This window comes from Erythrolamprus reginae, chromosome 2 (genome assembly GCF_031021105.1).
Source record: "Erythrolamprus reginae isolate rEryReg1 chromosome 2, rEryReg1.hap1, whole genome shotgun sequence".
NCBI lineage: Eukaryota > Metazoa > Chordata > Lepidosauria > Squamata > Dipsadidae > Erythrolamprus > Erythrolamprus reginae.
In genome coordinates this window covers 287,630,040-287,772,539 of record NC_091951.1, presented here as the reverse complement: position 1 = coordinate 287,772,539, position 142,500 = coordinate 287,630,040, and the positions used below count along the sequence as shown (strand labels likewise).

Sequence of the window (142,500 nt, the reverse complement as noted above, 5' to 3'; positions counted from 1 at the left end):
ATTCTGAGACCAGATATTCTTGCAAAATAAAAAAAATAGTTACAGCCCAATGTTGTGTTTAGAACTATGCCCACCTTCCCAGAAAAAGAAGGCTAATAACTAAGGGAGCTAAAACATCAGAGAGTAGAATGTTATGGACACATCATTAGTGTTAATGTATGCACAGAGTAATCTTTGTTTACCAAGGATGTGCATATAGAAACGTATTGGAGTGGGCATGAATATCTATTTAGTCACACACTGATACACTAATGTAAGTTTACTTATTTGTTTATTTATTCAATTTTTTTAATGCCGCCCTTCTCCTTAGACTCAGGGCGGCTTATAACATGTTAGCAATAGTACTTTTTAACAGACCCAGCATAGAGTGAAAGTTTACTTTAAGAGATAGCATAGTCTGATAAACAGTCCAAGTCATACATGTAATAGACAGAATAACAATCCAAATAATATCAAATTACAAAGTCTTCTTACCAGTTGCCTTTGTCATAAACAGTAAATAAAGATATCAAGCTTAAACACAGTTTAGCTACAACAAATAACTACAACACATAGAATGGAGAGAGAATGCAGAGCAAAGCAAACTAACAGAGTGTGCTACAGAGAATAACAGAGAGTGACAGAGAGAACAAAGTATGATCTCTAGCTCCCTCTTATGGCAGTCTGCAACACCATCAGCCAATCAGACATAGCACAGTTAAAGCTATACAGTGTTCCCTTGATTTTCACGGGTTCAAACTTCGCGAAAAGTCTATACCACTTTTTTTCAAAAATATTAATTAAAAAATACTTTGCGGGTTTTTTCCCTATACCATGGTTTTCCCACCCAATGATGTCATATGTCATTGCCAAACTTTCGTCCGCCTTTAATAAATATTTTTTTAATAAACTTTAATAAATAAACATGGTGAGTAATAACCTAAATGGTTGCTAAGGGAATGGGAAATTGTAATTTAGGGGTTTAAAGTGTTAAGGGAAGGCTTGTGACACTGTTCATAGCCAAAAATAGTGTATTTACTTCCGCATCTCTACTTCGCAGAAATTCGGAACGCATCGGAACGCATCCCCCGCGAAAATCGAGGGAACACTGTATACATTAACACATTGTTGGTTTATATATTGCCAACCCAACCATTAGGTAGAGTCCTAACACCTATCTGTTTTATTTACCATAAGTGATTTTATTGATCTAAATGTGTTTTTGTAATTAGACTTGCTTACCATAACAACTACTTTCTAAAAATGCCCATAATACTCTCTTAAAATTTCAAATGTGCAAACCAACCAGAAAGTTTGGATATGCCTATGTAATATGCAGTCATAGTGATGTCTGTGATTTTGTTTTATTTCACAGCTGCCTTAACATTCAAGTGTCTTGGAGACCAATGGACTGTATATTGCAGAGTGATACGAGAGAAGAACCTGTGTCGGGACATGAGATGGTATCAACGTTGCTGTGAAACATGCAGGGACTTTTATGCACAGAAGATGCAGCAGAGGAGTTGACCCATAGCAGGCAGGCTGGTGGGCTCTTGGCTTTTCACAATCACATTATTTATAAATCCACACACATTTCTTCAGACCAAATATATCAGATTACATAATTTAATCAAAGTAATTTATTTTTGCCCGCAAAGATTTTTTTTAAAAAAAAGGATAAATAGCTTTTGTTTTGGTTTTATGATCAGAGTTTCCATAATTAAATTTTATATGAATTATTTTGGATACATTTATGAGACTTTTTCTAAAAGAAATACTGTTTTAAATGTTTATATTCAATAAGGTAAGCAACTATTTTGGCATCCTTGCTATTCAAAAGAGAAATAAGTAATGCAGTACTACAAATAGGTACGTTTGCTAGTCTTATTCACTTGAAGTCAAAGACAAAATTGCTTACTGCATTGGATAATAAACTATCATGCTACCCTGAATTATTTTCTATTTAGATGAATAGTTTTTCTGTACTGTATATGGAAATGAAGTCATCTTTATTTTTATTTTGTTTATATTTTGGTGCTCAGAGTCAGATTGACTCCAAAAATTTTGCAACAGGTTTTGGAACTGCATTCATACTTTATAAAGGGCTGTATATAACATGAACTGTTCTTGGAAATATATTTATGTAGCAAATGTAACACTTGAACATCCATGAATATAGCCAGTTTCCTAAGCTACATTTTTAATCTTTGTTCCACCAAAATAATCTCAAGAGTCAATTCAATTCAAGTTGTGGGTAATTTTCATCAACCCTCTGAATCATTTTATATATTTTCTGGTAAGATCTCTTTGTGCCCTTAGAAATATTCTATAGGAAATTATCTACTGTAATTTATAAAATTTTATATCAAAATTAGACAGACATGGCAAAGTAGGCATTTTAATCATGTGAACATATACTTGAACACAAGTATTGAAGCAGTTAAACACTGTAAAGATTTACACTGAATCTCTGTTGCACTCCTTTATGTAATGTAAAGAAACACCTTTCTAAATCTTGGAACATCTTTTGAAAGAAGTCTGTGCTGTTTTAACATGTCATTTGCTTTTAAGTATACCAAGCAAAAGACTGGTGCTAACTTGCAGTGTTCACATGTAATTTTGTGGAAATTTATTTTACCAATGGAAGAAACCTAATGCTTAAGATGAATTGGGCTGCATTTTCAGGTTTAAAAAATTGTAGAATAAAAGTTATTAAAATACACTCATAATTTTGTGAAATGTGAAGAAAACACTTTCCTTATGAAATTTTGTACATGAATCACTTGATTTTTATATTTTCAATAAATATAATTAGAGATGTATAAATATATATATTTATAAATTCCATTTTATATACCTTTTCTTATTCCTTAAATATCTGTTTTCTGTTCTAATAAAATCAGGACAGGGAGGAAAAAAAGCAGACACCGAACAGAAGAAACTGCCTTATTTTGAGTTATACTAGTGGTTTAGACACAAAATTAATTCCAGAATTGACCAGAGATAATGGTTGAAGAACTATAGATAATTTTACTTTCCAGCCATGTGTATGTGAGATCTTTCTCTATTATTGTATAAAAGTGCTATACACTGATCTTTAAATGAACTGAAAACTAAGCCGCATGAAACTTCTGCCTCCTTGTCTGATAAATACCCTTCCTATATCTTCCTCTCTCATTAGTCACACCCAGTAAAGTTGTCCTGATTATGAGTGTGTGGAACCTGATGCACAAAACAGTGGTTGATGATTGATTCTTCTAACTATGCTTTTCTCCTTCTTAACCATGTTATTAGCTGATAAGAATATAAGACTCTCCCAATCATGAAACTAATATAAAAATGAGGCAAATCTGATAGCAGGATAGCAGCCCATTTTGCAATAGCTCAAACTGAATAAAACAAACACATACCTATTTGTTCTGTCTGGGTCACTCCGGAAGCCAATACCAACCCAAAAAGAGAAGCCAAACACACCGGTAAAAGGCAAAGTTTATACAGTTTATAAAATTCAAGAAAAACACAGGTAACAGAAAATGTCCTTACAAACAGGAAAATGCTGTATCTTCAGATATATCCACGAAGGCAAAAGTCCATGCAGCAATACAGGATTCTTGCTGCCAAGCCGAGGCTGTAGATAGCAGACCTACACCTCCCACGGGTCTTCCAAACTGCTGGGCCACAAGCCAGGAACAGAGACGTCGAGAACAAAGCAGGACACCGTAACTCCAATTGATAACACTCCACATGGCTTCAAGGGCTTGCCTGCCTTTTAAACCTTGCTGATGAGGACCACACCCAAAGCTGTTTCTAATTCAATGGTGATAATATTTCTTTAACTGCTCCTTTCTTTGCTCTGAACGTCTCTGTCGCATGTCAATGACAGCTTGTGCGTCATCCCCTAATGATTCCAAGCTACTGGCTGAGGAGAGCCCCCCCGGGGCTCTCATGCTGTTCATCCTCATCCCATTCCTGGCTGTCCCCTCCCCCGTCCGACTGCTCAGCCCCCTCCTCTTCGCTGTCATCCTCCTCTGGGCATGGAGCCAGCAGAGACACAGCTGATCCCTGAGCAGCCTCAGGCTGAACCACAACACTATTCAAGTCATGAAAGGAGCTAAGTTACATAATCCACTATTCTTTAAAATATCTCCTTCCCTTTCTTTCACATAGGTAAAATATGGCAACGTCTAGATTCCTCCGTGTTCTGTTCAGGGGCTCATTTTGGAATAAGAAGTTGGTCCATCATTTCAATATTGTATTGATTCAGGCTATTCAATTTCACTTTTATTTCAGCCTCCCCCCTTTCAAATAATTGTCTTTATGTTTTATGCACTGTTATGAGTGGTTCTAGGAAAACAATATCAGGATGGTAACAGCAACATTGCCTAGGGACCAGAGGCAAAAAAAATGTGCATGCCCACATCAGTTTGAATTTGGTAATAAATTCATTGGGCCCATCTCCAAGACTTCAATTCTGATATATTGGATGGCCAAAATCTAGCAAATTTTATTCACATTACAGTTATTGTTGTATGCTGTCAGCTTAGTAAATAAAATATTGGCCATAGTGGCGAATATCTGTAGCTCGGGTGAAGGATGAAAGTGGAGATTCATTCTCTGAGCTTGTGGGTTGGTTTTTGAACATTTTGTTAACAGGCTAGGTAACATCTTCAGTGGAATTTAGATGATATCAGTGACCAACTCACATGAGAAAATATTGTGAATATAGTTAAAGTTGTCTTGATCCTTTCTTGTTCATGCCATGGGATGAAATAAAGGCATTGTGTGGCATAGGAATGGCACCATGGTTGGTGCAGGTAGCGAAAAGACAATAGATGGTTCTGCAAGCAAAACCTATCCTAAGCTATCTTTGTCTCATGTCCTATAAAACTTTAATGTCTAAATATTATATTTAAATAACAACAACAACAACAACAACAATGACAACAGAGTTGGAAGGGACCTTCGAGGTCTTCTGGTCCAACCCCTTGCTTAGGCAGGAAACCCTACACTACTTCAGACAGATGGTTATCCAACATCTGCTTAAAAACTTCCATTATTGGGGCATTCACAACTTCTGGAGGCAAGCTGTTCCACTGATCAATGGTTCTGACTGTCAGGAAATGAATGGCCAGCCGAATAAATGGCCGGCTGAAATTGCAAAGGAGCTGGCTGGAACACGGCTCCTGGCGCTGTTGCCGGCATGCAGGGAGATTGCATGAGATAACACGCTATCTCCACCATTGTAGCTTTTGTAGCTGGGGGCATGGCTGCATGCCCTGTAACCAGGGCTGCGCAACGAGGTTCTGTTTTCTGCCCTGGCTTCCTGTTGCCTTGGCAACAGGCCAGGGTTGTTTTGACAGCCGGAGGCATGCGCTGCGGGCCCTATAAATAGGGCTGTGCAGCGGGGGCTCTTCCTTTTCTCCCCGGCTTCTTTATATATTATGATACTCAATTCCAATGTCTCTGAGTGGTCCACATGAAACAAACAAACAAACAGCATAGCAACTTTGAAAGAGGCTGCACCTATCCTAAGCAAAGCCATAAACAAAAGCAGGGTCTTCGAAGCCCTCCAAAACAGCAGCAGCTTGGAAGTCACCTGGAACAAACAAACAAACACATCTATCTCGGAAGGAAGCTGATTCTATAAGCCAGGTGCTACAACAGAAAAGCTGAGTTTCCAGGGTCTTTGTAAATGGCAATGTTTAATCAAATCTGTAGTGCAACTACAGATAGGTGTCTCAGGTAGCTAGGACGATGATCCATGATAGAAGGGAGTGGCTCTTAGATCATCAAATCATCCCCACAACTGGTCCTAAGACAAACTTTTTAAAAAATCTACAAAGGGGAAGCATGAATTACTGATTTACTTTAGGGGACAGAGCAACCATTTATTTTGTTTGTTTGTTTATTAAATTCCAATGAAGATTTGTTCTGGCTTCAAGAAGAACTCAGCAACTAACCATTCACAACCACTAAAAGGAATATTCAGGGCATTCTTACCCATAAGATAACAGCAGGTTTTTTTTAAAAAAACCATGCACGAATAAGCCTATAACTTTGCTGAATACTGAATGTGGTTTACTGTATGTGCTCTTGTCTGTGGGAAGAAACAGACAGCATTAGGCTTATATTGTATGGAATTATTTTAATTCTGCTCCTGATTATGAAGAAGCAGTTAGCCACACAAACGTTAACTCCATATAAAAGAAAAGCCTAAAATAAGGCATATAAATATTAAAAAATTAAGCCATTTCCAGTTCTCACTGCAGCGGTCTTATGTTGCAACCCAATGAGCAGAACAGTGTGATACTTAGAAAAATCATGGAAAAGGAAAGGTGACTGGCCCTCTTCAAGCATATATTGAAAGCAACATGAAAAAGATCACCAAATGCTTGTTATATAACTTATTCATATAAATGTTAAAACTGTTTTCCCAGTAGAATCTGGCAATGCGTTGTTGCATTTAATTAGATGGTGCATTGCATTTGTCTATGATTCCTCCTCCTCTCCCAAAGCCGTATTAGTTCTAATAAGGAACTCTTTTTTGGAAGCTACAGTGTACAGTGTTCCCTCGATTTTCGCGGGTTCAAACTTCGCGAAAAGTCTATACCACGGTTTTTCAAAAATATTAATTAAAAAATACTTTGCGGGGTTTTTTCCTATACCACGGTTTTGCCCACCCGATGACATCATATGTCATCGCCAAACTTTCGTCCGCCTTTAATAAATATTTTTTTTAATAAACTTTAATAAATAAATATGGTGAGTAATAATCTAAATGGTTGCTAAGGGAATGGGAAATTGTAATTTAGGGTTTTAAAGTGTTAAGGGAAGGCTTGTGATACTGTTCATAGCCAAAAATAGTGTATTTACTTCCGCATCTCTACTTCGCGGAAATTCGACTTTCGCGGGCGGTCTTGGAACGCATCCCCCGCGAAAATCGAGGGAACACTGTATTTAGTTTCCACTTTATGAAAGGTCATATGCCATGTCAGTTTGCAATCTGGATTGCATCAAAATCATGCTGCAAATCAAAGCGTTCTCTCTTGCTTGGTACAGAAAATTCATCTTTGCTACTTAAATGGGCTGAGTTTAGTTGTCTTATATTTTTAAACGCTAAAATGTTTAAATAAGGGTATGGGTACTAAAATAAGGGTACTGTTGCCGTAGATTCAAATCATGCACACAGATACTAATAACCATATTCGATGGGCCCCTTTGTAAGCGTTCCCTGCAATTTGCACAGGCATTAGGAAATGAGCTTGCTTGGCATCCAAGAAGGCCAGTTACAGTTTCAAGTACCAGAAAAGCCCTATCTTTGTTCATGTAATTAATTATTGAAAGCAAAACTAGCTGCGGAGAAGAGTAAGTCGTTTACACTAAAAGGTAAGGGAGAAAGATGGATTTCTCTGCATTGCCGAATAACAATCCTGATAAATTCCTTCAACTAGAAGTGAAATCCTTAGCAAAAACATCAGCCTTTTTACAAACCTGGTTGGCAAATTTTCCAGAAGAACCTTTTCCAGAAGAACAAAAGTGGCACAACCGAGTCTATTCACAGGTAAGTAGCTTAAATTCCAGACTTGGTTTTAATTTGACGTAATGAGGCACTGTAGTCATGGAAGCAGAGTTTCCAAACTTTTGGCAATTATTGTGCATGCTTCTTTTGCTTTTGGGCTTTTGACAAGAGTTCGGTAAGAGAATATATGCAATGCAATACTACTACTATTACTACTAGTAGTAGTAGTAGTACTAACAACAACAACAACAACAACAGAGTTAGAAAGTACCTTTGAGATCTTCTAATCCAGCCCCCTGCTCAGGCAGGAGACCCTACATTACTTCAGACAAATGGTTATCCAACATCTTAAAAACTTCCAGTGTTGGAGTATTCACAACTTCTGGAAGCAAGCCATTCTACTGACCAATTGTTCTAACTGTCAGGAAATTTCTCCTTAATTCTAAGTTGCTTCTCTCCTTGTTTAGTTTCCACCCATTGTTTCTCGTCCTACCCTCAGGTGCTTTGGAGAATAGTTTCACTCTGTCTTTTTTATGGCAACCCATGAGATATTGGAATACTGCTATCATGACCCCCTAGTCTTTCTTTTCATATTCAGTTCCTGCAAATGTTCTTCTTCTGTTTTAGCCTCCAGTCCCCTAATCATCTTTGTTGCTCTTTTCTGCACTCTTTCTAGAGTCTCAACATCCTTTTTACATCATGGTGACCAAAATTGAATGCAGTATTCCAAGTTTGGCCTTACCAAGGCATTATAGTGTCGTATTAACACTTCACGTGATCTTGATTCTATCCCTCTGTTAATGTAGCCTAGAACTGTGTTGGCTTTTTTGGCAGCTGCTGAATACTGCTGACTCATATTTAAATGGTTGTCCACTAGGACTTCAAGATCCCTCTCACAGTTACTACTGTATCTGTGCATTTTCTTTTTATTGACTAAATGTAAAACCTTATTTTTTTCACCATTGAATTTCATTTTGTTTGATAGCACCCAATGTTCAAGTCCGTCAAGACCCTTCTGTATCTTGAGCCTATCTTCTGGAGAATTGACTATTCCTGCCAGTTTGGTATCATCTGCAAATTTGTCCAAGTCATTGATGAAGATGTTGAAGAATACTGGGCCTAAAACAGACTTGGAGTACTCCACTGCATACTTTTCTCCATATAGATGCAGTTCTATTGAGCACTACATGTTGAGCGCGGCTGATTAGCCAGTTTTTAATCCATCTGGTAGTGTTGTTGTTTAACCCCCATTTACCAACTTTATCTAGTAGTAGGTTATGGTCTATCAAACGCCTTACTGAAGTCCAAGTAAATTAAATCCACAGGATTCCTCTGGTCCACTAATTTTGTCACTTTGTCAAAGAATGCAATAGGATTAGTCTGGCATGACCTGTTTTTGACAAACCTATGTTGGCTTGTGGTTATTACTTTGCTTCTCAGTGTTCATTGATTAGTTGCTTGATTATCTTTTTCAGACCTCCGACTTTCAGCTAGTAAATCCACCCACCAGCTTCTGTGAGTTTAAACAGCCAATAACTTCACAGCCAGCTTTTAAACTATAATGAGTAAGGTTTTTTCCTACCTTTTTCACTGGATTTCTCACTCAAACTTCCAACTTTCAGCCAGTAACTCCACCCCCAGCTTCTGTGAGTTTAAGCAGTCAGTAACTCCACCCTCAGCTTCTCTGAGTTTAAACAGCAATGGAGTAAGATTTTTTCCTACCTTTCTCTTGTGTAATGTCACACAACATTTTATATTTAATCTAAGGGAAACAACTAAAAGGGAGAAAGTGTTCTGTTCTTCAGTTGCTACAAAGTAATAAACTCTATCTTCTTTTCCCCCTCCATTTTCATCCTGATAATTTTATGGAATCTTGAATACAAAGGAGCTGTGGGTTTGGGGGCTTGTTTTTACTCCAGCAATCCTGCCTACCCTCTGAAATCTTTTCAGTATCCCATAATGCCTAATAATGTCATTGTAATTTGTTACTGTATTTTATCTCAAGATGCAGAGATAGTTATTTCTTTTTTGTCTGTTTTTCCTGGCACAATATCTCCCATCTACCTTACATAATATCTTGTCTGATGAATAGCTCTTGAAGGCTTGCATATTGCTCATGAACTTAAGCAGGCCTATTAAAGATATTACCCTAATCATTAAAAAATGAAATTTAAAAAAACCACTAGTAAGCACCTAGACTATATAAATATCAGCCCAATAAAATAAACCAGATTAAAAAAACCAATACTCTTTAGGTTACTACTTTTATTGTAAACAGTTATAGTTAGTGAATCTTGTAAATCTGAATGTACTTCCACCACTCTCACTTTACCTTCATGTGAACCAGGGAATAACTTGTCTAAAATATTTTTTTCAAGATAGTTTATTGGCCTGTATTCAAGCGCCATTTATCTGATCATTGTTTTGGTTTGGCTCTTCCTCTTTGCCATCAAGGCCAATGTACTCTCTAATTTTTTTTCGGTGTGGGCGAAAAAGTATAGTGTCTGAGCGACAGACCCTTTGGGACTGGGCGGCATAGAAGAATAAACAAACAAACAAATAAAAAACCCACCCTGTTTTGCCTCAGAGAATTTCAAAATAAAATACTGTACTGTGTGTCTATAACAGTGAGCTCATAATAGGGCAACTCTATCAATATCAAAATGCCACTTAAATAGTTGAGCTAGTTTCAAACTAGATTTTGATTTTCTTTCTCTCTTCCTTACTCCCATTCTTTTTCTTTCTCTTTTCCTTCCTCTCTTTTTTCTATCTGTTTCTCTTCCTCTCTTCCTCTCTCTCTCCTTCCCTCTCACTCTTTCCCTCTTGGCTTCTGGGCAGGTTTGAAAAACTCTGAGTTGATGATGATTTTTAAGTGAGCGATTGCTCACTGCTCAGCTTAGAGGGAACTATGATCAAGGCCATTCCTCTATCCTTTACAAAATATAACTTAAAATAGAAAGATGTCCCAGAATGGATTGTCAAAATTATACATATATATTTAAGTAATGGTATTCACTGATTTCAGCAGGGTTTACTTCAAAATGAATAAACTTGGAGATTTAGCCTAAATCATTTAAAAATATTTTTACTATTAAAAATATATATATTGCAAGTTCTGGTATTAAACATGATGTATACCACATGTAGGATGAATGATCAAGGATGAACCATATGCTGGTTTAAGGACAAATGAGGTTAAGGATTCATTACTACCAGTGTGTTTTGTATAGAGAAGGATGTGAATAATGACCCGGGTCCTGGGACTCATTAAATCTTGAGGGTAAGCTAGAATTTCTGCCTATGAATTTGTTTTTGAAAAAAAAGAGTTGTTTCTTAGAACTTCATGCCTCATATAAATTATATATGTGAGGCTATCAGGATGTCACAAACACTTCATTCAGATTAATGTATCCATGTGTGCTTATTTGTTCTTCATCTAGAAGTTTAGTCTATTTTCTTATAGAAGTAGAAGTAAAGTATTTCTCAATCTGTTAAGTAACTTCTATTTCAAACCAAAATGTTTTTACCCAATGCTTTTTTTATCTTACTCTGTCAGTTATCAGAGAGTAAAATAAAATAATCAACAAATAATACCAAAGTTAGCTGTGTGTTCTTCAAGTGCTATGCAAAACCATATGCATACAAGTATTTCATCTTATCCAACTATTCTTACATTAATAGCACTTAGAAGTTTAAGCTTTAATAATACAAAAATGTTAATATTACACTAAGATATGGTGATTCAAAGGTCTTTGGAAACTATAATTAAAAACAAGTTTATTCTTAATTATAGTTTCCAAAGACCTTTGAATGTTTTGGACAAATCAATTTCCCACATTTTAAATATAAGTATGCCAACAAAAGAGTTATTGTTTATAACCTTGGGCCCTGACCCGTAGTTGAAATTATTCCAATGCACATTTGCATATAAAAATAATTAAAGATTTCTCAGAACAAACACTGTGCAGATGTTTGAGATTAAAAAAATGGCAAAGTTCTCCAGGAAATGATAACATCCTAGTGTTACTGGACAAATTGGTGCTATTGCGTATACATGTACATATGTGCATTTCTAATACAGTGTATTAGAAATACCACATCAGATATGGGCAACTGCACCTCAAAAAGAGATGAAACTAGGATCAGGGAATCTGAAGTTCAAATCCAGTCTTAGCCAGTCAAATTATTTGTCAGTTTAACCATCCTTGTGGGTTTGTTAATGTGGCAAAATAATAAAAGGAGACAATACTTTGTACACTGTCTTGAGTTCCTGAAAAAGACAAATCCAATCCAATGAATGAATAAATGAATGAATGACAAGGCAGGACAGAATTATTAGTGAGGCTGGGAGTGTTACGAATCCAGAGCTTTTAGATAAAAGGTAGGATATAAATCTAAAAAGAAAAATGATGAGAAAATTCTGATCATTTATCTGAATATTATTAAATTTCCCTATAAATTATTTTCAAATTATACACACACAGAGATGTGCACATATGTGTGTGCACACACAAACTCACAAATGGCCCAGAATAACTTTTTGTGAGATATGCAGCTATAGAATGTTAGTAATAAATAAATAAATAGTGGTTATACTATCAGATTAAAATTTGTGAGACTTGAGTTCTAGCCCTTCCTTAAGCACAAAGCCAAGTGGGTGACTTTGGATCAGCCACTTTCTCTTAGCCTTAAGAAGAAGCAAATCACTTCAAAAACTTTAGAGTCAACTTTTGAGTTGGCTTGATCACTATAAATACAGCTTGAGTCACTATCATTGAGATATAAAAGGTTTAGTACAATCCGCTTCATTTGGCACTGAAATAAAACCAATCTAATCTGGGAGACATGCATTGGCATTCCATTATATGGCTGCCAATTGCAAGAAAATTGTCACTTGAGTCTCCTTCTTACAGTACAACTCTCAGTGAGGGATGCAAAGTAGATCTTCCTAGGTTGCATTCAATTTGGGATCAGAGGGTATGCAGAAAGAATTGCAAAAAGGGCTACTAAAATACCTGAGGACTGATCCATTGTGGAATGGTGCTTAGAGCTCTTTTTGTGAGTTCAGAGGTACATCATCATCATGGAGATATGGAAACCCTTGATATCATATTATGATTAATCTATGCATTGCATAGATAAATATTAGTGAATACAGGAAGTTCCTCAAACCATTTGGGCAGCCATACTGAGTTCACTGGGAGGATGACTGCCCAAGCATTGCAAAATGTTAGGAACTCTGATCCTGCTAAAATGCTTTGTGGAGTGCCTCTTAAAATATCTACTTAGACATAGCTACTAATTGGTGCTTTGAAGTATTTGTTCTGCACCCTGTCTTCATACCAATTTACTCTAAATACCCTGAGTGGTTGCTTTATCGTACACAAAGCTTTCCTCGTGTTGAAGAGTCATTCATATTTGTCCCATGGTTTGACCCAGTTACAAGGAGAAAATGTTTTTCTCAACAGTATATTTTCAGTGCCACTAACTGATCGTTTATCTGAAGTAATTTTTCTCAAACTACATCCTGAGCATAAGGCTGATCTTCAGGGAGCTGAATAATAGCCCTCTTTTATTGTGTGTGTTTTCTAGAGAGAAAAGAAAAACATCCAGGAACAGCCTGTTTGCCAGCTGGCCCCGTTTCACCCAGCAATGATTGACAAAGCTCTTGGAAAGCATGTTACGCCTGTCACTTTGAAATCAACCATCAAAAGCAACCCTCTCTATGATGGGATCCTTGCTGATGATTGTTTGGAGAAAAGGAGACATAACCCATCATGGACAGTCCAAGATTATGATAGGCATTCCAACTTTAGCCTGCCTTACTATCTAAAGGTACAATTCCCAGTTCTACAGAAACAATAGTAAGCGATTTTATGCAACTGAGAATTGAAAATAACAATGTACAATAATTAAAGAATAAAAGAGAAGAGCAAAGCAAGATGATAGGCTTGTGAACAGGATATACTATCCATTAGTCCTTCTGGAGGTCAAAAGGTTAGCCCTATCTTTCACATCAAAGGATCTGTCAAAGGAAATTGATAGCATTTTTCAACATGGCTTTGTAAGATGTCAGGAAGCAAGGGTCCGTTGACAAGACACTGGTTTTCATCATTAGCAACCTCAAAGTACAGCACTACCACTAACTCCTTGACAGTTTAGTTAGTATTTAGTTACAGCAGTACTTGAATTATATGTTTAAGAGCAGAAAGCAAAGTTTGTGATTTCTTTTCCATCTACTTAACTTTTAGAGCCAGTTTGGTGTAATGATTAAGACATTAGGCTAGAAACTGGGAGACTCTAAGTTCTAGTTTTACCTTAGGCACAACGGCAGCTAGCTGACCTTGGGGCAGATTGAACAGAAGAATAAACAAGAAATAATATCAATTTATTTAATTTTAGTAATTTATTATTTATTAATTGGACTTCTATGCCGCCTCTCTCCAAGGATTCCGAGGAATTTTGATATTAATTAAATGTAAACAAATGGAAATGAAACCACACATACTGCTTTGTGTCCTTGAATATATTTTTTGACTATTGTTGTATGATAATTTCCCCTTCTATTGTCTCACACATTATATGCTAGTGAAAATGATTTGCTTTAAGAATGCAATGCTTGTATATAAGAATGTGGAGAGAAAAATAGATTGAAACAATAGTGTGATATTTCCCCCCAGTTTTTGCAGATGCTACCAAAATTGATACAATTTTTGAAATCATGAAGGGAATCCATTCAAATCACTAGATTTCTTGAAATGGAACCAACAGACATGTAGCTGTGTTATACACTGATGTCATCAAGAAGGAAGTTGTATGATTTGTCTAGGTACAATATTAATAGTAAACCAAACAAGTTCCTATGATTTTTTTCCTCTGAAAAGTATATTTTATTTGTCCTTGAAATATTTTGAGCCTTGGAAAAGAAAGAGACTTTTTATCAGCCAGACAATTTAGATTTTTTCCAAGATTTTAAATTTCCTTAGTTCTTAAAAAGTCATTAAAAAGGAAAAAACAAGAAAAAGGGAAGGAGGAAGAATTCCTTCTATAGAAGGAGCTTCTCTAAATGAAGCAAAATGTGTTTAATTATTTTGTTTTAATTGTTGTAACTCATGTGGGAACACTTAAGCTAAGACTAGGTATTTCATTGTTTCAGCATTTTGTAGATCAATAAGAAATTATTAGAATATCAGTCCTGTACCTATTTTGGATAGATAAAATGTTCCAATAGAATAGAATATACATAGAACAGAACTGAGTTGTCCTTTGTGCTCTGAGTTGGTTCTTTGTTTGCAGATAATTCATTAGCGAAATAAATGATAGCAACAGTACCCTTGATAAATATATTTGTTCATCTAACTCAGTTTTAGCAATCCATGTCTGATTAATGCCCTGCATTTTATCAGTTCTTCTTTCATTTTTGTAGTCCCCCCATATGCATCCAGTAGAAGGCATGATTGCATAACTAAGTTGTGATGTTATTGTGTAAAAGATACAAATTTTTCATCCACGCCAGTTGTATCATGAAATGCATGTGAATACAAAGTACAGTGGTACCTCTACCTAAGAACACCTCTACTTAAGAACCTTTCTAGATAAGAACCAGGTGTTCAAGATTTTTTTGCCTCTTCTTAAGAACCATTTTCTACTTAAGAACCCGAGCCCAGAAAAATTTCCCAGGAAATTTGAGAGCGGCACGAAGGCCAGTTTCCTGCCATTCCCCCTGGGTTTCTCTCTCTGGCGCAGTGTATGGAAGGCAGCCTCACACAGGGTGTATGGGAGGCACGTGCTCCTCCTCACCGCCTCAGAGTCCCTCTTTTTTTTTAAGCCTTAAAGTTTTGGATTTTCTTTTATTCCCCTTACCTCACCTTCTTCCTTCGGCAGCGACTATCTCCCTCCTCTCCTTCCTCCTCCTCCTCCCACCCAAATTCCCAGCTTTTATTCCTTTCCTAATGGGTTTGCACGCATTATTTGCTTTTACATTGATTCCTATGGGAAAAATTGCTTCTACTTCGATTTAACTTTTCTACTTAAGAACCTTAAGAACGAATTAAGTTCTTAAGTAGATGTACCACTGTATGTGTGATATCAGTTAATCATTTTCTCCCTGTGGAAGCCCAACCCCTCAAGGTAATGATATTAAAATTCAGCATTGTTTTTTTATATTCTCTTTTTAAAACAAAAAACAGTTTAATAGCTACATTAACCTATTTACTGAAGACAGAAATTAAAAGAGATGTGTGTGCAAAAAAAGGTTGACCATTAAAAGCATTGCAACCTGAGCTATGCTGTTCACGGAGTGGAAAGTAAAAACATAGATTATCCAAAGAGGATAGGATACAAATATCAAAAGATTATTCGCCCACCCACCCCCACCTGAGGCAGGGAGACAATCTAATTTTATGCCCATGGCTAAATCCAGTTACCATATGTATTAGAAAGAGGGATGTGATTTATTGCTAAGTATGCTTAATTATATCCATTGATGGTCCATGCATAAAAAAACCTCAAATTAACTTTCTTATAGGAAAATCCAAATGATTTACAATATTGGATGGAAGATATTTACACTCCAGGATATGATACCTTGCTGAAAAAGAAGGAGAGAGAAGTAAAACGGTCTAGACACTGTCTTATCATGCTTCTTGTATTGCTAGCTGGTATTGTGATGGCTGCTGTAGCAGCCTGCATCATGTTGATTTGATGAGCCAAATCCAGCTATTAAAGTTTATTGCACAATCCTTTCCTTTTTCTATTACGTTTATTTGAGTAACATTGTTACTACTATTAAGATCAATTAAATTAGTCAGCCTTTAACATAATTCTCATGATATCAGAAAGAACTAAATGCAACAAACTTAATCTGGGTCTAATTTTCTTATTTGCTTTTAAACAGTGATCTATAAAATCTGGAGGGCAATCTAAAATCAACAAATGATGGTGGCTTTAAGTTTACATTGAGGAAAACATTGGTTAATGAATCAGTGTAACATATAGTACAAATTTTCTTTGGAAATACTTAGGAATTGAAACTATATTGCAAATGTAAAATGCCCATCTGTCATGTGATTCTAAAGGTGGTCTGATTTTCACAATGTTTGAATCGTAATGTGATACACTTTTTTAAAAAAAATAAACCATGGATTAAAATTTACTGTGTTCTGAGAATCCAAGTACAGTGATACCTCGTCTTACAAACCCCTCGTCATACAAACTTTTTGAGATACAAACCTGGGGTTTAAGATTTTTTTTGCCTCTTCTTTCAAACTATTTTCACCTTACAAACCCAAGCCGCTGCCACTGGGATGCCCCACCTCCGGACTTCTGTTGCCAGTGAAGCACCCATTTTTGTACTGCTGGGATTCCCCTGAGGCTCCCCTCCATGGGAAACACCACCTCCGGACTTCCGTGTTTTTGCAATGTTGCAAGGGAATCCCAGCAGCACAAAAATGGGTGCTTCACTAGCAACGGAAGTCTGGAGGTGGGGTTTCCCAGCGAGGGGAGTCTCAGCAAAATTGCAGCATCACAAAAACATGGAAGTCCAGAGGTGGGGTTTCGAGGACTTCTGTGTTTTTGCGATGCTGCAATTTCGCTGAGGCTCTCCTCGCTGAGAAACCCCACCTCCAGACTTCTGTTGCCAGTGAAGCACCCATTTTTGCACTGCTGGGATTCCCCTGCAGCATCACAAAAACACGGAAGTCCGGAGGTGGCGTTTCCCATGGAGGGGAGCCTCAGGGTAATCCCAGCAGCACAAAAACGGGTGCTTCGGCTGGCAAAAGGGGTGAGCTTTGGGCTTGCATGCATTAATTGCTTTTCCATTGTTTTGTCTTACAAACTTTTCACCTTACAAACCTCGTCCTGGAACCAATTAAATTTGTAAGACGAGGTATCACTGTACTTGTGGCAAACTCAACAGGTAATAGTTATGTTTATTTAACAATTTATTTATTGCTGTCCATCTCACAAATGTGATTCCAGGCAGCCTTGTTAGTGGGCAGTCAATGGAAACAATTTAAATGCAATTATTATAAATAAATCTAGAATAAAAAATAAAAATAAAGCTGCAGGGGAATGAACCAGCATCCTTCATCCAGTCTAATCATCTTGTCAGCTCTCCATTTCTCTGATTCATCAAATTGCTAAAGAAAAAACCACACATATACCAAGTTCTGAGGAGGTTTATAAATACCAATAGTTTAGGGCCAACTTTACCTCAGGGGAATGAAGTTTCATGGGGTGGGTTCTGTTCTGTTCTGGGCCTACTCTGATCAGAACAAAGGAGAATCTACACACAGAGATTTCAAATGAAACACATTTATATTTAAAAAAGGGTTTGTGCAAGTAAGGTCAAGCTTTTTAGTCCACATTGACAGCTTTCCTGGTTAAATGGCTAAGAGGTAAGGAGCGGGGTGCAGCTGGGAGTCAAAGCTAATTTAGACATTCCTCAGTGATATAATGTCCTTCAAACACACACACACACAAATTTCCAGGTTTCCCTCAGAGAGCTGCATCTCTGCTCGATAGATTTAAAAGAGTAATAGCAGTTTGCCAGTGAAGCATTTCTGGAACCCCGGATCTAGGACCTCCACTGTTACAAATGTTGAACTCCACACCTCTTTTACTTATACATCCTCACTTATATACTGTCTGAGCATAGTCATCTGTTTCCCAGAGATATAACTGTCTAGATTTTCTTTCATAGAGGTATTACCTTCTAGAACTTTTCCCATAAAGATATTCCTGCCTGCTTCATGACCTCTTGACCCTGGCATCTAATAAGGGCTCCTGATCCCCAATGTCTCCCTCATCCTCTGAGTCAGACATTACCATTCTTGGTGTCTCTACAGTCTCTGGTGGTTCTCCAGGTTTCTCTGGTTCCAATTCTTCCTCACTCTCACTCTCTGACTCAGTTGTCAAGAACACTGGCCTCGGGTATCAAGACAGACCCGGTTCATCCTCCTCAGAATCTGTGACTAACTGAGCTGGTTGTGGACCACTCACAACATGTTCCACAGTAAAAAAGTAGAAAAGACCTGCCTTTTGGGTCTCAACAAATGAAGCACTTTAACAGATGGGACCTGTAACTTATCCTTCCTGGAGGACCTGATGGGATAAGTTGATATAACTCAGGGGTCCCCAAACTTAGCAACTTAAGACTTGTGGACACTTAAATAACCTAGTCCCATGATATGTGGGCTTTTAAGGTCAAAACTAGCACCTTCAATTAAACCTGTAAACAGATCGGCAACTAACACAGTTCACAGAGCAGAGTTGTAACATTTGCTATTCTGGCAGCATACATAATCATTTGCACCTCCATAATTTGCACCCGAATGCTTTTCTAGGGCAGCTCCATGTAGAATTTAATAAATAATTCCTAGCATTTGTCTGCCTCTCTCTCTCTTTCTCTCTCTCTCCCTCCCTCTCTTCTCTTTCTCTCTCTGTATATATATATGTACATATATACTGTAGGTATGTATGCATGCATGCATGCATTCATTCATTCATTCATTCATTCATTCATTCATTCATTCATTCATTGGCCTTATACAGGGCCTGTTTGATTCCACATGCAAAACCTGAAAACAAGAACCCTATTACTTTCTCTCTGCAACTGATGGCTTTATTTTGTTGACATTTATTTGGCTATTTATTATCTTGGCTGATAGCTACTGAAAGAACTATGATCTTTCCTCTAACTCAATTGGAGCCAACTGCATTGTGTTCATTAGTATAACTTGTCATCCATGAATCCTAAAACTATATTTACATACTTAATATGGAAAGACTTTTTAAATTTCTTTTACCTGCCCATCAGTTTCATTTAGCTCCAAAATTATTATCAGAAAAAAAGACTAGTGTTGGGTGAACCGAACCTGCAAAGTTTGCAGTGTTTGGCATGTCAAACCCGACCCCGAACTTTTAAAAAAGTTTGGGTAAAGTTCAGGTTCGGGTTCGGCATTCGGCCAAACACCGCGAAATGCCGCCACCCGGGAGGAGAGTGGGGAATCCCTTCATGGGATTTCCCACCTCCTTTTGCTTTTCCACAAGGGGATTCTGGGGGCGGGGAGACTACTTCCTGGCCGGCCAAAACAAGGAGGAAGGAGTCTCCGCTGCAAGCAAAAGGAGGTGGGAAATCCCACAATGGGATTCCCCACTCTCCTCCCGGGCGGCAGCGTTTCATGGTGTTCGGCCAAATGCTGAACCCGAACTTTGCCTGAACTTTTAATAAAAGTTTTAAAAAGGGCTGCTGCTGTTCAGGTTCGGGTAAAGTTCTGGTTCGGGTTCAGTGAACTCACCCGAACTTCGGCGCAAAGTTCAGGTGAATTCACCGAACCCGAACTTCTTGAAGTTCACCCAACACTAAAAAAGACACATATTCAAAAATTCAATTTATATCCCATTCGTTGTTTAAATTTTAAACAAACCATTCTAATAACATTATATTTTCTGTGTCATGATGATTTTCCAACACTTTGGAAATTCTTACTAAATTTTTCTATATTTTTGAAGATATTAACTTTGATGAGAGCAGAAAAGAAAGATGTTATATCTCATAGGTTTCGTTCACATCTGCTTTAAAATCCCCTAATGTCCTGCATAGGTGGATTTTATCATAAAGCTACATGAAAATTGGAGGCTAGAAATACACAAAATAATAATACACAATTGCAATAAGCTAATGTTAGAAGTCATAGAATTGTACTATTAGAAAACAGAAACTTTCCTAACACAACTACAAAGGTATAAACATTGTTTAAAACCTTTTCATCTTGTGTAGGCTGAAATTGACAGAGTGCATTTCCAAGAAGCTACAAGATAGTGGCAATCAATCACAAAGCAAAATCCCTTCAAAGATATGTAAATCTCCTAATCACAGTGCTGTTTCCTGATGCCAAATCTTGAATGGGATGGGATGGGATGGGATGGAATAGAATAGAATAGAATAGAATTTTTTATTGGCCAAATGTGACTGGACACACAAGGAATTTGTTCATATGTTCTCAATGTACATAAAAGAAAAAATACATTCATCAAGAATCATAAGATACAACAATTAATGATAATCACAGATTACTAATAAGCAATCAAACCATGCTAGGAAACAAACAAAACAATGTAAATTGTAAAGATACAAGCAACATGGTTATAGTCATAAGAGGGATGAGATAGGTACTAGGAAGGATGAGAAGAATAATAGTAATACAGTCTTAGTGAATATAATTTGTTGGTTAACAGAGTGAGTGAAATTTATGTCCAGGATGTGAGGGCATCTGTAGATATTTTCACAGCCCTCTTTTTGACTTGTGCAGTATACAGGTCTTCAATGGAAGACTGGATGGTAGCAATTGGGTTTTTTTCCCTGCAATTCTAATTATCCTTTGAAGTCTTTGTGTGTCTTGTTTGGTTGCAGAACCAATGCCAAAAATTCCACACCTAGAATATCAAAAATTCCACACCTAGAATAGATCAACACAAGTTGCAGGGCAAGATATGACTTTCCTTATTGGACTCAATAAACTCATCCACACAATCAAAGCACACTATTGCTTTTCTCAGCATTCTGATTGTGTAGCCTACCATTTGATAGCTATATTGCAATTACAGCTGTTATTGTCAATACAACTTGTCCTGTGTAACATGGGGGGACATGATCAAAACATTTAAATATGTTAAAGGGTTAAATAAGGTCCAGGAGGGAAGTGTTTTTAATAGGAAAGTGAACACAAGAACAAGGGGACACAATCTGAAGTTAGTTGGGGGAAAGATCAAAAACAACATGAGAAAATATTATTTTACTGAAAGAGTAGTAGATCCTTGGAACAAACTTCCAGCAGACGTGGTTGATAAATCCACAGTAACTGAATTTAAACATGCCTGGGATAAACATATATCCATCCTAAGATAAAATACAGAAAATAGTATAAGGGCAGACTAGATGGACCATGAGGTCTTTTTCTGCCGTCAGTCTTCTGTGTTTCTATGTTTCTATTCTTTATTTGACCCAATCTGGATTTGAACCTAGAACTTTCTTCTAACAATACAAATTATGTCAAAAATAAAAATAATATAATTATCTTGTTTTACCATATTTACTCATCTATCCTTATAGCAGGTTCTACTTACCTTCCCTACTGGTTTGCATTGCATCGGAAGCCCCCATCACATCGCACAAATGACTCTCTGCACATGTACAAATGATCCTATGTGCATGCACAGAAGCTTCTGGGTATGTACAGAGGGTTCTTTGCCAGCTGCTTTCAGAAAGCAGTGATTGGAGAACTGGTACGGGGTGTAGCTAGCTGTCCATTTCTGCTGGTTCAGTGAGCAGGGGCAAATTCCCACCACTGGTATGGCCAAACCGATCCGAACTGGCAGCAACCCACCACTGCCTTATAGCCTACTTGCATGTATATTGGAACCACTAATATAACTCTAAATGAATATGTTCAAATGTTAGATGTGGATTTTGAGACAAAATCATTTAGTCTGATGTATTTTGGTGAACATATGAATATGTGGAAATGAGCCCAGGACAGCAGCAATGTTTCCACCTATAAAAATGTCAGTTCTCCTGTGTTTCCACTGAGCTGGGCCAGGATTTTAGAACATAAAACCAGTTTGGCTTTAAGCAATTTCTTGTGGTTGTAACATCTGACAGACTTTGTGTTGTGTGAGAATACCAAAGATTAGGCTATTTGATTCACAAGGACACATTTTTAAAGGAAAATGTTGACAAAGTCTCAAAATCTATTGTTATCAAGCCCTCCTTAGCCTTCTACTACTTGTTTGCTACTAGATTCTGATAAAGCAGAAGGAACATAGATGGAATTGAATCAGAATTTCACAGCTGAATTTGGAATAGATTTGAATGCAAGGAAAATAAAAAATAATTTATAGTTAATTAATTGAATAAAGCATGGGGCAATAATTTGCATAAAGCCCTACATGGCAATGGATCAGAGTACCTCCAGAATCGCCTGCCACCGCACGAATCCTAGAGACCTTGGCCTTCTCCGGGTCCCGTCGACTAAACAATATCGTTTGGCGGGCCCCAGGGGAAGAGCCTTCTCTGTGGTGGCCCCGGCCCTCTGGAGTCAACTCCCCCCGGAGATCAGAACAGCCCCACCCTCCTTGTCTTTCGCAAATTACTCAAGACCCACCTATATTGCCAGGCATGGGGGAACTGAGACACCTCCCCCAGGCTTTTATATTTTATGTTTGGTATGTATGTGCTGTATGGTTTTAATTGTTGGGATTTTATATATCTTTTCTTTTAATATTAGATTTGTTTACTGTTATATTGTTTTTATTATTGTTGTGAGCTACCCCGAGTCTTCGGAGAGGGGAGGCATACAAATCTAATAAATTGAATTGAATGATGGTGTAGAAATTGGATTGCAGTACATAATAACTGAACTCTGTAGAACATTAACTTACATTCCTACAAGAGCTGAACATACTCTTCACTAATATTCTGCTCCTTGTTACATTTTTTAAAAAGTGAACAACAGGAAATATTAAAAAGAAATCTATTTATGTACATAACTGAAGTTGATGGGTGGAGACCTAAAACAAAAATATTGTATTTTCCAGGAAGGCAGCCAATAATGAGCCTTTCTTAACCAAGCTTTGTGTATGTGAGGGGAGAAAGAGAATGGGAGGAGAGCTAGGTTGCGTTTGAATTGGGATAGTCTTTTTCACCTTTAAACCTCTAACTTGAAATAGCTTATAAATAATAATTATGAATAATTCCCTCACCACTGTTCACTATTCATTAAGGCTGCATTATTATTATTATTAGTCTTCTCCTTGTTCCTATCACCCATTTCCTCCCACTTATGAATGTATGATAGTAACTTGTTGCTTCTATCCTTATGATTTATATTAATATTGATTGATTCCTGATTGCTTCTTTGTACCCTATGACCAGCGGTGGGCTACGAGCCGGAACGCTAAATTGTGCTCACTGACGCGGCTCGTAAGTGCTTGTGGGACCAGTGTGATTTTGCTTCTGCGCCTGTGGAGGTAGCAAAATCACGTATGGAGCTGCAGATGTGTCCGTGTTTCGGCAAGGTTTTTTTGCTTCCATGCATGCCGGAAACACGGGCGCACCTGTGGCTCCGTGCGCAATTTTGCTACCTCCACAGGTGCAGAAGCAAAATCATGCTGGCTTCCCAAGCACTTATGAGCCATGGCGGCAGTGATGGGCTCCTACGGGAATGGCCAGGAGCACAGTTCCGGTAGCAAAATTTGGAGCTCCACCCCAGAGCACCCAATTTGCACTGAAAGATGTTGAAACAAAATGCACAAGCCACGCCACAGTGTGGTAGTAAAAACTTTGGTAGCCCATCACTGCGTGGCGGCAAGCGCAATTTAGCGTTCTGGATAGTAGCCCACCGCTGCCTGTGACAATCATTAAGTGTTGTACATTATGATTCTTGACAAATATATTTTTTTCTTATGTACACTGAGAACATATGCACCAATGCCAAATTCCTTGTGTGTCCAATCACACTTGGCCAATAAAGAATTCTATACTATACTATTCTATTTACATTGCTGCCATCTAGTGAAAACTGATTTTTTGGAATTGGATTTCCATGATTTGCTGCCACCTGGTGACATTATTATATTCCAATCCCATGTAGTCTTTCCTAAAACATTTGTGTTTTAACAGAATAACAAGATTTGGAAGAGACCCCAGAGGTCTTCCAGTTCAATCCCCTGCTCAAGCAGGAATCCCTATACCATTTCAGACAAATTGTTGTCCAATCCCTTCTTAAAAATTTCCATTGTTGTAGCATCCACAACTTCTGGAAGCAAGTTGTTCAACTGATCAATTGTTCTTTCAGGAAATTTCTTCTTGGTTCTAGATTGCTTCTTTCCTTGATTAGTTTTCATCCATTGCCTACTATCCTGCCATCAGGAGTTTTGGAGAATAGCCTGACTCCTTCTTCCTTGTGGCAACCCCTGAGATACTAGAACACTGATATCATGTCATCCCTAGTCCTTATTTTCATTAAACAGGACATAGTCAGTTCCTGCAACTGTTTTTCATATGTTTTATCCTCCAGTCCAGTTTTGTAAAAGATTAGGATTATATAACAGGTTGTGTTTTCTTACTTAACAATAAAGTTAGGAAAAACGTTTTATGTTGGTTGTTTTACTCACACTACTAGAAAGGGTAACTCCAGGGAATTACATATGTTGGTTCTACGTATGTTTAATTACATATGTTTTTTATTTATTTATTTTGTCCAATACACAATAATGCACAATGAAAGTTATAGAGGATATAGTAGAGAAGAAATACGAGATATAGGAGAGACTATAGGACAGGGGATGGAAGGCACTCTAGTGCGCTTATGTACGCCCCTTACTGACCTGTTAGGAATCTGGAGCGGTCAACCGTGGATAGTCTAAGGGTAAAATGTTGAGGGTTAGGGAATGATACTATAGAATATGGTAAGGAGTTCCACACTTCGACAACCCGATTACTAAAGTCATATTTTTTACAGTCAAGTTTGGAGCAGTTAATATTAAGCTTGAATCTGTTATGAGCTCTTGTGGTGTTGTTGTGGTTGAAGCTGAAGTAGTCTTTGACAGGCAGGACATTGCAGCATATGTTCTTGTGGGCAATACTTAGATCATGTTTAAGGCGTCGTAGTTCTGAGCTTTCAAGACCCAGGATTGTAAGTCTAGTTTCCTAGGGTATTCTGTTTCGAGTGGAGCAATGAAGGGCTCTTCTTGTGAAGTATCTTTGGATATTTTCAAGGGTGTTAATGTCTGAGATGCGATATGGGTTCCAAACAGGTGAGCTGTATTCGAGGATGGGTCTGGCGAAAGTTTTGTAAGCTCTGGTAAGTAGTGTGAGATGTCCAGAGCAGAAGCTACGTAGGATTAGATTAACAACTCTTGAAGCCTTCTTGGCTATATTGTTGCAGTGCTTCACATTGTTTCAAAGTTATACCTACAAACAACATTGCTGGTGTTCAATTTGTTTTGTGTGTACTTTTTATAAATTGAGCATGTACAAGCTTTTGATTCAATTTGACATTTTCACCAGATAGTGGAAAGCATCCTAAAACATTCAGCTACTGTATTTTTTGGAGTGTAAGTCACATATATCCCCCCCCCCCCAAAAAAAAGAGGCTGAAAATTTGGGTGCATTTTATAATCCAAATGTAGCCTTTTTTGAAACTTTTTCCCCAGCCTTAGCAAGGTGCTAATGATCTTCCTGGCTTGCAGGCTTTTTCATTGCTACTCCCTCCGAAGAAGGTTTTTTTTCCCACCCTACCAAGGTGCTAACAATTTTACCAGCTTGCAGGATTTTTGGATTACTACTCAGAATTTTTTTCCACTTCTAAGTCTTTAAAGGTTTCTTTTCATTGCTACTCCCTTCAAAAAAAAAAATTCAGCCCTAACCAGGGGATAAAATAATGTGTTGAAACTGACCAGACTAAGAAAACTTAGTCAGATAAATATCTTGTAGGTAGATTTCCCCCCTATTTTCCTCCCCCAAAACTAAGGTGTGTCTTATACTCTGAATTCATATACAGAATACACTAATTCATTTGTAGTTGTGTTATATGACACTGTTGTAGTCACAAATACCCCCAAGGCATTCTGATCCTATATCTACTACTGTTAAAAAAAGATGTAGTTCTGCAAAGGCTCAGTAATTTCTTTTCCACAACAACGCTGCTATCCCCATAGGTTAAGTGATATGGATTCTGGGTTCATTTGGACATTCCTGGAAAGATGAACAACTGAAAGCTGTTTAATTTATTGCTCAATAAACAAATCCACCAGTTAATACCATCAACTTTACTTACACCCTCAGCTTGGATAGCATGATAACTTTCAATCTGTACGTAATTCAACTCTGCCAAGTTTAAATTTAATATGGTAATGGTATAAGTGCACATACTTATTCTTTTTTCAATATATTCTCAATGACATCTGGGTTGCTATGTAGACTTGACATAGTGTCAGATCACGTAGAGTTTCTCCTTAAATTATCTCAGCTGTAATGGGAAAACTTTCAATCTCTGAAAGTGTGTCAAAGGAACCCCCACCCAATAGTAAATTTTTTCAGAGTACATATTCTATAGAGCTACATGAGGCAATCAGTCCACATTTGCATGATTATGTGTCCTTTTGACTCTTGTTTGCACTATGTCCTCCAGAGAATAAATCCCAATGCTGTATTCAAGCATCTATTACGCCTTTTTTTAAAACTGAAGATTAGCACTAGAGGCATATGAGCAAGTGGTTAAAATCAACCCCTTCCATATAAGTACTGATTGAAATAGCAATAGCACTTAAACATACAGTGATACCTTGTGTTACGAATTTAATTGATTCCAGGACGAGGTTCGTAAGGTGAAAAGTTCGTCAGACAAAACAATGTTTCCCATAGGAATCAATGGAAAAGTGATTAATGCATGCAAGCCCAAAATTCACCCCTTTTGCCAGCCGAAGCACCCGTTTTCGCGCTGGTGGGATTCCCCTGAGGCTCCCCTCCATGGGAAACCCCACCTCTGGACTTTCGTGTTTTTGCGATGCTGCAGGGGAATCCCAGCATCGCAAAAACGGGTGCTTCACTGGCAACAGAAATCCGGAGGTGGGGTTTCCCAGCGAGGGAAGCCTCAGAGAGAAATAGCAGCATCGCATCACGCATGAGCAATAGCACACATACACGCTATTTTGGCACCCGGAGAAAAATAGGTTCGCCATCACTGTACTAGGGAAAACACCATTCAATATCATTTCAGCTAACATTTATTCATTTTGGGGATAGGAAATACAGCATGCAGGAGTTTGATGGAATTCAAATCCAATTGAAGCTTCTTTATTCAATTGCGGTCTGAACCATGATCTGTTTCACAGCAAAGCTCACTGATTATTATATTTTATATAAAAGCATTATTCCAATATGTCCCTCCCCTCCATGGTATAATATTTGAGTTGTATTTGTGATGGTTTTAGATTAGTATCTCTGAAATGCTACTCAAATGGATGGGTGTTTGTTATAACCAACATAGGAGAGCCAGCGTCCAATTGTATTTATATAATTTTGCTATTTATTCTTGCAGTGGCCCATAATGATGGCTTGATCTTCCCATTTATGCTACAGATTACAGTTAGCTATCCCGGTCTTAACTTGCAAAGATTTCACGTTGCCATGAAATGAAGTGGGGGTGGGGGGAGGGGCTGAAGGACTGGCTAATTGCACTAACTGAAACTACATTCTACAAAGGTTTCTTTTACTGATTGTGGCCTAGGTTACGGGAGTCAGGAGGAGGGGTGTGGAGTTCATTGGACAATGTGATTTACAACATATCCAATGAGAAGGGGAAAACAGGGTGCGCAGCCTCTGTTGACTCAGTTCTGACTGCATTGGAGTACAGTGGTCCCTCGACTTGCGCGTTCTCGATTAGCGCGAAACGCTGCAACGCGGTTTTTCAAAAAATATTATTTAAAAAAATAAAATATTACAAAAAAAATTTTTTTATAAAATATTTAAAAAAAAATTTTTTTTTATTCTGTTCCCTGAATGGAGACCGCCGGCCGCTCAATCGGGCCGGCAGGGAACAGAATGGAGCCTTCCGCGGCGGGGCTGGGGGAGCCGAGCCCAGCCCCGTGACATTCGCTTTCCTGCCACCCGCAGCCGAGTGATCGTGGGCTCCTTCGCAACCTCAGAGAGCTTCCTGGTTTTCGTGAGCTTTCATGCCCAGGAAGCTCTCCGAGGTTGTGAAGGAGCCCAGGATCACTCGGCTGCAGGAAAGCGAATGTCACGGGGCTGGGCTCGGCTCCCCCAGCCCCGCCGCGGAAGGCTCCATTCTGTTCCCTAAATGGAGACCGCCGGCCGCTCAATCGGGCCGGCAGGGAACAGAATGGAGCGTTCCGCGGCGGGGCTGCTATGGGGGGGGAGACGAGCCCAGCCCCGTGACATTCGTTTTCCTGCCGCCGGCAGCCGAGTGATCCTGGGCTCCTTCGCAACCTCGGAGAGCTTCCTGGGCATGAAAGCTCACGAAAACCAGGAAGCTCTCTGAGGTTGCGAAGGAGCCCACGATCACTCGGCTGCAAGCGGGAGGAAGGCGAATCCCACGGGGCTGGGCTCGGTTATCCCCCCGGCTCCCCTCCTACCAGCCCCGCCGCGGAAGGCTCCATTCTGTTCCCTGAATGGAGACCGCGGGCCGCTCAATCGGGCCGGCAGGGAACAGAATGGAGCGTTCCGCGGCGGGGCTGGGGGAGCCGAGCCCAGCCCTGTGACATTCGCTTTCCTGCCACCCGATTGAGCGGCCCGCGGTCTCCATTCAGGGAACAGAATGGAGCCTTCCGCGGCGGGGCTGGTAGGAGGGGAGCCGGGGGGGATAACCGAGCCCAGCCCCGTGGGATTCGCCTTCCTCCCGCTTGCAGCCGAGTGATCGTGGGCTCCTTCGCAACCTCAGAGAGCTTCCTGGTTTTCGTGAGCTTTCATGCCCAGGAAGCTCTCCGAGGTTGCGAAGGTTACATCTTCCGCTGCCAGCCAGGCCATGCTGGCGGCAGCGGAACAATCGCTGGCTGTCAACTTTTCTTTTTAAAACTGGGCAGGAGCTGACTTGCCTCCCCAGTGCTAAAAAGAAAAGTTGACAGCCAGCGCTGCGAAACCGCCGAAACCGGAAGGGGCGAGGTGGGGGAGAACGGGAGGCTCAGCATTCCGTCAGCCGCAGCGCTGGCTGTCAATTTTTCTTTTTAAAACTGGGCAGGAGCTGACTTGCCTCCCCAGTGCTAAAAAGAAAAGTTGACAGCCAGCGCTGCGACTGACGGAATGCTGAGCCTCCCGTTCTCCCCCACCTCGCCCCTTCCGGTTTCGGCGTTCGGCAACGGAGTCCGGCGCTGGGGCCATGCGGGGCCGCTCATCCAGGGGGGCGTGGACTGGCAAGCGGCAAGTGATCTGGCGGGAAGACCAAGGGAAGGTTCCTTCAGCCGCCCAACACCTGATCCGCTCCGCAGCGCGGCAGCAGCGAGGAGCCGAAGATGGGGTTTCCCCTTTGCCTTTACCCCATCTTCGGCTTCTCGCTGCTTCCGCGCTGCGGAGCAGATCAGCTGTTGGGCGGCTGAAGGAATCTTCCCTTGGTCTTCCCCGCCGCCCACACGCAAACTCCACCATCTGCGCATGTGCGGCCATGAAAAAAATGGCGCACATGCGCAGATGGTGGTTTTACTTCCGCATCCAGTATAACACGGAAATCGGTTAGCGCGGGAGGTCTTGGAACGTAACCCCCGCGCTAATCGAGAGATCACTGTATTGCCAAAATGTCGCTCCTAATAAATCTTTATATTTCTTTTGGATTTTGGCCCATGGCTCATGAATTAATTAGGACACCTTTTGGAAACTTTGCACCCTGTTTCACGTCAATTATTAAAACCATCTGTGGGCATGCATTATTGCATTCTTTTAAAGTAACTTTTAAACTTGCTGATCTTCAACAAATAGCTTTCTTTCTTTTTGAACATATCCCATTTTGTTGCATTTTCTGCAGCTCCCCCCCCCCAACCTGCACTAACCTGTTCGGTTTGAAGTGCTACCATGATGAAAGCTCAGTTCATGTTACTTTACCAAAGTTTTTTTTGTTTTGTTTTCATTATATTATAAGTTTATTCACATTTCCTTTCAACCAGAAGTGATAACAGCATCTCTAGTAGCAGTTTCTTTCAAGATAGCAATTGCAGATCCTGTCTTAAATGTAAAACCTCTCCCCTTTTAAATGCTTTTCAGAATTCCAGATTAGACAATGCCTTAAAGCATTATTTAATTATTATCAAATTTGTAATATTCTGCTTCTTTTTTTAATGATGTCACAGTCATCATGTGCCTTGACTGTGGGTTGTGTCTTCTTGCATAATGAAGAAATGTAGCTTAGTAACAATCCTAGCATGCTTAATCCATCAATAACAATGGTCTAATACACTCCATACTCTACCTGTCATCCATGTAAGGAGTGGGGAAGGAACATGCTATAAAATCTCCTAACTTTCTATTCAAAAGTAAATTTCACTAGTAAATATGGATAAAGCTTAATTTTGCATTATGATCTGAGCTTTGTTTTTAATCTACTATGAATTACTAGCAGTAGGATTTTTAAAATTAATTTTAACAATATTCTCTTACTGCAGTGGTTGCAGTGGTTTGAAAGGATTCTCTCTAAACTAGGTTGCATTCCAGAGGTTGTGAAAAGAAATAAAGAAAGCTTTTTAGTGCCATCTAGTGGTTAGATTTTTGAAGCCCAGTTTTAATCTGGACCTGAAAGTACTGTAGTGCTTTCTGAAACAAAATAGCATAGGTTACACAAAGAGACCAGGAAAAAATATTAACATTTTCTGAAAATTAAATATTTGAAGAATCTGAAATCAAAATTTAAACTGATCACCCATCTACAGTGAACATAGTCTATGTTCTGCCCATGAACAAAATGTCTTCATCTTATGATCATTGATGTAGTGAACATTTGAAAGTACAACTGAATAATGAAACTTATGACCTGTACCCAAAGTTAAAGCTTCTGTAGTACCCTGTGGCCATGTGAAAAAACCTGAGTGCCTGACAATCCACCTGTCCTCCTCCTCCTTATCATTATTTATTAGATTTATATGCCGCCTCTCTCCCAAAGGGAAGGATGTTGCTCTCACCTACCTTTCTGCCCACTCATCCTGTGGGTCCCTTGGGCCAACTCCCTCCTCAGGTGTGTACCTCCTCAGGTGTGTACCCCCAGGCCTTGGCTTGTTTCCTACTCTACTGGGATTCCCCTACCCAATCGTGCCTCCCTTCACTTACACTTTCGAAGATCACCTTTTCCAAGCAAAAGCAGCCAATGCACTATGCCAGGGGTAGGCAAAGTTGGCTCTTCTATGACTTGTGGACTTCAACCCCCAGAATTTCTGAACCAATCACGCTAGCTCAGGAATTCTACGAGTTGAAGTTCACAAGTCATAGAAGAGCCAACTTTGCCTACCCCCTGCACTGTGCAATCTTTCAACCCAGAAGCCACACGTAGTGCCATCCTGGAAGCGGATGACATATTTGGGAAGCCGCTGCAATTCTAGGATTCACAATAGATCAGCTTCTTCTCCTAGTGAGCTATGGAGCGTTCTTCCTGTGAGCTGCAGTTTAAGCCTGCGCCAGACCTCCCAGGAACTTCCCGATCTCAAGACATCAATGATCTGCATGGTTGCTTAATGACTGCAACAGGGACATCCAGGCTGGGGTCATTAAATGAGATGTTCACATGGCTCCCTTACTTAACAACCACCATGACATACAACAGTATTGGGTTTCTACCTGGATGAGGGGAGGGGGGATGGACGGGCATTCCGGTAGGGAAAATGGCAATGCTCGTGCAACTCTGGGTGACCGGCTGGAAAGCACGTGCGTCGGAGCGAGATTTGGCTTCTGCACATATGCAGGAAGCAAAATTTCACAAGACATGCGGTTGCATGAGGTTTTTGCAATTTTCAGTGATTTTTTGCTTCCGTGCATGAGTGTGCACATCCCCTCGTGAGATTTTGCATCCTGTGCATGCGCAGAAGAAAAATCTTGCTCAGGTGCACCCGCCCGCCTGCTGGAGACACAGAACAGTGTGCGGAGCCCCCCAGGAGCAGCAGGAGCCAGCAACCCTTCACTCCATACAACCATAATTATGGTCATAAGTCAAAGACTACCTATATTTAATTATCATAATTTCTCTCTTAATAGGAAATCTTCAGACTGCTTTCCAGTTATGCACACATCTATTGTATTAAATTTTTTTAGAAGACACCATTTCTTATTATTATTTGTTCATATTACAGAAACTATAATATAATTTGATCAGATGTTAAGCTTGTTTGACTCTACAACAGCAGTAACAATACTTGAGTTTGAATAGCAGTTTTTCTTTTCAATTTGTATCTAACTATTCCTGCATGTTGTTCCTTTGCCATGTCTCCTAGAGAAAATTCTAGAGAACACCTTGTATTTCTAGGGGATATGAAAGAACATTATTTTTTCTCAAAAATATATCCTGCAAGGTACTATGTACTAATAACTTCATGTAACATAGTGTGGCTTCATGAACTATTTTCAATTTGAAAATATTTCATGAAATTGGTAAATCAACCTTCCATCCTAGAGGTCTTTCTTCTGATTTTTTAAAAAATTATCTTTAGCATATACATAAGACAACTGAACCTGGGCCTAAAATGTTATTTCATAATACTTTGTCTGAAATTAATCCTTGGCTTAAACATTCATCAACAAAATAAATGTGTATGTTGCTAATGGTCAAGGATAGAAGGTAGTGCAATATAATTTGAGGCAGAGAAAGTAGAGAAGACTGAATCTTTTTTGCCTATAACATTTACTGAGACCGGGTGCAATATGTTGAGGATGAAGAGTTTAAAATGTTTGTTAATAACAATAGAAAGTCAGAAAAAAAACCCGAGGCAAAAAATAAACTGAGATATGAGTGTAAAAGAGTGCATTACAACAGGTGCATAAAGATAGAAGCTGGTTTTTGGCAATCCTATTTGTTTGTTCCCAAAACATCCCATTTGTATGGAGTGCTTGATTCATTTCAAGTATCCTTGCCAAGGAATCTCCCAACAGGAGTTTTTATATTACGCTAGAGAGAGATCTGTTGGAAGAAATCCTATTCTTAAGAGCTTGTTAATGTTTTCCTTAATCTGTGTTGGCTAATTTGCCATTTTTGCAAGAAAACAACAAATATCAGTTAATGACTTCAGGCGCTCTAATTTAGATTTCATGTCTATCTTCATAAAACATAGTAATTCAAGTACTTGAAAAGCTTTTAAACTGGTTTCTGACCTTCCTAAACAATAAGGACCCATCTGCATCCAGAAAATATCGCCTGCAAACACAATGTTACTTCACAAGGTGGTGCCGTTACTCTTGATCTGTCCATAACTGTTCTGAGAATCTAAAATACACTGTACATACAAATGTGCAAGAAAAAAACTCAAGTTGCAACAAGCTCCCTGGCAGATCTTATTGTGGTTTTTAAAGACTACCTAAGTACCCTTAAAATACGTATCTTAAAATATGCTTTAGCTTTACTTCTTTCAATTGATACAAAGCTAATTAAGATGGGTGGCTTGTACAAAACAAATCATTTATCAGGGGGCACAGCTCCATCTATCCAAGTAGTGTCATTCTGTTCTAACATCCAAGGTAATCTCTCAGACTATGAATAGCTACTAGTGCTTTAATCCAAATTCAAATGACATTGTTTTATGCTAGGTAAACATAAACTTTGAAAGGGATAAACTGCCAGCCCATGTGACACAAGTACTTAATTGTGGCATCTGTGTGATAATGTCATTGAATGCATGCTATGATTTTGATATCCCTGTTATTTGCTCTAGATGTCACTACCCCTTTATTCTCTGTAATTTGTGATTACTTTTTAAAAAAAGGTATAAGCAAGGGCATGATGTTAATGTTTTGTTTCAGAACTGACTCAGGGTCACAAAACCTAATTTCATGTTTCATTCAAATTAACTCTTGACAATGTACTAGTAGCTCAAGGAGCATATCAACACTAGAATTAGTTTATAACTACCGTATTTTTGGAGTATAAGTTGCATGTTAATTTTTGGGGAGGAAAAATAGGGGCAATCCTCCATTCATATTTGATTGTTAGAGCATTTTATGCTTTTTTTGCTTTTCAATCTTTTCTCACTAGCACCCAACAAGCCCAATAGCACATATCCCAGCAACTATCCCCCCCCCATGGCTGCCTAACTTAACACTAAGTCATGATATTGTCTCATCTCTAATTTATACTGAAAGCCGCTGTAAGTAAGCCTTAGCTTCTCCAGTTTTCACGTATTGATTCTCCTTTTAAGCAGGCAATAAGACATGACAGCTTTTCTGTAGATACAATCTGATGTGCTTCATTGATCCTTCTGTTGCTGATCCTAGGAACGGGATCATTGTGACATTATTGAACAGTTTAGGCCAGTGGCTCTTAATGTTGGCAAGATTCCTGAACTTCAATGTCCAGAATTCCCCAGCCAATATGAGAAATACTGATTTAGGGTGAGGGCAAGCCCCCTCACCATTAATCCCTGATTATTTTGCCTTGTATGGCAGAAGGGGCATGCATAAGTGCACCAGTGTGCCTTCCGTCCCCTGTCCAATTGTCTCTCCTTATCTCATTTATCTTTTCTTCCTTTCAAATATGTTCACCTATACTTTTATATCTTTTCTTCTATTCTTTTCTTTACTTATATTATTACATATCTTTCTCTTCAATGTGTATTATGTATTGGACAAAATAAATAAATAAATAAAAAATAAAGATTATGTTTGTTTCTCATCAGGCTATTCTCTTCATATGCCATGTCTGGAGCTGAACCTGACTCAGAGACCTTGATCAATCTGAGGAGCAGTTAACTAATAGCCGCAACCATATGTGAAAAAGTAGAAGAGAGACAGTTCTCTCTTTCTCTCTATTGTTTCATGGCACAATATTCCTGTGCCCCGTCAGTTGCTGGGTTGGATATGTCTAAGCTCAGAAGATGGGTGGGATGGACGAGTTTGCTCTCTGTCTCCTTCATTGTGTAAATCTTCAATGTGCCAATCAGATTGCGGCTATTTTTAAACTTGGCCTTAATGTACTTTTAAAAGAGCACTAGACACAGATTTCAATAGACGACTCTGAAGTCAAGTAGGAAGGAGCTGTTCTGCTGCTTTGCATTTGGTCATCTCTTTGAATTTGTCTACCCAACTTTTATAATTCCAGGAGCTGATTTTCAGGCTGGAGGAAGAGACAGATGAAGAAAATGAACCAACATTTTCAAACTTTTGATTTCCTGACAGGTAAAGAAAGACCAGTGTCTTTCTGGGCCTGACACTTCTCTATAACTGGGATTGATTGGAAGGGCTGGGAGAGATGGCAAATGTCATTAGAGAGAGTCTCCAGGCCTGTGAAGAAATTTGCCATCTTTCCTAATTTGTCAGAGTGAATTCTGACAAAAGGCTAAACCTGCAGTACTGCTATGGCCAGATGGTTTTCTCCATAGCATGGGTGAAATTGAAAGCTGGGGGCGCCAACCTTCACAGTGAGAAATGAAAAGATTAATCTTTGGCTACAAGCCCAAATAAAAACAATTGGGCTTTGGAAAACAAATTACTTTATTGGTTTCAGGAGGGAAGAACATTTTAGTGAAACTTGAGAAAGACTCTCTCGAGAAGTCTTTACTATAGAATTCCAATATTCAGAAACTGATACAAAAATTAAATGTGCAGAAGTCTCCCTTAAGCACTGGGAAAAGAGAAAGTACTAGAGAGAAGAATAGGCTAGTTCAGTGATGGCAAACCTTTTTTTGGTTCATGTGCCAAAAGGGGAGGCACATGCATGCCTACACCCATAATTCCATGGGAATTATGCACCTGGCACGCAATGGTCAGGCACCAGTCTCCCCAGGCTTCAGAGCCTTTCTGGAACCTGGGGAGGGCAAAAACAGCCTTCCCCACCCACCCTGGGGGCCCATTAGAGGCTGGAAACTTTCCATTTGCTGACTTCCAGTTTAACCGGAAATTCCATTTGTTTGCTCTCCCCAGGTTTCAGAGCCTTTCTAGGAGCCTGGAGAGGGTGAAAACAGCCCATTTCCCAGTTTGAAGAAGTTCCCAGTTTGGGAAATGGGCCATTTCTGGCCTCCATAGGGCCAGAGTGGGAGGCTGTTTTTGCCCTCCCCAGACTCCTAGAAAGACTCTGAAGCCTAGGGAGACCAAAAAAGGGAACTTCCGGTTCAACCGGAATTTGGCAACAGATCATTTCCAGCCTCTGGAGGCCTCCAGAGGTTCCTAGAAAGGCTGTGAAGCTTGGGGAGAGCAAAAAAACAGGCCTTCCTAAATGAAAACAGGCTGTTTTCCGACTCCCAGTGGGTCTAGAAGAAAATCAGCTGCCTGGCAAGCACATGTGCACTGGACCTGAGCTTGTGTGCCCACCAATATGGCTCTATGTGTCACTTTCTGACTGATGTGCCATAGGTTCACCATCATGGGGCTAGTTCCTCCCTAACTAACTGGGGTGTAATAGGAGCAGAAAGAAAAACCAATCAAACCTACCAAACTCTGTTCGCTCATCTTGATTTGTATCCCCTGGAACCTGCTTTCTTATGTAGGAAACCTTAAAGGGCTAATCCTGCACTCTTTTTACCTCTCTTGTTGCTGACAAGGAAAATACATCACTATTTAAGCAAGTATTTTTTTTCTTACTTCCCACCAGACTTGTCTCACATATCTACATTCAGTTACAATACAATTCTGCATCCTGTGTAGCACTTGTTTGGAAGGGGGCTTAAAAGACCTTTCCACACCCTAAAGGGTGATTTTGGGGAAGCAAGAGATAGGACATAGAATAACAGGCTGGAAGCGACCTTTGAGGTATTCTAGTCTAACCCCCTGCTCGTGCAGAAAACCTTACATCATTCCAGAAAAACAGTTGCCCAACTTCTTTGTGAAAACTCCCAGTGGTAGAAAGCTAAGATGCTCCATTAAGTGTTTATTATATACAGTATGCTTCTCAAAATAAATAAAGGGAACACTCAAATAACACATCCTAGATCTGAATAAATGAAATATTCTCATTGAATGTTCTGTACAAAGTTGAATGTGCACAGCAGCATGTGAAATTGACTGTCAGTCAGTGTTGCTTCCTAAGTGGACAGTTGGACTTAACAGAAATTTGATTTACTTGGAGTTATATTGTGTTGTTTAAGTGTTCCCTTTATTTTTTTGAGCAGTATATATATACCAAGGCCGAAATAACGCTATCCTAGTCTCCCTTAATTTTAAAAATTCAGCAAAAACATGTGATGTATATATGATCCAACAGAAATATACATACATACATACATACATACATACATACATACATACATACATACATACAGGGATACAGGGATACAGGGGTTGGCTACTGCCCGGATGGGGGGGAATGCAGTGGGGTAGTGAAAATGGAGCTCCACCCTAGAGCAGTGTTTCCCAACCTTGGCAACTTGAAGAGATCTGGACTTCAACTCCCAGAAATCCCCAGCCAGCATGGGGAATTCTGGGAGTTGAAGTCCAGATCTCTTCAAGTTGCCAAGGTTGGGAAACACTGCCCTAGAGCACTCAATTTGCACTGAAAGATCTTAAAAGAAAATGCAAGGCGTCCTGCATAAGCCATAGCCATAGTGTGGTAGTAAAATTTTTGGTAGCCCTTCACTGTATGTATGTGTGTATGTGTGTGTGTGTGTGTGTGTGTATGATGTTGTGTTTTTATTCATGTATGTTTTATCTTAAGGCGAAGAATTTTTTTAAATAATTATACTCAAAAACTTTCAGTGATAGAGCATCCACAACTTCTGGAGGCAAGCTGTTCCACTGATTGATTGTTCTCACTGTCAGGAAATTCTAAGTTGGACATCTTTTTAGTCTTCCATCCCTTACTTCTTGTCCTGCAAGGTGCTTTGGAGAATTGGTTGACCCCCTTCTTCTTTGTGACAGTCCCTCAAGAGCTGGAAGAGTGACTCTCTCCAAGTCCCCTTCCTGAGACTAGCCATACTTAGTTGCCATAACCATCCCCGAATGCTTTAGCCTCCAGCCCAGAGCCAGAATCATCTTTCTGGCTCTTTGCATTTTTTCCTAAAAGTCTCAACATCTTTTTTTTGTGGTGGTGACCAGAACTTGGATGCAGATAAGGCAAGGGAACCCCAAAGGTGCTTTATTCAGTAGGCAACTGGACTTACTTGCTTTGTCTTTGAAGGTGTTTCGCTTCTTATCCAAGCTTCCTCAGCTCTAACTGGACGGTGGGGAATAGAAGGAGTGAAAAATCCAATGAGAGCTGAAAGAAGCGTCTTGGATGAGAAGCGAAACGTCTTCAAAGACAAAACAAGCAAGTCCAATTGGCGCCTGAAAAAAAAAAAGCACCTTTGGGACAACCACGACCCACATGACTGAGAATCTCCACACACTTAAGCGAAGGGAAGAGTGTGAGAACGGAAATGAAGGGACAACTGTCCTTCCGTCCGTGTAAATCTTCCTTCCGGAGGCCCTTCAGGCGGCGTCGGCTCTTTGCCACCCTCGCATCGACGGTGCTGCTGCTAGTGCGAGTTCTCTCCGGAGCGCGGCGCTACGGAGCCGCGCTCGGGCGGCCCTTGAAGGAGCGGGCTGAGCAGCAGCGAGCGGAACGACGGCCGCTCGTTCGCTCCGCCGCTCTTGCGTGGAGGAGGCAGAGGGGTGGGAGGGCCGTCAGGGAAACCAGCGCGGCGGCCGCGCTGGGAAGGTGCTGCCCGCGGAGCCCGAGGGCGCGCGAGCGTGCGCCTTTCTTAAACGCCGGAGGGGGCGGCGGCCGTTTCGCTTAATCCCGCCGCCCGCGGAGAGAACTTCCACTCAAAGCAACAGCTCGGACGCTCCTGCTGCCGCTGGCGGCGCCTATGCTGCGGTGGGAGAGCGACCACGCCTCGCGGACTCGCAAAGGCGGGCTCGGGCTCGGGAAGCGTGACGAGAAAGAGGCGGAGGGAAAGAAGGCGGCGGCGGCGGGACCCGCAGCTCGGTGGGCGTCTCCTCGCGGGACGGAACCCCTTCTCTCTCTCCCTTTCTCTCTCTCTCTCGTGCCGCCGCCCCATCCTGTGGCTGCTCCCACCATGGCCGCGCGGTCCCGGCGCCCCTGGCTGAGTGTCGTCCTGGGGCTGGTCTTGGGCTTCACCGTCGCCTCCTGGCTCATCGCCCCCAAAGTGGTCGAGCTGAGCGAGAGGAAAAGGCGCGGCGGCCACGGTGGCTCCCTGAGTGGAGGCGGTGGCGGAGGCGCCGGCGGCGGCAATAACCTCTGCGCTTTCTACGGCCGCGTGGCTGGGCTGCCCGGGGGGAAGCGGCAGCTCCCGCCCGAGGAACCCCCGGCGACGTCTGCCGGCTTGACCGGCGGCAGGCACAAGCGGTGGGAGAAAGAGAGGGAGCCGCGGCCGCCCCCGGCGCCGCCCGCCGCGGATGGGCCGGTGCCGAGCCTCCCGGTCGCGGCTGCTGGGAGAGACCCTCCGGAGGAGGACGAGGAGGAAGAAGGCGGCGCCGGCGGCCGCCACGGCGGCAGCCACAACGGCAGCGGGGACTACGCGGGCGCCCCGGGCTGTGCCGAAACGCGGCACTTCCTTTACGTCGGGGTGATGACCGCCCAGAAGTACCTGGGCAGCCGAGCGCTGGCGGCGCAGCGGACCTGGGCGCGCTCCATCTCCGGCCGAGTGGAGTTCTTCTCCAGCGAGGGATCGCTCCCTCCGCCCGGCCTGAAAGGGGAGCAGCCCCTGCCGGTCGTGGCTTTACCCGGCGTGGACGACTCGTACCCGCCGCAGAAGAAATCCTTCATGATGCTCAAGTACATGTACGACCACTACCTGGACGCCTATGAGTGGTTCATGCGGGCCGACGACGATGTCTACATCAAAGGTGAGAACCGGAGTTCCCTTAGTGGGACTTTGGTCTTGTGCAAAAAGAGAGAGGCTTGGATGAGAGGGATCGAACCATGGACGGAGGGGCACCGATGGTGGGATCCCAAAAGTGTAACTGGCTCCCAGGAGGCTTGTGGATGCTATAGATTTATTTGTTAATTAAATTTATATGGCGCCCAACTTCCCGAGGGACTCTGGGTGGCTTACAGCAGAAATCAACGTCAAAAACAGTTTAAAAAACAATTTAGGAATATAGAAACATAGAATTTCATGGTCCATATAGTCTGCCTTTATACTATTTCCTGTATTTTATCTTAGGATGGATATATGTTTGTCCCAAGCATGTTTAAATTCAGTTACTGTGGTTTGTTCCAAGCATCTATTACTCTTTCAGTAAAATAATATTTTCTCACATTGCTTCTGATCTTTCCCCCAACTAACCTCAGATTGTGCCCCCTTATTCTTGTGTTCACTTTCCTATTAAAAACACTTCCCTCCTGAACCTTATTTAACCCTTTAACATGTTTAAATGTTTCGGTCATGTCCCCCCTTTCCCTTCTTTCCTCCAGACTAATTTAAAACTCAGTTAATAAAATCACACATCTTTTTTGTGGTAGATAAAGGGCAGGGCTTTGTGAAAGCTTTAAAACCTGTCTTTTGCAGATAAAAAAACTGTGCCGCATCTATTCCATAACGTCCATGCTCCCCAAACCTACTAGATATTTGAAATTGTGAGGGATCAGATCCTACTGAAATTCTGCTATCAACCTGCTAAACCAGTGGTTCCCAACCTTTTTTTGCCCACGCCCCATTCAAAAAGTGAACTCCTAGTAATGTGGAGGAAGCCTAAAAAGGCCATTAACTTGGTTTATAATAATAATAATTAATAATAATAATAATAATAATAATAATAATTTATTAGATTTGTATGTTGTCCCTCTCCGCAGACTTGGTTCCAATTGCCCCTATTAAAAATCAAATTGCCCCCCTGTGGGGCATGGCCCACGTTTGGAACCAGGGTGCTAAACATTTGCTAAGACTGAACAAGTAAAAGAAACCCTCTTATTTGGACTCACTGGTCCCTTGTTATCTGCTTGTCAAAACTGACTCATAAACAAGCTATGAAAAGTACACCTTTACAAAAAGACTTCTGTGGTTTGAGTTCAGCTCTTGGTGGTTGCGTGAATACACTCCTTGTCCAGAATCAGCTAACGGAAGAATGGCAATAGCCATGCAAACATATTAATAGATTTCAAGTTACTGCAAAACCTGGGTCTAAGGGCAATAGTGTACCATTGATATAAAAAGGATTATATTTAGACACAGCCTGTTCTTGGTTGTATCCAGCAGTGATTTGGAGTTATTCCTACCTGCAAACTTTTTGCACATTGTTGATGCTGTAGAATTTCACTGTGTACCTTGAAATCAGTGAAAAAGTGGTAACAAAGTTGAGTAATGCTTTTAATGCAAATTATATTTTCAGAACCTTTACAAAGAAGGGGTGGGATTTTTCCTAATTGAAGTGTCCAGAGAAAGTTGTGAGGTGGAGAGGGTGACTGGGAATAGACAAGGTGAGGCATTGAATGTAGGACTTCTCCATTGATAACTGTGAATAAAGCATGGGATAGAATATATAATTATAAATGTTATACAGTAATCCTTTAATTAAATTTGGAAATAAATAGAATGCGGCATAAATAAACAGAAGTGGAATTAGAAAGAAAATTTTTAGAAGTCCTTTTCAACATGATGGTGTCCCTAAATGTTTTCAACTACTGTTTCCATAAACTCCATTGATGGGAATTGCATTGTACACATCTGGAAGCAGCTGGATTAAAGTGTAGAAGTCTGGTTTATAGTTTCTGAAAAAGCAAATTGCCAGATGTGAGTTTTATTTTCTCTTTATTTCAAAGGAGAATACTGGCATACTCTTTAAATTGCAGGACAAACTGAATTGACAGGTCCCCAGAATTTTAAAGGAGTATCAGTAATATTGAGCAAAAGTCTTTATTCATATGGTAGTTTTGTAAATTCTAATTCCAACTAACTTTGCTTTTTAATCAATTATGTCTCATCGAAACCATGCCTTGTAATACAGATAGTCCTCAACTTAAAACAGTTCATTTAGTGGCAACAGCACTGAAAAAAGTGACTTATGATAATTTTTCACAGTTATGACCTTTACAGCATCCCCGTGATCATGACAGATGCTTGGCAACTGGCTCATATTTATGGTGGTTGCATTGTCCTGGGGTCATGGGGTCATCTTTAGTGACCTTTGGACCAGCAAAGTCAATAGAGAAGCCAAATTTACTTAACCAGGTGATTAATTTGTCAACTGCAGTGGTTCACTTAACAACAGTGGTAAGAAAAGAGCAAAACTCACTTAGCAAATGTCTCACTTAACAGAAATTTTGGGCTCAATTACGGTCTTAAATCAAAGACTACCAGTACAATTTTAAATCTACTTACCTGGACTAAATGTATAGGATTCTATCATTCTTAGAAAAGTATACTTTGGACAAGAATGTAAACTTGCTAGCTAGGCAACTAAATCATTCTTTCTTGTAATTAATCAAACAGCCTTATTTCATCTATTGTATAAATACACCTCAGCTCTCCTGGATACTTGCTTGACATCCATTAAAATAGTTGAAAGTAAATCTCTCTCTCTCTTTTTTTTTTGCAAAGTAATACAGTGCACTCTTTATTTTTTGAACAGAGCATAGCTGGAACACTGAAATGAAGAGGGATCCCTGCAGAAAATTTGATTAGCAACCTAAAATTCTATGTAGGTTAGTGGGTTTTGTACTGCAGAACTATAAAAGACCATCCATTTGCTACTATATATTGTGATTTTCTCCCTAAAATGCAAGGATAGAAAGGGAGTAGAGCTTAGTGATTGATATGCCTCCATTCTAAATCATAGACAAAGCTTTGTTCTAGTATCTTCAATCATAGAACTTTAGAGGAACAATATGAAGCATTACGTTACATTTTTTCTTTTGAAGACAAAACAAAGTTTTTCTTTATCTTTGTATTTTAAAGTTGCATTTTTAAATTTAGTAAGAATTTAAAGGAATTGAACTTCAAAACACTTGTACGTATTTTTCTGGAAGCAGGTAGGATTCCTCTCAAGAATACCATGTACGGCGTCTGCCTACAGCGAAATATGGGTTTCCCATACTAATCAGTGAAGACTTTGATATTTTTTTTGAATCCTGCTTAAGAAGGGACAAAACCAAACCACTCAGCTTCTGAATTTATCCAAATAAAAATATGTGCTAAATTATAAATGTATGTACATATGTTTGCATGAAAAGAAAGAAGTACACACAAAGAATAAATAGATAATTATTGAAGATGATTTTAAGATGCATGTTTATGAAACATGTTCATGAAATAAGGGGTTCTGTACTATCGGCCTCAGCAGACTGTGATACGGCTAACAAAATTGATTTTCATTACACAATAAGATGCAATTTAATTCCCCTTGCCTGGGAGTAAGGCCCATTATACAAAGAGCACTTTAAAAGGTGAATATATTATTATCTATGTAAAAGATAGATTTGTGCTGTAAATATTATCTTTTTGTTTTTTTTTCTCTTAGGTGAAAAATTGGAGGAGTTCCTTCGGTCCCTGAATAGCAGCAAACCTCTTTATTTGGGACAGACAGGACTAGGAAATACAGAAGAACTCGGAAAACTGGGTCTTGAACCAGGAGAGAACTTCTGCATGGGAGGGCCTGGGATGATCTTCAGTCGTGAGGTTCTCAGAAGGATGGTACCCCATATAGGTGAATGTCTTCAAGAGATGTACACAACTCATGAGGACGTGGAAGTGGGCAGATGCGTTCGGCGATTTGGCGGCACTCAGTGTGTCTGGTCATATGAGGTAAGGAATGGTGATGATGGTATTTGTACATTATATGAGTAAACATTTCGGCTGAACACTCTGGCCCCTGTGTCTGTCCACAAAAATATACAACCTATGCGGTGTTGAAGACCTAATCAACATATTTTAAGATATTGTATGATTTACTCAATGCATTGTGCTAGCATTCATGCCTGACAGCAACCTAATGTACTTTGTTTTGTTGATAACATGCTACAAATCAGCTTACACTGAATTCAATGTATGCCAGAGTATCATACCATCCTCAGTTACTGTATATACTGTTGGGCTGGAGCTCAGTTAATTGGAGGAATAGGTTGTATGAATGTGTAGTGCTTATTCATCCTAATTTTGAACATCACCATGATAGGATGCATTCTGGTACATTGTTTTGTTATTTCATGGTTTTGGTACTAATTTTAAAGTGCATATATAAATAATGTAATAATCTGTATATTTATTTAGATTGCAGCAATACCTGTCAGGGATTTATTTCTGGTTTAGCATAGAGCTGCCTGACTTAATGGAAAAAGTTTTGGCATCACTCCTCAGAATGCAGTTTGCAATTGGAACAGAGAAGAACAAAATTTGGGCCTTTCCGTCCTATGAAAAGTAGTCTTCTTGAAATCCAGTTTGGCATGGAGTTGCCAGTTGTGTTCGAGCTGGATTTGGTTTTGATTGTTTTGTCATTCTGTCCCAGACTAAATATTTTGACCTTGAGGCAGAAGTTATGATCTCAAAATGTAGCTGTAATACTAAGATAACACTTTCAGAGATGTAGGAACATAGAATACTTTTATATGGTCAAAGCATATTTCAAAGTACTGAATGTTTTACATATGTCTAGACATACATTGCTTTATGAGTTAACTCTAACCTTACCGCTTTTAAGAAAAAAGTTAAAACATCTGTTAGATTTTTGTGGTGGTATAATTCTAGTGGCTTGTAATTCTTTATTTTAAATTGTTATTCCTCATGAGTTTCTAACAGGTGAAATAATATCTACTTACCTATAACATTAACCTCAGGTATTTTTGGCTTAACATTAAGACATTGACATATTGCAGAAATCACAATGAGTTCTTTTCTATCTAATACACACATCAAAGTAGGTCTTGCCTTGCGTTTCCAGTAAAGACACACATACATGTTTTCAACCAAGTAATTGATTCCTGGAAATTATAACACTTTATTTCATTTATTGCTGAATATTATCATGTGTGGATTTTCTTATTCTTCTACTCTGCAGAGGGATATATTCCCCTTCCCCATCTATTGATTTTAATTTTAATTCATGGGAAAACATTTTTGAAATAGAAAGAGTGTCAAGGAGTACATGGGATATAGTATGGTGTTCCTCGTGTAAAACATGACAAACCCTCTCACGTGAACTCAAAATATTCCTTTATTTGGAGTACCAGCAACCCTTGTGAAATGTTTCTCTTGCAGGCTATTTGGTCCATCCGTCTGTCTGGAAAATGAATAGTTTTCTGCCACATCTATTCACTTCCGCCCCGTCCCTTTCATCCCCAGAGCTAGGGCGGGGTTTATCTAGCAGTGGTGGTGGCTCTTCCTTCCCCAGGGTCGGCCACAGCTTTCCACTGCTCTCCTCTTGCACTGGACTCAGCTGTTTCTCCTCCTCTTCATCAACCACCTTCAGACCTGGGGGCTATTGACTCTCCATCTGAGGACTGACAGATGGCACAGGAACATAAAATACTTTTCTCTGCCAGTTCCATTCCCTCTTCCCCCTTGGAGTACTTGGTTTGCACTGATGCCAACCCCGACTCCCATACATAGAAACATAGAAGACTGGCGGCAGAAAAAGACCTCATGGTCCATCTAGTCTGCCCTTATACTATTTCCTGTATTTTATCTTAGGATGGATATATGTTTATCCCACACATGTTTAAATTCAGTTACTGTGGATTTACCAAACACATCTGCTGAAAATTTGTTCCAAGGATCTACTACTCTTTCCGTGAAATAATATTTCCTCATGTTGCTTTTGATCTTTCCCCCAACTAACTTCAGATTGTGTCCCCTTGTTCTTGTGTTCACTTTCCTATTAAAAACACTTCCCTCCTGGACCTTATTTAACCCTTTAACATATTTAACTGTTTTGATCATGTCCCCCCTTTTCCTTCTGTCCTCCAGACTATACAGATTGAGTTCATTAAGTCTTTCTTGATACGTGTTATGCTTAAGACCTTCCACCATTCTTGTAGCCCGTCTTTGGACCCGTTCAATTTTGTCAATATCTTTTTGTAGGTGAGGTCTCCAGAACTGAACACAGTATTCCAAATGTGGTCTCACCAACGCTCTATATAAGGGGATCACAATCTCCATCTTCCTGCTTGTTATACCTCTAGCTATGCAGCCAAGCATCCTACTTGCTTTTCCTACTGCCCGACCACACTGCTCACCCATTTTGAGACTGTCAGAAATCACTACCCCTAAATCCTTCTCTTCTGAAGTTTTTGCTAACACAGAACTGCCAATGCAATACTCAGATTGAGGATTCCTTTTCCCCAAGTGCATTATTTTACATTTGGAAACATTAAACTGCAGTTTCCATTGCTTTGACCATTTATCTAGTAAAGCTAAATCATTTACCATATCACAGACCCCTCCAGGAATATCAACCCTATTGCACACTTTAGAGCCATCGGCAAATAGGCAAACCTTCCCTACCAAACCTTCCCCTATGTCACTCACAAACATATTAAAAAGAATAGGACCCAGAACAGACATACTTCCTCCTCCTCCTCTGATTCAGCTGCTGGAGAAGCTGGTGGCCAAGAGGCCACAAAACTAGATTATAAATGCAGAATAAGTAAATAGTGTTACATATTATATATTTTATGGAATTAGTTTAGTTGGCAGAAATAATTTATGTTTTCACTATTGAAACATACAATACATTCATAGGATACAGTGGTTCATTCTCTGGTAAGGCTTATTGCAATCTTAATATTGTTTAGGAATTGACATGATTTTAGGAAATGCCATTGGAAGGTTATCTTCCATTCTTCCATTGGGTATGGCAAGCAACAGTTTTGATGCATCATGCCAAATTCATCTCTTGATTTCTCACAATGTGGCCCTTTTTTGTGGTGACAACTTCTTCCTAGTCAAAATTCTCAATATGCAATCATGTTGCTTCATGTGCCTGGAACTACAAAATTAAAACATTTTTTTTCCAAACTTCAGCAATTAATTGAAATATATTTGATATCACCACTTTGATCAGATAACATTGAGACTAGGTGATTTGCCTAGATTTACTTTGTAAATTGAAAACATAAAAATGTATAATTATTATTGTACTTATGTTCTAAATTATTGTGCTACTAATTTAGCATTAAAATATCCTTGCCCTTCTGTCACTAGCTCATTAAACAGGAAAAAAAAATCAATTTAAATAGGCCAGTGAATGAGGTTATATGCTATGAAAGCCAAGACAGAGAAGAATAATTGGATGTGCTGATAAGAAAGCATGCTTCCATTTTCTTTTGAAAAACATTTTAAAAGTAAAGTCTCCAACATAAAATATCTGCTACAGTCATCTAAATTCCGTTCATGTTGTTAAAACACAGAATATTAAAATATAATGAGGAACAAATATATGACCTCTGTAATCCTGTAAAACCCCCAAAGTTTTTGAAAGTTGGAGCAAATTTCCCCTTCCTGTATCAGCAGCTTATTTAAAGATGAACATGAGTGTTTGGGGTGAAGAGGGGGCTGGCAAAAGTCTGTTGGTGCAACATTATTTGCCACCGTATTTAGAGGGAAAAGAGTTTTATTCATTTTTGACATAAATCATACCTGTTGATTAATTAAGTGCCATCTGGTCAGGGTCAACCCTTGGGCACCCTAGATAGTTCTCCAGGATGACCTATAACCAACTTTGCCTTTCAGGTCTTTCATGGTCACGGTAATTGCAGTAATTAACCACCTTGCTGCTGGTTGCCATCTTCCTTTTCCTTCCACCTTTCCATACGCGATTGACCTTTCAAGAGATGTGTGTCTTGACGCATTGTGTTCAAGAGAATTTGAATGTCTTAAGAACTGTGGATTATTCAATGAACTATTTGTTTTCTTGCTTTCCATTATATTCTCAAGGGTCTTCTCCAGCACCAAAGTTCAGAAGCATCAATATTCTGTCTATCCTGCTTTTTCTGAGTCCAATTTTTGTTTTCCTAGAATGCCCCAAAGAAAACCATTGTCTGTACAATTCTATTTATTTTTAAATAGATATACTGCAGATATGTCAAGAATTTGAATATCTTTACTTTGGCCTTCATTGTTACATCTCCATATTAGTAGTCTGATGTATATTGAGTAACTCCTGGTTTCTTTATTGTTGATAATTTATCATAAAACACATTACGTATTGGATTCTCCAATAAATTTTCATTAAATTATCAGAGTAATGTCATCAGGGCAGTGGAAATTATTGATGTTTCTTTTTTTTTTTCAGTTTTAAAACTATACTCATCTTCGTACAGTCCAGTCTCAATTAATATATAATCACCATATAATTGAGTAAATAAGGAGACAGTATACAGTCTTGTCTCACTCCTTTGTGACTTGGAGCCAGTCTGTTTGACCGATTTCTTTCAGACTGTTGCTTTCTGTATATAGGTTTCACATTACAGCAGTGAGATGTTTCAGATTCCCCTTTTCCCATGGACATTCCCTGCTTAATGTGGTTAACATAACAAAAGGCCTTTCTATAGTCAATGAGGCACACACTGATCTCTGTGGCTTTCTTGATTATCTATGGTGCGTCTGCAATAATCTCCCTTGTTTCTGTTTTAGCTTTTCTAAAACCAGTATGAGATTTCCATGTAGGGCTGTAATCTGCTTTGGATGATTGTAAAGATTATTTTGTCAGCACGTGAAATTAGGATATTGTATGATAAATAGCACAATATCCTTATGTTAAGCCTCTCCTCTTTGCTGCTGGCATGTAGACTGACCTCTCTTCCAGTCCATTGGCCAAACTGGAATTGTATTGTTTTTCATATTTGCTGGTAGAGTTTGATTAGAATTGATTCTTCTTTTGTTGCACATCATATTTCTGCAGATAGTTTGTCAATTCCGGTAGCCTTCCAATTTTGTAATGACTTTGGTTCTGACCCTATAGTACTGGAAATTATTATAAGTAGAGAATATTTTTAAGGTATCTTAGCTTTATGCAGATCCCTACTGTATGAAATTTCATTATACTCCATTTCAATTCATTGACAATTAGTGTACACGTAGTACTTTACTTACAAACATTAGTTTATAGAGTGTATTCCTACTCTACTGACAGTTCAATGTTAAAGCAGCACTGGAAAAAGTGACTTACAATTTGTCCTTGCACTGATGACTGTCGCAGCATCTCTATGGTCATGTGATCAAAACTCAGTCACTCGGCAACCAGAATATATTTACAAAGGCTACAGCATCTCAAAATGTATGGATGGTTATGACCTATAAAGCCCTTCATGGCATTGGACCAGAATACATCTGGGTCTGCCTTCTGCCACACGAATCCCAGCGACTGGTTAGGTCCCACAGAGTCGGTCTTCTTCGGGTGCTGCCAACTAAACAATGTTGTCTGGCGGGACCCAGGGGAAGAGCTTTCTCTGTGGCGGCCCCAACTCTGGGACCAGCTCCCCCCGGATATCAGAATTGCCCCCACCCTCCTTGCCTTTCGTAAGCTCCTTAAAACCCACCTCTGTCATCAGGCTTGGGGAAACTGAACTACCATTTTCCCCCTAGGCCTATACAATTTATGCATGGTATGTTTGTGTGTAGGTTTGGTTTTTAAATAAGGGTTTTTAAATTATTTTAAACATTACATTTGTCATATGCTGTTTATTATTGTTGTTAGCTGCCCCGAGTGTGGAGAGGGGTGGCATACAAATCTAATAAATAAATAAATTAATTAATTAAATAAATAAATAAATAAATTTGTGAAATAACGAAATGAGAACAAATACAAAATGCAACATATAAGAAACCCAAACATAAAATCTGATTTTAAAACCCCAGGATTATTAAAAACAGACACCCACATTCATCCTATCACAATCATACATGCATATCATCAGCCGAAGCAGGATGCCAGTGCTCAGCGGGCCCAGGCCTGCCGGCAAAGGTGAGTTTTAAAAACTTTATGAAAGGCCAGGAGAATTGTGGCGGTGCGAATCTCTGGAGGGAGTTGATTCCAAAGGGCCAGAGCTGCCACAGAGAAGGCTCTTCCCCTAGGCTCTGCCAGCCGGAATTGCTTATCTGATGGGACCTAGAGAAGGCCTGACCAGCCGCTGGGCTATGTGAGGCAGGAGACGGTCCTGTAAGTAATCTGGTCCTAACCCATGTAGGGCTTTATAGGTCATGGCCATTACTTTAAATTGTGATCACAATTTTTTCAACCTTCTCAGTAGGCTTCTGAAAAGCAAAATCAGTAGTAGAAGCCAGAATTGCCTAATGACCATATGATTAACTTAATAACTACTGATTTGCTTAAGAAGAAGAGACAGACGAGGTCATTAAATTGGATGCAACTTACTAAACAATACCTTGCTTATCAACAGAAATTCTTATCACAATTGTGGATCTATAATAAGGACAACCTGCAAGTGATTTATTTCATCTTTTCCTGTGCCGAGCTTTCCAAGGTTCATGCTTTTTACGTTCCGTATTTATAGCAATTCTATGAAATTCTGTAACAGCTTTGTTCCTTGTGCCATCTGCCTTGTAATTTTGCAGGATTCTTTTTTGTGCCATGTATATGTATGCATTCAAACTAGATTGTGATGTTTCTCTGTGTCATGTGTGTGAGGGGGAGTATATGCGCAATGGTTAACCTTTGAGAGCAGAATGCAATGAAATTTCATTTTAATGTATGTTGATTAGTGTACATATAAAGTGACAATAAAGTTCTTTTCCTCTTCCTCTTCGCCTTCCGTTCCCTTCCATTCCCTCCCATTCCATTCATAATCTCATTGTAATTATCCCTTATAGGACCTAATTTCCATCTCTTTTTACCTTTTTTGGTACCCTTGTGTGAATTTGCTTCAGTTTACCAGTGTCTTTTTCAAACTGCAGAACTTAATGTACAATGATACCTCATCTTACGAACCCCTTGTCATACAAACTTTTCGAGATATGAACCAGGGGTTTAAGATTTCTTTGCCTCGTCTTAAAAACCCTTTTCGTCTTACGAACCTGACCCCGGTCTGTGGGCTCTCTTACTGCGCCTGCGCTCTCTGACTGCCGAAGGGATTCCCCTGCCTTGTGACTGTCACCACCAGGATTTCCCATTTGCTTGCATGGGAATTCCCCGCCAGAATTCCCTGCCCCCTTTTGCTTGCACCTGAGGTGGGGACCGCCGGAGCTGGCCCATTTCCCTGCCACCTTCCCCTCTAGCCCTCCGCTCCCTCTGCTCCCTACAGCCGTCCCATCCTGCTGCCGAAATCCCCCCTAGCCTGCCTCTTCCTTCACCCCATCTCACTGCTAAAATCACCCCTCCAAAAGCTTTCTATCTTGCCCCAGATTGCCCCCAAAATTGCCATTCCAAAAGCTTCCTATCTTGCACTAAATTCTCCCAAAAATCGCCACTTCAAAAGCTTCCTATCTTGCACCAATTTCCCCCAAAAATCTCCACTTCAAAAGCTTCCTATCTTGTACTAAATTCTCCCCAAAATCGCCATTCCAATAGCTTCCTATCTTGCACTAAATTCTCCCAAAAATCGCCATTCCAATAGCTTCCTATCTTGCACTAAATTCTCCCAAAAATCGCCACTCCAAAAGCTTCCTAAGCCACCCCAAATCACTTCCAAAGTCTTCCAAACTCACCTCTTCTTTCAAAATGCCTTGTTTCTCCTTGCTGCCTTTCTTCACTCCATTTGCCTTCGTTAGGATCTCGATTTGGATGGCATAGGAAGCGGCTGGAGGGGCGATTTTTGGGAGAATTTAGTGCAAGATAGGAAGCTTTTGGAGTGATGATTTTTGCAGCCATTTAAGGCAAGATAGGAAGCTTTTAAAGTGGCAATTTCTGGGGAAATTTAGGGCAAGATAGGAAGCTTTTGGAATGATAGAAACATAGAAACATAGAAACATAGAAGTCTGACGGCAGAAAAAGACCTCATGGTCCATCTAGTCTGCCCTTATACTATTTTCTGTATTTTATCTTAGGATGGACATATGTTTATCCCAGGCATGTTTAAATTCAGTTACTGTGGATTTATCTACCACATCTGCTGGAAGTTTGTTCCAAGGATCTACTACTCTTTCAGTAAAATAATATTTTCTCATGTTGCTTTTGATCTTTCCCCCAACTAACTTCAGATTGTGTCCCCTTGTTCTTGTGTTCACTTTCCTATTAAAAACACTTCCCTCCTGGACCTTATTTAACCCTTTAATATATTTAAATGTTTCGATCATGTCCCCCCTTTTCCTTCTGTCCTCCAGACTATACAGATTGAGTTCATTAAGTCTTTCCTGATACGTTTTATGCTTAAGACCTTCCACCATTCTTGTAGCCCGTCTTTGGACCCGTTCAATTTTGTCAATATCTTTTTGTAGGTGAGGTCTCCAGAACTGAACACAGTATTCCAAATGTGGTCTCACCATCATTCTATATAGTGGGATCATAATCTCCCTCTTCCTGCTTGTTATACCTCTAGCTATGCAACCAAGCATCCTACTTGCTTTCCCTACCGCCTGACTGCACTGTTCACCCATTTTGAGACTGTCAGAAATCACTACCCCTAAATCCTTTTCTTTTGAAGTATTTGCCAACACTGAACTGCCAATACAATACTCAGATTGAGGATTCCTTTTCCCCAAGTGCATTATTTTACATTTGGAAACATTAAACTGCAGTTTCCATTGATGATGATATTTGGGGGAATTTAGGGCAAGAAAGGAAGCTTTTGGAATGATGATTTTTGGGGGAATTTGGGGCAGTGTTAGCCTTCGTTAGGACCTCCATTCCTCACTTTTCCTCGCTGTCTGTCTCCTCTCCGTTAGCCTTCACTTTGTCTGCCTGCCGCTTTTTCTTTAAGCCTTAAAGTTTGGATTTTCCTAATGGGTTTGCACGCATTATTTGCTTTTACATTGATTCCTATGGGAAACAATGTTTCGTCTTACGAACTTTTCACCTTACGAACATCGGCCCGGAACCAATTAAGTTCATAAGACAAGGTATCACTGTAATATTTCAAATGAGATCTGATCAAGAGCAGAGTAGAATGCGAATACACTCCTTGCCTGTACCACTTCCACATTTCTTGGCCATAAAGAGGCAGCAAAATGAATTTTGTTTCTGTAAATTCTGGGTTCATTCTTTTGGAGAAGGTGGCTTAATTCCAAGCTTTCTAAGGTAAGAGCAATTTCCTAGCTTTTGTTTCCACCTTAAATTAACAGTTATATTTACTTGAGAAAGCTTTTACTATAAGAACACTTTAAGGATGGAACAGATTGTAGAAAAAACACAGATTGTAGAAAGAAATCAGAAGCAGATAACTCCCACCAATCTAGGGGAAAAGGAGCTTTTGGTTCTTTGGTTGTGTATTTTTCAATCCTAATAGCAGTGGGGAGAGGAAGAGAGTAAACTGGTGAGAATAGTTCTTAGATTTCCATCTCATATTTTCTCACTGACCCATCAGGGAAGCAATCATATAATTTTCTCAGCAAAAATATAAAAGTGGTTAAATATGAAAAGTGTTTGCCATTGTCTTTTTCTGGAATGGTGGAAAAAGTTCCAGAGCCTTGAATCTTCTAGAACTCTGGAATTTTCTTATGGTACAAGTACCTGATTAATTTTTATTTTAAGATGGTAACGAAGTTAGAGCAATTTGTGTGGATCCAACAGGCAGAATAACGTGGGAACAAAAGATGGCTTGGAAGTATTGGATGAGAAAAGTGTCCTCCTCCTCAATCTAACAACTACGTGGTCTTGTATGCATTCTTGTGGAAGAATGTCCCATAGTATATGTGAATTTATATTAATGTATATATTTTTCATGCTTTGATTTTTCACAGTTGTGTTAGATAGAATAGAATACAGTAATACCTCATCTTACGAACTTAATTGGTTCCAGCACGAGGTTCGTAAGGTGAAAAGTTCGTAAGATGAAACAATGTTTCCCATAGGAATCAATGGAAAAGCCAATAATGCGTGCAAGCCGATTAGGAAAATCCAAAACATTAAGGCTTAAAAAAAAAAAGCTGCCGGCAGACGAAGCTGAGGCGAACGGAGAGGGGGGAGGGAAACCCATGGAGATCCAGAGGGGAGAATGGGGCAGGACAGAGTGGAGAAAAACGGAGGAAACCCATGGAGATCCAGAGGGGAGAAAGGGGCAGGACAGAGTGGAGAAAAACGGAGGAAACCCATGGAGATCCAGAGGGGAGAATGGGGCAGGACAGAGTGGAGAAAAACGGAGGAAACCCATGGAGATCCAGAGGGGAGAATGGGGCAGGACAGAGTGGAGAAAAACGGAGGAAACCCATGGAGATCCAGAGGGGAGAATGGGGCAGGACAGAGCGGAGAAAAACGGAGGAAACCCATGGAGATCCAGAGGGGAGAATGGGGCAGGACAGGTTGGAGAAAAACGGAAGAAACCCATGGAGATCCAGAGGGGAGAATGGGGCAGGACAGGGTGGAGAAAAACGGAGGAAACCCATGGAGATCCAGAGGGGAGAATGGGGCAGGACAGGGTGGAGAAAAACGGAGGAAACCCATGGAGATCCAGAGGGGAGAATGGGGCATGACAGGGTGGGGAAAAACGGAGGAAACCCATGGAGATCCAGAGGGGAGAATGGGGCAGGACAGGGTGGAGAAAAACGGAGGAAACCCATGGAGATCCAGAGGGGAGAATGGGGCAGGACAGGGTGGAGAAAAACGGAGGAAACCCATGGAGATCCAGAGGGGAGAATGGGGCAGGACAGGATGGAGAAAAACGGAGGAAACCCATGGAGATCCAGAGGGGAGAATGGGGCAGGACAGGGTGGGGAAAAACGGAGGAAACCCATGGAGATCCAGAGGGGAGAATGGGGCAGGACAGGGTGGGGAAAAACGGAGGAAACCCATGGAGATCCAGAGGGGAGAATGGGGCAGGACAGGGTGGGGAAAAACGGAGGAAACCCATGGAGATCCAGAGGGGAGAAAGGGGCAGGACAGAGTGGAGAAAAACGGAGGAAACCCATGGAGATCCAGAGGGGAGAGTGGGGCAGGACAGAGTGGAGAAAAACGGAGGAAACCCATGGAGATCCAGAGGGGAGAAAGGGGCAGGACAGAGTGGAGAAAAACGGAGGAAACCCATGGAGATCCAGAGGGGAGAAAGGGGCAGGACAGGGTGGGGAAAAATGGAGGAAACCCATGGAGATCCAGAGAGGAGAATGGGGCAGGACAGGGTGGGGAAAAACGGAGGAAACCCATGGAGATCCAGAGAGGAGAATGGGGCAGGACAGAGTGGAGAAAAACGGAGGAAACCCATGGAGATCCAGAGGGGAGAATGGGGCAGGACAGAGTGGAGAAAAACGGAGGAAACCCATGGAGATCCAGAGGGGAGAATGGGGCAGGACAGAGTGGAGAAAAACGGAGGAAACCCATGGAGATCCAGAGGGGAGAATGGGGCAGGACAGGGTGGAGAAAAATGGAGGAAACCCATGGAGATCCAGAGGGGAGAATGGGGCAGGACAGGGTGGAGAAAAACGGAAGAAACCCATGGAGATCCAGAGGGGAGAATGGGGCAGGACAGGGTGGAGAAAAACGGAGGAAACCCATGGAGATCCAGAGAGGAGAATGGGGCAGGACAGGGTGGGGAAAAATGGAGGAAACCCATGGAGATCCAGAGGGGAGAATGGGGCAGGAAAGAGTGGAGAAAAACGGAGGAAACCCATGGAGATCCAGAGGGGAGAATGGGGCAGGACAGGGTGGAGAAAAACGGAAGAAACCCATGGAGATCCAGAGGGGAGAATGGGGCAGGACAGGGTGGAGAAAAATGGAGGAAACCCATGGGGCAGGACAGGGTGGAGAAAAACGGAGGAAACCCATGGAGATCCAGAGAGGAGAATGGGGCAGGACAGAGTGGAGAAAAACGGAGGAAACCCATGGAGATCCAGAGGGGAGAATGGGGCAGGACAGGGTGGGGAAAAACGGGAGGAACTCAAGTCTGGAGGTGGGGCATCCCAGCGGCCGGCGACAGGTTCGTAAGGTGAAAAAGGTTCGTAAGAAGAGGCAAAAAAATTCCGAACCCTGGGTTCGTATCTTGAAAAGTTCGTATGACGAGGGGTTCGTATCATGAGGTACCACTGTATATATTTTTATTGGCCAAATGTCATTGGAATTTGTCTTGGTGCATATGCTCTTAGTGTACATAAAAGAAAAGACAAGTTTGCCAGGAATCATAAGGTATGACACTTAATGATAGTCCGGGTACAAATAAGCAATCAAATAATATTAGGAACCAGTCAATATAAATTGTAAGGATACATGCAACAAAGTTAATCATACAGTCATTTGTGGAAAGAGATGGGTGATGAGAACGATGAGAAGATTAATAATAGTGCAGACTTAGTAAATAGTTTGACAGTATCGAGGGAATTTTTTGCTTTGTAGAGTGATGGCATTTGGGGAAAAAACTGTTGTATGTAGTTTGTTCTGATGTGCAGTGCTCTATAGCATTGTTTTGAGGGCAGGAGTTGAAGCAGTTTGTGTCCATGATGTAAGGTGTCTGTAAATATTTTCACAACCTTCTTTTTGACTTGTGCAGTATGCGGGTCCTCAATGGAAGGCAGATTGATAGCAATTGTTTTTTTCTGCAGTTCTATGAAGTCTGTGTCTGTCTTGTTGAATTGCAGAACCAAACCAGACAGTTATAAAGGTGCAGATGACAGACTTAATAATTCCTCTGTAAAACTGTATCAGCAGCTCCTTGGGCACAAGAATAGCAAAAGCAATAGCACTTAGACATATATACCACTTCATAGTGCTTTACAGACTTCTCTAAGCAGTTTACAGAGTCAGCATATTGCCCTCAACAATTCGGGCCCTCATTTTACTGACCTTGGAAGGATGGAAGGGGGAGTCAACCTTGAGCCGGTCAGAATAGTTCTGGAATAACTCACAACTTTCATTCATTGTGACTCTGGTTTATGTTGTTCTTTCTTCCAATAACCCTTTTCCTGATTCTCTCTGCATGGTATTTGCTCTACTGATTTCTTTTAATATCTCCATTCTACTGCTTTCCTCAGCAGTTACAGAAGGTAGAAGACAAACTGCTAGAGCTTTCACCTTTCTCCCCACCCCAACTGTAAGATAGCTTTCTTCTACAAAAGGGCCATGACTCAAATAAGATGTTTTCACACTTTCAAGAATGTTTACAGCCTTACAAGAAAAACAATTTTCTCCATGAGGAAAAGAAACAACAGCAAAAGAGGAAGGTTCCTTGAATCTCAGCAGTCCCTGAAGTAATCCAGGAGAGGGGAAATGGAAGGGGGGGAAAAGACACAAATAATTTGGGGTACATCTTTGGCAAGCAGCACATTTAGGCAGAATTACTGCAAACAAGACAGGCTACACCACCCCTCTCCATCATACATCATGCATTAGGCATAAAAGCAGTTTTCCCAACTGGCTTTTTTGGAATTCTGTTGGAAGAATATATGAATATTTTCAAAGCTTAGATATAAGAGGCTTCTGCTAAGTGTGCCCCCCACCCTCTTTTAGAATCCCTGGTGCTCATAGAGGCTTACTAAAAAGGAGAATGTACAAACAGTGATTGTGTAGAATGGACCACTGTGGGTTAGTTAAGCACATTTAGTGGCTGTCAGAATTTTGGTAATAAATCTCTAGGTAAGATGGGCAGCAAACAAATCTGACAGACAAACAAAAAAAGTTTATAATGGCTATGAAGATTGGAAGATTCTTTTAAAAAACTTTCTCCTCCTACTCTTCATTGCTTTGACATTTTTATATATCTATATATCTCTATCTCTATCTCTCTATCTCTCTATCGAGTCTACGGAAAGGGGCGGCATACAAATCTAATAAATAAAATAAATAAATAAAAATATCTATCTATCTATCTATCTATCTATCTATCTATCTATCTATCTATCTATCTATCTATTCAATTTTTATGCCACCCTTCTCCTTAGACTCAGAGCGGCTTACAACATGTTAGCAATAGCACTTTTTAACAGAACCAGCATATTGCCCCCACAATCCGGGTCCTCATTTTACTCACCTCGGAAGGATGGAAGGCTGAGTCAACCTTGAGCCGGTGATGAGATTTGAACCGCTGATCCTCAGATCTACAGTCAGCTTCAGTGGCCTGCAGTATAGCACTCTACCTGCTGCGCCACCCCGGCATGTTTAGTGTTTACTTTTTTAACCTTGTAAAAACTTCTTCAATAAAATTATATTTCTATATGACTAGATATGATGGCTCCAATTACTGTATACAGTTGCTTTTCTGCCTATCCGCACCCCAGAGCCGTGGTAGCGCAGCAGGTAGAGTGCTGTACTGTAGGCCACTGAAGCTGACTGTAGATCTGCAGGTCAGTGGTTCAAATCTCATCACCGGCTCAAGGTTGACTCAGCCTTCCATCCTTCCGAGGTGGGAAAAATGAGGACCCAAATTGTGGGGGCAATATGCTGGCTCTGTTCAAAAGTGCAATTGCTAACATGTTGTAAGCTGCCCTGAGTCTAAGGAGAAGGGTGGCATAAAAATCGAATAAATAAATAAAAATTAAAAAATAAATAAATAGCTATGATGTTGCCCCATTTATCTATGTGGGCAAATGCTTTGGGAGCTGGAATACTGAATAACTGTGAAAGAAGATGGAGAAAAGATGGAGGAAATAGGTACAAGTGGTTATTAAAAGGGACTACATTCTTATTTTGGTGGAGGGCAATCATCTGTTTTTAGTGGCTTCTCTTTTGGAGTGCTATATTCTACTGAGTTCCCTCAATTTAGTCTTATAAAATGTAATGCTGGCATCCAAAACCAATATAGTCCATCAATATAGATGTACATCTCATCCAAACAGCAGAGATTTTCAGTTTTGAGAGACAATAACTGCAGTAAGGGTATGTAGCAGTGACAGTTATTTCTCTTTATTAGAATCACTGACTGGAATTGGATAGCTAATAATAAATATTGAGTGACTAATTGTGTTGTGTATCCTGGATCCGAAACATTTGCAGGTTCTCTCTACATACAGGGTGTGGACAAAAAAATGGAAACACTTTGAAAAGTCATCAAATCATCAGATTTGTGAAGCTCCCTTCAAACAGTTTTTGTGGAAACTGGGTTCTGTACGTGTCTATTGAGCTCTGCTGTGATTTTAGGAGCTGTGGTCTTACGATCCGCTCTAACAATTCGCTTTAGAGTCTGATGATCTCTCTCAGACAACTTTGAGTTTTGACCAGACCTATGCTTGGCTGAGGACGTTTTCCCTTCTCTTTCAAAAGCAGTCATTACTTTTGAGACATTACCTCTTGAAACGCCAAACATTCAGGCACTTTCTGTTACACTAGTGCCTGCCATTCGAGCACCAACAATTTGGCCTCTTTGAAAGTCTGACAGGTCTGCCATTTCTAGAAAGTTATAACCAAATTCCTTAAATTTCTGTAAAAAAAAAAGGTAGTTTAAAAAAAACAAATCAAATAACAGTATTAAAAAAACATGTCAAGTTTTGATTGACTTGAACATGTTCAAACATTATGATGCCAAAAAGTCAGGTGTTTCCATTTTTATGTCCACCCCCTGTACCTTCTGACTAGGATATTTGTTTATTTCCATGTAGGCAATCCTGATTGACTTTGTTACTTTGTTAGAGAAAAGGGATGTGTTATTCATAATCATCATCTACAGAAATGGGACAAAATATCTGTTTTAAACCAGCTCTGATAAAGCTTTCTAAAACCATTAAATGATTTCTGAAGAGCCTTTTATATGCTTCATTCCTGGCTAAGTATTTGTTGATAATTCTGTTTTGTTTGTTTATTATATGCTACATTAAAAGAACTTTCTTTTTGAGAAATATCTGTGAGATACTCAGAGCATCTTTTCAGAGTAAAAGTTATTTTGGTATATGTCTTTATTTTTTTAGATTATTTCCCAGAAATACAGTATAATCAGTTCCCAAAATTTTCATGATTATAATAAAATTGACAGATCTTTTGGTTATAATGCAAAGCTACCAGAGTATTGAAAGAATAAATCATGTTTTCCTTTTTACCACCTCTGTTCCCTAAAAATGATTTTTTAAAAATTTCTTTATTTAAATTTATGGGTGGTCCAACTCAAGTGGGACTCCATGGTTAATATAACTAAAACAGAAATTACAGGAAACACCAGCAAGAATTATACGATATGATGAGAGAAACACACAACACAAACTATGATTTTGACATTGCTGTATAGCCTAATGCAGTAATACTGGGGAAAATGAAAAAAGGAAGAAAAAAGAAAATGTACATATTTATTCTTTTGATGAAGTTGTGTGTGATTTTTCTCCATTGATTTTTAGCTATATATGTTTAATTATTATTAAATATTGACCACAAATATATTGATTTTTTTCTAGAAACATTTGTGTTATGATAAATTTGTTATCAAATGTAATAGCTTAATATATACTAATAGGCAAACAATATTCATTTGCTGAATCTGTTCAATCAATGAGCTAGTGTAATTGCTAATGAAGAAGAACCCATTTTTATGCATATGAACCACTTAAACAGCAATAAACTAACAAATACAGAGCTAAATGTTGCTTATGCTTATCCCTTATGCATAGTAATAGTGCCTTTATTCATAGGATCTTAAATTAACAGAATTTGGCAGTGCTGTGTTCTGGGGAATGAACAGAGTGGATATTTTAAAGTATTGGATTAAATTTTGCGTCTGCTCACGTACTCTCCTCTAGTGTAGTTATGAGAATCTGGAAGTTTATTACAGTGGTACCCCTACTTATGAACTTAATTTGTTCCATGCCCAGGTTCTTAAGTAGAAAAGTTTGTAAGAAGAAGCAATTTTCCCCATAGGAATGAATGAAAAAGCAAATAATGTGCGATTAGGAAAACCACAGGTAAGGTGGAGGCCATGTTTCCTCCCAGGAGATTCCTAGAGAGGCCCCACGGAGGCTTCTCCCTGCCTTTTCCGGTTACAGTTTCAGAGGCTCGGGTTTGTAAGTGAAAAATGGTTCTTGAGAAGAGGCAAAAAAATCTTGAACACTCAGTTCTTATCTAGAAAAGTCCGTAAGTAGAGGCGTTCTTAGGTAGAGGTACCACTGTTTTAATTATCTACTGTACTTCCTTTGAATGTTTAAAATAAAGCTAATACTATTAAATCTTATTAATATGCACAATCAGTTTCTTGGTCATATGGGCAAGAAATGGATTTGCTTCAAATAAATTATAATTAAACAAATGAACAATTTTTTTTTCATTTCGGGTGATATAAAGCTATTTTTCTTGCACAACAGGAGATGAAAAGCAACTGATTCTACTTTTATTGCATTGTCCAGATATAGCTGTAATGGAGGTGTTTACTTCACACACTAGATAACTCAGTGAATTTACCCAACACATTAGATAAATTTGTGATTCAATGTGTTCTACAAACTAGGCTGTGTTAAAATCATAGTCATAGCTAATGAGTCTTCCCACGTACAGACAGGACTTGATTCACATTGATGGTTATTTTCTTTTATAGTATGTTACGGATTGGATTTGAGCACACAAAGTCTACATTTATTTTTAGATTTTTAGCCCTTTGGGGGTAATTCAGACATTACTCCGTTTTTTGATCCGATGATTGGGAGTTCATCCGACAGTCTATCTCAACTGGAGTTCCAGTTGTGATTGCTGAAATCTGTTCACATTGTGTTCTCCACAGGAGGGCAGTGATTTTACTTCTAAGTCCTCTTTTTAATTCATTTAGTATTGTTGCTCCAGAGAGCACTTTGTAGTAAATAGTGAGTGACATGAAATGCTACTGCTTTCTGCTTTAGTAACAGAAATCCTTTGATATTAAAAATGCATTTCCTTTACATGGAAATAACATGATATGAGCCTGACTAATATTACCTGGAAATATAAGAATATTAATATAAAGCCGGTATTGGTTTTCTAAGTTATTAATGGCTTGTATAAAGAATATTCTTACTATTTTCATTTGCATATGTGCGTGTGTATAAATGATAAATTATGTATCCTAAATTAAATTATATTGATTAAATGTCAATCGATAATGGGAACTAAAGATAAAAAGAGAAGCAGAATATATTTTCTGTTGATTTTTCTCCATAAATAAAATAATGTATTCCCAAAGATTCTGTCTAGCTTCATATGTCTTGTACTGTATCAGTTTGTTAATAATCTTGTTCAGGTATTTTGAAACTAAGTCATTGCAATGAGATGGAAGCTCTGCAATTCCTAACATTGTTTGTATGATACCAAGAGGAAATAAGTATTTATACATACAATCCAATAGGTTTATATATCTATTGGATTCCTAAGAAATTATTGTGAGCTGGATCCTGGGTTAATTATGTCTAGAACAGATCAATAGAAATGAATGAAAATTAAGTTAGTCTTGGCTAAATTTGTTCCCACTGATTACATGGGTCTGTTTCTTTGTTTCTAGCAGCGCAGTCTATCAATTAAACAGCAGTCTTTGCATTCTGTTGTTACGGTGTGACAACTACATCAAATTAGAGTTCAAGCAACTAACTTATGTAGTAGTTGTATGTAGAGTGTTAAGGAAATTATTAATGTCTGGTCAAGAGAGTGGGAAATAGTTTATATCCGTTTAAAGGGATTTTTTTTTGAAAAACAGGAAGCACAAGAACTCTTGGTTTTAATTTCTTGCATTTCTTCAAATAATTGGAGGGAGGAAAACTAACTGTGCCTTAGGAGCAATCAGATTAGGTAAATGTTCTTATAGGGGAATTATCATTTATTTATTTTGCTTGCTTTATTTATACTCTACCCTCTTCCTAAGAAGATCATAATGATGTACAGTACATGGAGTTCTTTGGCAGTCTTTTTTCTAGAATTAAGGTTTGCATAGTTCCTATTCAGAAGTGTATTAAATTGTTTCTTCTATGCTTATTTTTAAGAAGGGTTTGGTTTATTCACAAGATTTATTCCATATTGTCGTATGAAATGTGAATAAGGTGTCACTTTTCAATTTCATATATGCAATATCACTTCAATTTTATCTTGAAATAAGACAAGCTGATTGCCAAAAAAGGTGTATTTAAGATTGCAATTGGCATCTTGTGTTTAAATGAGGCTATTTAAAGATGAAAATAGGAAGAGGGAAAACAAGCTGGATAATGACTTCTAAAAATGACTTCAAACTAAGTCATATTACTACTTTTCCATTTCTTCAGAAATAAATAGAGTACCCTAGATGAAACTTCAAAAGCCGTATTTATTATATCTGGGAAGTATTTTGTCAAAAGAAAAAAAAGTTTTGCGAATTGGACATTACAATAGGTTGGGGTTTTTTTTGCTAGAACTATTGAGTTCTAGCCCTAGATAACACAAATTTTCTCACAAATTATGAAAGCATTTCTCATAAAGTGAAAGATTGGGAAAATGGATACATTCAAGCAGGGGTAGAGAAACAGTTGCTTACCAGAGAGCCATACTGTTGTATTTTAATTCTTCGAATGTTGGTATGTTCATTAATATTTAATTAACATTAAAAAACAGCGTTCTTTTAACTAACCTATAATGGTTGTGAATATGTAAATCTGACAGATTTTTAAAAATATTAATTTTTGTTGTATGGAAGAGCAAGATGAAAATTATGTCTTCTGTTTTTGTTTAATGTTCATGTAAACTTCATTTCATTTACATTGTTTCTGTTTTAAAAGCAACACATCGTTAGGGACAATGCATTGGTGGGATTCAATTTTTTTTACAGCTGGTTCTGTTGGCATGGCTTGGTGGGCATGGTGTGGCTTGGTGGGCATAGCAATGGAAGGATGATGATGATGATGATGATGATTATTATTATTATTATTATTATTATTATTATTATTTATTAGATTTGTATGCCGCCCCTCTCCATAGACTAGATACTGTAAAATCTCCATTTCTATCCCACTCCAGGGGAAGGATACTATAAAATCTCCATTCCCTCCCCACTCCAAGGGAAGGTTACTGCAAAATCCCCATTTCCTCCCAATCAGCTGGGACTCAGGAGACAGAGAATAGATGGGGGCGGGGCCAGTCAGAGGTGGTATTTACCGGTTCTTCGAACTACTCAAAATTTCCACTACCGGTTCTCCAGAACTGGTTAGAACCTGCTAAATCCCAGCTCTGGAATGCTAAGGAGAAAGATAGTTGGACAATGACATGAGTAGCAGATGCATTTAAACAAGCAGACAGACAGACGTCTTCTGCCGCATGAATCCCAGTGACCAATTAGGTCCCACAGAGTTGGCTTTCTCTGGGTCCCGTTGACTAAACAATGTCGTCTGGCAGCCCCCAGGGGAAGAGCCTTTTCTGTGGCAACCCCGGCCCTCTGGAATCAACTCCCCCTAGAGATTAGAACTGCCCCCACCCACCTTGTCTTTTGTAAATTGCTTAAGACCCACCTATATCACCAGGCATGGGGGAATTGAGACATCTCCCCCAAGCTTATATAGTTTTATGTATGGTATGCTTGTGTTGCATGGTTTTTAAATGTTGGGTTTTTAATGTGTTTTCTTTTAAACATTAGATTTGTCACATTGTACATCGCTTTATTATTGTTGTGAGCTGCCCCGAATCTGTGGAGAGAGGTGGCATACAAATCTAATAAATTATTAATTTATTAATTTATTATTATTATTATTATATATTTTGTTATTAAGATTTATTTGTATTGATCCAGCATTTCTTACTTTTTAAAAATAATTCAAGCTAAAATAATAGATATTTATATTTTGTAAATGTGAATGATTCATACAATTTTGCTAAAAAAATTGAGCTATTTTCCTCATGAATATATCCCAAGTGGATTACTAAGTACATTTATATTAGGGGAAAAATAGGACATAATAGATTTTGAATTTCTGGCTCCATCCATTTGTGGTAATTCCAGTACAACCTCCAGCTTCAGATTACAGAATGAGAACTACTGCTGTGAAGATGAAAAATTATTCTTAACCATATATACTAATTTCAGCATGCTGACAATATTTTCCCTTGCTTTGTCAGCCAAACTCTGTGGTGAATCGGTGTACCACAAATACATGTCAGTTTGCACTAGTTTGCTCAGCTACATCAATCCTGTGGTTTTGGATTCCAAAATCTTAAATTTGTCTATCTTAAGCTGATGTTTTATATTTTATTTCTCTTAATCAGAATGTCTTAGCTGATAAGAAGGTTGTGCTTCCATTTTCAATTTAATTTGTAAATTACTGTTTGGATGTATAAAAGATAGTATGTAACTTGCTTTGACTGTAAAAATGAAAATCAGCTTTGAAAATCATACAATTAATTGGAACACAGAATGCAAAGTTATTTGCTCCCACTGCTAAATAAGTTTTTGTTACTATTAATGACTTAGTAATTGGATATAATACCAGAAAGGGTTAAAGTTGCTACTTACCGCACTATAGTTTAGCACATAAGTATAGAACAGTTTAATCCTGTCAAACTTCAATGGTCTAATCATATTTCTACTTTTGTCTGCATAATATTATCATTAAAAATGATATAGCAATATTATTTCAATGGCTTTAGATTCCTTGATGTAGTTTTTTATTTTAGACAATCTACATTATTTATGTTATTGAACCACATGTAGTGCTGTTTCTAAAATTAGCAAAAAAAAAGCAGTAGGAAATTTTCATCTTATGATTGCTTAATTTATTAGTTCCTTTTTAGAAGCTTGTTCTAAAGTAATCCCAAGCGAAGCAGCAGGAATATAAAACTTTTACTGGACAATCACAGAACTTTGGCAAATACAGTAATGTTAGCATGTGCAAAGTATATGTATTCGATTAGGCTTCTTTCTACTTTGTGTTCTTTAGGGCTAGGGAAAGATATTTTTGTAACTACTATTACAGTATCAAAACTCTATAACCCATAATAAACTCTCAACTATGGGAAAAGCTTGTACACTAAACTAAGGCAATTTAAATACCATCTTAAGCTTGTTAAAGGCATGATGTAAATGTATGTCATTTTCATTGTGTATAGGGTACATTTATTCATTGTTAATTTAATTTATATGGCCACCCATCTCTAATATACAGGGTGCATTCCAAAAGTAATGCAATTATTTTTTTAAGTAATTTATTGAACAGATTTGCACAAACATTTAAAATTCTTCAAAGTACTCTCCTTGGGCCTCTACACATTTTTTCCAGTGACTCTGCCATGACCAGTATGTGCCCTGGAAGGCGTCTTTGGGGACCTCTCGCAAGGTCTTGGTCACGGCTGATTGGATCTCTTCTATGGATGAAAAACGGGTTCCTTTCAGGGCTGCCTTAATCTGAGGGAACAAAAAGAAGTCTGCTGGGGTGACATCAGGACTATAGGGGGGGCAGCGTTGGCACCTGGTGTTTGGCCATGAACTCGCGGACTCATAGTGCATTGTGGCAAGGCACCTTTTTCGTCCATAGAAGAGATCCAATCAGCCGTGACGATGACACGCTGCTTGTAACATACATCACTTACAGATGCCATTTCGAAACACTGCTGTAGCTACACTATCTGTCTGAAGAAACGCAAAATGTATTAATATTATTTTACTGAAAGAGTAGTAGATCCTTGGAACAAACTTCCAGCAGACGTGGTTGGTAAATCCACAGTAACTGAATTTAAACATGCCTGGGATAAACATATATCCATTGTAAGATAAAATACAGGAAATAGTATAAGGGCAGACTAGATGGACCATGAGGTCTTTTTCTGCCATCAGTGTTGTATGTTTCTATGTACACTTGCACTCCTGACAATTCAGATAATGTATATCAAAGGTTTTGCATTTGTACAGTTACTGTAGGTTGAGAAAAAAATTTGGGTACATTATTGGGAAAAAAAATATAGAGAAAAGACTAGATTAGAATTTCCACCCCCCAAGATTTAATTTGCTACTTGGAAATATTTATTTGTGCAGTGACAACTTTTAGATTCTGATTCCAACATTTAGCCTGAGTACATATAGGCAAATCCAGCATTGCAGGTGCTGCGAATTGCATTTAAGATAAGCTTAACAGGCAGAATGTCCACATTGATGGCATTAAGTAAGCAGAACAGTGTGACATACATAGATGGAGGCAAGTTTTTCTATTTCTTTTGCCCAGATATTGGGGATAATTAGTTTCTTTGTTAATTATAAAAAATGAAGACTATTTTAGGGATCAAGTGTTAGGGAAACTTTTTCAGCAAAATGCTCTTTTGACTGTTTTATCACATCTCTCAGATCAGGTGCCAAGTTCCCTGGAGGGTATCTGCAATGTCCAGGGGGTACTTCTGTGATTTTGCTTAATGTTACTACAAATTGCCTGTGTATACATGTATGTAAATAAACAAATATTCCTGCTTAAATACACAATAGTTTTTTGTAACATTTAGCAGTTACAGAGGAAGCATAGATGTATTGGCTCTTAAGGACTACAAAAAGAAAAAGGAAAAAAAGGAAAAAGAAAAATATTTACAGACTGAATCTTTAGAGTTTGAATTGCCCACTTGGGCTAGAAAGTGATATACCTTCGGTAAGAAGTTGGTTTTGGCATAGCGTAATACATGTGAGATTATAAAAGACTGAAAACAGTTTTTAATATTGCCTGATTCTGAAATATATAGTCTGAGCAAACATTTGCACCTTGGCTTATGACAAAGGCTTTGATGCATTTTTTGGTACAGTTTTCATTACTCTCTCTTTCAACCTGGCCATTATGTGCATAAAAGAAAAAGACTGGTTTATCTTAATTTATATCAACTAGAAAAGCTAAATAAAAGAAACATATTTTCTTCCTATTCTTAAGAGTGCTGTGCAATGGTGTGGGAGAAAGGAGGTGTCTAGTCTTTAGTTTTAAGGAATTGTTTTCCAATGAAAACAATGGAATGGTGGCTGAGATAGCAGGAATACCTTGGGAGTGGCTGATGTATAATATTTATTTAAAAAAACATTTCAAAACATATGTAAAGTTTAGCTGTAGAAGTTGAAGAGTAGGCACAAGTTTATATATCTTTGCAGCATTGCGGTGCACTGTAGCTTTTAAGCCTTGGTATCAAGCTGTGTTCTAGTGTTGTAAGGAATATCCTTCTGGGTTCAGTTCCAAGTAGGGAAAAAGACATTAGATTCATGGAAGTTGCTTGGAAAGAAGGCTTAATGGTGGACTGGGACACATGTTATAGCAATAGCAATGTCGTTTAGACTTATATACTGCTTCATAGTGCTACTACAGCCCTCTCTAAGTTCACAGAATCATCATATCCCCCCCCCCAACAATCTGGGTCCTCATTTTATGCTCCTCAAAAGGATGGAAGGCCGAGTCATCCTTGTGCCGGTGGTGAGATTTGAACTGCTGAACTACAGCTAGCAGTTAGCTGAAGTAGCCTGCAGTGCTGCACTCTTACCACTGCATCACCCTGATATGAGCTTCTGAACAGAAAAGATGGATCACATCCTTCCAGATGTTGGGTGAAGAGAAAAGGGGAAGATATGCTGAGAGTTCCTTGTTTGGGGCCCACCTTAAGAGTTTCCTGTTCCTGTACAGAAATGTATCCTATTGGCTGTCAGACTCCCAGGGGCATGCTGGGACAGTTCTGTAGGCTGTCCCGAGTCCCAGGTTTGGCTGATGTAATCTTCCCAGGTACCATTGTTGAGATGGGTAGAGAGCTAATCCTGTCATGTCCTAAGAGTGAAGGTCTTAATCGAGTCACCCTGGAACTGAAGGAGATAGATCTTTGTTATGTAGAATAGACTGGTCCAGGTTATTAACAAAGGTGGGGGCTAGTAGGAGTATGTTTCCTACCCAAAAACATGTTTCTCCATTTATCTAGGATATTCTATATAATATTCTGCCCTTTTTAATATTTCCTAAAATAATTATTCTTCTAGTAGGGTGAGAAATGCTACCTTCCTACCCTAGTAATCATGAATTTGTCATTATATCATATTTGGGGATGATTTTAAAAAGGAGCATTCCAAGAATAAGAATTATACAATAGATAGGTCTCCCCTTTGTTTCCACAAAGATACAGTGAAAACACTTTGGGGTGAGGAAATCTAAACTAATTTATGTTAAGCTGAAATTCAAAGACATTTTGTATGAGATGGTTTACAGATCCCTGTGCCATGTATATATATCCAGCAGACAGAACTTAAAAATATTGCCAGGTTTAGTTCATCTGCATTAATTTCTGCCCCTTCTTTCCTTTATAAAATGAGCTACTTAAATTATTCTTTATTGTCTGTGCAGTGAACTACAAATAGTACACAATTCACTGATTTTACTTTTTGCCATCTCGGGCAAGCACATAGATCAATGAGATATTACTAATTTCCCTTCCAGGAGCCCCAGGGTAAAGCTTTAATCTACACTAAAATTCTTTGATTTATATCTGTGAGATTCAGCACAGAGCTGACTGTTAATAAATCTATTTTGTCCACGCTGGCCTGTCCTAAAGTGAATTCTTAACTTTTAGAAGGTCGGTGTTCAGTACTACTTTTTAGCAAGTACTCTAGCCTTATGCAGCCCCAGCGAGATAAAAAACTAAAAACCACTCAGAGTTTTGAACTCCGAGTCCTTGGAGAGGAGCGGCATATAAATCTAATAAATAATAATAATAATAATCTTAAACTGATTTTTTTTTCAGACTAAAATTAAAATCATTTTAGAAAGTTAGAAGTCTAGAGATTCAGAAGGAAAGACTAATTTAAAGCAGTAATTTGTGTGGTGTAGATAGTTTTCTTTTAAGCAAGCACAATTGGAACTAGCCACTTGCTTTACAGATGTGCAAAGGTTTTAAATGCAAGGACTGTTTGCAAAGTTACTCACTTACATGACACTTCCTTTAGTCATAAAGATGGTATGACTATGCACTGTAATCTATAGAATGCTGTTGCATTCCCACTGAAGTAATATCTGTTTTATCTATTTGCATTTACATGTTTTCGAACTGCTAGTTGGCAGGAACTGGAGCAAATAATGGGAGCTCATCCCGTTGTATGGCGCTCTGGTCTGAAACCCAGACTGTTTGGCTTGCAAGCTCAGTATCTTTAACCACTGAGCCATCAGACCCCCATAACTACCAGTATGTTCTATTAATTCATTCCTTAATGAAAATACAGCCAGTGTATAAAACTCAACTTATTCTATATTTGTCTTTTAAATGGTCACAACTATATTTGTCTTTTAAATGGTCACATTACAATTTTTTTTTAGATGGAGTAAAACAAAAAAACAAAATTCTGTTTTATCTCAACTACCATTATATACAGTATTTAACTTTATCCTCCTCCTCCAAATGCAATTTTGTAACAATTTCTGAAAATCCTTCCTTCAGAATGTCTCCAAAGGCTTTGAGAAGCTGAATGCAATTCTGGGCCTTCCGTTGTTAAATAACTGTGCAGCTGGTTCTGTGTTTTAGATTAACAATTCTTGGAAGAACAATGCCTTATGTTGCAAACCACTTTTGAAACAGAGAAGAATTTTGAATGCATGTTGTTCACTCCGTGTGTGTTTCTATGTGTGTATGGTTAAATAAAAATGCTTAAAATTCCTGCAATCACATCAGTCTTTAGGCTTGCCTAAAATCATTTTCAAAGACCAGCAATTACTACAGAATGAGCTGAGTAAAGATACAGGCTCCTGAGGAAAAGTCAGATATTTTTCTCTAAAAATGTGAAAATGTATGTGTAAAGTCTTTGGTACTCTCTTAGCTTGGTTGCTTGCTTGTTACCAGATTAAGTAACATGGATTTGTTGGTGGTGGTAATGGTGTGTCTGTATGTGGGTTTGTGTGTGTAGACTAGAAGGAGGGAGTGGTAGAATGGAGTGCCAAATACAGTGCTCCCTCGATTTTCGTGGGGGATGCGTTCCGAGACTGCCCGCAAAAGTTGAATTTCCGCAAAGTAGAGATGCAGAAGTAAATACACCATTTTTGGCTATGAACAGTATCCCTTAACACTTTAAACCCCTAAATTACCATTTCCCATTCCCTTAACCACCATTTACTCACCATTATTACTGGTACTCACCATTGAATATGACACTTAGTGATCCTGATATTTATAAACATAATTATTTATTAACAATAATTATTTTTTTGCGATAATGGCAGATGAAAGTTTGGTGATGACGTATGACATCATCGGGTGGGAAAAACCGTGGTATAGAAAAAAAACCCGTGACATATTTTTTAATTAATATTTTTTGAAAAACCGTGGTATAGGCTATTCGAGAAGTTCGAACCCGCAAAAATCGAGAGAACACTATAGATTGCTGATCAGCAGTCAAGTACCATGAATGAGATTTTCTAATTTGTTTTCTTGTCAGATATATTCCACTGTGATACACATATACTGCAGTTTGAGATAAAAATATGTTGATTATAAATGATTCCCATGATAAGCCTGTCATTAATAAGTAGTCATGTTAGCTAAATAGTAACTCCAATTCCAGAGGCAGACGATTTCTTAAATAAACATTGGTGGCACAAGTGATGAGTAGAATACAACCTGTATTCATTCAGGTGTACTTTGTAGATTTCTTATACACCTATGGCTGAACGTTGTCAGAACAGTATGGTGTATTATATAAAATGTTAATTTAGGATTGCTCAGTTTTAATTATGAACTTGAGTATTTTAACTTTGTTCAAGAAATGTCCTACTTTAGAAGATAGGTAGTTCCTCCAAGACAGTGGTGGCGAACCTGTGCCACGCATGCAACAAATGCGGAGTCTGCGGAGAGGGGCGGCATACAAATCTAATTAATAATAATAATAATAATAAATGGCATGTGGAGACAAATCAGTGGGCATGCACATATCAGCCAACTGATTTTCGGGGCTTCTGGGGTCCACTGGGAATTGGGAAACAGGCTGTTTCTAGCCTCCAGAGGGGGTGAGGGAGGCCCATTTTTTTCTTTTCCCAAGCTCCAGGGCCTTTCTAGGAGCCTGGGGAGGGCAGAAACGGCCTTCTCCATCCCCCTCGAGATCCTCCAGAGAACAGAAATGGTCCATTTCTGGCCTCCGGAAGGGTGGAGAAGGCCGTTTTTGCCCTCCTCAGACTCCTACCATGTTTCCCCAAAAGTAAGACAGTGTCTTACTTTCTTTTTACCCCCAAAAGCCCCACTACGTCTTACTTTCGGGGTATGTCTTACATTGGGAAAAAATTGAAAGGGTCACGTTCCCGAAGGCATCTCCCCAGAGTCCAGAAGGGCAGCCGCGGGACAGGAGCCTCGTGAGCACTTTTCCAAGTTCAACCTCAGGGCTCCAAGCAGCGTGCACGCGTGGAGACGCAGACCCGTGTCGGGGAAGCGTGTGTCTGGAGGGGAGGAGCCGCTCTGCGCAGTTGGGCAGCCCCACCTGCCTGCCGGAAAGGAGGCGGGCGAAGGAGGGCACAGCTCCGGCCGCTCGCCTTGGAGCCGGTCGGCCTCGCTGGCCGCTTGCAGCCGAGCCTCGGCAGGACTCGGTTGCTGGGACGAGCGCCTTCGCTGCAAGCCGCCGCCCGCTCGGCTCGCTTCGGACCAGCGCCGTCCTTCACTTTGCCAAGCCGGGGAAGAGGCGGTAGTGCCATGGCGAGGCGAAGGCGAGGGGCGCGCGGGGAGCTTGGAAGCGACGTCATCGGGCTCCCCCCGGCAATACCCCCGTGTTTCCCCGAAAGTAAGACATATGTCTTACTTTTGGGGTACGGCTTATATTAGCCGACTCCCCTGAAACCCCCAATACGTCTTACAATCGGGGGTGTCTTACTATCGGGGAAACAGGGTAGAAAGGCTCTGAAGCCTGGAGAGAGTGAAAAACTGGTGTGCCATTGCATGCAAGGAATGGGGGGAGGGTCATGCACATACACAAGGAGTTGGCAAATGGAAATATGGGTGTGGGCACATGCATATGTGACCCTCCCCCAAACTCCCCTCTTTTGGCATGCAAACCTAAAAGGATTTGCCATCACTCTTCTAAGAGAACCACAATTTTAGACTATGAGGTGGGGGATTTACCAGTAATAAGAACACCTATATAAGAACTATATTATGCTTAGTTCTATATAATTATATGCGGAGAGGGGCGGCATACACATCTAATAAATAATAATAATAATAATAATAATAATAATAATAATAACAACAACAACAAAATTATATAGAACTAATTGATTTTTAGAAGAAGTTACATCAATTATGTACAGTACTTTGGTTTGAGTGTCAGCAGAATATTTGCAACAAATATGACTAAAAAGAAACAAAAACCTTATGATGATGGAAATGATGTCTCCTTTGCCACTCCTGCGTAGACTGCTAGAGTTTTGAATTCATGCATGAAGGAGCTAAGAATTAGGAGGAACAAAGTGTTGTGATTAAGTTGTAAAACATTTTGCTGGTAACAAATCTACAACTTCAATCTGCTACAATTTAGAGTCTACTCTGAAAGCAAATTCTGGGCTGGTAGAGAAATAACCTTTTTGTCTAATTGTTATGGAACATTTCATTTGCAATTTTAAAAAATGGATTAGCAGATCAGAACCAACCATTTTTTGCTGGACCTCCATCCATTCTAGCCAGTAAAAAAAAATCAGGAATGGTAATCCAATATAAACATCAGACTATTCATACTTTAAAGGGGTAACCAGATAATAATAGTAATTGGAACTGGAATCTCCATGGCTAAGTGATGAAGTTGCAAAGTGTAACAGTGATTCTGGCAGTCCCTGTTGCTATTGCTAAGTGAGGATTGTGAGTCATTTAACCAAAGTGTGACAGTGATTCTGGCAGTCCCTGTTGCTATTGTTAAGTGAGTCATTAAGCAAAGGCCTCTTACTGACTTCCTGCTGGCTCCCAACAACCAGCGACTTGGGAAACTGGCAGAAAATTGAATGTTCCAGGCAGTACTCAAACAGGCTCGTGCAGGGGTAGGCAAAGTTGGCTCTTCTAAGACATGTGGACTTCAGTTCCCAGAATTCCTGAGCTGGCATGATTGGCTCAGGAATTGTGGGAGTTGAAGTCCACAAGTCATAGAAGAGCCAACTTTGCTTACTCCTGGGCTGGTGGATGGATTAGTGGCTGACATGGTCCTGCACAAGTATAGCCAAACTGGGAATGGCTGCTGATGTGAGAGATTCACAAGTCCCCCTCCACACCCACCACCCCAATTGCTGTTCACTGTCTTCTTCCTAAAAGTGACAAAGTTCACATATACCACAGTCTTTTCCCCTCGGGTGCCGAAAGAGTGTGGGTGTACACTATCGCACATGCACGAGTGCCCACACCCATAATCCAATGAACTGGGGAGGGCAAAAACAGCTCCCCATAGGCAGGTCCTCTGCAGACTGGAAATGGCCTGTTTCCCAACTTCTTGTGGGCCCAATAGGCTCATGTTTCACCCTCCCCAGGCTCCAAAGGCTTCCCTGGAGCCAGGGGAGGGTAAAAACGCCCTCCCCCTTTCCCCAAGAGGCTCTCTGGAAACAAAAAAGCCCTCCCAGATCTTCTGGCCGGCACACACATGGACCTTGGAGCTGAGCTAGGGCAATGGCTCACGTGCCAGCAGATATGGCTCCGTGTGCCACCTGTGGCACATGTGCCATAGGTTCGCCATCACAGCCCTTTACAGGGGGGCTGGGGTCTTTCCTGAAGTATTGGAAGGATTTCTAACGCCAAGTCATCTGCACTATGTCAGCAGTTGAAGAAAATGGGACAGCAAGGCCAGCAGGGTGACAAAGATGGCAGAGTGCAGGATGTGGAGACTGGACAGAATAGGGGCAGTGGAGTGGAGGAATGCAGGATGGCCAAAAAGGGCAGGAATGAGGCAGATGGATCAGTTGAAGCTCAAACTATGAAGCAGCTGAACTTTGATCATGTGATTGTGGCAACACTGCAAGGGCCATAACTTCAAGAACCAGACTTAAGTGTCTTCTGATTATATCTCCCAGAAACCGTTAGTGTGCATAGTACAAAGGATGGGAGGGGGTGTATCCTACCTACTTTCCCTCCACACTCTTGCCTCTGTGCCCAGATGGCAAAAGTGACTAATGGGCCAGTGGCAATTGGCTGCCCTGTTTCCTCCCAGAAGATTCCTACAGAAGCCCCACAAAGGCTTCTCCCTGCCATTTCCGGTTACAGTTTCAGAGGCTCAGGTTTGTAAGTGGAAATGGTTCTTGAGAAGAGACAAAAAAATATTGAACACCAAGTTCTTATCTAGAAAGGTTCGTAAGCAGAGGCATTCTTAGGTAGAAGTACCACTGTATTATGATTTAACTATGGAATATGCAATATAATGACCCACTGGATGCCTTTCGAGCAATATAGAGTTTAGGTCACTCACAGATTTACTATATTACACAAATGTAGACATTAAAATATCATGCAATTGTCAAACTTGAAAGAAAATGATTGAAATGAATAGTTCTCATTTGCTGTGTAGTGATTACAGATATAGGAAGATCTACTTTGCCACTTATACTGCTACCGACAGCTTAATAAATGTTTCCATTTTGCTTTTTCAAATAATCTGACTTATTTTCATTTTATTTACAGTATGTTATGTAGAATATAGAAGCTGAATCTCATATCTGCTGATAAGAGTGCTATTTGAACAATAAATGAAGGATAAAATTCATACTTGGAATTTTCAAACATTTTCATGCCATGGAACTTGTTAATTAAATAATAATAATTCCCAAGAATCCCAAGAATATTATAAATTGGGGCTATAGCATTTTTTCCCAGACGACCAAGAGTTGCTTAGTCTACCATTGAGGGAGGAAGGGCTATTTCTAGAGTGAGAATAACTTGGTGATGGCGGGACTAGATCAAAAAATGGAGAACAGAGTGAAAGTAGCAGAGCTTAATGGCAGCAGAACTAGAGAATTGAATGACAGTATGTTTGAGTGGGGTCCACAATGGGCTTAAGACATTGGCAAGGGTGATTGAAGGCCTGGAGTACAAGCAGAAACAGAGGAGCCTAGGTGCCAAGTAGAAACCAAGAAAAGGTTATTGCCAGAATCAAAGCTCCTACACAACCAGCAACCAAAAATGTAAAAGCCACATCACTACTCAAGTTGGACCCAGAGAAGACTATGGAGCAAGGTTAGCTGCAAATTGAGTGTCGCAAAGTTAGAAGCATGGTTGGGCTGCTGCTTGGATGTGGAGGCGGGGACTGATTGGGGTAGCAAAAATGGAGCTCCACCCCAGAGCACCCAATTTGCACTGAAAGATGTTGAAAGTAAATGCAGGGCGTCCTGCATAAGCCACGGCCACAGTGTGGTGGTAAAATTTTTGGTAGTCCTTCACTGGATAGAAATATTGTAAGAAAGAATAAATATGCATAAAGGGTAGAGATAAGATATGCTAAGAGAAGCTAGAATAAATATCAAGAGTATCAGATGGATTAATGAATAAAGATATTTAAGATAAAAAATAACCCCCAAAAGATTGAAAGTATGAATTGTAGCAGTATAAGCTTAGCATTAAATAAGATTTGTTTGAACACAAAAATTGGTCAAATAAGAAATGAATTATATTAATAGTAATTTAACCAAGAGTATGGGAGGAAAATATGTTTAATTAACCAAAAGGACTCAGTTCCACACCAGTAACTTCATTGTATAAAAGATTTGTAACACAAGACTCCTAATTGTGAAAAGTTTATTTATTGATTCAGTTTGCCCAACTCCAAAATGTCTCTGGATAGCTTTTATAATACACCACACAATGTAAAAACAGTGAAAAAGCAATCTCTTCTTCATACATCCCCATCCCCAAAGGGCCCGATAACCCTTCTAGCTCAAGGTTTGGGAAATTAGCCAGATATTCAAGGCTTGTTTAAAGTGGAAAATAATAGGGACAGTTTGACTTATTCAAATCTCTAAGAGGATTTTGTTCCATAGGACAAATGCTGCAGCAAAGATGGCATACTTCTTGGGCCCTGATAGATGGTGTTATTTAATTGAAGGAATCTGGACCATGCCAATATTGTATGGCAGGCAGCGTAAAACATAGGCAGTCCTTGAAATAACTGAGCCATATGTTGTGTGGTGCTTTATAGTCCACAACCAGCAACCGAATCTCACCTGGAAGCAAACTGGTAAGCAGTGGATGCTTTTAGGGCAGTTTTTCAAAGATAGCCTCTTGAGGAGGGTGGAGACCACAGCCTTTTGAAAGCTGGAGGCACCACCCCTCCCTTTAAGAAAGGATCACTATTCAAAAACCTTGACAAATACTAGATTTCTGCAGAGAGTTTAGCTTTCAAGTCCATTTTTACTGTACATACTACCTAATTTTATTATCTCATTAAACAGTTTACCTCTCAGAAGTCTTCTGTGTGAGTAAGGTTAAGATTATTTAGTGTTTAATTCACTTTCTCAGTTTTTAATATGGGCAGCAACAGTCTTAACTTCCTCTTGACAAATCAGAGCTGGTCCTATCACAGTATCTGAAAGTTCACTTCAGTTCTCTGAGCTCTTGAGAATGTGTTTAATGCTGACCATTCCAATATATACTCTTGGACTAAAAGGCATAGTTCTGCCAATTTAACCTAAGATTCTGCCAATTTAACCTAAGATAAGGCAAGTAAATATTTTAACTTTCAGTTCTGGGATCTCAGCCAACCTCACCATAAAAAGTACAAAGTTTCTACTCACGTTTCTTGTTCTATAAATTTTTATTTTCTAATCTGTCAAATTGTGGTGAACTTTCAGATACTCTGATAGGTGAAGCATAAGCACTTTATCATCATCTCATTGTTGCACAAATCATAGCTCTGCAGTTATTTTCCTGTACATTCCATCATTACTATTCCATCACTAATATTAATTTCTTACATTGGCCAAGTTAATAATCCAACTAGAACCTAGTAAAGAGAATATCAGACTTGTAAATACAGTCAGTCCTTGACTTATGACCACAATTAAACCCAACATTTCTATGTCGCTGAGTGAGACAGTTGTTGAGTGGGTTTTGCCCCATGTTACAACCTTTCATGCCACAGTTGGTAAATGAATCACTGCAGTTAAGTTAGTAACAAAGTTGTTGAGTTAATCTGGCTTCCCCAATGATTTTGTTTATCAGCAGGCCACAAAAGGAAATCACATGATCCCAGGACTCTTGCCAGGCATCTTAACTTTGATCATGTGACTATAAAAATGCTGCCACAGTCACGAGTGCGAAAAACAATTACAAGTCTCCCCTTTTTTACTGCTGTTGTAACTGAATGTTGTAAGACGAAGACTACGTATAATACTTTTTAATCAGTGCAAACATTTTCATTAAATTCCAGGTGCATAATTTAAAAGCAGATTTGTCTTCTGACATAAAATGTTGGGGGCATCCAGTAGGTCAAATGGTAAATCTACTGTACGTACTGTTTCCTGTTGTGTTAATTTCTACTTTATTTAACAAGTTCTTGCCTTTTTAGATTTGGAGTAGTGTTCTTGATCTTTTAAACCTGCCATTGTGAATTCTTTTCTGCACATATTCTGTACATATATCCACTGTGCATGCAGTCTACTGACCAGAAAGTAATCACATCCCATCAACTATGTATTTAAAGTAAGCAGGTTTTCCTGGATTAATGCTGTGTCTCATCAAGAATTAAAATGAAAGACAGCATGATTTCCTTAGAGATCTAAATACCGTACTCTGATCTTTTAAAAAATATGCTTAGGATGTTTATAATTCTTCTACCTTTCACATACAATTTGTAACCAGTTTAAAATTACATTAGTCTCTAAATTAATAAAGTGTATATGCACATTATTTCAAGATTTCACAGTAATTTATAAACAATAGACTCACAGCTCTTAGAATAATGGTACGTTCATTACAAGAAAGCTCTTAAAATGTTAATTCATTTTACCGTCTCCTTTAGAATTGCAATATGTTTCAAGCTGATTAGAACTGATTTATTTTTAATAGTATATTTTTATTTAAGTTTGCTGTATTTTATATTTCTAAGCATGGAACATCATAAATTCATGTTTTAAACATTTTCATGAATCATTTTCTGCACCTTATTTCTCCGTAACATTAAAAATTCTAATATTAAATCACAATTTATATATTCATAATTATGAGGATGAGTCAGTTTAGTATCAAATTTGAGCATGTCACTTCCTCCTTTTTCTTAACATAGTGGTGCATTCGAGAGAGAGGTGGGTTCCTCCTGGTTCGGACTGATTCTATAGAACCAGTTGTAACTTGGCAGCCTGGGTCACTGGAATCGGTAGCAGCCTTGGTCTGCCAAGATTCCGAACCAAGACTCCAAGAGAGCTGGTTCTCTCATTTGTATAGTACAGTGGTACCTCGACATACAAGTTTAATTTGTTCCAGACCCGAGCTCGTAAGTCGATCAACTTGTATCTGGAACAAATGCCTTTAGACTTTGTTTTTCGCGCCGAGATAACTGGGAGCAAGGAGATTCTTCCGCCATCTAGTGGAAGCTCGGCTCGTATCCCGAATTTGAGCTCGGATGTCGAACAGAAATTTCGCTTGTGTCCCGGCTCGTAACTTGGAATACTCGGATTGTGGAGCAGCTCATATCTAGAGGTACCACTGTACTGTCAACGGTGGGCTACGAGCTGGAACGCTAAATTGTGCTCATTGCTGCGGCGTGTAGGTTTTTGTGGGGCCAGCGTGATTTTGCTTCTGCACCTGTGGAGGTAGCAAAATCTCGCACAGAGCTGCAGGTGCACCTGTGTTTCGGTGAGTTTTTTTGCTTCTGCGCATGCCGAAACACGGGCGCACCTGCGGCTCCGTGCGTGATTTTGCTACCTCCACAGGTGTGGAAGCAAAATCACGCTGGCTCTGCAAGAACTTACATGCCGCGATGGCAAGCACAATTTAGCGTTCTGGCTTGTAGCCCGCCACTGAGTACTGTGCATGTGCAGAGGGTCATTTCCAGGAAGTGACATGCACACACAAAATGTTCACTTCTGTTGCAATGCAAAACGTTGGGAAAGGTAAGTAGAATCCCACCCGTTACTAGATAAATTATTAGGCTTACTTGCTAGCCTAACTTACAGTTGTTATTATGGTACAGTATGTGTAAATTGGAAAAAGCAATTTGTTTAAACTATATATTGGAATAGGTCATTTTAATCAACTATACTGCTCAAAAAAGTAAAAGGAACACTCAAATAACACATCCTGGATTTTATGTATTTATTTTATTTATTAATTGGACTTATATGCCGCCCCTCTCCATGGACTCCGGGCGGCTTACAACATTTCGATTAAAAAGATACAATATATAAAACATTTCTAAGCAAATTAATAGAATATCTTAAAACTAATCATTAATCACTAATTAATCACTAATCACTAATCTGAATGAATGAAATATTGTCATTGAATACTTTGTTCTGTACAAAGTTGAATGTGCACAACAGCATGTGAAATTGATTGTCAACCAGTGTTGATTCCTAAGTTTGCCACCATGTCCTGTGGCAAACTGTTCCACCGGTTTATCACCCTTATCGTTAGAAAGTTTTTTCTGATATATAATTTAAATCTACTCCCTTGCAGTCTCATTTCATTGTTTCTAGTCCTTTCATGTGCTAAATGAGAACGATGCTGATCCCTCTGCTCTGTGACAGCCCTTCAGATATTTGTAGACAGTAATCAAGTCTCCTCTCAGTCTTCTCCTTTGCAGACTAAACATCCCTAGATCCTTTAACCGTTCCTCATAGGACATGGTTTCCATGGTTTATCAATGTCCTTTTTAAATTGCCCCCCCCCCCCCCACAGTATTCCAAGTGTAGTCATACCAAAGTACTGTAGAGAGGAATAATTACTTCGGGTGAGCGAGATTCTATGCTCCTCTTGATACATCCCAAGATTGTGTTTGCCTTTTTTGCAGCTGCTTCTGGGTAAATAAATAAATAAATAATAGGGTAAATAAATAACAGGATTTGAAAGGAACATTGGACTAGGATACAAACCTATATCATTATGCAAATACCATAACAAAGCAAAATCCAGAATCTTTCCCCAGAATGATTTCATTATATTTTTTTTACGGAAACTTGAATTATTCTTTTCCCAATAGGTGAAGGTTTATTAATGAAGCATAGGATAGCACTTATAGGATATTCTATTTGATAAGCACAATCATTTTTAAAATAAATTATAAAAGGTATACCTTGTGCATAGGCTCTGACATGTATGTTCATTATCTTTCACTTAATATGAAAAATCCAAGCCTATCTCAAGTGACTGAAACATTCTATTAATTAATTTTGTTCTTAATTTTAATAAATATATCTATAAATTATGCCTATCTTATTTCATGCTACATATTTGCAGTCAAATTAAAAATAAATAGTCTTTATCAGCAGACACACCAATATTTTTATAGTTTAACATAGTGCTAGTAAAGTTTATTATATCTGGTTCACTTACAGGTAATTTTAAACACTACTGAATTCTGGATATAAAGAGTAAAAGCAAACTTAATTCAATAAAGAGGGCCTAACACATATTTTGCAGTATGTCTTTTTTTTTAAGGTGGGGGGGAAATTATGTTTACTTTTCCTTCAAATTTATAGCTGTTTGGTAGAGTCTGACATAGATTTTTATTTTATTTATTGGATTTGTATGCCGCCCCTCTCTGTAGACTCGGGGCGGCTAACAACAGTAATAAAAAACATCATATAAATCCAATATTAAAACAACTAAAAAACCCTTATTGTAAAACCAAACATCCCTACAAACAAACATAACATGCATAAATTGTAAAGGCCTAGGGGGAAAGAATATCTCAATTCCCCCATGCCTGATGGCAGAGGTGGGTTTTAAGGAGCTTACGAAAGGCAAGGAGGGTGGGGGCAATTCTAATCTCCAGGGGGAGTTGGTTCCAGAGAGCCGGGGCCGCCACAGAGAAGGCTTTTCCCCTGGGCCCCGCCAAACGACATTGTTTTGTTGACGGGACCCGGAGAAGGCCCACTCTGTGGGACCTAACCGGTCGCTGGGATTCATGCGGCACATAATTTACTTCTGTTTTTATCTTATTCCTTGAAGAACTCATAGGAATACAGTTCTTTGGGCAGAATTGGGCAGAGGTTCCTTCTGGCAAACCATATGAATCCTCTTGAATTTATGCAACCTCTTGCCTTGATCGTGCAGTATGATTATGTGTGTGGTTATATTTATTACCTCTGATAGCAGGCTCCATTGCTTGTTTCCTCGTGTGTGTTTTTTACAAAATGCTGTGGCTGGCTGGATTAAAGATTTCTTGTATTCCTTGCCTTCTGTTGCACTACAAATCTAATACAAAGGACAACTTTAGCTCAGGGCAGATGACTATTACAGCTGTGCTCACAAGAACAGTGTGTAATTCATGAAGAAATATTGTACACACAGCTTAGGTTATAGTTCTTATCCCAAGAGGCTTTAAGATATAGAGCAGGTATCTCAAGCTCCAGTAATCACAGGGGCTGTGTGAGAACTAGTTCATTAGCCTGAGGGAAGCAATACTAAAGCCCATTGATATGAAAGCTTAGCACACGCCAGCACAATTCATAGAGGGCAAGGTGCCACACTGATATTCATAATAATAATTGTCACAAAGGTATAGCTGGTGTGCCAATCAGCTATTTGGTGGCTAGTGGCATGGAGCAGAGATGAAGCTGGCAATGCTGATGAGGCCTGGGCCTTTGGAGGCGTTATGGAGTGCATTTATTTTTTACAGCAGATGAGGCTGCTGTAGCTCCTTCGTGGTGGCAGTGACATTTGTTGGCATTGGATTGGTTACTTTTCAAAAAACACAGGCAGGCCATGCAGGGTGCTTGGGGTGTGTGTGTGCTTATGCTGTGCATACTAGTCTGGTGTGCACAGGAAAAAAAGTGGAGGGTATGATGCTAAGCCACTAAACACAATTTAATTAAAGAGAAGTCCTTTACAGTGAAACATAGCTGCTTTTTTGTTATTTCCCTTTGATCTTTAGGTCAACTTTGGGTCTGAGAGGCAGTGGGTTGGTTAGAGTTTCTGTTCACTATGGAGATTGTCTAGGGTTGTTCTCATATCAAAAAGTGCTTAGAAAAATAAAGCAATGCCCACATTTGACAAAGAGCTGATAGGCCCCAGGAACTAAATACAGAGACAGAAATGATGATGCTGATGTTACTTCTCCATCTGCCACACCCAGGTCTAGATCAGGGGCCTCCAACCTTTTAAGCACAAGGCATCAGTTATGTGGAAGATTTTTCTGTACACCGGGGGGGGGGGGGGGGGCTTGGTTTTGTCTGCTGCCTGTATCCCATGAATGGGGTCTTCACTTGTTTGCATGGCCCAGTTGCTGGGCCAGGGACTAATGCCGGTTCACAGACTGGGGGCTGGACATTCCTGGTATAGAGCAAAATCTCCAACATAGCAAGGAATAACTGTGGCAATGGCCCTGCCATTTAATCACCTGTTGTATTTATTATTATTATTATTATTATTATTATTATTATTATTATTATTTATTAGATTTGTATGCCACCTCTCTCCGCAGATGCAGGACGGCTCACAACAATAACAAAACAATATACAAAGAACAAATCTAATATTAAAAGAATATCTAAAAACCCATTATTTAAAAAACATACAACACAAGCATACCATACATAAAACTATATAGGCCTGGGGGAGATGTATCAATTCTTTATCAGCTTAAAGCAGTGCTTCTCAAATAGTGGGGCGGGCCCCCTGGGGGAATGTAGAGCAATGCCTGCGGGACACACACATGACCCCAGGGAACATGCTTTTTGGGGAGTGGGGGTTAGGGGTTTTTTTGCACCGAACAATAGCACAAAGCACAGAGAAGGAGATATATGAACTGCAACATAACAAACCCTTAAGAGACACCATGAAAAAATATTTAACAGGGATAAAAAAAGGAAGAGAGAGAGATGAAGATAATGAGACAAACTTAAGTCTCCTAAAAGCTAAGACGAGGAAATATGACGAACTGTATGTAGCGCTTGGCTTTATTGTGACTATGGTGGGAGACATGGAAAGACTGGTAGGTTTACTGTGTCTAAAAATGTTGGCAGCGGAGAGCATGAAGCCAAATAAATTAAGGCATCCCTTAAACACATTACATCCCAATCACACTGATAAGCCGCTTGATTTTATTTATTTATTTATTGGATTTGTATGCCGCCCCTCTCCATGGACTCGGGGCGGCTAACAACAGTGACAAAAACAGAATGTAAAAATCCAATACTAAAAACAGCTAAAAACCCTTGTTATAAAACCAATCATACATAAAAACATACCATGCATAAATTGTAGAAGCCTAGGGGGAAAGATTATCTCAGTTCCCCCATGCCTGACGGCAGAGGTGGGTTTTGAGGAGCTTACGAAAGGCAAGGAGGGTGGGGGCTATTCTAATCTCCGGGGGGAGTTGGTTCCAGAGGGCCGGGGCCGCCACAGAGAAGACTCTTCCCCTGGGCCCCGCCAACCGACATTGTTTAGTTGACGGGACCCGGAGAAGGCCCACTCTGTGGGACCTAACTGGTCGCTGGGATTCGTGCGGCAGAAGGCGGTCCCTGAGATAATCTGGCCCGGTGCCATGAAGGGCTTTATAGGTCATAACCAACACTTTGAATTGTGACCGGAAACTGATTGGCAACCAATGCAGACTGCGGAGTGTTGGTGTGACATGTGCATATTTAGGGAAGCCCATGATTGCTCTCGCAGCTGCATTCTACACAATTTTTTTTCCTCAGTGAAATGTGTTGAATATTGCAAGCAATCGTCCCGGTGGAGAGTTGGCATGCGAAACGTTTACTTGTTTCTGGGGGGGGGGGGGGGTAACAGAAGATAATTGAGAAGCACTGGCTTAAAGTAAGATGGTAAGCTGATGTTCTATTTATGGCTGTTTCTGTATAAGGCTGCTGTCTGGCTGCTTGTATGCAAGGCTCATGAAAGAATGCATATAACTGTTTTTAGAGAACACCGGCTCCTGTAAATATTTAGGATCAAACTATTCTACTTATAAATGCAGCCATAGTGTCTATGAAAAAATAAGTATTTTTTATATCTAAGGAAATACACAGCTCTTGATTCTTTATCTGCACCAGATATTTCAAAAGTCAGTTCATTTGGAAGGAAAAATAAATTGCATGACGAGATATAAAATTCAGAGTGGAGATGAATTTATTGGATCCATGAAGATATGATAATGAAAAGATACCATATCTTGCAGAATGCAGATATTAGAGTTGTGACCACTTTCCATGGTTTCTATATTTCTATATTTCTTGTCTACTTTTTATCAATTGCCATCCTTCCTTTGAATACATTTTCTCTATCTTCCTGAGTTTCACGCCGCTAGTTTCTTGATGTTGAAGGCTGTTATGTGAACAGCTCAAATGGCAGATTGCCAGTCAAACGTTTGAAGAAACACTTTTCATGCCAGAGAATATGAGATGATGACAGCATGCGTCATTTAGCTGTGCTTTCTATTCACTTTAGTAGCTTAAGGTGAAGAAATATAGCTCAATAATTAAATTAATTGGTACAAGTAATCCTGGAGATAGACATCACTAGGAATGAGATAAAGTTCATACTTTAACGATATTATAATAACTATAAATTATAGTTAAATAAAGACAATTCTAGTAAATTCAGATAGTATAACTATTTCAGTGTCCAAATATTAGGTATTGAGACAATGAAATATTGTCAATTATTTTCCTTTAGTTGGTTACATAAATATCTCTTTTAACATTTAAAGAGAGAAAGGAACTAATCAGTTAATATAATTCAATAAAACTGGATTTATAATTCAATTTCACATATGGTAATTTTTGTTGTTAGTCGCAAAGTCATGTCCAACCCATTGGACCCATGGATAATATTCCTCCAGGCCTTCCTGCCCTTTACCGTCCCCCAGAGTCCATTTAAGCTCACGCTGACTGCTTCAGTGACTCCATTCAGCCACCTTATTCTCTGTTGTCCCCTTCTTCTTTTTTCTCAATCATCCCAGCATTAGGCTCTTCTCCAGTGAGCCCTTCCTTCTCAATTAGGTGGCCAAAGTATTTAAGTTTCATCTTCAGGATCTGGCATTTTAAAGAGCAGTCAGGGTTTATCTCCTCTAGGACTGACTGGTTTGATTACCTTGCAGTCCAAGGGACTAGCAGGAGTCTTCTCTAACACCATCGTTTAAAGGCTTCAATTCTTTGGCACCCAGCCTTCCTTATAGTCCAACATCCACAGCCATATATTGCAACTGGGACATCATAGCTTTGACTATATGCACTTTTGTTGACAGGGTGATGTCTCTGCTTTTTAATATGCTGTCTGATTTACCAAAGCTTTCCTTCTCGGGGCAATTGTCTTTTAATTTCTTGATTATAGTTCCTATCTGCAGTAATCTTGGAGCCCAGGAAAATAAAATCTGTCACTACAGTAATCCCTTGCTACTTCGCGGTTCATCTTTCGTGGATTCGCTACTTCATGAATTTTTTCAAAGGTGGCTTAAATCCATTAAATCCACTAAAAATTCATAAAATTCTTCTACAGTACTGTACTTTATTAAAGAAACTGGTAGAACATTACATGTAGTTCCAGCTGAGAAACATTATAGAATGACTGTTTAATGCAAAGGGTGGGTTTTAAAAGTCCAAATACTTGTTAAACATATAAAAAAAATCTTTCCTCTATTTTGTGGAAATATATTTTTAACGGGTGGTCTTGGAACGCATCCCCCGTGAAAATGAGGGATCACTGTATCTCCATTTCTTCCCCATCTATTTGCCAGGAATTGAGAGGACTGGATGCCATGATCTTAGTTTTCTTAATGTTGAGTTTCAAGCCAACTTTTGCACTGTCCTCCTTCACCCAGGTGAAGAGGCTGTTCAGTTCCTCTTCATTTTCTGCCATTAGAGTAGTATCATCTGCCTATCTGAGGTTGTTGATGTTTCTCTCGGCAATCTTAATTCCAGCCTGTAATTCATCTAGCATCACATTTCTCATAATGTGCTCTGCATATATGTTAAATAGGCAGGGTGACAGTATACAGCCTTGCCAAACACCTTTCTCAATTTTGAACCAATCATTGTTTCCGTGTCCACTGTTCTCACTGTTGCTTCTTGACTCGCATATACTGTAGGTTTCTCAAGAGACAAATAAGATGGTCTGCTATTCCCATCTCTTTAAGAACTTGCCAGTGAAGCAGAAGTAGATGTTTTTTCTGAAACTCCCTAGCTTTCTCCATGATCCAGCATATGTTGGTAATTTGACCTCTAGTTCCTTCGCCTCTTCAAAATGCTGCCTGTATGGTAGTTCTCAGCCCACATACGGTGGAGCCTAGCTTGTAGGATTTTGAGCATAACTTTGCTAGCATCTTGTGTAAAAACCTAATTGTCTTAGATTTTTTGGCTCTGCTTTACCTAAATGATTTCTGAATTTTTAAAATCTGAAATAGAGTTCAGTGAACCTTATTTCTGTGAATCTGTACACAGAATTAAAATTAGAAACAAATTCCTACAACAAGATTTTTTAATTCCACCACCCCTCGCCTCCTCAAAAAAAATAAGCATACATTTAGATTGTCAATAAGTGCTTTAACTTAGAAGACCTGACAGAAAATGATACATGTAGAAGACAAAAAGGCAGAAGTTTAGAATCCAAATACAGTGTTCCCTCAATTTTCGCGGGTTCGAACTTCGTGAATAGCCTATACCACAGTTTTTAAAAAAATATTAATTTAAAAATACTTCACAGGTTTTTTTCTATACCATGGTTTTTTCCCCCTGATGACATCATACGTCATCGCCAAACTAATAATTTTTCCAAATAAATAACAAAAAAAATTAATTATTATTAATAAAGAATTATGTTTATAAATATCAGGATCACTAAGTGTCTTATTCAATGGTGAGTACCAGTAATAATGGTGAATAAATTATTGTTAAGGGAATGGGAAATGGTAATTTAGGGGTTTAAAGTGTTAAGGGAAGGCTTGTGATACTGTCCATAGCCAAAAATGGTGTATTTACTTCGGCATCTCTACTTCGCGGAAATTCGACTTTCGCGGGCAGTCTCGGAACGCATCCCCCACGAAAATCAAGGGAACACTGTATTGTTATATAGATCTCTTTGTTAATTTGCTTATCCTGAATTCATTTCTTTTTCTTTGGCAAGGAACACAATTTATCAACTGTGTGTAAAAGATGAAATATCTCGAACTGTATTTAAACAGAAATTCCCATGACTGTTTTCCATTTTAATAATGTAAAACATTTTTTTCTTTCACATGGTGGAAATCAAAAGCTAGTTTTTCCCTTTCGTTTTAAAAGTTCTTACTTATTTGTTACAGATGGTAGAAACACTATTTGTTCTGTAACTCATTAATTTGGCAAATGTCCTTTTTTTTTCTGCTACTGCTGAAGCAACATATGTAAGTAGCTCAGAACAAATGTTTGCCTTAATATGTTTGCCTTACTTCATTGAAAAACCTTTCAGGAAATTATGCTACAGTCTTTAATACTTAGTTAAGGTTAAAGTATCTATGTGTACACACATTAACAAATGAATATCCTATTTTTAAAAAATGGCAACATGCATAAAGCCCTCGTTGATACATAGTGTTGATCTTCATAAGAATAGCATTCTCATGACAAAGGACATGAAACAATTGTTGCATAAACATATAGTCAAGATGCCAAAACTGATGATATAATAAATCAGAAATAGGTAATTCATGACTAAGTACAGAATGACAGCTGGTAAATTTTAGCTAATTCAGTGGATTCATTATTTTATATAAACTTAGGATGTTAATATTTATGGCTTAAGCTGAGATATTTTAGAATCTATTATACAATCTTTCAGGGATCTAACATATTATTCATTCCTTCATTCATTCATCAGGCATGTATTAACAGATATAAAAACATAATTATGAATATGAATACATGAAATGGATACAAATAAAAAGGTCAGAGACGGTAGCAGTGGTGGGTTGCTCCCGGTTTGGTCCAGTCCCAAGAACTGGTAGCCCTGGTGGCAGGAGGCTCCAACCATCCACCGAGGATGCGTCTGTGCATGCCAATAATCACTTGTTTGAGATTTATTTATTTGTTTGTTTGTTTGATTGATTTTTATGCCGCCCTTCTCCTTAGACTCAGGGCGGCTTACAACATGTTAGCAATAGCACTTTTTAACAGAGCCAGCATATTGCCCCCACAATCTGGGTCCTCATTTTACCCACCTCGGAAGGATGGAAAGCTGAGTCAACCTTGAGCCGGTGATGAGATTTGAACCACTGACCTACAGATCTACAGTCAGCTTCAGTGGCCTGCAGTACAGCACTCTACCTGCTGCGCCACCCCAGCTCTATGATGGTTACATAAATGAGAGTGAGAGAGAAGTTAGATAGGCAGGGATGGATGGATGGATGGATGGATGGATGGATGGATGGATGGATGGATGGATGGATAGATAGATAGATAGATAGATAGATAGATAGAGTAAGTAAATAAAAGCAACACTGAGAAATCAGCAATGTTAGGAATAAAAAATGCCCTTGTCAAATATCCATTGTATTTATGGATAGTGCAAAAAATATTTTTTGAAGTACAGAATAGCAATACAATATTGATTATCTTTGAGAGAATAAATGAACAATGTTGTGTACCACATGAGATCACTCTAACACTCATAAGCCTATAGGGTTTTCTTCAAACTTCACAATTATTAAACAATTTTATGTAGCAATGGTATTATTTATTTTGTTTTAGACTGAAATAATATTCTGCTCATAAAATAATGGAATAGTTTATTAACTGCTGTATCAGTGAGATGGGTGGCTTAGAAATTTAATAAATTACCATATTTATGCTCCATAAGATTCACTTCTTCCCTCCAAAAGTGAATGGAAATGTTTGTGCGTCTTATGGAGTGAATATTCCATCACAGACCTAAATTTGTTATTGCCCGCCTATTCTGTCCCTTTTCCGTAGTGCAGGAGTCGATCGGCAGAGCTGGCACATTTGAGAAAACTTATTTGTGGTCCTCTCAGGTTCCGCCTCCTAACCTCACTACACTACTGCTCCATCTTTGGCGCTCCATATTCATTTTGGGACCATGCTCCATTTTCATATTTTTTCCCTTGTTTCCTTCCTCTAAACCTAGGTGCATCTTATGATCAGGTGCATCTTTTAGTGCAAAAATACGGTACATAAATAAACAAATGAATATTAATTGCCTGTAAAAGGCTTCCTAAATAAAATATGCATAATTGTATAAAACCGGATAATTTTGATTTTAGTAGCTGATGTCAAATGTTTTATTCATTTTTACAAGCTGCAACTTTGGCAGTTGTGCTCATGAAATAGATTTTGTGGTTTAGAGTTGCTAGACTTCCTGAAAATGTCAAAAACTATTTGCAATGTTTCATTTTGTATTAGAATGCTTTGCCAGTTTTCTACAGCAGATGATGTGCCCCAAAATGTATGGTTGATTGACAAACACATTTGGTGCATAAACTCCAACATTACACACAATTCATTTGGATTAGATTAGTTCTATAAAATTCTGGCGAAGAAGAGATGTTCTAAAAATGCTACTATTTCGGCCTTAAAAATTTCAAAGGTGGGACTCTGAAAGACATACTCCAAACAAGCAATTATATAGAATTTAGAAACAGTAATATACTATATCTACTCTTTACATTTTTCATTAATGGGGCTTTCCAAGTTTAGTTATTTGCATTTAAAAAACAAACATGAGATTGGATCCTAGTGACTTCATAGAGGTACCCAGATATTTTTATTTCTAATAACATGGAAAACATTTGTATTGTCTGTAGTAAGTGGACTGGTAATACAATTATTTTTCACTTTTTAAGGAATCTTTGTCACAAAAAATATATAAAAATTGCTAATTAAACCAACCCTAAATAACAATATACTAGTTGCAGAAATATCCATTCAAAACCACCCAGTAGTGGCCCTATCTTTAGCAAGATAATTGGCACTAAAATGGTTCAATTAGGAAATCTCAAATTATTCACATTCACATGAATAAATCTCTTGATTTATTAAGAGAAACAGAATTCTTCGTTGGAGATACAGCTATGAAAATATCCATTCTTTGCAATTTGAGGACCATTTGTGGCTTTGAGGGTAGAGACACAAGCAAATAATTCCCTCTTTGTCTCTTTTATGTGATTGAAAGACTCTTAGGCTTTTTCTTATGTCTTTATTTGATGAGGCTAGAAAATGAAGATATTCAAGCTTTCTACTAGAACATGTACATTTCCTAATAAACTTTTCCTTATTCTTTTAGAACTTAAATCTCTGTTTGTTAATCTCAAACTCTTAATCTGAGCACATTGCTAAATGTGGTCCACAGTTAATATATAGAAGATTCCAGCCAGGATTATCTCAATTTTGTTACATCCTTCATGTCTGTTAAGTGGGATTGATGTGTACAGCTAGCAAGAAATTGTGATATCCCTACATATTTCCAGAAGCATTATATTATATCACAAAACATAGCTGCTATGTTAGTAAATAGAGTACTCATGGATTACAGTACTGTACAGTACTTTTAAAAATGTCCCCAAGGATTTGCAATTTATACACTCAAAGTTCAGACAATAAACACAGTGTATATGTGAATATGTTTTTTTTAATTATTATATGAAAAAGACTGAGGAAAAAAAGCAGTTATCTTTCAGTTACTAAAACACCTTGATTGACAATGTTAGATCTGTAGTGTGAAGAACTAGATTATTTCTCTCTGGTTTATGTGTTTGAGTTTGCATTATTGTTCACATTATTGTTTTGTTTTAATTTCCTAGTAGTCTAAATGGATTTTTGTTCAAATAATGATGGCTCTCATCAAATCTTGAGCTGTATATTAGTGACCTAACTCAGGAGTTATTCTTTCCACAATGGATTCTTCTCTTAAATACCCTTAATCAAAATTAAGGTCACACTTGAAATACTGCATTCAGTTTTGGTCACAGAGAAGAGCAACAAAGATGAGGCAAAAACATATTGACATGCTTTTTATGACAAAATATTATAAATTTAAGTCATTTTTAATGAACATGAATGAAACATGTTAACATTATTGCAAGTTTCCTACCTTCTTCATGCACCACATGAATGAAATCTAGAAAGTGTGTTTATGGTTTTGTTTTCTTACTATACGTATTAATAAAGCATTTTCCATTTTTTTGTGAACTTTTCACAGAACAGTTCCTTTCTGGCACTGACTTAAGAAAAAGAAATAAACTAGATGGCGGGGGTAGTTACATAGAATAAATCAAATGAGAGCAAAAAATTGTGTAGATTAAAGGAGGACAAGAAATTGAAATATAATTTGTATGGAAACAAATAAAAACTTAAAGTGGAAGAGAGTAAAAAGGGATAAACAAGCCTCTAATACTGTAAATGCACTTTAAAAATAACTGATGTAATAATGTGGGATGAAACACAATGTAATTCTTCAGTTTAATATATCAGAAATTTGAATATGGCTTTTAAATATTTCAGAAAGAACTGAAAACAGCAGTTATTGTAGATGCATACAGGTCATGCAAAATCATGCAACTCATTTTTTAAAACAGGCTCAGATCGAAGTCTCAAAATGTGAATACAAAAAAGGCAGTTGAAATGAAGATTATGAATCTTAGCATCCATGAGGGGAAATAACGAAAAGAAAAAAATAAATACTGTGAGAATGTTAAAAAAAAGTTAACACAAGTATGGACCATATACATGCAGTTATTGCAAAACATAAAGCCTGCTTATGGAGCATATACATGCAGTTATGCAAAACATAAAGCCTGCTTATGGAGTGATGCACATCTTTCTTTAATGTATTGTGAAGACTGCATTTATGCTTGATAATTGAAGAATATTATCAATTGCTTACACAAAGGAAAGACAGCGAGAATGAATGCAAGAGGTTTAGTTATCTTAACTTGCCTGAGTACAAGTTCAGCAGAGTTTTGGTTGAAAGGATAAAAGTAACAATAAACAAAATGTTTGCTAAATTAAGGAAATGGATGGATAAATATTAAGGCACAAATCTAATAATGGGAAGTGTACACTTTGTTGTGAAAAATAAATGAAAATGGATGTGAATGAATGTGTTTCTACCCACTTTGTTATATGGAATTTAGAGCTGGGTGTATCAGGCTAAACATAAAAGTAACTTATGAGAATGGTTTGACAAAAAGTGAGTATGGTAAAAAAAAAAAAAGCCTTCAATAGACACATAGAGATAAATCACATTTATACATAATTCAAAAGAGAAAATAGAAACCCTAAGAAGGAAACCTAAGATCCAGGCACATCCCCTCCAGCAGCCTACTGTACACTCAAGATGAGCAGGGATTATCACTAGACCAGAGGTCTTCAAATTTGGCAACTTGTGGACTTCAACTCCCAGCATAACTGGCTGACGAATTCTGGGAGTTAAAGTCCACAAGTCTTAAAGTTGTCAAGCTAAGGCACCCCTGCACTAGGCCAACAAGCATAAAACAATACCTAATCAAGAAACCACCAAGGAGAAAACTACATTCCCAGATTTGCAGATGTATATAAATTTTTTATTTATTTATTTGTTTGTTTGTTTGTTTGTTTGTTTAGTCCAATACATAATACACATTGAAGAGAAAGATATGTAAAAATATAAGTAAAGAAAAGAATAGAAGAAAAGATATAAAAGTATAGGTGAACATATTTGAAAGGAAGAAAAGATAAATGAGATAAGGAGAGACAATTGGACAGGGGACGGAAGGCACACTGGTGCACATATGCACGCCCCTTACTGACCTCTAAGGAACCTGGAGAGGTCAATCGTGGATAGTCTAAGGGAAAAATGTTTGGGGTTAGGGGTTGACACTACTGAGTCAGGTAATGAGTTCCACGCTTCGACAACTCGGTTGCTGAAGTCATATTTTTTACAGTCAAGTTTGGAGCGGATAATATTAAGTTTGAATCTGTTGCATGCTCTTGTGTTGTTGCGGTTGAAGCTGAAATAGTCATTGACAGGTAGAACGTTGCAGCATATGATCTTGTGGGCAATACTTAGATCGTGTTTTAGGCGACGTAGCAAATATAGATCGTGTTTTAGGCGACGTAGCAAATATATATATACACACACACTTTTGAAAACACATCTATGTCGCCAAGCATGGAGGAGCTGATATATCCTTAGCTGCCTTTGACTTTATGGATGGTGTGTTTGGGTTGTATGACTGTTTTTAATAGGGTTTTTTTTAAAGACTGTTTTAACATTGGATTTGTATATGATGTTTTAGTTGTTGTGAGCTGCTCCGAGTCCTTGGAGAGGGGCAGCATACAAATCTAATAAATTATTATTATTATTATTATTATTATTATTATTATTATTATTATTATATTGACTGGTTATCCAATTAATACATATTTATTATTGTTTCTGTTCTATATTCAGACTTCTTCCTTGTTGTTTCCAAGAGCTTTCTTTGATCAACTTCTTTCAATAAAATTTCTTAGTTTCTCTTAGTATAGCCATTCAACCTTTTTTCACAGTTTGTTTCACCTGCAGGAGTCCTCTGCCTCCTTTGTCTCTTGGTAAATATGTCTGATTAATATTGGGTTTTGGGTGTACAGAATTGTTTATTGTCATTAATTTGTTTTCCAAACTAAATTATAAAGTTTCATCTGGGTTAACTGTTCCTACCATGTTACAGATAATATTGCAGAATCAGCCAGACGTTTTCATTGGATTCGGCATTTTTATATGCATACTGAATCATTCCCAAGGATCAGGAAGAGGGAGATGTTGTTTGATAGTGTTTAAAAATATTGTGGCAGGATGTAAGCTTTTCCAAGTAAAGCTTCCATTTGTAGTTGATTGGTAGTGATTTTATCAATGTCAAGAGTATTCAATTGGTGCTCCAGATGTTTTGGATTGGACCCCAGGCTTCTATTGACACTACTTTCTTTTTTCACAGTCATTCTATTTCTGTTTGCAAGCCTTGGTATTTTGTAGTTTTCTCTAGTTCTTTCTTTCCAATTCTGCCATCTCTGAAAAGTTTCAAAAACATGCATTAGCACTAGTAGAGTCAGAGAAATTTTGGCATAGCAAATTATGTCTAATTTAATCCCACCCTTGAGTGATCCTTCCCTTAATGAGAGAGGCCATAAATCCTCCCTCCCTTTTGCCATCCCTGTCTAATTTTTAATAGTTTAGTTTTCATAAAAAATATTGCATTAGCAAATTTGGTATAAATTATCCTTTCAATATGGACAGTGATTATGATAATTAACATAAACATCAAGACCTTTAAAGAAAAACAAAGGTTTACAAAATGGGCTAATTCAAGCAAGTTAAAATGTGTGTGGTTTTTTAAAAAGTAGCTTTTAATGGTTTTTCTTGACTAGGCTTGAATGACGAGGCTTTTAGTATTTGTTTATGTAGAGCATGTTGAAAGAAAAGTGTTTCTGTTGCATTTGTAGAGAAAATGATAAACTATAGCATTAAAATTGAGAGAAGATGAAGAATAATAAGAAATTAATTTGTGGAATGTGGTTTGAAGGGATTAAAAGATTACAGTTTTAATAGCTGGTTTCAGGTAACAAGAAATTGTTTTACTTGTTTAAAGTGTGTGCGTGTGTGTATATCTAAAGAAGATAAATAAATAAATACTGATTTCTGGTAGATCTTAACTGAGTTTTGCTGAATAAGATTGAATGATGAGGCTTTATTATTTGCTAGTAGATAAAAGATGGGATGAAGCTGAAATACTGGAGAAAGTGTTTGTACTTGTCTTGATGAAGACAGAAGTCATTTTCTATATTTTTTCTTTGGTTTTAATATATTTTTCATGTATATTAATTTGTCACAGATTAATTTGAAAATAGTTGCAAATGCAAATGATTCTGCATTAATCTTTAAACAGACAAATATGTTTGCAGTAGTGATAGTTTTTTTAATAAATAACATTCCCATTATTAATTCTGGATCACCTTTTACTTCACCAAATTGATTGTTCCAATTAGTATTTTCTGTTTCTGAATATTGTAAGTAATAGAGTATTTGCATCTAGCCATATAGAACAATGGTAATAGCACACGAAAATTAGTGAAAGTGGAAATTAATTTATCATGAATAGTAGGATAGAACATGTATTAGAATTAAAAAGTAATATATATATTTATAAAAACTCACTATAAACTTCTAATCTACATCTTAATGGGTATATTAATCCTGTATCCAGTTTTCTTTCAGCCTTATGAAGTAAATCAGACAGGAAACACAATCAGATGAGCCAATTCTACATTATTTTAAGCCTATATTAAAAATATAAGTCTGAAAGCACAAAACTCCTGCTATTTTCTTTATATTCCAAGAAAATAGGGACGGTGCCTTCTGAATCTCTTCCTCTGTCTATTATCCAGCTGCAGGGTATGCCCTCTCTTATCACACCACTTCATCCAGTCTCCCAAGGTCTTTCCCACACACCATGACAGGATGTGGTGGTTTCGTTTAATACAAAAGATACAGTGTAGCTTACAGTTTCAATTAGGGTGGATTTGATTTAAATCGCCAATTTAAATCAATCATGATTTAAATCACTAGTAAAAAGGATTGATTTAAATCAACTCAACCGAGTCCTCGGAGAGGAGTGGCATACAAATATAATAAATTATTATTATTATCATCCATGAAATAATAATAATAATAACAATAACAACAACAATAATAATAACAACTATTATTATTATTACTATTGTTATTATTATTGTTGTTGTTGTTATTATTATTATTATTATTATTATTATTATTATTTCATTACAACACAGCAAACGAGATCACTATGCTGGATTTCGTATTTCATCACCAGTCGGGCGCTTCCCAATCACCTAGGACTGCGTGATGTAGTGGCGAATTATGTCTGCCGATCCCAGTAAAGTGGCCTTTTGCAATTGACAGATCTCCATTTTGTCAATTAGAAACATAGAAACATAGAAACATAGAAGACTGACGGCAGAAAAAGACCCCATGGTCCATCTAGTCTGCCCTTTTACTATTTCCTGTATTTTATCTTACAATGGATATATGTTTATCCCAGGCATGTTTAAATTCGGTTACTGTGGATTTACCAACCACGTCTGCTGGAAGTTTGTTCCAAGGATCTACTACTCTTTCAGTAAAATAATACTTTCTCATGTTGCCTTTGATCTTTCCCCCAACTAACTTCAGATTGTGTCCCCTTGTTCTTGTGTTCACTTTCCTGTTAAAAACACTTCCCTCCTGAACCCTATTTAACCCTTTAACATATTTAAATGTTTCGATCATGTCCCCCCTTTTCCTTCTGTCTTCCAGACTATACAGATTGAGTTCATTAAGTCTTTCCTGATACGTTTTATACTTCAGACCTTCCACCATTCTTGTAGCCCGTCTTTGGACCCGTTCAATTTTGTCAATATCTTTTTGTAGGTGAGGTCTCCAGAACTGAACACAGTACTCCAAATGCGGTCTCACCAGCGCTCTATATAAGGGGATCACAATCTCCCTCTTCCTGCTTGTTATACCTCTAGCTATGCAGCCAAGCATCCTACTTGCCTTTCCTACTGCCCGACCACACTGCTCACCCATTTTGAGACTGTCAGAAATCACTACCCCTAAATCCTTCTCTTCTGAAGTTTTTGCTAACACAGAACTGCCAATGCAATACTCAGATTTAGGATTCCTTTTCCCCAAGTGCATTATTTTACATTTGGAAACATTAAACTGCAGTTTCCATTGCTTTGACCATTTATCTAGTAACGCTAAATCATTTACCATATTACAGACCCCTCCAGGAATATCAACCCTATTGCACACTTTAGAGTCATCGGCAAATAGGCAAACCTTCCCTACCAAACCTTCCCCTATGTCACTCACAAACATATTAAAAAGAATAGGACCCAGAACAGACCCTTGTGGCACACCGCTTGTAACCTGTCTCTGCTCAGAATACTCGCCATTAACAATAACTCTCTGATGTCTATGCTTCAGCCAGCTTGAAATCCACTGAACTATCCAGGGATTAAGTCCAATCTTCACTAATTTATCTATCAGCTCTTTATGTGGAACCGTATCAAAGGCTTTGCTGAAGTCCAGATAGGCAATATCCACGGCACCACCTTGATCCAACACCTTTGTGACATAGTCAAAGAACTCAATGAGATTAGTCTGACACGATTTGCCTTCAGTAAAGCCATGCTGATTTGGGTCCAATAAGTTATTGTTTTTTAGATGCTGATTTATCCTCTTTTTGAGTAGAGTCTCCATCATTTTAACTACAACTGATGTCAAGCTAACTGGCCTGTAGTTTCCAGCTTCTTCTCTACTGCCCTTCTTGTGGATAGGCACAACACTGGCCATTCTCCAATCCTCAGGAACATCTCCTGTTAACAGGGATTGGTTAAACAAATCAGTCAGGGGGGTAGCAATGACAGATCTGAGTTCTTTAAGAACTCTGGGATGGATGCCATCTGGACCCATTGCCTTATTTATCTTTAATCTTTCAAGTTCTTCTAAGACATCGGCTTCTAAGATCACTTCCGATGGTTTTCAAATATCTGCTGGGATCCTTTGGCACTGCCAAGTACCACTTGGCGTGCCAAGTACCACTGGGATCACTTTCACTGGCTTATGCCAGAGTCGTTGCAGCTTGATTTTTAGATCTTTGTATTTCACTAATTTCTCTAGCTGCTTCTCCTCAATTCTGTTGTCTCCTGGGATTGCGATGTCGATGATCCATACTTTCTTTTTCTCCACGATCACAATGTCTGGTGTGTTATGCTTCAGAATTTGGTCAGTCTGAAGTCGGAAGTCCCACAGTAGTTTTGCTTGCTCATTTTCGACCACTTTTTCGGGCTTATGATCCCACCAGTTCTTTGCCACTGGTAAATGGTAGTTGTTATTATTATTATTATTATTATTATTATTATTATTATTATTATTATTATTATTATCTCAATTTAAATGGTAATTTTGAAAGAGCAACTGTCATGTCTGTCCTGCAAAGGCTCCTCCTATGATTCGCTGTTGACTCACTGATAGTCCCATTCATGTTAATGGGACAGCTGGTGATGCAGCAGTGACCCAACAAGGTGAGGGATGCTGCGGGCAGCAAGTGAGTGGATGCCCACTAACAGGCACTGTCATGGTGGATCTGAAGTGACAGGTACTATTTAAATGTAAGAACTCATTCTTGCTAGTAGTTAGAATCTTTACTATTATTATTTGTAAACAAAATGAAGGTTTCCTATTTAGCTTCCAGAGCTTGGATTCGTTGAATGAGTTTACCGAAACTGTAAATATTGCAGAAAATATAGTCTCATACTACATAACCAAGCTCCATTTCATGCTGAATAAACTAAATTGTTAATGTATCTTAAATAGAAAACTACCTTTATATAGATTTTTTATTTCAAAAGCATTTTATTAAAATAAATTTGATAAAAATATAAAAAATCTGATTTAAATTTAAAAAATCAATTTTTTAAAATAATCATTGATTTTTATACACCCTGGTTACAATTTGTTTCACTTAATACAGTGGTCCTTGACTTTCGCGGGTCTGACTTTCACAGAAAGGCTATACTACGGGTTTTCAAAAAATATTAATAAAAAATACTCCACGGTTTTTTGGAACAAAATGTGGCTGCCCAATGTATAATACTGTGCGTTTTAACTCTCCCCACCATCACCCCAGCCGTCCTGCTTCTATAAATAAAAGCTCCGCTTCTGCCCCAGCCTCCCGTTCCCTCCCCTTTAATTCTCGGAGCGTTGGTACACTCCACTTGAAGTCAAGCCTTACTGCCGCCCACCGCTGCCACCTCTTCTTCCCCCACCCACCTAAGCCGTCTCTCTTAGTGGTAGCATCCGACCTCCCAGCTGACCGGCCTAGAATCCCGACTTTGAGTCCTGACCTGGATCCCTCTTGCCTTGAGCTTCCCCTGCCCTGACCCTGAGCACCAGTGCTGCCGCCACCACCATGGGAGACACCAGCAGCAAGCACAGCAAAGCCCCCAGCTTGCTGCCCCGTTGCTCCTGTGGGTTCTGGGGATAAGTAAAGCCAGGATTGGAGGAGGAAGGGGTAGGAAGTAAGGGAACGTCTCCACTTCACTGAAATTTGACTTTCCCCCATGAAAGTCAAGGGTCCACTGTATAGCAAGAATTTTTAAACTGAGGGTAGCAATTGCAGGGGACACAAACAATTTTGAGGGGATAAAACTCTGGCTACAAATGGACTAAGCAATGTCATCTGGCGGGCCCCAGGGGAAGAGCCTTCTCTGTGGTGGCCCCAGCCCTCTGGAATCAATTCCCCCTGGAGATTAGAATGGCCCCCACCCTCCTTGCCTTTTGCAAGTTACTTAAGACCCACCTTTGTCGCCAGGTATGGGGTATCTGAGATACCCTGAGCTCATATAGTTTTATGAATGGTATGATTGTATTGAATGGTTCTTAATGATGGGCTTTTTAAATGTTTTGTTTCTTTTTAAATATTGGATTTGTATATTGTTGTGACTGTTGTGAGCCGCTCCGAGTCTCCGGAGAGGGGCGGCATACAAATCTAATTTATCATTATTATTATTATTATTATTATTATTATTATTATTATTATTATTATTTATTATCAATTATTATTATTCTACACTGTGTTTTTTGTCAAGCCACTGCCTTTGTGCTCACAGTAACAGCTGAAACCCACTCCTGTGCAGCCCCCAGGACTATAAAGTTTTCCCCTTATCTTACATTTTTCCTTCTCCATGGGCCGTGACCAGGGTTGAGTTCTGACTTACCTCACTGTTGGTTCGCTTCCTCATGCTTTGTGCTTCTGCATGTGCATAGAAGCTAAAAAACAGATTGCTGTGCCTACGGCACTCCCAAGAGAGCCAGTTTGAGGGCGTGTCCAGATGGACATCAATTCTATAGAACTGGTCTGAAGTAGCAGGAACCCACCTCTGGCTGTGACATGTACTTTTGATCCTTGCTCTACTTCCAGATTGGGGAGAGAGTGAAAGCCTTGGATTAATGGCATAGGGCATGGAATTGTGTTTGGAACAGAGGATCTGCTTGCTTGCCCATGATTTTAATTGTGTTAATTGTAATGTGTGTTTTTAAAAATTGTTATAGGCTTCCTTGAGTGTACACATGAAGAGAAAAATGAGTGTTCATAACCAATAATTTAAAAGATATTTAAAGAGTGGATTAACATGACCTCAAGGTACAGTTTTACAAATGGACATGTGAGAATGCAGGAGGTGATACAATGGGAAGCTAATGAGAGCAGTAAATATTACTATTTGTTATGTTTCATCATATTACTAAGATATTAAAAAGTGCCTCAGGCATATAGGAGCTGTTTTTAAGCTAAGCCTATTATGCAGCTCCCCTCTCTCTTTTCACTCTAGTTATCAGTATCAAATAAATGCGTTTTTTTTTTCAATTTCTATGAAGCATGCAATTTCCTGTCTGATTTCAATTTTTAAAAGTTTTTAGTAATGCATTTATGTTAATTATGGAGTATTTTCATCTCATTTCCTAACAAAAAGCTATAGCTGTAGAAAAGTATTATGGCAATAATATTAAATTTTCTTTTAACAGAAGCACTGTAATAGACATCTTGCCATGGTTATGTTATTTTAATTGGATGCTTAGCTCTAGGGAAGTTCATAAGTTATTATAAAATGTCAATGCTAATCAAATTAGCTAAGAGGAAATTGCTCTTAATTTTATTGATTATACATTAAGGACTAAGGCCGTATTTGATTATATCTAACAATGACAATAGTTTTCGTAAAATAGCAAGGAACACTGGCTGACATATTGTCAGGGGCAAAAATTAGATCCATACCTAAAGATTCAACTAAACTAATGAATTTCTAAAAGACAATGTACAGGAATCTTCTTAACCAATGGTCAGCACTTGCTTAGACTTAGATAAGGGTCAACGGCACTCAAGGGGAAGTTGGTTTAGTTTGCTTGTACAGTATAGCTATGTAGGAATTCTAGGCTGATCCCCCTTTTCACTCCATCTCCAGGTTCTGCCAATGCTTCTACTACAGATATTATTTAAAGTGAGCACTAGTTCTTCAAAATAATGCACCAATTAGCAAGGCACTAGTTTATTTATTAGCTCTGAATTAATCCAGTATAGTACAGCAGATATTTCAGATAGCAGATGTTTCTGCCACAGTCATCAATCTGTAGGTTGCCTATCCTTGGATCAATGAAATGTAATAATGATGCATTTAGGCAGATTCAAATTACTGCTTTCATCAACCATGTTATATGTGTTTTCTTTAATACAAGTATTTTACTAGTCCTAAATATGCTGTCTTTGAGGTGGACAAGGGAAAACATATGAAGGATGGTGATGGGTTTTTTAAATTGGGTCTTCTGGACAACTTTATTATTGGATTTGCTTTCCTTTTTTAACCCTGCATATTGAAATAAAAGTTCATCACAGTTGATGAACATGAAAAATAATTAAAAGCTCCTCTAGGTAAAATTATCTTATTCATGACTTTTACTTTAATATTGATTAAAAATGTAGGAAGCTTTTTAGTGTGCTGTATAGTTAACTGTCTATGTTATTTATATTACTACTCTCATGGGCTATTATAAACAATATCTTGTCAAAAAAAAAATTTCTTTCTGGTTTGTTTTGCTTTTAGTTCTCCATGTAATTTTGGGAAGATAGCTCTTTATCAGAAACAAAATATGAATCCTGAACACATTGTTCTGAAAATCTTGAATGTAAACATTTTCAATTTTTTGAAACAGGTTAAAGTTACAAATTATTCTGTTTTCAAAGTATTTACTTCATTGAATATTCCCCTTAGAGCAGATGGATAATTTCTGGCTATTGACCATATTTAAAAGTTTATACTCTTTAAACTTCTGATATATCTTTAATTTCTTTGTAACTAAATTTGTAGTGTTACCACATACTCCCACTTCTCATAGGAATGTACAAAGTGTGTTCCTACATACTCTTCTGAGAATTTTGAACCAACCCATCTAAAATACAATTTGTAAATTTTGGGAGTCGACTCTCTGAAATTCAAGCATTTTTATCAGGATTTACATATGATCTAGAACAGGGGTGTCAGACTCATGTCGTAATGGTGGCATCACGTGATATATTGAGACTTTCCCCCCTTTGCTAAGCCAGGCATGGGCTGGCCAGTAGATGATGCAGCCGGCCTATGAGCCAGAAGTTTGACAGCCCTGAATTTATTGAATCAACAAGTCCAGTCTATCACCAGGTGACCTCTATCACTTCTGCCCTCATGAAACATGTGATTTCCTTTAAAACATTTAGGAATGTGTTTAGATTAATTATGTTGCATATTCATCTTATCTCCTAACAAAACATAGCCCAAAATAATCTACTATAAATTCTATAATGAATATATTTATGCTTAAAAGTTAAATTGACATGGTTTTGTTACTATTTCCCTGATAACTAATGCTATTCTATTTTTTTCCCTAGATGCAGCAATTGTTCCATGAAAACTATGAACGCAACCGGAAGGGTTACATACAGGACCTTCACAACAGCAAAATTCACACTGCAATTACACTTCATCCAAATAAAAGGCCAGCCTATCAGTATAGGCTTCATAACTACATATTGACCCGTAAAATTTCAGAATTGCGTTACCGTACCATCCAGCTCCATAGAGAAAGTGCTCTCATGAGCAAGCTCGGTAATGATGAAATAAGCAAAGAAGACCAGCTTCTGGGAATGACGCCATCTTTCAGTCGTTTCCAGCCCCGCGACAGGAATGAAGTCATTGAATGGGATTTTCTGACTGGAAAGCTCCTCTATTCAATAGCTGGGAATCAACCACCTAGGCAAAACATTAATAACATCCAGCGAGCAGCGTTGGATGACACTGTAATGCAGGTAATGGAAATAATCAATGAGAACTCTAAATCTAGAGGGAGGCTTATTGACTTCAATGAAATACAGTATGGATACCGCAGGGTTGACCCTTTGCACGGTGTAGAGTATATACTGGATTTGCTGCTTTTGTATAAAAGGCACAAAGGCAGAAAGGTCACTGTTCCAGTTCGAAGACATGTTTACCTTCAACAATTATTTAGTAAGCCTTTTTTCAGAGAGGAAGAAGGACTGGATGTGAGAAGTGTGATGGAAAACGAGCAGAGTGACACACAATCCATCTCTTTCCTTTCTAATTCCCTGAAGATGTTCTCACCATTTAAAGACACCAAAGAATTAAGGGGAAGCAATAACAAGAAGATACATATTCTTGTCCCTCTCACAGGAAGATACAATATTTTCTTGAGATTTATGGAGAATTTTGAAAAGACTTGCCTTGTTACAAGGCAGAACGTGCGGCTGGTGATTATTCTCTTTAGCCCAGATTCTAGCCAGGAGTCCAGTAAACATATAGAATTGATCGATGCATATCGCAATAAGTATCCCATGGCAGACATCACTCTTATTCCTATGTCAGGAGCTTTTTCAAGAGGTTTGGGTCTTGAAACGGCTTCTTCTCAGTTTGATAATGACACGTTGCTACTATTCTGTGATGTTGACCTAATATTTACTCCCGACTTCCTTCAGAGGTGCCGAGCTAACACCATCCAAGGGGAACAAGTTTACTACCCTATTATTTTCAGCCAGTATGATCCCAAAGTAACTTATGGAGACCACCCTCCCATGGACAATTATTTTGTTTTCACTAAGAAAACAGGGTTTTGGAGAGATTATGGGTTTGGTATCACTTGCATTTATAAAAGCGACCTTATAAATGCAGGTGGATTTGATACCTCAATTCAAGGTTGGGGACTTGAGGATGTAGACCTTTTCACTAAAGTGGTAACCTCTGGCTTGAAGGCATTTAGAAGCCAAGAAATGGGGGTTGTGCATGTGTTCCATCCAGTTCATTGTGATCCCAGTCTAGAGTCTAAACAATACAAGATGTGCTTGGGGTCAAAAGCAAGTACATTTGGCTCTGCCATGCAACTAGCTGAAATATGGCTAGAAAAGCATTTAGGTCTTAGGTACAATCATACTTTCTCCTGATATTTAAATGTGACCGGCTTCTTAGGAGAAGTTTACCTCATCGCTTTTTCATTTCACCATTGCATTCTTAAACTTCTCTTTGTCTTCCAAAGGATTTGTCTTTAACCTTTAACAAACATCAATTAGGAATATTGGATATTCCTGCTGAACTGATGTGTTTTTCTGTTCTTGATCCATAAACTGAATAAAATCATTGTAATAGAACAATTGCATAGAGATCATCCATCACAAGGATCACATCAGAAGAACAGTCTCTTTGGACTTCAGGATGCAATATTGATCTTGATTGTGTCTGTCAAACTTACTGTGATACAAATATTTTTCAGTGAAGGTATCACAAAAGTGCTTTATGCTTCCTCTGGGAAAGAGACTCTGGCAAACTTGAGTTTTATAATTTATATGAGGACTGAAATAAAAAACTATTCTTTATAATTTTTAAGTAATAAATAATGGACTCATCTATTTTTTAAAATAAGGGAAAAATAAATTTTCCAGGTACAATGGTACTGGCTACCAAGACCCTTAAAGAGCATATCAAATTGACCTCTTCAGTACTCTGCAAATGGACTGTATTTTCTCGAGAAAACATAGCTTAATCAGATATTTGCATATGTTGAAAAGGTTACGAATCAATCACTTTCAATTGCTGGCAAGAAGAAATCATGACATAATATGGTTATTTATAATAAAGAATAGGCATGTGATCTTGTGTTTTCTAAGATAAGAATATTTTACTTTGTTTCTGTTTAGATTGAATGTCTAATATATACATAGTTTTCTAATTCCTTTCATAAGACTGCACTTGTTACAAAGGGAAATTAAAGGGTACTTAATATTGTCTTTTTATAATTCTGTGTTATTATTCATATTCTGAATCAATTGTTGTTAAACTTTAAAGAAAATGTAATTATTTAACTATGAAAGTACTATTGCTGGTCAAAGTTCTTGCAAATATATTTATAATAGTGAAGATATATAGAAAGTCATGTTAAGGTTTCCTTCTCTGTAAAATCCAAAAATTCCAGAAAATATATTACGGATAGTGAGCAAATATTAGGTGGTTCTGTTCTGTTCAAATGAACACAAACCATGACCACATTATCATTCATATAATGATTGGATCAAATTTATGACATGTAATTATAACATTTTTAAAAAACCTGAAACATTCCCAAGAAATATATGTTAACCCTGATGACCAATATAATGTAATCCACTTTAAAGAACATAACAAGCATCTCTAAATAAATTATATCTATTTTTAAGAAAAGGTGCTGAAAAGTATGTGTTATAATGGCCATGATAGAATCTGAACTTAATTGCCTGGAACATCTAATGGAATCCACAATTATCACAATTTAATTGGCACATAGCATGTTCGCTTTGGCAATATATATACTAAAGTAAATTGGGAAAGAGCAAGAGGTAGGTATTCTGAATAAGATTTCTTTTACAAATAACAAGAATAACCATGGCAACTATGTTTCAGAATTTTATTAACTTAGATTAAGTATAGTAAGAAATACATATTTAGTGATGAACTCGATAGGTTTAGAAATTCATGACAAAGCAACATAGTCTCTTGACCATTGCACCAAATATTCTTTCTAGATTCTTTTATACAGTATATTCCTTTTTTTCCTCACAGTATGTTTTGATGTTTTTTGTGACAGTAATTTCTCTCGTTTTACATATGACTCCCAGCAGTTTTCCAATTCTGTGTGCATTTATACACAGGTATAATTTCATTTAACACCTATGTATGCATGTACAAATCCCACTGCTGTATAATTAGTCCTGATCCAAAATTACATACTGCAAATTCTTCCCATATCAATAGCAATTAACATATTTTATTTTTATGTTTGGATATTCTACAGTACCAACCTCCGTTCTCTTTCTAGCTTCATTGAATATCTGCTGTAGCAAATAATAAGCTACAGTTTTTAATTAGCCCATTATTTAATATTTAATGTATATGTAATATGTTTTAATACATTCTCATATTCATAATTAGCATATGGAATATCAAAACTATAATAGGAATTTAGAGAGTCAATTGGTGTAATGGTTAAAGGTGCTAAATTAGAAGCTAGGAAACTGTGAGTTCTCATTTTGTCTTAAGTACAAAGTCAGCTGGATAACTTTGGGTCAGTCTTCTCTGTCAACCTTAGGAATAAGGCAGTGGCAAACTGTTTCCAAAAGTATTGCCAAGGAAATAATGTGGTTGCCATGAGTCAAACCTGATTCATAAATGAAATTATTGTATACATGAGATATGCAAAAAAATAATAATGCTATTTTATCTTCACAAATTAGGCACCAAGTTATCTTACAAGATAGAATATAGGCCAACAGATTTTAAGGCAAACAAATAATTTGGAGTGTTGATACTATATGTGGCAACTCCTTAAAATGCACCTCCAGAGCTCCTCTCTCGAGCCCTGGGGAAATCAGAAGATCCAAGTGGTTCAAATGAGTATAAAGATTTATTTCAAGCTTATGTTATCTACAAGACAGCCAAGCAAATTGGCGGTAGATAAATAAAGGAATTCAAAAAGCATGCTGGATTTAGATCTCTTGTGGGCGCAAAGGGACTTATAACTGATAATGCCCTTGATCCTTCCTTCAGGCTCTATACCCATATTCCCAACAAAAGTGGCTGCTTTAAAAAGTTGCAAGTAGGTGCTATGCTTGTACCTCAACATACTCCAAAACACCTTTTTCCCTTCAAATCCAGAATGCTACCTAGACCTATCAGGTTAAAGAATACTTATTACTTTGGGACTTAGAAAGAGTAATGAAAGTTTTAAAAATTCTGTTTTGTAGTTATAAAATGACATGCACAACTACTTGTGAAAACCAAAACCTTGTCCCACAAAAAATGTGTATTCTTACTACATTGTCATATTGTAATTTCCTTTTCTATATTTTATTTTCTTTATCTGTTGTTTGGGACACAGGTATTTCTTGTTAACTTGAAATTATTAATATGTCAATTAAATGTATTTGAAGAAGCTAACCTTTCCCTGGAAATTTCAAATGCAAAAAACCATGAGAGTTTACCTTTACTTCTTGGTAAAAATGTTGAATATTTGTCCATAGCCTTGAATTAACATGGTTTGATCAGACAAAATTTCAATATATAGCATGAACTGAACTTGATGACTGTACAGGAAATTCTGTGTATAAAGGACTTGCCGGCTCAGGTCCTGAACTGGAAAAAAATGAAATGTCAATTCTTATTCTTTAGAGATATTTATTTAGTGTATGACCAATTCATTTGTTTACATGATGGATTACTTTGTTGTAAACTGGATTATAAATGTTTGTTATAAAATACTGTGTTGTCTTTGGAATAACTGTTCTCAGATAAATTCTGTTAGTTGATTTGTGGGCAGGAGCATCATTTTAATGATGACATAATGATAATGGATGCAATTTTTCTGTATTCAAGTGAGCTGAAACTCTAACAAGGAACTCACTGATGTTTATTCCGGTTTATCAGAGTGCCTTGCAAGTACACTCCCAGTGAATTCTACTCACCGTTGAAACATTTTACAAAGCAGATCAAATAATGTATCTTTCTCCCTCTCCCTTTTCAAACAGGTTGAGGAGGAAATTAGATTGGTTCCTTTTTCTTCTTCAAACATGGCTGTGCCCAGCACCTTCAAACCAATTAAGATTTTTTTTTAATTAATAAAAAAAAGTAGGTGAGCCGGGGTGGCGCAGCAGGTAGAGTGCTGTACTGCAGGCCACTGAAGCTGACTGTAGATCTGAAGGTCAGCAGTTCATATCTCATCACCAGCTCAAGATTGACTCAGCCTTCCATCCTTCCGAGGTGGGTAAAATGAGGACCTGGATTGTGAGGGCAATAGCCTGGCTCTGTTAAAAAGTGTTATTGCTAACATGTTGTAAGCTGCCCTGAGTCTAAGGAGAAGGGTGGCATTAAAAAATCAATCAAACAAACAAATAAATAAATCAAACAAACAAATAAATAAATAAATCAAACAACAGTCAAGAAGCCATATACATACAGTGTACTCTGCTTAGCCAAACTCTATTTAAAAAAGGAAAAACATCTCATTCCTGAAAAGGAATTAATCCTTTTAAGGTAGGAGGATTTTGGAGCAGGAGTAGGTAAGTATGGCCAGACAAAACGTAATGGCCATTATAGGGGTGATATGATGAGCAGAAATGGGGCGGACCATTTGGCCAAGGAATCCTATCAAACTAACTCCATAACTGCCACAATTGGTGCTGAAATAGTTTAGATGGTAAGACTAAGCTTTACAACTGTCAGGTGTTTTTTTTAAATTGGAAGTAAGCCAACACTGTCACTTTCAGAAGGCTGAAAGGGATTGGATCTTTGGTTTCTGTGCTTTTAGTATTGGTTAATCACACTATCATAGGAAAGATCAGTGATAAAATAACATAAAAGATGTAAAGGTTTCCCTGTCCCGTCATGACCGACTCAAGTGAGCGGGACTCTTTTTTTATATATATAAATTTTTAAATTAATTTTTAACAAATTTGTATTACACACAACATAAAACAGTGCATAGTGAAATGTGCCCACCACCAGGGGAATGTGTGTGTGTAAGTGAGTGGGACTCATCGCCAATTCTCAGCCAAGGGAGCCTGTGTTGTCTTGGGAGATTTTTCCTTTCTGGCCAGTATGAAAATACAGAATGCAGTAACCTTCCCACCAAAGTGGTACCTATTTATCTAGTTGCATTTGAATGCTTTCTAACACTGGATTTGCAAGAGCTGGGCCAAGTAACAGGAGCTCACCTCATCACGCGATACATACCCAGCCTATCAGCTTTCCAGCTGACAAGCTCAGCATCTTAACTGCTAGGCCATCGTGCCCCCTCCAAAATGACATAAAGTAACACAACCTACTTTTAATCAAGACAGCACTTCTCATTTTACATAAAAGCAACTTCCCAAATTAAATGAGTTCCCTCCCCCTCTTGCTAAGTCTTTCTTTTCCATCCTCTAGTTAACAATTCCATGATTCATTCTTCCACTACTGCATCCCAGGATTTTCTTACTTTCTGGCTTATATCCCTTCCTCTTTACCGCATTAAAAAAATAGAGATATTTCTGGTCTTGACTTAAGGATATCCACTTTGCTGAAGAGTTTCTAGTTCTGTTGCTGATAGTTTCCAGTTGCCTACCACAATAGTTCAGCAGCCTCATGAATGTTAGTACTTTATTGCATCCTTCTTTGGCTCAAACAACAATCCCTTTAAAGTCAGGGAATTCGAAAACTAATACTTTCTTGGTTTCAGAAATAAATGCTGTCAGACAAGGCTTAGTTCCAGCATAGAAAAACAGCACAGTTAGATTATTTTCAGTAGTGTGGAATTTTAAATAACATAACTACTGGTTTAATAAATGTAAATTCAATATTGCTGGGTTAGAATGCATTAGTTCTGTGTTATTTTAAAGGCAACTCTATTTCTATATTAAAATCTAGGTTTTTAAAAATGTATTCCAATATTCATCTCTAACATAAATATTAATAATTTTTTATCAAAATTGCCAAATTCTAAACTTATTTTTCAATAAATTGTTTTAAAAATGCAGTGTAGTAGTTAAAGGCTAGAATAATGATCTGCTTTAGACCCAAACCAAATGGGGGTTGGACCCAATGACCCTGTAGGTCCTGTCCAATTCTATGATTCTATGGAATATCCTTGGGTCGGTAATGTCTGCTACCCTTAGGAATAAGACAATTACAAATTTACACACACACACACACACATGAATAGAATAGAAGTAGAATGTAAAAGAAAAAAGAAAACTACAGGGAAAAGTAAAGTGATTTATCACACAAATTTAAACAAATTTAATAAACTCCTTACCCCCTTTAAGCTTACAAACGTCTCTTGATTTCATATCCTATCTCTTTGCCCAGGTTCGCCTGGTGCACCAGTTGCGGCCCTATTTGGACCGGGAGTCACTGCTCACAGTCGCTCATGCCCTCATCACCTCGAGGCTCGACTACTGTAATGCTCTCTACATGGGGCTACCTTTGAAAAGTGTTCGGAAACTTCAGATCGTGCAGAATGCAGCTGCGAGAGCTATCATGGGCTTTCCTAAATATGCCCATGTCACACCAACACTCTGCAGTCTGCATTGGTTGCCGATCAGTTTCCGGTCACAATTCAAAGTGTTGGTTATGACCTATAAAGCCCTTCATGGCACTGGACCAGAATATCTCCGGGAACGCCTTCTGCCGCACGAATCCCAGCGACCAGTTAGGTCCCACAGAGTTGGCCTTCTCTGGGTCCCGTCAACTAAACAATGTCGTTTGGCGGGACCCAGGGGAAGAGCCTTTTCTGTGGCAGCCCCGACCCTTTGGAACCAACTCCCCCCAGATATCAAAGTTGCCCCCACCCTCCTAGCCTTTCGTAAGCTCCTTAAAACCCACCTCTGTCATCAGGCATGGGGGAATTGACATGTTCCCTCCCCCTAGGCTTATAAAATTTATGCATGGTACACTAGTATGTATGATTGGTTTTCATTTGTGGTGTTTTTTAAATTAACTTAAATATTAGATTTGTTTTACATTGTATTGTTATTGCTGTGAGCCGCCCCGAGTCTGCGGAGAGGGGCGGCATACAAATCTGATTAAACTTAAACTTAAACTTATCGATAAACAAACCTTAAAACATAATCTTTTCAGTTTCAGTCAACAGAAAATCCATAAAGGATAGCTAGGAGTAACTGACTTTATATTACTTCCTTTCAAACAGTTTTAATCTTTAGTTCATTCAGATGTTGTGATATTTGATTTACTTTAATTTGCATTTCCCTTTTTAAATTTTAAAATTTTAGGTTTTTTGTTTTTTTTTAAACCATCCTTTTCTAAGCTTATCTCGGTCTAAATTGGTTCTACATCTGCCATTTCTTAAATATCATCTTTTAGACATACAGTAGTTTATCATTACTAACATTTATTTATATTGTGCCCTAGCTCAGCTGCAATGTGCATGTGTGTGCCAGCCAGCTGATTTTTGGCTCGCACAGAGGTTCTGGGAGAGCCTTTTTGGCTTCCAGAGAGCCTCCAGGGGGTTGTAGAAGGGTGTTTTTACCCTCCCCAGGCTACAGTGAAGCCATTGGAGCCTGGGGAAGGCGAAACATGAGCCTACTGGGCCCACCAGAAGTTGGGAAACAGGCTGTTTCCAGCTTCCGGTGGGTGGAGGAAGCTGTTTTCGCCTTCCACAGGCATTGAATAATTATGAGTGTGGGCACTCATGTATGCACAATACTGCACGCCCATGCTCTTTTGGCACCCGAGGGAAAAAAAGTTCGCCATCTCTGCCCTAGTCAATGGCTCCACTTTTATAGAACCTTCTTCAATTATGTATACCTTCCCAAGAAATGCTTGCAGTGGTAAATCTTTTCCCAAAAACCTTGTCAATAAAACTGCAGAGTCCAAACGGTCATTGAGTCCACACCCCACTCAAATCACAGTTGGAAAAGCTGCCCTCTGAAGAGTATTTACAGTCCAAATTGACCTGCACAAAAAAATCATTACTACATACATCAAAATGTTCAATAATGCTCATGTTTTCCTACCCTGAAGATCAGAGCTATAATGTGAAAGGCTAAAAATGATAGAAAAATGTGATTAATTGTCATAAACTATAAACGTATTTAAAGATGATGGAATGCTTTGCTGACGTTTAGAGTGGAATCCTTATCAAGGTATTTGGATCAAGGTGTTGGATTTTAGAAACCTCAAACTCCTCTTGTCAAATGTATCTGATTTTATAGAAATATTAGACAACCCATAATCCATTGAGTCATTCTCAATATCTCAGAGATATTTCTTTGTCTAAGCAGGAAAATGGAATAGCCACGAGTAGGCAAAAATACAATGGAAAGAGGAGCAACTTCCATCTATTATAGGGTAAGGAGTTTGGAAATCACTCTCCTTCTTCAGCTCTCCCTTTTACAAAATTACTGCCACTTTGCTCAGAAGAGGGGCAAAAATGGAACTGAGGACCACAAGGAAAACTTCATGCTTGCTCCCCATTCTGGCATGTCCCTGAGGACCCCCTCCAGGAATGAAAGAAACTCACCTATTAGAAGGCACCATCCAGTCAGCTTTACCTCACACAGGCATAAGTCTCTCATCCTTCCCTCACCACCTACCACTATTAAAGAGTTTCACATTTTAGCCTTGGTTCCAAAACAGGCAATTTCCATTCCCCTATCAAGCCTTGCCACTGTCCAATTAGGTGCAAGAACAGAGGGAGGTGGGAAGTAGTGCAGGGAAACCACCAAGTATAAAATGCTCCTGGTTCACTCAGGAGAGCCGGGGAGCCAGTAATGAAGGGAGTGTAAGGCTCCACCCATTCACCCACCCGGATGCTGCCATTTGGGTTCTTTTATGCTCTGAGCATGCACAGAGGGTAAAAGTACCAAATGGCGCTTTCCAGGCAGGTGGGCAGAGCCTCGCGCTCTCTTTGCGACCAGTTCTCCGATGATTGAGCGAACTGGGAGCATTTCACCCTTGGATACCACCTTCTCATGTGTGATTTAACCTACATGTTTCTGGAAAATACAGTTGGAAAACTTGATGGTTTTGAATGGCTGCAACTTCTCATTTCCCCAGGAACTATGAGTTCCAGCACTCTGTAAGCAGCGAAGGGCTACCAAAATTTTCACTACCATACAGTGGGCGTGGCTTATGCAGGATGCCCTGTATTTTCTTTCAACATCTTTCAGTGGAAATGAAGCTCTGGGGTGGAGCTTCATTTTCGCTACCCCACTGCATTCCCCCCCCCCTGTCCGGGCAGTAGCCCACCCCTGTCTGTAAGTTAGCCCATTTGTTTTTCCTTGGTTCAATTATAGTTACCATATACCTCCCAATTTCACACAACTGAAGGTTAGAAACAGACACGTACATTTTAGTAGTATATAAATAGATACAGAATATAAATCTTGATAATGAAACTGAATATTTATAACGCAAAAGGATTCCCCCCCCCCCCCCAATTATTAGAACATTAAAAATCTTCACTTTGCCAAGTGAAAGGTAGGATGCATGAGAGGGAAAATCCTCACATTTCAAGATATTTCCACTTATTTCCGAGAAAGTCCAAGAAGTCAATAAATAATCTGAACAGTGTTTTCACTTCTTCTGAAAGGCTGAATTAAACTGTAGAGAGAGAAAAAATTGTTGGTCATTCTAGATGAATAGCTTGATTATTGCAGTAATGTTATTGGCTTCTAACCATAATGATCTCTTAATACCTGAGATTTAATATGGATTACATAGGACTGGGCTTTTATTAGATTTAGATTTTTAGATTCATTAAAGAAGAAATGCCTGGGTTTTTTTTAAATTCCATTCTCCTGGTAACATGATTTTACTGTATCAGCCATTAACCAATGTCATTAAACTACCAGGCATACATTCTGTTTTCCCCCACTTGAGCATAAAACTCCTTAGAAAAAATAAAATAAAGCATACACATTGATGAAAAAAATAGATATAAGTAATATAAACTAAAAAATATAGATGAATTGAGAAGGGTGTTACTCAATTCTGTGAGTTGACTGGGAGGTTTTGTGCCACAGTTTTGAAGAGACATCTAAAACTTGTTCAGAAACTAGGAGAGTAATGTTCTCCCTTTATGCTTTAGAAGTTTGCACATTGTTACTGACATGGTATGCAATTTTTGTACTATCTTTAAGAACACATGGAAAAGACAAATAATTTAAAATGTTGGATGGTTAATCAAGGTTCAGGTACTTTCAAAAATTGCTACAATGGATGTTTGAATAGCGTAGCATTGCAAATAAAGGGCTATCTTTTCCCAGTCATTCTCCTCAATATTTATTGCATTTGAATTGCTGTTTTTCTGGAAATTCAAGGCAGCATTGATGGGAGTATCCCATAATCATGTTCCCCATAACAGTTACACACTGCAGAGGAGAATCTTTGAAGAAGGATTGCAAGGGCCGTTATATAAATATCACCTTAGCTTTGAAACAATGGAAGTAATGAGGATTCTTTTTGACATAACATAATGGAGAAATAACATAAAGGATGGAGTCTCTTTTTCCGTCTGGTCTACCATGAAAGACTGATTCTCTGTAAAGTAGAACCAAAATGATTGGATCACCTTGATGAATTCTCTGCAACCTGGGTCTTTTCAGTCCAAGTATATCCTACTAAAGCTTTCTGCAAATCTAATGCATTCAAGAAGATATTTTCTACTAGGGAAGTAGATAAAATGAATGACATAACTTCGTATCTCATACCTCCATACCAGTTCTTATCACAATTTCAGCTTGTTTGACATTTTTGGGAAGGAAATGGTTGAATGTTCTAATCTTGCAGGCATATGGAAGGACTGTTGAACAGAGATTGGTAGGGAAGCACTACAATTATGTACATTTCTATTTCTATTTATTTTGGTTACTTTGTTTTATTTTATCAGATCCTACCATTTCACTGTATGCAGCCAGCCTTACCCAGTACTAGCTAAGAAACTTGTATTTCCATCTGTCGTATAAGAAAAGATAATAGGAAACTAAGACATAACAGAATTTTGATGTGCTGACATTGCTTAAACCATCCAAGTGACAACCCCTCTCCTCGTTCTTAAAGATCAAATAAGAGGAATGATGATGTAAATAATAAGTATAATAATAACAATACTAATAGAACAGAGCCTTGAATACCCTAAACCAGTGCTTCTCAACCCTCCTAATGACATGACCCTTTAATACAGCTCCTCATGTTGTGGAACCCAACCATAAAATAATCATGTTCCTCCATCGTGTTTGAAGAGGATCTTGACATTTTCATGGGAATTGGGGGTGGAGTGTTAAGACTTGCACGTGAATTGGATTAAAGTGAGAGAGAGATACACATAGTCAGCCTCACTCTCTCTTCCCAGATTCCATCTTGCTCCAATAGTAGGACAAGAGTCGAGATAGGCTGGGTACAGTGGTTGACCATAGCGTCTTTCGTGTCTTGCTGTGCTCTTAGTGTACCGCATTGCTTGCAGAGACCACTTTGATGACCATTGTCCAATTCTAGTAAATTTCATAAGTCCACCAGAATCTGTCTTCACATGCTCGGGGTAGAAAAGTCCCTGGCTCACCGAAGGTCAATGACCCAATGGCTACTCTCCAACTGGTTTGGCCAGCCTGTTGAAGCTGTAGCTTGGAGTGTGGCCGCTGCACATGCTACAGTTTCTAGGAGCCACAGGTGAGAGCTGAGTGACAGGTAGGGACCAAAAGTGAACGAGCTGCCTTAAAAGCTGCCCTAAAATGAACTGCTGTAAAAGGACACAACATGTCCCTACAACAGAAGTGCTACCCCTCCCTGAACACCCCATTACAGCCCATAATAATAAAATTATTAGGAAACTCAAGGGTGAGTTTAAACTTACCTCACTGCTGGTTCAGTTCCTTCTGTGCTGCGTGGCTGTGCATCATGGGCACGTGCGCTTTGCATGAGCCAGCATGTGCAGTGCCGATTTTTAAAAAAATTGCAAAAAAAGAAGAAGCTGAAAGCAAGATGGCAACACAGGCCCAGTGCTGGAAATTCAGCTTCTGAGCATGCTCAGAAGTTCCCATGCTATATATTTTCTGTTTTTGTAGTAATCTATTTGCAGGCGGGTGGACAGATAGAGGAGCAGTGTTTCGGTTCCTTAGACCAGTGTTTCCCAACCTTGGCAAGTTGGAGATATTTGGACTTCAACTCCCAGAATTCCCCAGCCAGCAAATGCTGGCTGGGGAATTCTGGGAGTTGAAGTCCAGATCTCTTGAAGTTGCCAAGGTTGGGAAACACTGCCTTAGACCATAGGAAATATGTGTTTTCCAATAATCTTAGATGACTCCTGTGAAAGAGTCATTCAACCTCCAAAAGGATCATGAATCACAGGCTGAGAACTGTTGCCCTAAACAGATGTGATGTGCTGGGTTAGGATTTGACAGATGAGTGCAACAGTCATTTAGCCGAAGGGATTGGAGATCCCAGATTACCAGATATAGTAGCTCCACCTCTACGATCCATTCATATCCTGTACTTACAAATCCCTAAAAATGACACAGATTTTATGTCCAAACACTACTTACTGACTATATTGACTGCAATTTCACTTTTTTTCAGAATCTAAAAGCAATAAAAGCAAAAGTGGAATTCTTTGATATATTTATCCTGTCATTCCCAGTAAATTAGCAGGGATATTTGCCATAGCACAAAACTCTTAAGTTTAAAAATGAACAAAATTACTCAAAGTTGAGACTTTAATATTGAATCCGGCAAGAAATTCTAATTGGATTCAGAAAGAGTCTCCCTTCTGGTCCGTGAGAGACTGAGCCCCTGGAAGTAAAAACAATCAAACCTTACAAACGAACTGAATTTTCTTATATCACTCTTAACTCAATAGTGATTCGTGGGATTTAAAGAAAGCAACTGCTTTTTTCCTTAAGGCAGTATAAGCTGTATTGCTGCAAATAATACACAATTGATTTCTTGGGGTAAAGTGATGTCCTAGGAAAAGGAGCAACAAGTGAATTTTACTGACATTTAAGCACCCCACAATTTAAATAAACAATGTTATTTGAAAGAAAGTATCCTTCCTGATTACTCTCCATGAGTCCAAACTGGATATTTTGTGAGGTATGGATTTCTTCCCTTTTCAAATTATGCCAACCAAATGCCATCAGCGCTTTAACTGTGAAACTCAAAGTGGCAGCTGCAGATAGCACAATGGCACCAACCAGCAGCACTCTTAAGAGCAGCCTCCTCGGATAAACAGCTGATGGTAAGGACAGGAGGAGAGAGGACTGCTGAGCCTCTGGTGGCAGAAGTAATTCATCTCTTTGAAGCCCTGCCAAGTTGCAAGCAGGAGGATTTATTGAAGAGACTCAACGATTTCAAGCAAACTTTATCTGCGAGGCATGAAACAGCTGTCCTACTAATCAATTTGATTTCCCTAACCCCAATAGATAGCTGCAAAAAATGGAAATGCTTCAGTCCTTCTACAACCCCACCCCTCAGGTTAGAAGACCTGAATCTGTCACCAAATCTGTTCTGGTTGATTTAAACACATCACCCAGAGATACAAGTCTAACCAGGCAGATTCCCACACCATCCTTATTGATATCACTTGACACAGAATGTACTCAATAAAAAAATAAAATAAAATAACCTAAAAACAAGGCAGAGAGTTATGGGGCAATACTGGCAATAGACCAGTGATGGCGAACCTTTTTTTCTCTCAGGTGCCGAAAGGGAGTGTGTGCATGCTATCATGCATTTGTGAGTGCCCACAGCCATAATCTGCTGCACGAATCCCAGCGACTGGTTAGGTCCCACAGAGTTGGCCTTCTCTGGGTCCTGTCGATGAAACAATGTCGCCTGGCATGACCCAGGGGAAGAGCCTTCTCTGTGGCAGCCCCAATCCTCTGGAATCAACTCCCCCCGGAGATTAGGACTGCCCCCACCCTCCTTGCCTTTCACAAACTTCTCAAAACTCACCTCTGTTGTCAGGCATGGGGTAATTGATTCCCCTGGGCTGCTTTCGCTTTATGCATGGTCTCTTTCAGATGTATGACTGTTTTTATATTAAGTGTTTTAAATTGTTTTAGTATTGGATTTGTATTGTTTTTGTTGTGAGCTGCTCTGAGTCCTCGGAGAGGGGCGGCATACAAATCTAACAAATGAATAAGTAATTCAATGCCTGGGGAGGGCAAAAACAGCCTCCCCGCTCCCTCGGAGGCTCTCTGGAGGCCGAAATGGCTTATTTTCCAACTTCTGGTGGACCCAGTAGGGTCGTGTTTCACCCTCCCTAGGCTTATTTTCCAACTTCTGGTGGACCCAGTAGGGTCGTGTTTCACCCTCCCTAGGCTCCAAAGGCTTCTCTGGAGCTGGGGGAGGGTAAAAACACCTTCCCCCATCTGCCCGGAGGCTCTCTGGAAGCCAAAAATGCCCTCCCAGAGCCTCTGTGTGAGCAAAAAAATAAGCTGGCTGGTGCACATGTGCATGTTGGGGCTGAGATTGGCAAAGGCTCGAGTGCCAGCAGATATGCCATAGGTTCATCATCACTGATAGACTTTCCCAGGTAATATTTGAAGTGACACCTTTATGATAAAAAGATGAGGATACTATGCATTAGAGCTGCTTGAAAATGAGCTTAGGTGCTACAGAGCCACTCTGGAAACCTCCGTAGCCACTCACTCTTAACAATTATATATATTTTCTGTTTAACTCTTGCATTACCAGCGAACAGGAAATTCCTGCTACAACATATGGTGGGGTGGTATTTGATGGTAGGAGGTGCTTCTTTTATCCATTTATATCTCTGTGTGACATCTTTTATTTCAAAACAGACTTGCACCTTATAGGAAACAGTGCAGTAAAGGGTATTAGGGTCAATATAAGCAGTATATCTCCCCGGTTCTTCCTAACTGTCCTTCATGGTCCAGTGAAAGGGACATGCTCTGGATGCCATCAGTTAAAGAGTTTTGTCTGATGTTAACTAAATGTGCATATTTTGTAACAGCCCCGTGATTGCATATTTAAGATTTCAATATTTTTGTTCAATATAAATATAATATTCCCTATGTCTTCATAAAAACAGAGCAAACAAATGTGGAAAAAGCACAACAATTTTTTTGAAAATTCATGTCTAAATCTTGTTTCCATCGTATTCGGTGGTGATATTAATCCAGAATGGGAGTGGATTCAATAATCCCCTTTTCTTGTTATCACAGTTTCCTTCTTAAGCAGAAGAGGGATATTGTCTTCTTCCTTTTAGGTGGCTAAGGATGGGATTTGCAGTCTGCTATCATATGTCAAAATAGATTTTTATCTTGAACTGCAATAAATAAACAGAGGTATAGAATCAAAATTACATGTAGTATTAATATTTTATAAAGATTTAGTTAGACCACACCTGGAATACTGCATTCAGTATTGCTCACCACATCCCCCCCCCCCAAAAAAAAATCTTAACACTTTGGGAAAAGTGGAAAGAAGAGCAATTAAGATAATTAAAGGCATGGAGACTAAAACATATGAAGAACGGTTAGATTTGGATTTGCCTAATCTAGAGAAAAGAAGGATGGAGATGCCATGATGGCAGTACAGTGGTACCTCTACCTAAGAACACCTCTACTTAAGAACTTTTCTAGATAAGAACTGGGTGTTTAATATTTTTTTGCCTCTTCTCAAGAACCATTTTCGACTTAAGAACCTAAGCCTAGAAAAAATTCCCAGGACATTTGAGAGTGGTACAAAGGCCCGGCCAGTTTCCTGCCATTCCCCCTTTAATACCGGCCATCTCGGGCTTTTCTGGGCTGCCAGAGGAGCCTTTCAGTGGCGTTTAAGGAGGCTTTGGCAGTTCAGAGTGAACAAAGTATTTTCCTTTCTCTGGGTGCTTGGAGAGGGAATAAACATCTGCCAGCGCCCAGAGAAAAGAAATGCTCCCTTTGCTCTGGTCAGCCCAGAGCAAATGGAGTGTTTTCCTTTCTCTGTGCGCTTGGAGAGGAAATAAACCAGTTTGCTGTGGTGACTCCTTGCGCTGCCTCCCATGCACCCAGCGCAAGGTTGCCTTCCAGAGTGTCTGAGCGCAGAAAGGCAAAAGGGGGCGCTTTGCCCCGGCCAGATCAACTTGGCTTCAGCCAAACTAAGGAGTCAACACAGTGAAGGAAAGGTGCCGGCTACAAAGTGAGTGAACGAGAGGAGAGGGGAGCCCTTCAGCATGGGAAGGAAAAGGAAGCAGGTAGCAGCAGCAGGAGTCTTTCGGTCAAAGGAGCTGCAGGTTCCCCCCTTTCGCCCGCCTGGGTTTCTCTCTCTGGCGCAGTGTATGGGAGCCAGCCTCATGCCGGGGTATGGGAGGGCCTTGCTCCTCCTCCCCACCTCAAAGTCCCTCTTTTTTTTTTTAAGCCTTAAAGTTTTGGATTTTTTTATTCACCTCACCTCACCTTCTTCCTTTGGCAGCGACTGTTCTCCTCTTCTTCCTCCTCCTTCTCCCACCCAAATTCTGAGCTTTTATTTCTTCCCTAATGGTTTTGCATGCATTATTTGCTTTTACATTGATTCCTATGGGAAAAATTGCTTCTACTTACAAACTTTTCTACTTAAGAACCTGGCCACAGAATGAATTAAATTCTTAAGTAAAGGTACCACTGTATTCCAGATACTTATATTTAATGTTCAGAGGAAATGATAAATTATTAAGTTTGTACTTGTGATGAAGACCAGAATCTATTTCTTTATATTTCTTTTTGTCTTATTTTCTGTACAAATTTTTTCTTTAGTTTATTTCTGATTTTAGTTTGACTTTTACTACTGTTATTAAATTTTTCAATAAAAATTATTTCAACAAAATAAAATTGGAAATCTTATATTAATTTGTGGTCTCCAATTTTCATCAACAAATATGGAAATATGTCTTCAATTTAGGAAATGTTCATAATTTTCCAGAAAAGTGATAAAGTGAGCCTGCCAACTATCAAACTATAAACCTGTTATCAGCAAGACTGAAAATTTGAAAAATGGCTGGCCAATGAAGCTACTTTTGGTTGTGAACCGATGGGACTTAGACTTGTCAATTCGACACTAGACTATATTCTGATTTAATTTAAAAAAATACATTTGAAGATCTGATACTTCCTGTGGCCTTTGCTGATGTCAAATCAGCATTTAACTGAATTTTGAGACCTCTTGTATGGAAAAGTACATAGGGAATTGGTTTTGGTCTATGGTTACTGTTGCTAATCCAAAAGCTGCCAATAACATTCTTGCATAAAATGTGAGTCACAAGGTCTATTATCAATCCCCGTTTTCTGTTCATAATGGAGTGGGACATCCTACTCTTCTTTTGAGTTACATATAATTTCACTAGCAAAGAAACACTGGAATCCAGACCTAAGAATACACACACACACACACACACACACACACACACACACACACACACACCAGAATAGCAAACATGAATGCCCGACTTGCTTTAGGCAGTCCACATTTCAAGGACTCCCAACTGGCCTCAGACATGCACTGAATAGCTTAATGGGGCTATTCTCTTACTGCAGAGAAAATTCCCCTGTAATAAACTTCCAGAAGACTAAAGTAATGATCTTCATTAAAACATTCAGGAAGCTTCAATTATGGATAAAAGGCCAGGAGAATGAGTAAGTGGAGACTTTTAAATATCTGTCTCTGGTCCTTCAAGACTGAGGTTCATGGAGTGAACACAATGATGTTGTGGTCTCCATAGGCCCAATAAGTACTCCAACTATTCTAATCAGGTTTATTTCCATGCAAAAGATAGGAATGTATCTCTATAGATCTAAAACTGCTTATGGTAAAATCCTGGGCTTGATTGCTTGATGGATCCCAGTTAGGCCTTTACCCACATTTTAGCTGATGGAAATAATACAAACTGAGTTCATTACAGCAGTGCCTGAAGCCTCAAATGTGTATTCAGTGTAAATCTGAGGCTAGAGACTGGTCAGTTGAGGATTGAGCTGCTTATTCATGTTCAATTATTGGTTTAAACCTCATTGTTTCTCAGTCAATTTGACCCCTTTTCTTCTATCGGACAACTTCTAATCCTTCTGGTTCCAATTTTTAGAAAACTTTCACCACATGGCTTTTCATCTTGATTTGCTACATCTCGTTGAATTTACTCAAGTTAACAGAAGTATCCAAGAATGGCTTTTAGATATTGCATGAAGTAATGAGAGAGGCCTTATTTCAGAATCCATCCAAAAAGAGTTTATGGTAATCGCCCTAGGTGGAAACAAGCTAATTACATTAATTCACTGATCTTTCCATTTCAACAAATGGCGTTTTTTTTTCTTCAGAGCCAGATACAGCTGGATTAAGGCCAACTAATTCTCTATGCACAGCCTAATCATGGTGCTCCTCAATGGAAGTGAAGTCTTCACCCACAAGACAGAAACAATGTGATAGCTGACATCTTCAAATCAAACTATTAAACTATAATCATTCCCTTGACAAACATATCTCTGGGTTGAAATGAGCACTGATGAGCCTGGGTAATGAAACATCTGCATGGAAACAACCAAGCTCAGATAGCATCAAGGACCCCTCAATTTTAAAAAAATGCAAATTAAATTGAACCCAGCAGTTAAGGACAATTTAAAAAAAAAGAAATGACTAAAATCAAATGTGGCAGTGAAAGAGTTAAGAGCATAACTGTTAGGGGGCAATACTTCCCTTGATGCCCTAAGGTTAATTAAGAGTGCAATTGAATCCATCATCCATACACTGGTCTTTCCATAATGATATCCGAAAAGACTAATTTTACCATTGCGGTTCTGTCGGGCTCTCTGATAGGAGCCTCCCGAAAATTCAAGGATACAAATTTCAGACACACACACGTTTGAAAATTCAAAACAATGTTCTTTATCACAAAAGTCAAAATAAACTAAGCACTCTTTTTGTATTGCAAAGAGCACTCTTCCCAAAACAACCCGGTAGTCTGTACAATGTCCCTTAAGCAATCATTAAGTACTTAGCTAGCAGCTGTGGAGAAACTTCACACCCCTTCTTCTTCCAACGAAGGGAGACACACACACACACACACACTGCTCTGCTTTGGTTTCAAAGGCGTGAAAAAGCAACAAAGTCCAGCACACAAGATTCCTGATGAAACTGCAACAGATATTCTTCCACAATGGCCAAACCCACATGCTGCTATTTATAGCAGCAGCCCTAATTACTGGAACCCCACCCAAACACAGGTGGCCTCCCTTATTTCCTGTAATATGTTCTTGGTCTCTTCTACGCATAATCCTGCGCTTGCTTGGGTCCAAAATGTCATCATCTGAAGCCATAGAAGATAAGAAAGATCGACTGCCTTGGCTGTGTGCCAAGCCCTCCTCTGCCGAGTCACTCCCACCTTCTTCTTCATCCGAGGAAACTAAACTCTGAACTGATTCTGTCGGCAATAACACAGGCCTGTGACATGTTGAATTTTCCCCTGCATCCACCTCCCCATTCCCTGGGGCAGGAGCTGGGCCAGAGCCAACCACAGCACATTGCCATTGCATACTACAGGCCAGTCTGAGGAATTCTGTGTGGATTTCCTCCCGTTAAGACTTATTATGCATTAGCAAAGTCAATATGTGATTTCTGGTCTACATGAGTGTATTTATTCCATCAATCTTTGGTCAAGTATGAACTAGTTACTAATTGTAACTTAACATTTTAGATTATTAAACATTATAGTCTAATTTATATCTACTGTACAGTATATTGTTAATCTCTTTCATTATAGATCCAGTATCTGGTTTTAGACTTCATTTATAATTAATTTTATGAGATTTTTTTTCTTAGCTGATTTTAACTCTTAAAGTTAATAAGGTATAATGCTGTGTTAGTTTATTTATATTTAAGTATATTATACCTCTGTGACTGGGTTTTGTTATATTTTGATTTAGCTATTCCCTGGCCAAAACAAAAGTATCCATTCAACATCCCAGAATGAATGTGGATCCCCCAAAGATTCCCATACAGAGAGAAAACAGGGGATTGGATTTGACTGAGGTGCAACAAAATGAAATTATGGTGGTGGGAAATGGCAATAAATAATAAAGTAGGAGAAATATAGTAGCATTCAATGGGGAAATTTTTAATAAAACGCTTTGTTGAAGGAATAGCAATAGAAGCATTCACAAACTACTCAATGGGAAAATGAACAGTCATACTGGGGAAAATAGTAATTAGTGGAGAAATAGCATTTAAACAATAATTGAGAGAATAATAGGGAACAATACTCCAGGGCTTGTGGTGGGGTACTGCAGGGTTTTTTTTAAAGAGAGAAAATCCTATCTATCCATCCATCCATCCATCCATCCATCCATCCATCCATCCACCTACCTACCTACATACCTACCTATCCATACATACATACACACATACACACATACATACAAACATACATGTGGTTTTGTATGTATATGTATGTATGCATATTTATATGTGTGTGTGTGTGTGTTTGTAGATTTTCACGGGTACAGGTATGTAGATCTTGGCATATTCAGGTTTCTTCCCATGTAAGTTACAGAGAATCCTGGCAATGTTTCAACAAGGTCCCACTCATCATCTTCAGGCTGGTGCTGAAAACCACAGCAGTGCCTCCAAATGCTGCACACCCCTCTAACATGCAAACTGACACACACCATAAACATATGACCAGACCACAAACTCGGAGCCAAACCAAAACCTGGGATGTTACACCACAGACATACGGTACATTACAAAACAGCTGACTAGTCTGCAGGCTCCAACTGCCACAGGTGCTGAACTGTTTCTGAGCCTCACCTCTTCATTACGTGCGAATCTAACACCTGCACCCTGTCAAGGTGAGAACTTTGCAAGCAAGCCTGGTGACTCATTACTAGCAACTACCAGGTAAGGAAAGCCCCAGCTGTGCATGTTTGGCAGGGAGAGGTTTTAAACTGTGTCATATGCTTTTCGTCTTCCTTCCCAACTTCTCTTCTGTTGCCTCTTTGCTATTATCTGCCATCTCTCTAAACAAGTCTTCTGACATCTTCACATGCCTTGATGAAAACATTCTGCTCCAAACATTGTATTCTTTTTTACAGTGTGTGTTTTCCCATCCAGCACCATAGCCTTCGATCCAACACACTTTTGCCTGCCAGTTGCAGGGGCGTTTTCTCCCTTCGGTCACGATGAGAGATATAAAGGCGAAGTCTCCTTCAGAAGTCTAAGGAAGCAAAATCCTAGGAAATTTATAAAAGGGGTCCAATAAAATGGATAACTCCAACAAGCTTCTGCTCATTTCGTGGTTCTACTGGCTGGACTCAGGTCTAGTCTGTTAAGAAAGCCAGGCTTTAGATGATTCTAGAGATTCCCTAGGATAAGCAGAATTTTTACAAAGAAGAGGATAGGTCAGAGGAAGTTGACTTCAGTGGGAAAGAAAAGCACACAAAACAAATTTCTTCACTCTGGCTAGTCAAAAGCTTGAGCTCCCAAAGTCTTTACAAAAGGCTATTGAGTCATTGCCTTCATCCAGGGCAAATTTACAGCAGACTCCTTGTCTTAAAAATGTTTGCTATGAAAATATTCCCTTTCCTTTTGCATTGAAATTAATCAGCATTTACAAGATTTTTGTTCACCAATCAGCCTTTCAGCAGAGTCTCTACATGCTTGTTCGGTCTCGCCACAATGGAAGTTTTATCCCTCTAATTAGGGGAAATTATCAAACAAAAGTACAGTTGCAAGAGGTTGAGTGTGGAAGATGGGGAATGAGGATTCAAGACTCTTCATAAGCTTTGCCTATTTACAAAGCTTTGCTTCTGCACTAGAGATGGATATGATGACAAGAAGGCTGAATGACCAAGAAGAATCTGAATTTTATACTATTTGGAATAAAGTTTATAAGTGGATAGATAAAAATAAAAATAAAAACTGAATGTTATGAGAAATGTATGAATATATTAAAATGACTTTATAATTTTTCTTTTTTAACTTAATTTTATGTTGCTAGAATGTTTAAACAAAATTAAGAATATACTCTTTTTCTGTATTAAAAATTAACTTCTCAGAAGAGAGGGGTAATTGTAACCCCTACTATGTGTTTAAATGTTTGTACGTTTGTGTGTGTTCTTTTATGAAAATTAATAAAGTTTTATTTTAAAAAATAAAAAAATGCAAAGCTTTGCTTCTTCCAAATCTATCATGTTATGACAACTTTTTTTCCTGTATAAAGGCTACAATGAAGCACTGTTCATATTTTTGGAAGCAAAAATCTCAGGAAAAGCTGAAGAGGGTGTGGATTGATCAACTCGAGGCGTCCTTACCTCATCTCTCTTTTACGACTAGGTTTTTATGCCAAGTAGAATACAGAAAGCAGACACAGTATTTTGAGGATTTAATGCAATATTAGATCATAATGGGGCTTTCTCTCTCCCAAGCATGCACACTCATAAGGAAGTGATGTACATGATAATAGGATCAATATGTCTGGAATCCTCTCCCTAGCCACAAGAAAATTAATTTCCTTTCCATTATGTTTCCTTCTGGTTGCATAGTTTCAGTTTATGAGATATGTTATACTTACAGAGCACAATATCCCAAGAGGCAAAGTTTAGCTTTTCATTAAAAAAGAAAAAAGAAAAACTTGCTTAAAGATGCAACAACTACTTCCATTCTGTTCCCCACTAATTTAATCTGGAAGAATTGGGTATTTATGCTAATTCTAGAATTAAGAAATATGAAATAAAGATCTAAGGGCCACTATCTTTCAAAAGAATAAGTTGCTCGCAATTTTTCTTGGGTTTAATAGGAGAGTCAGTGTCAAAGAAGTTTAAAATAATTGTGATTTTATGAAATAAATGAGCCGTAATAGGTATATGGTGACTGCTGTGGAAAATTGAATAGGGAGTTAGATAGGCATCTGACTAACCAAAAAGTGATAGAGAGGGGAGAACCTCCCGCTTCTTTGACCGAAAGGCGGCTGCTGCTGCTGCTGGTACTTGCTTCCTCTTCCTTCCCATGCTGAAGGGCTCCCCTCTCCTCTTGCTCACTTTGTAGCCGGCACCTTTCCTTCACTGTGGTGACTCCTCGGTTTGGCTGAAGCCGAGTTGATCTGGCCTGGGTGGAGTACCCCCTTTCACCTTTCCACGCCCAGATGCTCTGGGAGGCAACCTCGCGCCAGGTGTATGGGAGGCAGCATGAGGGAGTCGCCACAGTGAAGTGGTTTATTCCCTCTCCAAGCACTCAGAGAAAGGAAAATGCTCCGTTCGCTCTGGACTGCCAAAGCCTCCTTAAGCACCACCAAAAGGCTTCTCTGGCAGCCCAGAAAAGCCCAAGATGGTCAGGATTAAAGGGGGAATGGCAGAAAACTGGCCGGGCCTTCGTGCCGCTCTCAAATTTCCTGGAAAATCTTTCTGGGTTCGGGTTCTTAAGTAGAAAATGGTTCTTGAGAAGAGGCAAAAAATAATCTTGAACACCCAGTTCTTATCTAGAAAAGTTCTTAAATAGAGCCGTTCTTAGGTAGAGGTACCACTGTATATGAAATCCTTCAGATCTTATTGAGTCTTTGTAACCATGAAGACAATTCTTTGGGGAGAATATGTGAAAAGAAGTTTGTATGGAAGCTGCATGGTTGAAAACTATTTTAACCCTGCTGTTGTGTTGGCATTTACTATACACTGTTTTGGCTGTAACAAAATGTAATAATCAGCGTGTAGCAAAAAGTAAACAAAATAAAAAAACCCTCACACTCATAGTAAGAACCCCTCAAATGAGGAAAAGTCAATTAATCACAAGTTTCAGATCTGTATGACAAATAATCTACAGGATCTCAAATTTCATTTCGGGTCATATACACTCCGAGCACAGTAGCTGTGTTAAAAGAATCTTCATATATACCTTATACTTGCAAACAACTTATACAGGCAATTCCCCCCCCCCTCTCAAATTCTTTAGCACAATAGCAATAGTATATCATACCAGAATATCTCCGAGACCGCCTTCTGCTGCACGAATCCCAGCAACCGATTAGGTCCCAGAGAGTGGGCCTTCTCCGGGTCCCGTCAACTAAACAATGTCGGTTGGCGGGCCCCAGGGGAAGAGCCTTCTCTGTGGCGGCCCCGACTCTCTGGAATCAGCTTCCCCCAGAGATTAGAACTGCCCCTACCCTCCTTGCCTTTCGTAGACTCCTCAAAACCCACCTTTGTCGTCAGGCATGGGGGAATTGAGATATCTCCCCCGGGCCTATATAATTTATGTATGGTATGTTTGTATGTATGTCCGCTTAATAATGGGTTTTTAAAAATATTTTAAATTGTAAATTATTAGATTTGTTATGAACTGTTTTATTGTGTTGTGAGCCGCCCCGAGTCTACAGAGAGGGGCGGCATACAAATCTAATAAATAAAATAAATAAATAAAATTTTAGACTTATATACAATGAAGGGCTACCAAACGTTTTACTACCACACTGTGGGTGTGGTTCATGCAGGACACCCTGCATTTTCTTTCGACATCTTTCAGTGCAAATTGGGTGCTCTGGGGTGGAGCTCCATTTTTGCTACCCCACTGTGTAACACCCCTGCTTATATACCATTTCATAGTGCTTTTACAGCCCGGAAGTATGGAAGGCTGAGACAATCTTCAGCCAGTGGTGAGGTCTGAACTGCTCCAGCTAGCAGTTAGCTGAAGTTTCCTGCAGTGCTGCACTCTAACCACTGTGCCACCACGGCTTAATATAGGGGCTAATGTTATGCTATTGTCTAATGTTTATACAGATAGTCCTTAACTTATGTTCCCAATTAGGACAAAAATTTCAGTCATTAAGTAATGTGTTTAAGTGAGCTGCACCTGATTTTACAGCTTTTTGCCACAGGGAAGGAAATTAATGTGATGTGGTTGTTGGGTAAATCAGGCAGAGATTAAGTGAATCTGGCTTGACTTTGCATGTCAGAAGTCCTCTGGGAAGGTTACAAATGAAACAATCATGTAACCCCAGAACACTGCAAACCTCGTAATAAATAATAAATAATAAATAATAAATAGATGCCAGATGCTATGTACCTGGATTTTGATTATACAACCAAGGGGATATTGCAAGGTCCTATGCAAAGACTGGTCATAAATCATTATTTTCAAAACTGTTGTTAAATGAATGAACTGTTGTTTCAGTTGTGCCTAAAGTCTGTGGCAGGCGTGTACATTCAGTTTGATGATTCTATGAAAGTTGGATCATGTTTCCCAAAGTTGTATGGTTACCCCAGGTAAGATACAAACCTGAGGTGCTTCATAGAATGTAAAATAACCCAAGTAATTAATCTGAAATAAATTACTTACAAGAGATTAACTCAGTCTTGGCTCTTTGGCAAAGTGTTGGAAATATTTTGTATATTTTTGCCACATCGGCAAAAAGAATCCAAACCGCACATACGAACTGAATAAACAATCTCTCACTGCTAACCCACACTCAGTAAAAAACCTTGGAATACTAATATCGAATGACCTAAGTTCTAAAGCCCACTGCAACAATATCGCCAAAAAAGCTTCTAGAGTTGTTAACCTGATCCTACGCAGCTTCTGCTCAGGCAATCTCACACTACTCACAAGAGCCTACAAAACTTTTGCCAGACCCATTCTAGACTACTGCTCATCTGTCTGGAACCCACACCACATCTCAGACATCAACACCCTTGAAAATGTCCAAGAATATTTCACCAGAAGAGCCCTCCACTTGAAACAGAATATCCTACGAAAATAGACTAACAATCCTGGGCTTGGAAAGCCTAGAACTACGATGCCTAAAACACGATTTGAGTATTGCCCACAAGATCATATGCTGCAACGTCCTACCGGTCAATGACTACTTCAGCTTCAACCGCAATAACACAAGAGCACGCAACAGATTCAAACTTAATACGAACCGCTCCAAACTTGACTGTAAAAAATATGATTTCAACAATCGAGTTATCGAAGCGTGGAACTCATTACCGAACTCAATTGTGTCAACCCCTAACCCCCAACATTTCTCCCTTAGACTCTCCACGATTTACCTCTCCAGGTTCCTAAGAGGCCAGTAAGGGGTGTACATAAGTGCACTGGTGTGCCTTTCGTCCCCTGTCCAATTGTCTTTCCTTTCTTTCACCTATCATATATATTCTCTTCCTTTCATATATCCTCTCCTCTAAGTTCACTTTTACCCTTATATATATTACCACATGTCTATTTTTCCTCCTATGTATTTGTGTATTGGACAAATGAATAAAATAAAAAAAATAAAAAATATATTTAAATATTTTATATATATTTCTGAAAGTCTATCACAAATGGTAAGCAACAGGCATCTAAGGGGAAATGGGGAAATTTTCTATCAAGTTTTTATGATTGACTCCAAAAGGGAATTACTTTACATGAGTGGTAATCTTGACATGATAGCAGTGTTCCAATACTTGAGGGCTGCCACACAGAGGAGGAGGAGGTCAGTCTGTTTTCCCAGGTACAAGAAGGCCAAACAAGGCATAATGGATAGAAACTGACCAAGGAGAGATTCAACCTTGAAATAAGAAGAAGCTTTCTGACAGTGAGAGTGATCAACCAGTGGAACAGCTTGCCTGCGGTGTAGAGTTCCAGCACTTGAGACTTTCAAGAGGAGATTGGATGGCCATTTGTCTGAAATGGTATAAGGACTCCAGCTTGTGTTGGAGGTTGAACTAGATGACCTACAATGTCCCTTCCAACTCTAGTAATCTAATTTCCAATTGGAATAAAACAGAACAAAAGAAGCTTTTATGTGAGTTTTTCTATTTCTGTCCAGAATCAAGTTGGACAGACAACAGTGGCAGCTGTAGTAGACCCACCTACTCTCTGTGTCTCGTTTTTGCTGGCTCTTTTTGTGCTAACAGCCTCCCACTGATGTTCTCTGTATGTTTTGTAGGCACACGCTACTTCTTAGCTTCTCCAGATGCCTGTTGTTCTACTTTTGCCACTCCCTTAGCTTTTATTTTTACTTTGGAATATGCTAAAGAGTAATTCCGTCCTGATAAAGCATTCAGAACAATAGCATCATCAGGTGAGTAGGTTAACTGAGATGTCTTAGTAATTTCTTAAGAAACTAGTTTTCTTCACTTCTGTAACAGTCTGAATTGGCAGTAAGTACCACAGGGAAACCATTATGACACTGGCTCTGCCTCTCTCCTCTAAAATACATTCAAGAAAAGAACTGCTTCTCGATGAGAGGAAAACTCAGGAACCACTGGAAAGTTCATCTTTTTTTGACTAGCATTGTCTGTCACAGCAGCAGATACGCAAGTAGCCTGAATTGTAAGCACAAAAGAGATAAATGGAGAAATGGTGACGTAAGAAAGGAAGCATTTTGTGCAGCGTTTGATCAGCATGACTAGGTTGCCTCAGCATGAGCAAAGCAAGTAACCTTTTTGGAGGGGATAAGAATGTACATTGTTAGTCTCCAACCCACCTGGAAGTTATTTTTATCTGTTCTTTTCTGCTATGTACACGTTAATATAATTGTTTTCAAATTTATATCAGCTCAAGCAGCGTTTTCTGATTGGACTGAAATGGTTCATTTCATTGTAGGTAAACACTCCCAGTCCAATCTGCCTGTGCTGCAAGACCTTCCTTCTTTCCTTCTTTCCTTCTTTCCTTCTTTCCTTCTTTCCTTCTTTCCTTCTTTCCTTCTTTCCTTCTTTCCTTCTTTCCTTCTTTCCTTCTTTCCTTCTTTCCTTCTTTCCTTCTTTCCTTCTTTCCTTCTTTCCTTCTTTCCTTCTTTCCTTCTTTCCTTCTTTCCTTCTTTCCTTCTTTCCTTCTTTCCTTCTTTCCTTCTTTCCTTCTTTCCTTCTTTCCTTCTTTCCTTCTTTCCTTCTTTCCTTCTTTCCTTCTTTCCTTCTTTCCTTCTTTCCTTCTTTCCTTCTTTCCTTCTTTCCTTCTTTCCTTCTTTCCTTCTTTCCTTCTTTCCTTCTTTCCTTCTTTCCTTCTTTCCTTCTTTCCTTCTTTCCTTCTTTCCTTCCTTCCCTCCTTCATTCCTTCCTCCCTCCCTCCCTCTTTCTCCCTCTATTAAATTGACGAGATTTCTACAATTACCATTACTCCTTAGGATCCATGACAGAAACATAAAAAAATATTTTCTCTCCTCTTTTTGATCAGTTCCAATTGTACCTCCAGTGATAGGAAAAATTGTAAAATTGTTTTTTTGCTGGCCCACAGTGAACATATCAGGTGGGAAAGTGGCAAATATGAAACAGACCATGAAGAAACTTATAAAATAAGTCTTCAAAGACCACGTATAGAAAAGAAAGAAACTGGTTCTTGCTGTCCCAGGATATGTGAGAAAATAAAGCATCACATGTGGTCTAGGTCAGGGGTCCCCAACTTTGGCAATTTTAAGACTTGTAGAATTCAATTCCCAGAATTTGAAGTTGGAAGTTGAAGTCCACAAGTCTTGAAGTTGCCAAGGTTGGAGACCCCTGACCTAGGAAGAAGAACCGGTCATCACTCTGACTGACATGGAGGAAGGCTGAAATCCAGAAAGAGACTTCTTAAACCAATTTCATTTTCAACAAACTACTCATGGGAATTAAGCAATTGAAATGTACAGTTTGGAAAATCCCTAAGCCAAAGTTGACATAGGGAAGCCTTATTAGGAGAGAGCATGCATGGGAAAATCTCAGATAGGAAAATTCCAATTTAAAAAACCCCACAATGATACTAAGAGCAAAAACTAGCTGAGTTAGAATCAGTCAGACAGGTGTATCTCACTGGGCTCAAGACAAAATTGGAGTCACCAAAGAAAGGTAGAATATAGACATGATAAATTACTTTGTATTTTATATAACATAGTCTTACAGATATTTTATGCTGTTCTCATTCTATCCAATGGGGAAAACATCCAGGAATTCAGATAAAGCATAATGTCAGTTCAGTCTTACTACTTAAGTACAGGAAGGAGATTCTAAAATGAATATATTTTATGTTCAAATAGTGAAAGTTGAATACATTTTATACCTGATGTTTGTGTTATTTATTTTTCTTATGTAGCATTTCACTGTTCATCAGAACCAGGGAATTATGCCAGTTTTCATAACAACTATATTTCACATCCTGCCTCAAAACTTGGGTATTTATTAATACATGAACACATCAGATTGCACATTTCTGACATTTATTTTCAGACTGAATAGTGTTCTTTTTTTCCCCCAGTAATTTTTTTTATTTTTTTCCTCCACATCAAAAACATAGATAACATACAGTACATCACATCTATCTTCAATAGAAATAGTGTTGCTTTTTTTAGTATAATTTTTTATTGAAAACACAAGACACAAAACAAACAGAAAAAAACCTGTAACAAGAACAAGATCAACAAACTTAGTATAAATTCACTATTACATTCCTGTTTCTATGATTTCCTCTTTTTCTTTAAGGTTAATTTGAATCTTTTTTCTTTTATTTATTTTATTTATTCATTTGTCCAATACACAAATACATAGGAAGAAAAATAGACATGTAGTAATATATATAAGGGTAAAAGTGAACTTAGAGGAGAGGATATATGAAAGAAAGAGAATATATATGATAAGTGAGAGAAAGGAAAGACAATTGGACAGGGGATGGAAGGCACACCAGTGCACTTATGTACGCCCCTTACTGGCCTCTTAGGAACCTGGAGAGGTCAATCGTGGAGAGTCTAAGGGAGAAATGTTGGGGGTCAGGGGTGGGGTTTTCTATCCAACTCTAAAGTTTTCCCCATACAGTGTGCTGCTTTTATATTTAGTGTTGCTTTTATATTTGCATGCTACAAAGATAGAATAAAACAAACCTTGAATCTATGACAAATGTCTATATCTTGCAATAAACTAAACTGAAATGTCCGAATGATCTTGCAATGCTTTTTGTTTCCTACTGATTCTCATTCATTTGCCACCTTACTTTGTTCTTGTCAGCCCTTCTAGATTAGAGGTCTTCAAACTTGGCAACTTTAAAACTTGTGGATTTTAACTCCCACAATTCTCCAGCCAGCTATACTGGAGAATTCTGGGAGTTAAAATCCACATGTCTTAAAGTTGCCAAGTTTGGGGACCCCTGTAATAGTTCAGAGAAGAATGAACTACCAATATTATTGTAATTATTACAATTATTATTGAGTAGAAGAATCTTGCAAGCCTTAAAGCACTTTTCCCCTTTCCCTCCCTTTACATCCAGAAAACCAGTGAAAGTCTGAAATGCTTTCTCCAACCCCCATTGCTGCTTTGGACTGGATAAAATTTTTCTTATCAGCACATTATTTAGATTTCTGCCTCTCAAACTTATTTTCATAATCCATTACAGACCTTTCATAATTGTTTCTAGTTAGGGACTGACATGTATCCCTGGACTAAAGCTTTCCAATATCTCTAGCTGTCAGATTTCTTTTTAGAGCTGATGAAGAAGCAGAAAGAATAGCAAAGGGTATAACCAGGTGCGGGGGAAAGTAGAGTGAGTTGTGTAACGCCATTGCATTTGAAAAAGTTTGAAGTATCACAGGCAGCCTCTCCCTTTTTGAGATTAACTGCCTCAAAAATTCAAGTCAACCTTTTTAAAATAAAATATTTTTAAAAATAGTAATACTACAATATTACTTAGTAGACTATGAGAGTTCTATTTAATTTTCTGATGCTATAAGGTAGTTTCTCCCCTAAAAAGAAATGAATTCTACAACCAAGCCTATTTAACCATTGTCTTCTAGAAGACAATGCATAAAACCTTTCTTTTTATTATTTATTTTATTAATTATTGCTTTATTTATAACTGTGATTTATTATATTTGATGGAAAAGGCATGTTTAAGTTGTTGTTTTGGAGATCATAGTTTTATGTATGCCTGTTTTAACTGTACACCTTTCTAACTTCAGTGACTTCTGGTTGTTGAAGAAACTTGTCCAAATGTAAAACCTTTTTATCAGTATCAATTGCAGTGGTAAAATCAACAAGAAAGAAAGAGAGAGAGAAAGAAAGAAAGAAAGAAAAAAAGAAAGAAAGAAAGAAAGAAAAAGCAGAATACTCTCCCATCTCATTCAGCTTTATTCAAACTGATGTGACCCCATCTATCTTAACTAGGTCAAAAATTGATAAGCATACGAATGAAAAGAGTGGGAGGTTCTCATTCTTCTATATTTTTAACCTTCACATGTGTATAGGAGAAGAATGAAGAGCTAAGATTTGTCTAAATGCTTATCTGCATGTACTCTACCTTACAATATGTATGTACCCCACTCACAGGCTGCTGTTGCCTAAATCAAATATTAGAAGACAAGAGCTGTCAAATAACCACCTCTGCCTGCGTCATACAATGCCAGAATGGCTTGATAAACTCAACTGTCTTTCTCAGCAAAGCTTTAGTCACTTTCTTGATGAGCTACTTATAATTCAGCACTGTTCTGCTTTCACACCATACCATGATTTCTACCGTCTGTTCTTTGCTGGCCTTCATATCTGTCTGCAAGTATTTTGTAGCATAATCTTACCTTGAGGGCTATGACTGTTCCTTTGTAGAGAGGATTATATGCAGTTCCCATTAATACTAATGGAGTTACATGCATCGGTAACTCCAGAGACCATAAAATGTAAGCATGTCATATTCCTCCAAAGCATAATCCCACTGAATGGTGATAGTCCATTAGTGTTTATCACAGCAAGTTGTATTGAGAGAAAGGCAGCTGTTTTGAAAGGTGCTCAAAGTCCTTCATGCATTTTTATCTTCTTTTACAGTTCCTGCTTATTTTAGGATGTGCATAATTTAGAACTATTTTTTCCAGATGATCAACTGTTGTGTAAAATGTATGAATGAGGAGGAATGCTCATTTTGGGGCAAATTTATGTCCCAATAACTTGGTCTAATACTCTCCTTTTCTGCCCTAGCTCAGTAAAATCAATAAAGGAATGAAGAACATTAATAAATGATTAACAATCTTTTAAACAGCCCAAGCAATAAAGCAATTTTACTATGAAAAGGTGGTGACAAAAATGATTGATGAGAGCAATGGAAACAACTAATGAGAGACCCAATGGAAACATAAAATGGAACATCTGGTATTATGCTTTCTTGAAGCCTTCAAGTTCCTCTAACTGCTGAAGGAGAAGTGATGCTGCAATTTAAAAATTATTTATGCATACCTCCACATTGAAGGCTATCTTCATGCTTTCTATGTGCAATATTCTCAATTAATGTGATCTAGGAGGGGAAAAAGATTCTGCTAGAATGTTTTGAAACAAAAAACAATTAGAATTACAGAGTCCTAAAGAAGCATAATGAGTATGAATATGTGAAAAAATGTTTGGTGCAATGATGAAATCGAGGTGGCTGTGAATGTGAAAAATATAGAAGAATGATCCCTGTGAAAAATAAAAGAAAGAGAAATATCCTGTATAATGTGTATACAGAAAAAGATAGTTGCAGAGAATTTGGTTTAAAAAGTGGTTAAGACTAAAAAGGCAGAGAAAACACAAAGTGATTTTGAGGGAAATAAAAACAATTATTTTGGAAGTAATGACGAGCAGTAAGTAAGGCGCCTCTAGCAGATTGAATGGTATTAAAAATAAAAGTGATGAAATGACTTGAGACAAAGCAAGTGAGCAGATGTTGGTGTGCAATCTGTATAAGAATGATACTGATATCTGAAGACAGGACTGAAGCAAATGCTATAAATGTTCAGGTCTGGAAATGAAAAAAAGCAATTCATAAATGCAGCGGAGAAAGTTGAAAAATGATAAAACTGCCGATGTAGATGGGGAAAAAATGAAAAATGTTAAACTAGGATCACTATTGCTTACAGGCCCTGTGAATCCTACCGTCAAGAAGAGGCTCCTCCTCTTCTCCTGAGTCACTCATCTCAGGAGGTGCAGAAGGCCCTGGTTGCTCTTAAGCTTCTGACACCACATCTTCTTCGCTCTCAGACTCAGGTACCAGGAACACAGGCCACTTGTACTGTGCTGCCACTGCCTCTGGGTCCTCTGGATCCATTGCTAGTTGTGCAGGATGTGAACGGGCCACAACAGGGTTGCTATTTTAAGGGTGGCTTTTCTGATTAGGGCTGGATAATGATGGTAATTTTGGGAATGTTTAAATAGAAAGGAAGGATTTAGATTGGGTGTAATAGATACATTTTGCAATATTTATATTTCTGATAACCCTACTGATTTGTTTCTGTTTAAAAGCGTGGGACAAAGTTCTAGAAATGAATTTTTAAAAATGAAGTGAAGTATGGAATAAAGAAATGTTTGGCTTTATTTTAAGGGAGTGTGATAAGTTGTTAACATTGATTATTTATTATTTGGATTTGTATGCCGCCCCTCTCCGAAGACTCGGGGCGGCTACTTGATGGGAATGAACAGGCTGATTTCTTTCTATATTTTTCTCCCCCCACCTCTTTTCTCTTATTTCCTGCACTTAAAAATATTTTAACATACTTATTATATTAATATAATCTTTAATAATTTTTAAGAGTATTATAAGATGAAGTTTTTGTGGGTTACAAGGATAATCCTAATAAGCCCTTCCTATTGTATGTACTTTCTATTGTCCTGTATCTGCTAAACTCTTGGGGCATGGATAAGATTACATGTATCGCTGCAGCCTTAATGCTACTTAATACACAGGATAGTTACAATATGCTTGGTAACCCCTGAATCTTTTCCGCTTCATCAAAAAGTAAATATTTGTTGAGCTAAGAATCTATATTATTGCATAGAAGATTTCCAAAGCTTCAGCATGAAGATATTATAAGTGTTTGGAGAGTTATATACTAACATCTATTTGCTCAATATTTCACCTTTCCTGGCAGGATGAAAAGTTAGATGCTGGAAGTGATATATGATTTACTGAAGGAGTAATGCTCCTAGGTGATTTGGAGATAGCTAGAAAACAAATAAAACAAAATGAAATACAGTTTCCCAGGACTCAAGCAGTGACCAATATTGCCTTTTTCAGTGAGATGAAGGAGATACTTCAGACTACCTTTAATAATACATTATCTGCCTTCTGGCTTTTGCCTCTGGTCTCATATTGAAATTGTCTTAATTACCTTGAAAGATGATTTACACCAAGATAAATTTTGGGGTTGTGTAACTATTTTCATTTTAGTTGAAATCTCATTTCATTTCAGTATGTTCAACCACAGTATTTTTCTAAGCTTTCCATCAGGGTTAGGAGTTGAATATCTAAGAATGTCTAAGCTTTCTATCTGGTTGAAAGAAAGTACAGTGGAACCTCTACCTACAAGCGCCTCTACTTACGAACTTTTCTAAATAAGAAGCGGGTGTTCAAGATTTTTTTGCCTCTTCTCAAGAACCATTTTCCACTTACAAACCCAAGCGTCCAAAACTGTAACCAGGAAAGGCTGGGAGAAGCCTCCTTGGGGCCTCTCTAGGAATCTCCTGGGAGGAAACAGGGCTGGGAAAGTCATGGAGAAGCTTCTGTGGGGCCTCTCTACAAATTTCCTGGGAGGAAACAAGGCCAGAAAAGGCAGGGAGAAGCCTCCGTGGGGCCTCTGTAGGAATCTCCTGGGAGGAAACAGGGACGGAAAAGTCATGGAGAAGCCTCTGTGGGGCCTCTCTAGGAATTTTCTGGGAGGAAACAAGGCCAGAAAAGGCAGGGAGAAGCCTCTGTGGGGCCTCCCTAGGAACCTTGTGGGAGGAAACAGGGCCTCCACCCTCCCTGTCGCATGTATTATTTGCTTTTAAATTGATTCCTATGGGAAAAATGGCTTCTTCTTACAAACTTTTCTACTTAAGAACCTGGCCATGGAACGAATTAAGTTTGTAAGTAGAGGTACCACTGTACTGCATTTTGAAAATGCATTTGCAATATAGCAAGTTCCTGAACTTGTTAAGTCCTCCTATTTTACGTGTGTGTGGAATCACTAGAAATTTATACTGTGATGCTCAACTGTATTTTTCCTTTTATATAATTTTATGCTAATAGATCATAAAAATATGTGGCTAGAGGGATTCTAGTTTCTGACAGATGGAATCTGCAGGTGACAAAATTTCTTCTCCTTCCCCATCCATATTGCATGCCTCTCAAAAGTGTTTTGAATGCATATGGAAGTTATTCAGGGGGATTAAACCAAGCAAAATTTCCATTACATCAACGTTGGATGCAGTCCTAGAATTTTAACTGGACTTTGCTAATCTGCTCAGATTACACTAATTTAAAAAGATTTTTGTATCAAAGGGCAAATCAAAATTTTGGTCTTTAACTGAAACATTTTAAAAGGCATTCTTGCTTTGTACCAATTAAATCTCATTGTTTTCCTCAAACCTGTAATGGCTCAGTTTACAATTATTCTGCTTTTTTAGTTTGGGTAAGGATTCTGTTGTATATTTTTGAGTATTGATTATCAATTTGGAAAATCAACTAATTGTTATTTGCCATGTATTGGTAAAGAGAAAGGTTTCCCTGACTCTAGGGAAGGGGTCTCCAACCACCAAATTCATAATTTTAAACCCTGCGGACTAATGGGGAGGAGGGTCTCAGCTGCCTTTCAGACCTACCTGTCTGCTTCTGCGAGGCCTCCAGGTGGGAGGCCTGAGAGAAAGTGCCTGGTCCAGGCCCACAGCCTGGAAACCTCTTTTGTGTTCGTTCTTTCAAGCTTGGTCCATCTGAGTGAAGGAAAACAAAGAAGGGCAGATTGTTGGTGGGAAAGTCAGAGCCATATTCCAGGGCTGTAGCCATAGTTCCTCCTCTCCCCTCCCCTCTCTTCTTTCATTTCTTTTCTTTTCTTTCTTTTCCTTCCCTTCCCTTCATCCCTTCTCTCCCATCTCTTCTCCTCTCCTCTTCTCCCCTCTCGTCTCTTCCCTTCCCCACTTCCCTTCTTTTCTTTCCTTTCCTTTTCTTCACTCCCCTCCCTTCTCCCTTTCCTTTCCTCCCCTCCCTTCCCCTTTCCTTTCCTTATTTCCTTTCATCCCCCCTCCCATCCTTCCTTTCTTTTCATTTCCTCCTCTTCTCTCTCTTCTCCTCTTCTCCCCTCTCCTCCTTTCCCTTCCCTTCCCAACTTTCTTTCTTTCCTTTCCTATTCTCCTCTCCTTTCCTATTCTCCTTTCATTTCCTTCCCCTTTCCTTTTTCCTTTCCTCCCCTCACTTCCTTCCCTTTCCTTTCTTCTCCTCCCCGCCCCTTCCCTTCTTTCCTGCACCTGGGTGGAGGAGTTATTCCTCATCTTCTGCCACTTGGTACACTGTGTCTGGGAAGCACTTCAGCAGAGAGAAGCAGCCAGAGTCAACCCTAGCTTTGCTATCCATGGCAGATGTTAGACTCATCTCTCAAGGAGCCCAGCTGAAGGTTCCTGCTCTATTTCAGCCAGTGTTCCTAGAGAGACAAGATTTTTCAGCCAATCTAGTGTCCAAAATAGAGAGCAAAACTAAAGTTGACCCTGGGTGCTTCTCTCTGCTAACAGGTGGCCAAGCTAACTGCCTGAAGGGTGCCAGCCTGTCCCTGGGAGTCAAAGCACTGAAGTGGCATGGGAAACTTGGCTGGGCAAAGATTTCTCTGTGGACCACCAAAATGGTTCACAGAGCACCAGTTAATGACCTAGGCTCTTGGGCACAGTGCTCATCTCTATTTCTTGGCCAAAAGAGAAAACATTGTCCAAAGACATTTTCTATGGTCATGTAGCTAATATAGCTATATGCCAAAAATGCATAGAATGCTATTATTTTTCCATCAAAGTGGTACCTATTAATCTACTCACATCTGCATGCTTTTGAACTGCTTGGTGGGCAGGAATGGGACCTCACACCATTGTGTAGACTTCGGGTCTCAAACCTGATCTGTCAGTTTTCCAGCTTACAAGCTAGGTGTCTTTAAGCAGTGAGTCATCATGCAATTTAATTTAATTTAATTTAATTTAATTTAATTTAATTTAATTTAATTTAATTTAATTTAATTTAATTTAATTTAATTTAATTTAATTTAATTTAATTTAATTTAATTTAATTTAATTTAATTTAATTTAATTTAATTTAATTTAATTTAATTTAATTTAATTTAATTTAATTTAATTTAATTTAATTTAATTTAATTTAATTTAATTTAATTTAATTTAATTTAATTTAATTTAATTTAATTTAATTTAATTTAATTTAATTTAATTTAATTTAATTTAATTTAATTTAATTTAATTTAATTTAATTTAATTTAATTTAATTTAATTTAATTTAATTTAATTTAATTTAATTTAATTTAATTTAATTTAATTTAATTTAATTTAATTTAATTTAATTTAATTTAATTTAATTTAATTTAATTTAATTTAATTTAATTTAATTTAATTTAATTTAATTTAATTTAATTTAATTTAATTTAATTTAATTTAATTTAATTTAATTTAATTTAATTTAATTTAATTTAATTTAATTTAATTTAATTTAATTTAATTTAATTTAATTTAATTTAATTTAATTTAATTTAATTTAATTTAATTTAATTTAATTTAATTTAATTTAATTTAATTTAATTTAATTTAATTTAATTTAATTTAATTTAATTTAATTTAATTTAATTTAATTTAATTTAATTTAATTTAATTTAATTTAATTTAATTTAATTTAATTTAATTTAATTTAATTTAATTTAATTTAATTTAATTTAATTTAATTTAATTTAATTTAATTTAATTTAATTTAATTTAATTTAATTTAATTTAATTTAATTTAATTTAATTTAATTTAATTTAATTTAATTTAATTTAATTTAATTTAATTTAATTTAATTTAATTTAATTTAATTTAATTTAATTTAATTTAATTTAATTTAATTTAATTTAATTTAATTTAATTTAATTTAATTTAATTTAATTTAATTTAATTTAATTTAATTTAATTTAATT

The 142,500-nt window shown here is 38.6% G+C and overlaps 3 protein-coding genes across 3 annotated transcripts in view; all 3 read left to right on the top strand.

Moving 5' to 3' along the window:
- ADAMTS19 (ADAM metallopeptidase with thrombospondin type 1 motif 19) overlaps positions 1-2,809 on the top strand; it is a 108,455-nt gene extending 105,646 nt beyond the window's left edge. The window contains exon 23 of the mRNA XM_070742839.1: positions 1,355-2,809. Coding sequence (XP_070598940.1) covers positions 1,355-1,506 — 152 coding nt within the window. The 3' untranslated portion in view covers positions 1,507-2,809. The remainder of the gene's footprint in view (positions 1-1,354) is intronic.
- Positions 2,810-7,378: 4,569 nt separating this feature from the next.
- Positions 7,379-16,230, top strand: MINAR2 (membrane integral NOTCH2 associated receptor 2). The gene is made up of 3 exons (XM_070742840.1): positions 7,379-7,540; positions 13,091-13,333; positions 16,026-16,230. The coding sequence occupies exons 1-3, from the start codon at positions 7,379-7,381 to the stop codon at positions 16,200-16,202; spliced, it is 582 nt and encodes a 193-aa protein (XP_070598941.1). The 3' UTR covers positions 16,203-16,230.
- Positions 16,231-39,181: 22,951 nt separating this feature from the next.
- Positions 39,182-105,111, top strand: CHSY3 (chondroitin sulfate synthase 3). The gene is made up of 3 exons (XM_070736306.1): positions 39,182-39,971; positions 43,584-43,867; positions 103,549-105,111. Exons 1-3 carry the CDS (start codon positions 39,182-39,184, stop codon positions 105,109-105,111), a joined length of 2,637 nt encoding a protein of 878 aa, XP_070592407.1.
- Positions 105,112-142,500: the final 37,389 nt, after the last annotated feature.

Bases quoted from the DNA above. Each gene is read 5' to 3' on its own strand.
- MINAR2 (XM_070742840.1), top strand. From the start codon at position 7,379: ATGGATTTCTCTGCATTGCCGAATAACAATCCTGATAAATTCCTTCAA. The intron at 7,541-13,090 runs GTAAGTAGCTTA...TGTGTTTTCTAG, and splicing joins ACAACCGAGTCTATTCACAG to AGAGAAAAGAAAAACATCCA. The intron at 13,334-16,025 runs GTACAATTCCCA...ACTTTCTTATAG, and splicing joins GCCTGCCTTACTATCTAAAG to GAAAATCCAAATGATTTACA.
- CHSY3 (XM_070736306.1), top strand. From the start codon at position 39,182: ATGGCCGCGCGGTCCCGGCGCCCCTGGCTGAGTGTCGTCCTGGGGCTG. The intron at 39,972-43,583 runs GTGAGAACCGGA...TTTTTCTCTTAG, and splicing joins CGACGATGTCTACATCAAAG to GTGAAAAATTGGAGGAGTTC. The intron at 43,868-103,548 runs GTAAGGAATGGT...TTTTTTCCCTAG, and splicing joins AGTGTGTCTGGTCATATGAG to ATGCAGCAATTGTTCCATGA.